This window comes from Haliotis rufescens, unplaced genomic scaffold, assembly GCF_023055435.1.
Source record: "Haliotis rufescens isolate VD_foot unplaced genomic scaffold, xgHalRufe1.0.p SCAF_143, whole genome shotgun sequence".
Taxonomy (NCBI): Eukaryota; Metazoa; Mollusca; class Gastropoda; order Lepetellida; family Haliotidae; genus Haliotis; species Haliotis rufescens.
The window spans coordinates 333,888-441,122 of NW_025963828.1; the positions used below are offsets into that span (position 1 = coordinate 333,888).

Sequence of the window (107,235 nt, forward strand, 5' to 3'; positions counted from 1 at the left end):
TGCGGAAACTAAAATATACCAAAAGTAATAGAAACAGCAAATATACGATATGCACGGACTGTTGCAAGTACCGCATATACTGATAATTTTTTTTAGAAAAAAAAACCCATAAAAAAATAGTGTTAAATTAACTCGAAGTCACAAAACTCGACATATCATTGAAGACTGATTCGTTCGAGAAAAAGATCAAAATAGAGTAAAACTTCATTTACTCGAATTCTAATAACGCGACATATCGTAAAAGCCTGATTCGATCGGTGTGAATTGAAAACCGAGTTGTGGGAAAATTGACATAATAGAAATGCGTTATATCGAAATATCGTTGATACCTGATTCGTTCCCGGGGGGGGGGGGGGGGGGGTTACATACAGTTTCATGTTCTCATATTGGCTTGTATACTGAAGGAAAGATGCGCAAAGAAATCATATAATTTGTGTTCTTTTAAAACTTAAATAATACCCCGGTGTTATTGGACGTTGAAACCCTATTGATGTACGTGTAGCACGAATGATATAATCTTTTGAAAATAGAAAAGAATGATACTATATGATTGTATTCATACATGTATAAAAAGTCAGCCACGTATTACATGGAAACGTACACATTAAGATATGTTTTAGTCATCGTGACCCTGACATGTTAAGTGTACATTGATGTAGCAATGTTTTTAAGGGGATTCGAAAAGTATTTGTAAAATGAAATAAGAAATTAAAATTTCCTGTGTTAATTAATTTTAGGGTCGCATCCAATATGGTAATGAGGGGAGCGTAATGACGAAGAGACGAAAGCACAGGTCTCACCCCTAACAGCGTGTGATTTCATAAATAAATTTCGCAACAAAAATAGATTGATAAATTGTTTAATCCAACAATTGCGAATTCAAATGTGCCTTATCCGACGTGTTTTATTAGGCTAAGGGCTTGTAAATGATCATTGAAATCAAAATTAATGTGCTCTCATTAAGTCCGTCTCAACTCTGCTATGCGGGTAGCTTAAATGGCAGCACGAATAAGGCGGCAAATAGTTAGAACTTGACTTCTGTGATCAGCTGTAGTTTCGTGTTATCACACAAATTATCATTGTCCAGTTTAAGTGGCTAATTTCAATAGGATGTGCCACACACTTCAGCCGCTGTCAATCAACGAGGTACAGGGTCGGGGAGCATGTCAAAGGTTGTTCGTTGCAATCATTACTCATTTGCAGATGGGAAATTTGTTGGGAGACATTTTGACCAGTTAAATGACTCCTATCTTTAAATACTCCAAGACGAGCCAAAGACACGGCTTCCCTGCCCGTCGCGCGACCTTGTGACGTCACGCCGCGATCTGCGCGTGCAACTGATGTGTTACAATTGTCACCTGGCCAGCATGGCGCATATTTCTCCCGTAATTACCATCAAGATTCTATTTTTGTCTTTATTTGCAGAATCTCAGTTGTTATGGCGTCGGTATTTATTTAAGCTAGCATGTCAAACAGTTAGAGAGCCTCGCTCTGATATTGAAGAACCCACTTCCGTCGTGACGAAATTGTAATTGAGCACTTTAGTACCAATTAAGATCTATTGTCATTCTTCATGCGACTGGCTTCAATTGCGCTAATAGACGTTTATTACAGCCAATGATTTCTCCCCTGCTATTAGAGTGATATATAAATGGTAAGGTGGACAGTTGATGGAACTTCCTAGTTGTTGTCTATTGCAGGGGGACTCCGGAGTTAGCAGTGCTGGTAGCAGCACAGAAGCTTGTTAATTTCAAAATGGACATGTCGCCACCTGACACGCAAACGTCCAACGACGACTCACACGCAAGTAAGTAATTTTTTAAAAGCTTGATTAAAGTTATTGAAATTTTAAATGTAGTGGGTGGTATTTCTTTATTTTATTTTGTCTCAATTTGAAAAGGATGTGAAAATAATTATCTTTAATACGTTTAATTAATTAAATTAGCAATTACTGAAATTATTATTTCTTACATTTCTCAACATATTTGATTTTAGCAATTAATAGAAATTTGAATTAATGATGACATGTATTATACATTTTTTTATCTCTAAATCATTGAATGATCTTTGTTCAATAAATATCCCTTTTGCATATTTTCCAAATGACACGAATGCCGAGTGTTTCATTTTTACATAATTATTAATAAATTAACCGTTGTAAAAATTGCTTTTCTTCGTGCTGAATATTCGGTAATTTGAATATAAGTGACAAATATTTATCTTCAGACTGTTCAGTATAGAAAGGTTAATTGTAAATTAGATGTTGTAAGTCCTTGTATTGTGCACTAAGACCATACATGTATGTTATTGGTACAGTTGACCCTCATTAATCCAGACTTGAGTGCGTTTGTCAATTACGTATATGTTTTTAGTAAACACAAGTTTGATTCAAAGTATGCAAGTCACTTACAGCTGTAGTTGCAAGAATTGTGTTTTCTATAACAACGACCCAGTTCAGAAAGTTATCAATATTTTTTGTATGTATCATTTGACAATAATGGAAAGACGTAATGACCTTCAGTTGTGTTGTCATCAACGAAAAAACGCTCAACATTCACTCGTCCCATGAAATGATAATGTGAGGGAAATGTTAATGGCATCCTATACTTGAACAACCATCGTGGCATATTAGTTACGTAATTAAATCTTAAACTGTCAATTATATAAACATGGTAATACGTTTCTGATGAATTACTGCAGGAAATAATCACTCTGTTTATGTGTCTGTCTGTGTCTAAGTCTGCCCCTTTGTCTGTCTGTGACTCTATCTCTCTGTCTGTCTCCCCTACTCCCTCTCCCTATCTCTCTCCCCCTCTCTCTACCCTCTCTCTCTTCCTGTCTCTCTCCCTCTTTCTCCCTTTCTCTCATCCTCTCTCTACCCCCTCTCTCTCTTCCTCTCTCTCCCCTCCAACTCCTCTCTCTCTCTCTCCCCCCCAACTCCTCTCTCTCTCTCTGCGTCTATCTCTCTCCCCCTCTCTCTACCCACTCTCTTCCTTTCTCTCTCCCTCTCTCTCTCTCATCCTCTCTCTACCATCTCTCTCTTCCTCTCTCTCCTCTCTCTCCCCTCCAACTCCCCTCTCTCTCTCTGCGTCTATCTCTCTCCCCCGCTCTCTACCCACTCTCTTCCTTTCTCTCTCCCTCTTTCTCCCTCTCATCCTCTCTCTACCATCTCTCTCTCTTCCTCTCTCTCCCCTCCAACTCCCCTCTCTCTCTCCCTGCGTCTGTCTCTCTTCCATCTCCCAATCACCCTGGTCCCCTGTTTCTGCACCCCTCCCTATATTTTGGACATTTCCCTTCTTTCATATCTCTCCTTCACACCGGGTTCTCCACACAAAGTGTCCACAGGAATATGGCTTCCAATATCAACTGTCGATTTTAATGTCGATCTTTTAAAAGAAAATACTACATGATATTGGCAACGAAACACTGTAAACGTTTTTGTCTAAATTTCAATGAACAACTTCAAAATTTAAATAACACATTTTAAAACCAATGCTAAACACCCTCGACATCGCAAGCACATTTACTGCTTTTGAAGTCGTCCTCAACACAAAGCGGTAAACACAGTGTTCAAGGGCCCGCCATCATCACAGATTAGCACAGATTTCCTCAAACCAATACGTAGTATGTTCACAACAGGATTTGTACTGATAAACGTGCATTTTGATTCTAAGAGGTTGAATATTATTACTACTGTTCTGTTTACCAACAGCTTCAGTGCCTTATTTCTTCAACAGATATTTACAAATGACGCGTGGTGTCATAGGACAATCTGTTCCATCGATCTTGATTTTCGATAAAGTTTGTTAACTTAAAATAATATATTTAAACAATGCCCTGTTTTTTCGTTATTGCTGTTATTCGCCCAACCAACAGCGTGACAATAATGAAACACACGTGCATGTACAGAAAATTGTTACCTATTGACATAATGTTATTAATATTCTGTGACTTTTTGTGAAATTGCGTGCTCAGTCTTTACTACAAATAAAATATCCCCCCAAAATTTATGATCCCTTACTTTTTTGTTCAGTATTTTAACATCGACAACACCCGTATATTCAGATTTCCTCATTATAATCAATCTACGCCGATCGTTACGTTGAATAAACAGACATTAATTAGAGAGTAAATATCATTTTCCATCCGGATGATTAATTATGACGTGATTACTGTTTGTATGCGGGAGCAAATATCAAATGAAGAAATTGTTGACTTTTTGTCGCACAAGTTTTACGTGTATTGTATTGCATTAAATATTAACAATTATCTAAACGCATTCCCGCAGATAAAGATGTCAACTATATTTGCTCAACCTCAGAATATAAATAATCAGAATTAATTGGCCCACAGTCTGGAAGTGACTACAACGAACGGCTTATTGCACGAATGCTCCAATTGATGTTATCGCGATTTTTGGATAAAACGGAAGTGTTCGTTTATAATGTACACCGTAAAACCAACATTAATACACTGATACGTATTGTGATATTTTTCACAAACACTTCTGGTGGTACAAGGCACCCATTATTATATATAAATTGTCTATATTTATTAAACGTATATCATGCCAAAGATGGAACAACTAATATAATGTTCGTTATTTAGGGAGAGTATATTATTTTCTCAAAAGGTACCAAACTGACCATTAGGCTACTTGTACTGAAATCAGCGCAAGCCATCGTTTGTTTGTTTGTTGTTTAATGCCGCACTCAGCAATATTCCAGCTATATGATGGCTGTCTGTAAATAATCGAGTCCGGACCAGATAATCCAGTGATTGATGTCATGAGCATCGATCCACGTAATTGGGATACGATGACATGTATCAACCTAGTCAGCGAGTCTGACCACCCGATCCCGTCAGTCGCCTCTTACGTCAAGCATAGTCGTCTTTTACGGAAAGCATGGGCTGCTGAAGACCTGTTCTACCCCGGATCTTCACGGGTAGCAAGCCACCGACCTTGCAGGACAGCACAGTTATTATGTGGTTATCATACCTGTTAATACCATGCGTGTTAGGGCGGATAATTGGCCGACGAATAATAATTTAGTCTTTCGTATATACTGAACAAAAAAGGTTAGGGATCATAAATATATTGGGGTATATGCTCATAAAATTGTGTGCTCAGTCTTAAGTAAAAAAATGTTCGAAAACATATTCATGATCCCTAACGTTTTTGTTCAGTATAGTTTACTTCCCACCTAGTTGTGTTATACTACTCAAAGGAAGTTAAAAATCACCCGATTCTTTCATATTACTAAAGTCAATCTGTCACGTTATCTGTCATACAATCCCTCAAACAAATATATCCAATACCGCCCACGCAAGTCTATAACCGTGGGCAATTCTAGATTACTGCAGTTTCTGAAAATGAAGAGTCTCAGGGCTTCTTTTTTAATATAAGTTATTACGATAATTTTAACAACCTTTCAATGCCTTATAAAGACTTCAAGTAACAACTTTTTTTTCTTAAATATATGTTAATTAATAAATGTTAATTCATTTCAGAGACCAGATCTGTGTGATTGTGTTGGTTACCATTGCCGCCACATTATGTTATAAACTAGTTGCAGCATAGGTTTACACTAAACTTCTAAAAATGCTGCATTATATTGGGTGAAGGCACTGTCTCATAACCGCCCCCTCGCCCTCCCAAGCTGCCAGCACAGTGAGAATAAACCATTATTATTTACATACCTGCATAGCGACTTAACTAAACACTTACTCGAGGATTCAAGCTGAGCATTGCCAATTACGATGTTTTATTGCTCTAATAAGTAGGAACGACAAAGCTGTCAAAAGGACAAAGATTGTGGCCACGTTTAGATGACATTTAGACCTTTAGCCACGCCCCTTTTAAGCCCTTGCCCCGCCCCTATCACCTGCCCTGCGGACAAAGCCGGACAGCTGCCCGTCCAACAGGCTAGGGTAAACACGCACGACAATCACGTGCGCCGCGTGAGTCAAGCGCTCTACTAATGAAGTTCACTTGACATGTGACACGGCTGTGCAATAGGCAAGGGTTCTTAATAACATGCGGGTACGTCGTGTTCTGCTCTCGTAATTGTATGTTGAAACAAGGGCACAATGGGACGGGGAAGGATATATAATCTTTAACGCATGATATTGTTTATTAAATAGTTTCATCTTTTGAAAATAAGCCTAATTTTGAGGCGTTGGTCACAAAAATGCAATTGACTCGCGTTGAGTTCACAGGTTGTGCCGTTCAAAATCTTTATTCCTCAAGTTTAGGGCGAAGGGTTTATCAGGTCTAAAAGCTTGCCATTCTACCAAATCAGGTTCGAGTAAAAGAAACAACACTTCTAATCATAATATTTTACACTGAAATGAACGGCTTTAAACATTGAAATTGAAAAGGTGCACGTGTATGTCACAAAACTTAAGAAATTAACTTGTTCTAATAACCTGTCTGTGTGTGAATGGTGTAATAGATTACATTATCTTGGCCAAAAAAGAAAATTCTTTAAACTTAACTTATTTCCGGAGCATGCAATGATTTTCTTCTCAAATGCAATTCCAACAAGATATGTACATTAAAAATATCTGATAGGAATAAAGAATAACGCAACGATCTCAATCAGATCCATGACTAGCAAATGTGATACATGTATAAAATAACAGTTTATAGAGTCCGCATATAGACTCCCTCTTGAAATTGATTATAGGAATAAACTACCTACCTGTATTGTACCGAGATAATTCTAACATACGCATCACGGTTACATACGGACTTAAAGTATATTATCTTAATTAAACTTAATCGCCGTGGACAATTATCATCTAAAGTGAGATTTTTGTTTCATTTTGATGCACCGTTAAACGGTCTTACGTTCAAGCGTAAGGTTCGCAGAGTATTTCACCCAAACGCAACGATCATTATTTGTCTAAATTCTAAAAGTTTTACCGCATTTTGGAAAGTTATCCTTGGTAAAAAGGGTCAAATGCAGTGAAGTGTCAAAAAGTGAAAATATACCGACTCCGTTAGAAAAAAGTCGTTCAGTTGCAGAAAGGAAAATACTTGTACAAAACCGGTGACCGCATATTACTCGGGGAAACGAATGTCGAATTCGCGAAGATGCCGGTAAGAATTGGTCTTCAGCAACCCACGGGATCGGGTAGTCATGCATGTCATCGTATCCAAATTGCATAGATCGATCGACGCTCATGATGTCAATCACAGGATTGTCTGGTCCAGACTCGTTTCTTTACATATAGCTGGAGTATTGCCAAATGCAGCGATTGCAGATTGATTAGTAACAAAAAATATTTTTGATTTTTTGAAAATGTCATATAAGGTATTGTCGATTTAAACTAACTGACAATTAGTATTTCACATGCCTATTTATTGCAAGCGTTGAAACTGTAACAAGCACAGATGTTACACGTTTTCAGTCTTCAACTCCATCAAATAGAAATGGTATAAAAAATACAACCGATTCTCCGAAAATGGCAAATATGGCTCATGCGATTGTATTACGAGTGGACTGCCACTAATCAACTTATTCTGTATTGCAGTATGCTAGATTTATAGGACCCGTGAAGATCCGGTGTAGAATAGATCTTCAGCAACCCTATTCTTGCCGTAAAAGGCGACTATGCTTGTCGTAAGAGGCGACTAACGGGATCGGGTGGTCAGGCTTGCTGACTTGGTTGATGTATGTCATCGTTTCCCAATTGCGTGGATCGATGCTCATGATGTCAATCACTGGAATGTCTGGTCGATTATTTACATAAAGTCATATAGCTGGGATATTGCTGAGTGCGGCGTTAATCAAACAAACAAACAAGCAAACAAAGCTAGATTTATAGATTTAGATGTGTTTTAGTTACATACAATAATTATACGCCTGGGGCCTTCATTCAGTGATACCGCCTCCGTGGTCTAGTGGGAGAGCGGCCGCGTCATACCAAAAGACGTTAAAAGATGGTACTTGTTGTTACCCAACATGGCGCTCGGCATTAAGGGGTTAAAGCAAGGACTGGTCGGCTCGGAGTCAGTACACTGTGTCTGAGTGGGGTATTCATGTTAAACTGGGCCATGGTATCTCAGTGGGCAAGCACTATAAAATCGGCATTAGTCCGGACTAGTACAAGCAGCCACACACACATACACGTACATGCACGTCTCAAAAAAGTGCAAAAAATCTTGATCGGGACGTTAAACCCCATTTCACCTCACCTCATTCACTGAGTAACACACACATAGACTGTTTTTGTTTAAACTACTTCACAAAAAATAACAGAAGAGAAGTAACAAAACTAATATACCGCAGAAATATACACGTAATTATCTTTTGAAATATGAACTCGTTTATTTCGTGAGCTGTGGTTTGACTCTATTTCACCCATGACCACGTGCACGAAATCCACCAAAATATGTTTTTATAAAATACTTTTAGTACATAACAATTTTACCCTCATTGTTTAAAAGTACACTTAAGAATGGCTCCGTACCGAACATATGTAGCTGATATCAGTTCCATATCTCGCTGTCTCTCATTTAAATTCATATACCGTCCAGTCACGAATGCCTTTCCGTAATTTGCAATTATCACCCTATTCATCATTCAATAATGACACTGTTTATGCACTATACTTTCGCTGACATTTCAATTTCAACTTAACCAAGATAATTTCAGCTCATCGCTCCGTCTGCGGAATGATATAATGAAAATGTTAATCACAGTCCCCGAAGCTCTTTGAATGTCAAGGGATAATCTTTTCAAACTTATGAAAAAAATGCAAACATTGAACAATTAACCCTGAAAATGGCAGTGATTTGCTGCTTTAAAAACGTGTGAATGACCCATGTGCTTGGTGCTTCGTTCTTGTCAATTTCAAACCCTTCAATCATGAAATGAAATTGACATTTATTATCTAATAGACAATAAGCATGCACGATGACTCATCGGCGAATACAATGAGATCTAAATACGAATCGTGAAATTATTTATGATTGGGGTATTTGAATAATAAATATATCTCTGTTTGTTGAAAATGAATTTTAATGATCCTAACTTGCGCAATTTTCTCTAAAATTAGCTGTGCCACATACCACGGGTTATGCGAATTGGCTGTAAGAGGTGGTACGAGTCCTATCATAAAGATAGACGTTTATGACTGCTAATGTTAATACCTAGAGGACATATAATTGTAGGGAGGCATTTAGGAATAGTTCGCGCAGCTAGTTATTTATTCATTATTTTTTTATTTACGTCCTGTAATAATGCGCCCCTCGAGGAGACAGATAATTATCATTATTCTCAGAATTCACAATTTCCACTACATTTACCTCGTCTTATATATTTGACTTTAACGGTTAATAATAATAATAATAATAATAATAATAATAATAATCGAAGTCACCTCCTGCTGCCCCTTGTCTTAAATATTTAACTTTAATGGTAAATAATAATAATAATCATCATCATCATCACCTTCTGGTGCCCCTGCGAATACATCTCATGCACTCTAACATGCTCCAAATTATAATTATTAAAATAATCGAAATTTGTATTCGCGGACACCGGGTGTCTTCACTGTTTGATAGTGAATCATAAACATGTTTATTGTTTAGTCGGAATCGTACAATGGAATCGTACAATGGACAATGCTTCGTTAGTCGCTGTTATTCATGGACTACTATACGTAACCGGGTCCTGTCAACACAATGTTTGGTGGCTTGAAAGTGTGAAAGATCCCTTGACGTTGGTCTGTTTTTAATGGCGAGATTTTCTTTGGATCTGGCTGTTCTGGTTTTGGCTTAAACTTAGGATGAATCGACTCTTCGCACAATTCTTTGAAGTGTTTTTTCAACAAATATGGAGAGTGTCCCGGAATAGTAGGTATAACATGTATAATAACCTGTGGCCCACCTGTCCTTCACGCGTGTGTTGATGTGTCCTGATGTGTGTTTGATGTTTCAGGGGGAAAGAGTTTTCTTGTCATGCGGACATGGGAGGATTCGGGTGATGACGTCAGACAAGACACAGAGGAAAACAGCAACGATAAAAATCATAATCAGACACCCAAAAAGCCTCGTCACAGGTACGGTTTTACATTCTTCTTCTTCTTCTTCTTCTTATTATTATTATTACCGCCAGCTCTCGAAGTGAAATGCTTTAATATTGATATATTTGCAATCATTATTCATTTCCAAGAAACCGCCGTCATATAGCTGGAATATTGCTGAGTGCGGCGTTAAACAACAAACCAACCAACAACCATTTCCAAGAAACGTATTCTGATCAAGTGGTTTTTGGCGCACAGCGAGTTGCGTCTCTTTGTTACACCAGGATGCACTTGTTGCGAGCTCGGATTCCAGCTTCGCCCCGATTATTATCTCAAGAGCGTCATACCATTTCCGTGTTGTGTGTTTTTTCACCCGATCGCGAACTGCGCCACGTTGATCTTTCCTTCCTCATTTAAGCTGACACGCCGTAATCAGAATTATTTTTCAAAGTGGCTTTAAACCCAACTCACTCACTCACTCACTCTGTGTTCTTCTCCAGGACAACTTTCACGCCGTATCAGCTGGAGGAGATGGAGAAGGCGTTCCGCAGAGCTCCTTACCCGGATGTTGTGACGCGGGAGGAGCTCGCGCAGAGACTGGGGCTTCACGAGACTCGCGTACAGGTAAATTTATCTGTCGATCTTTCCTGTCCCTACCGGAAGCAAGACCCCTTTAATTATCCAGGGTATTGCACCTGCCTTTTAATGTAAACAAAACAAGTATTGGCGTCACAATATTCATCACAACGTACGTCCGATTATTAAATTTTGAGTGACCTGAGGCAACCGAGGTGACCACATTTCTTGCAATCAGGGTTGACAAGATTCAACCAGGGTTAACCAGTGAGAGAGTGAGTGAGTATGGTTTTACGCCGCTTGTAGCAGTATTCCCGCAATATCACGGCGGGGGACACCAGTAATGGGCTTCACACATTGTAGCCATGTCGGGAATCGAACCCGGGTCTTCGGCGTGACGAGCGAACGCTTTAACCACTAGGCTACCCGACCGCCCCTAATATTCTTGAGAAACCGGTACCCGACCGCCCCTAGTTATCCAGTGTTAATTAAACATAAATAAAACGCATAAAATACAACGTTACCGGCAAAATACAACATAGATGGCTGGAGAAGAAGAAACGCAACAGCCATATGTTTTGCTACAACACACACCTATGAGAGGTTAACAAGTGTTTCACTACTCGACAAATGTTCCATTGCATCTTTTCTATTTAATGTTAGTAAAACGACAAAAAAGTTCAATAACGCGTGGGACAAAGAGAGATGCAATATCACCGCCAAAGTTGCATTGTTCATTCCAAAACATTTATATCAACAATCAGAAGTTAAATAGCCCTGACGCACATCAGAATAAATATATACTCTCAATACCAAGTGAATTATATTCATTATTATGGTTTTATTCATGATTGAATCAATAAATAAAACTAATTATCTTTAACAATAACGTCACATGGAGGCTTCTGACCAGAGTCCCACACCCCAAGGGTTCAGAAGGTATGGGCAACTTAGAGCAACCGAAGAAGGACGTAAATGAGTTCACGCGTGCTTACATTGGTCAATCAAGGTTAACGTGGGTCATAACTTGGGTCAACGCGGGTTCAACAGGATCATCCAGGGTTTTGAAATCGAACACAATCCCTTTCATAGTAAAATAGGTTTGATTGTTTTACTTGTTGTTTAACGCCGCACTCAGCAATATTCCAGCTATATGACGGCGGTCTGTAAATAATCGAGTCTGGACCAGAAAATCCAGTGATTGACATCATGAGGATCGATCTACACAATTGGGATACGATGACATGCATCAACCAAGTCAGCGAGCCTGACTACCCGATCCCGTTAGTCGCCTTTTACGACAAGCATAGTCACCTTTACGGCAAGCATGGGTTGCTGAAGACCTATTCTACCCCGGATCTTCACGGGTCCTATTAGTGAGAACGGTAACTCGCGACAGTACGCTACCGACGTTATAACGGCGGCTTTGGTTTCGAGTACATCATTATCACGATAATACACGTTCACATGTATTCTTTGTATCAATTTGGAGGAATGTGAATGATCGACTCGCAACACATATGTGTAGATAAATCCACTTTTCGCTGTCTTTGCCATAATACACTGCACACACTTACACACTACCTACAATAAGGCCAAACGTTATGTGTCGCTTTCAATATAAATTATTTCAAATACTGTAATAAGAACTTTTGGAAGATTTATCTTACAAAGTTCGAAACAACGAATTATGAAGAATATAAAAAAAGGTTTCGGACAACCGACTTTAATCTTTGTGGCCAAATAGCCGTAAACTTAAAACTGGCGCACTAAAAAAACATATCATTTGTTGTAGACTATATTTTAATGTAATTTAATTTTTAAACGTTCCAAGAAGGGAATACAAACAAGAAGACTATATTTGTGGTTATTTTGCAGGTGTGGTTCCAGAACAGACGGGCAAAATGGAGGAAAGGGGTGGCACCGAAAGTCAGCGTGTCCCCGTGTGAAGGTAAATCTTATATGAAGCGTAGCAAAATGAGGTATCATGTGCACATCCAGTGGTATGACGGCGGTCTGTAAATAATCGAGTCCGGACCAGACAATCCAGGGATGGACATCATGAGCGTCGATCTACGCAATGGAGATACGATGACATGCATCAACAAAGACAGCGAGCCTGACCACCCGATCCCGTTTAGTCGCTTCTTAAGACAAGCATGGGTTGCTGAAGACCAATTCTAAACCGGATCTTCACGAGTCTCAGTGTGAAGGAAGATGTTATATATGAGAGTGCCAGTGAGGTGACCATAATCCCCGTGGGGAATCAAGGGTGCAATATCACCCAGCATCCCATGCCTTTAGGATCCGGTGGTCACAATGTTTGACCTGGTTCATCCTGTGACCAACATCGTCGCTCATACTATCAACCACTGGTATACCAGTCATCGACTCGATTTTCAAGACGCTTAAATTATGCATAGTACATTGAACAGTCACACCTCCCCTCAGAGATGATGTTGAAGGTCATCTCCAAACTCTAGGTATTGTAGAATGTCATGCAACCCGGCTTGCTTGGGTTGAGTCAAATAGTTCCTCTTATTGTTGTTATTATTATTATTATTATTATTATTATTATTATTATTAAAACCGGTCAGTAGATCAGCGTGCACTCGATTGGGGAATATAAAACCCTAGCTGACTCTCGAAGGTTAACAGTCACATTACCATACTACCGGGTACCCACTTACTGCTGGGTTATCAGAGGCATATTTCGAATAAAATCACTTGACTGAGGTGCTGAACACGGTCACCCGTCCAAGGACTTTTTGCGACCAACGTTCCTTAACGTCACCTCATGACCATCTCCCACCATGTTTATCCATGCATCGAATCTTGACAAATGGAACCATTATATTTCAACCTTTGCCATTTCAGGCCCTGAAGAAAGAAAATCGATGCCAGTCCCAGTGTCCGACATCCCACCCCTGAGAGACCAGCCCCCGTCTGCCTCCCCCTGGAGTCCCTGGACGCTCCCCGGGGGGTACATCTGGTATGCAGGCTGGATGCCGGGGTCCCCGTCCTGCTCATGGTCACCGCCACCAGGGTGCGCTTTACCGGAATCACGTGGTCCCTGTCACATGACCGACCTTCGCGGTGGTCTCAAACTGCCCAGAACGAGGCCAGAAGGTCGGAATCCCCTCGCGTACGTCACGTAGACGTGCTTATCTTGTAAATGTACAATAAGTTATTTAGCAATGGGACAGTGGAATATTAATATAAAATGCCTTGGGTATGAACGTCGTCCTAGGACTTCGTACACTATTTGCATATTGTGTACATTTTGTAAATTTGTAAATATGTTTTTGATAGGAATGTTTAGTGTTCAATTGTTGTTCATTGACGCAACATTGTAACAGCTGTGCATCGCCGCCTGTGCCTTCAACGTGCCTTATTTGTATGAATTGTACATACGCTGTAAATACACTGATTGTATTGTTGCTACACAAACACACACCAGTACGAAGATTAATATATGACACCGCACTCCCTAGACGCTTTTCAAATGCAAATATCCAGTCAAGTCATATATATATACGTTCCCCGTGAAGATCCGTGTTAGAGTAGGTCTTCAGCAACTCATGCTTGTCGTAAGAGGCGACTAACGGGATCGGGTGGTCAGGCTGGTTGACTTGGTTGATGCATGTCATCGTATCCCAATTGCCTGTTTTACAGACCACCGTCATATAGCTAGGAGAGAGAGAAAGAGAGAGAGAGAGAGAAATTTTTTTCGGACTAACTTGTTCAGCTACATCTGCTAAACCAGACATTTCTTTTATTTAAACTATGAGCCTATATTTCTTTAAAAAAATGTATTTTTGTGGCTCACAATTTCCTTTTTTAACAGTCAGAAGCACCATTATGTTTTTTTACTTATCAGTGTATTTGTAGGTGGTTGTTTAACTTATCCTTTCTCAGTCGGTAAACATTTACGACATGCGTAAAACTTTCTCCAACATTTAATAAAAGAGATGCTGGCAAAGTCGCCGCAGTTTTCTGTGAACAGTTGGGCCCACTCCCTTGGGAGCGCCAGAACTCGTGGGTTCGAATCCAAGATTTGTGCTGAGTATATTTCCAGGTTTGTCAGGGCCATATCAGTGCTCAATGGTTCTCAGACCTGCAATATGTCAGTCTTTCCTACCACATTTAGCTTACGCACCGCAATGTAACTAAAATTATCACACTCACTCACTCACTCACTCTGTATCCTGTACTGAAACAGTACTCACACACGACCACTCAACCCCACTCCCGACACATGCACCACCCAACCCGACCCCCGACACATACCCCCACCCAGCCCCACCCACGGGGAATACACACTGTCTTGTCAGTGTCTTGTATGTTCAGTATTCCATGTATGTCTGTGTAATGAACTACCACTTGTACGTGTGTGTGCCTGTGATCAGTGGATTCAATCGTGCCAAATCTCCAGTATTGCCAAACCCTAAAGTGTCTTAGTGATTGTGTAATAAAGATTGTATATACAACCCACCCTGGGTGTTGAATGTTGTTTGCTAGTACAGATGTATGTAGCGGTAGTTTTAAGGGCGACAATGGAACACAAAAAGATTTTATCAATGCCCGTTGTTCATGTCGTAAAGTAATAAGGTGAGGTGAAATGGGGTTTAACGTCGCGTCCAAGATTATTGCACTTATATAGCGACGTGCATGCGCGTGTGTTTGTGGCTGCTCGTACTAGTCCGGACAGATGCCGATTTATAGTGCTAGCACACTGAGATACCATGCCGCAGTTTAACATGAATACCCCACTCAGACACAGTATACTGACACCGAGCCGACCAGTCCTTGTTTTAGCCCTTTAATGCCGAGCGCCAGACAGGGTAACAACAAGTACCATCTTTTAACGTCTTTTGGTATGACGCGGCCGGGGATCGAACCCCGGACCTTCCGCTCTCCGGGCTGACCCTCTACCACTAGACCGCGGAGGCGGTCCGTAAAGCAATTAAGTACACTGAACAAAGACATAAGGGATCATAGATATTTGGGGATATATTTATGAAATTGGAAGCTCAGTCTTCACTATATCCCCTAAAATATTCACGATCTCTTAGTTTTTCGTTCAGTATATCTAATGCCCCCCTTTCACTGTCCCGAATCACCCCGAATCGGCAAGTTTCGAAATTCGTGATGATTCGGCAAATAATGTAAACTTACGTGGAGAATCGGTAGGAGGTACGAAGCAGTTACGACAAACGTACGACGGAGTTACGAAAACTCGTGGCTAATCGGGTTGAACAATATGAAGAATGCCAGGAATGGGTTAAGAAACATGTACGAATTACAAGATTCATGTACGGGCCATGCACGAATTGTAAGAATCACCTACGACTAAGTTACGAATATGCCGCATGCATGTACGAATGCAGGACGATCGCAACGAATAAGAAACGACTAATACGACATATTTACGAATAGTTTGCGAAAATCGGTACTTCTCCTGACACTTCGGCATGTTCTTGGGTCCAGCAAGGCTAAAAAGCCCCCGGTCGCTGGCCAACCATTCATTTCCACCATTATTGTTGTTCTTACTTAATTCTTACATGATACGTAGTTGACTCGGGACATTCGTGGCTGTTTCGGGATGTTTTCGGGTTGAGGACAAGACATTTTGGGAGCCACGAATCGCTAAGAATGCAAAAGAATCGATTACGAAGCTGTTAGGGAACATAAGAATTCATTACAAATGGATTACGATACAGCCACGAAATTGCAATTCGGGGACCCTTCAACGAAAGTTTTTGACAAACAAACTTTTTCGACGATTCGACGAACTCATGCCAACTGTACGAATGTTTGGGAATCAAATAAGAGTCATTTAAGAACTTCAAGAAATGATTGAGATTTATTTACGAACATGAAAAATTTCCTGTTCGGGTGATTCGAGATATTCGTGGTCGTAGTGAAATGGGGGCATAATATCAATCGTTGAAATCACCCGATAGTTGCACTCAAAAATGTAATTAAGATCTCTATAGGAAACATTAATACATCTAGGATCCACTTGTGCCTACTGGAAAAAGTTTTGCAAATTTTGTTATCTTTGCGGGCATTGAAAAAAGTTCAAATACTAAAGTTCAGTACAGTTCAGTTTGAACGGTGGTACGTAATAGAGTATTCAAATGTAAAATGAGTGAGTGAGTGAGTGAGGATGGTTTTACGCCGCTTTAAGGAATATTCCAGCAATATCAGGGCGGGGGTCACCAGAAATGGGCTTCACACATTGTACCCAAGTCGGGAATCGAACCCGGGTCTTCGGCGTGACGAGCGAACGCTTTAACCACTAGGCTACCCGACCGCCCCCAAATGTAAAATGAGTGGACAGATGTTACTTAAAGCAGTTGTAAGGAATAAGATAATACTTCTTTTGAGAAAGTCGGTGGACATTGCCCTAAGCATATGGGTCTCCAGCTTGTTATATTCCGACTCACTTCCTGTTGATATGAAGGATCAAGGTTACTAGGGGTTACAGGTCATTTGAATCGGTGTACAAAATCACAAAAATAAAATAAATAGAGAACGTGTGTTCAGAAGATTTACCTGATACCTCCGTTTGGACAGCAAACACGCGGATCAGGGGAGTGTCGTCGCCACTCACCTTCTGGTTTTTTTCCGAGAGGACACGAGTAGTCACAGCCCACGAGGGGAAGTGTCATTGTGTGTGCGTGCGTGCGTGCGTACTTGCGTGTTCCAATTTCCTAGACATTAATGGTCATTCGGTGTGATTAGATTCATCATTATTCCTAATGTCGCTTTGTGACATTGTGATTATTATCGTTGGATTGACGAAATCAATTTCATATGGTAAAATTGTCGCTTCCGGCAGAGATCTTTGTCGCCTGACATTGGTAGCATAGATCAGTACAAGACGGGTCTCATTGCTCAGTGGTCCGTATTCAAGAAGTTTTATTGTGAAGACTAAAAATAGATGCCTTTGGTGACATAATTGACGATACAGTTATTGTATTCATATGCATATAATAAACAAATCACAATTTGTGAAAGACAACATCTTTACAAACAGATAGTTTATTTCATAATCAACCTTCTCCATTGGTGTCTACAGAGACACAAATACTACATCTAAGCACATCATTCTTATCAGTCTTGTGTAACACAGTTCACAGCTTCATCTATGTACAAGTAATTATAGATATATTGTATTGATATTGATCATTTATTGCCGTCCCTTGTTATGGGATTGTGTTAAAATGCACACAACACACTCTCGTCTCAATCCTACATGTCTTAAGAATTCTGTTTAAGAATTGACTTCAATATTTTTGGCTTTTATGGCATTAACGTTAAACACATATTGAAGTCAATTCTTATCAATAAATACTTCAACAATGACAACTTCATATGCAAAACAACAATTCGAATCCGTGACATCGTTCTGCGCAACAAAAGGATATGGGGTAGCCTGGTGGTAAAAGCGTTCGCTTGTCACGCCGAAGACCCGGGTTCGATTCCCGACATGGTACAACGTGTGAAGCCCATTTCTGGTGTCCCCCGCCGTGATAATGCTTGAATATTGCTAAAAGCGGCGTAAAACCATACTTATTCTCTCAGCGCAATAATGCAAAAGAAACCCCGCTTTGTCTTTTTTCAATTACAGTAAAGTACGGTTATAACGAACTCAAAGGGACTACTAATTTTAGATCGTTATAACCGTAGTTCGTTATAAGCATATATACAGCATAGCTACTGCAAATAGTCGGGACCAAAAACGTAAGTTCATTATAAGCGTGATCGTTATAACCGCAGTTTACTGTAGGAAACAGTATTCTGTTAGTGGGCGTGGCCTGTTGTGATATATGGACAAATAAACGGCCCAAATTTGCTTGGTTAACCAAATACTCCGGAGTCACTTACAGTGAAGATTACGAAGATTTCGTCCAAGGTTTCACTGCAATCAAGACTCGTTTCAATCGTCACTCTTCGACCCTTTCCGTAACCGCCACTCGTCTTTCGATCTAACCAAAGAGAAGGCGAGTGATCACGATCCTCGCGGCCTGTTCAGAAATCTGATTGTCTCGGAATGATACGAACTGACACGAATGGCACGATCTACACCAGGGGGAGAAGTTATTGTATATGATTTCATGGATAATCAAACATGCATTGAAAATTCCTGCGGTTACTGGTGTAACCTTAAGGCACACCATTCAGCACTGTGCATTTTGTATTTGCTATAGGTCATTTCTATCCAACTGTGAACCTAAAGGCAGCCATCAAACGCACATTTCAAGCGCTGCTTTAATTCTCAAACGAGGCTGACATTATTGTTTTATTCTGGGCGTCAATGGGTTTTCTAACCTTAATGTCATGGACGAGATGTTCATAAACAATATATGACACTGTGACACTGTGACGTATATAGGTCACATGCTACTTATGGTCATGCGGTCTTTGGGTTACGGTCGATGTCTTCCTTTAGCTATCCTTTACAGGAGTGAACGAGTGAGTGAACTGGGTTAAAGGACGCTGTAACCAGTTATGGGATGTTATGTGGGATGGAAACCCCTAAAAGATGCAGGGCGTGGACATTTATTGCTTTGGTGAAACAGGGGTATGTTTCTGACAGACCAAGACACAAAATCAAGCGAATTTAAGATTCGACCCACGATTGTCGAGACGACTGGCTTGGTTAGGGGACACAACTCTAAACTGAAAACTGTGGCGCTTATGACGACAGGACCTCCTGCCCGGCTACAACAAGAACACAAATTAGTTTTCAATTTAAAAAACACCCCACCCCAGACTATCACATGGTCGGTCCTTGTAATGTTATGTAATATTTATAAGTCACCGTATAGTGGAGGTTAACCATATGGCAGACAAGTATGATTGTCTTAACGAACGAAGTTGGTTGGTTGGTTGGTTTGTTGTTTAACGCCGCACTCAGCAATATTCCAGCCATACGACAGCGGTCTGTAAATAATCGAGTCTGGACCAGACAATCCAGCGATTAACATCATGAGCATCGATCCACGCAATTGGGATCGATGACATGCATCAACCAAGTCAGCGAGCCTGACCACCCGATCCCGTTAGTCGCCTTTTACGACAAGCATAGTCACCTTTTACGGCAAGCATGGGTTGCTGAAGACCTTTTCTACCCCGGAATCTTCACGGGGTCTAACGAACGAAGTATTCAGTTAAGGGTAACTGGACTAATTAAGTTGTTATTGCCAGTGTTATTTACATAGCAACATGCAGGTTCTGCCATCAGTTGAGACTGGAATGTTTTTGTTGTTTGTCCATTTCGCGTATCTGTTGTGACATAACGCATATTAACCAATAAGTTAATAAATTACATATTCACAAATATTACGAAATATTCATCATCATATTATATTGCTGAAGTAGCATCGACACTGCAAGTAGATGCACATGTTGATAATTACAGATTTATCGCATTATAGTGAGTGAGTGAGTATGGTTTTACGCCGCTTTAGCAATATTCCAGCAATATCACGGCGGGGGACACCACAAATGGGCTTCACACATTGCACCCATGTCGGGAATCCAAACCGGGTCTTCGGCGTGACGAGCGAACGCTTTAACCACTCGGCTACCCGACAGCCCCTTATCGCATTATATGTAATGTCTATAAATAATCATTCATTCAATGTTGCTGAAACACTTTTCACAAATAATTTACATCGATGGAATGTCTTATTTATCTACAATATTGTTCAAATGACTCTTCGCCCATGTAGATGAAATGAATTCTTGACATAAGGCATCCTTAAGAGAAGAACAAAGCTTAAGGCGAGACACCTTCGTATTGCTGTGGTCGATTTAAATCGACAAAATGGCCGGATGAAACGATGACGTTAAAACGAGGTTCAACTGCTTGTACGTGTGATAGAGTACAACATACATAACACGGATCGTGGTTGCCTTGGCAGCTTGCTTTTCCATCTCAGAGTCCTTCGGAAGACATCCGAAGATCATGGATTGGGAAGCGATTTTCAACGTTTCTTACAATTCTTTTGGCAACAAATTACAGACTTTCAGGAGCCGTGCTACATCACGGCCGTCAAAATATGACGTCACAATGTCATGTGCGGCATAATGATCAATATCATAATTGTGCCACGACGCCAACAGAAGGTTGATAGCCGACTCGTCGTATCTGTGACAGTTGGCGTACTTGTTAGACTTGGGGTAGAGGTTGAGGTTACACTTCTTCTGGGATCCTGGCGGAGCCATACAATACTCCTCCAAGGCACACTGCACCAGCCATCTTGTGAAGAAATGTTTGAGATGAGCCGAGTTGTGCATGATCATCATATTGATTTCCACGTGTTGCAATCGGAGCATCTTACGCACGTCGATCGCCAGGTAGTAATACATCTCGGGGTTGGTCACCACGGCGGTTGAGTAGCTCTTGAGGGGGCCGAACATGGCGGCACCTCCTTTACGCGACAGGGCGAAGTGACCCCGGAGGTCAACGCCTTTCTTCATGAACCTCATTGGCTCCACGAAGACAAAATGGCCGAATCTGTTGAGTGCGCTCTGAAATATATAAATGTAAATTATGTTAACAGCAAACTATATTTGTAATGCTTTGTTGAAGGAGATGATTGTAGGGTATAGTCAAATATGTGCAACATAAGGGCCCGGTTGCACAAAGCGACCGCAGCGGAACGACTATCAAACGCCAATGATGATGTAGACGACAGTCGAATCACTGCGATGGAGTGTGGAACACGGCACATAATTAGTAGTGAATTGGGTTTGTTTGTTTGTTTGTTGTTTAACGCCGCACTCGGCTATATTCCAGCTATATGACGGCTGTCTGGACCAGGCAATCCAGTGATTGACATCATGAGCATCTATCTACGCAATTGGGATACAATGACATGCATATCAACTATGTCAGCGAGCCTGACCACGAGTCAGTCGCCTCTTACAACAAGCATGTAGTTGAAGATCTATTACAATACATATCTGGGCGGGCATTTCCAATATTTAATAGCACTCAGATAGAAAAAAGTGAAACAAAACTCTAAATTAAGACTGCAATGAACAGAGAAAACAAAACTGAACGCAAGTTGAAACCGAAAGAAGAACATCACTCATTATCACTTTATGTGAAAAAATCGTTAGCTTTTGAAATACGGATGTATAGGATCAGTCTATATCCGACCGACTCGGGGTCACTCGGCTTATTCCGCTGCCAACGGGCAGCTTTGGCGTAGTGATATTGCATGAACTCAATGTGAACCGTGAAACGCCAGATCCCGCCGCATATAGTCCGTCACATACACGAAACGTTCTTAAACGGATTCTTGCTGGAGTCAGTCAGTGCTGGTCGAGGTCGGAGTGTATCCGACGTTAAGTATGTGTGTGGACACCATGGTAATCCGTATGTTCTGAGATTTGTAATCCGTGATATACTTTTCATATTTATTTTGACTGTTCTTTTATAACAAACTCAAAAACACTATGACTATGAGTATGGTAAACGGGCGATCTGTTATCCAGCTATACGGACAATAAAACATGACGAAAATACAGTGACCTAGGTTTTACTCTTTCAGGCCAGAGTGAGGCCAGCAACATTACGATCACTCGTTAGTCCGGACCTGTTTGCCCTGAAACTCATCTTCCGAACGATCTTGTTGGAAACCCGTTAGCCCTGAATCCAACCCTAAGGACGATCTTGCTAAAAACCCGTAAGCCTAGAAACCAATCTTCCCAACGATCTTGTTGGAAACCCGTTAGCCCTGAAACCAACCCTATGAACGATCTTGTTGGAAACCCGTTAGCCCTGAAACCAACCCTATGAACGATCTTGTTGGAAACCCGTTAGCCCTGAAACCAACCCTATGAACGATCTTGTTGGAAACCCGTTAGCCCTGAAACCAACCCTATGAACGATCTTATTGGAAACTCGTTTGCCCTGAGACCATCCATCTGAACGATCTTATTGGAAACCCGTTAGTCCTGAAACCAACTTTCCGAACAATCTTTCGGAAACCCTATGTTGACCCAAAACGAAACTAGTTCGTTACCATCATTCGTCAATCCAGATATATGATAATCTGGACGACTCTACGGATATCAGTAGCGTCCGGATTAACGAGGTTTCACTGTATATAACATCGAGCACAGCCTATCAACCAATTGGTTCATTTCTTTTGGATGAGTCTAAATGTCAACACAAATCTAGAGAATAACCACTCTCGATTATCTGCCGAAACATATTCCATAGTAACGGCCGAATAGTGATGACAATTATAAGAATTCACCAGATGTACGCGAAAATGTTAAGGATGTCCTCTTCTCCTCCTCTAAGTCAAGATTCTTCTCTGTAAACATCTGTCCATTGTAAGGTCCGTATACTATTAAAGTGCTTTCAATAAATGTGCAACTTACATCCAAGACAATTGGCCTCCAGAACTTTTCATCCTGCTTTTCAAGTATATGTTCTGGATACAGCGTCAATATGTTGGGCATCAATTCTACACTGCAGAGTTCTCTAATCTGGAGAACACAAAAAATACAAATAATATTTTCCATAAAAAAATTCATATTGTTTTCCATAATAGCTGAGTCACCTAAGTCCACACAATCATTGTTCTTGGGCTTAAAAATGTATCTAGGGAGTGAGCATTGCTATCATCGTTCAAGCTATTCGTGAGTGAATGGTGAGTGAGTAAGTGAGTTGGGTTTAACGGCGCTTTTAACAGTATTCCAGCCATATCACGTCTTGTCAGCTTAATTGGGAGGAAAGCCCGAAGGGATGCAGGTTTCTGACGTTTACCACTTTGGTGAAACCCACTAGCACGGGTATGGTGCTGACAAACCTAGAAACATAATCGGGGCGAACCGGGATTCGAACCCACAATCATAGGTTTCTGGCGCGCCCAAAGGACGCAACTCTGCACAGCGACCTGGGACCCCTGTCTATTACTAGTCAGACTTGAACAAGGGCGTGTACCTGTCTACTAGTCAGACGTTTCTTGGGGCGTGTACCCGTCTCCTAGTCCGACTTTAACAAGGGGCGTGTACCTGTCTACTAGTCAGACGTTAACAAGGGGCGTCTACCTGTCTACTAGTCAGACTGGAACAAGGGGCGTCTACCTGTCTACTAGTCAGACTTGAACAAGGGGCGTCTACCTGTCTACTAGTCATACTTTAACAAGGGGCGTGTACCTGTCTACTAGTCAGACGTTTCTTGGGGCGTGTACCCGTCTCCTAGTCAGACTTTAACAAGGGGCGTGTACCTGTCTACTAGTCAGACGTTAACAAGGGGCGTCTACCTGTCTACTAGTCAGACTGGAACAAGGGGCGTCTACCTGTCTACTAGTCAGACTTGAACAAGGGGCGTCTACCTGTCTACTAGTCAGACTTGAACAAGGGGCGTCTACCTGTCTACTAGTCATACTTTAACAAGGGGCGTCTACCTGTGTACTAGTCAGACTTGAACAAGGGGCGTCTACCTGTCTACTAGTCAGACTTGAACAAGGGGCGTCTACCTGTCTACTAGTCAGACGTAAACAAGGGGCGTCTACCTGTCTACTAGTCAGACGTTAACAAAGGGCGTCTACCTGTCTACTAGTCACACTTGAACAAAGGGCGTCTACCTGTCTACTAGTCAGACTTGAACAAGGGGCGTCTACCTGTCTACTAGTCAGACTTGAACAAGGGGCGTCTACCTGTCTACTAGTCAGACTGGAACAAGGGGCGTCTACCTGTCTACTAGTCAGACTTGAACAAGGGGCGTCTACCTGTGTACTAGTCAGACTTGAACAAGGGGCGTCTACCTGTCTACTAGTCAGACTTGAACAAGGGGCGTCTACCTGTCTACTAGTCAGACGTTAACAAGGGGCGTCTACCTGTCTACTAGTCAGACTTGAACAAGGGGCGTCTACCTGTCTATTAGTCAGACTTTAACAGGGGGCGAGTAACTGTCTACTAGTCAGACTTGAACAAGGGGCGTGTACCTGTCTACTAGTCACACTTGAACAAGGGGCGTGTACCTGTCTACTTGTCAGACTTTAACAAGGGGCGTCTACCTGTCTACTAGTCACACTTGAACAAGGGGCGTGTACCTGTCTACTAGTCACACTTGAACAAGGGGCGTCTGCCTTACTACTAGTCAGACGTTAACAAGGGGCGTCTACCTGTCTACTAGTCACACTTGAACAAGGGGCGTGTACCTGTCTACTAGTCACACTTGAACAAGGGGCGTCTACCTGTCTACTAGTCAGACTTGAACAAGGGGCGTCTACCTGTCTACTAGTCATACTTTAACAAGGGGCGTCTACCTGTCTACTAGTCAGACTTTAACAAGGGGCGTGTACATGTCTAATAGTCAGACTTGACCAAGGGGCGTGTACCTGTTTACTAGTCAGACTTGAACAAGGGGCGTCTACCTGTCTACTAGTCAGACTTGAACAAGGGGCGTGTAACTGTCTACTAGTCATACTTTAACAAGGGGCGTGTAACTGTCTACTAGTCAGACGTTAACAAGGGGCGTGTAACTGTCTACTAGTCAGACCTTAACAAGGGGCGTGTAACTGTTTACTAGTCAGACTTTAACAAGGGGCGTGTAACTGTCTACTAGTCATACTTTAACAAGGGGCGTGTAACTGTCTACTAGTCAGACGTTAACAAGGGGCGTGTAACTGTCTACTAGTCAGACTTTAACAAGGGACGTCTACCTGTCTACTAGTCATACTTTAACAAGGGGCGTCTACCTATGAACTAGTCATACTTTAACAAGGGGCGTCTACCTGTCTACTAGTCAGACGTTAACAAGGGGCGTCTACCTGTCTACTATTCAGACTTTAACAAGTCGTGTCTACCTATGAACTAGTCATCCTTTAACTAGGGACGTGAAACTGTCTACTAGTCAGACGTTAACAAGGGGCGTGTACCTGTCTACTAGTCAGACGTTAACAAGGGGCGTCTACCTGTCTACTAGTCATACTTTAACAAAGGGTGAGTACCTGTCTATTAGTCAGACGTTAACAGGGGGCGTCTACCTGTCTACTAGTCAGACATTAACAAGGGGCGTCTACCTGTCTACTAGTCAGACGTTAACAAGGGGCGTCTACCTGTCTACTAGTCAGACGTTAACAAGGGGCGTCTACCTGTCTACTAGTCACACTTGAACAAGGGGCGAGTACCTGTCTACTAGTTAGACGTTAACAAGGGGCGTCTACCTGTCTACTAGTCAGACGTTAACAAGGGGCGTCTACATGTTCATTCAGTTAATGTATTTACTACAATTTAGCGGATTTAAATTATAATTCCTCCTGAAATGAAGCGTCGTGGAAATGATCTTGGAGCACGTGCTCTGATACCGTGGTTCTATTTGTGTTCGGGATTTTGGGTACTCAGAATCTGACGAATAGCTGTTAAATCAATGATGTAGTGAAACAATAATTATACATTCGCTGATTCTGGAACTTAGATACAGTAAACTACGTTTATAACGAACAAGCTTATAACGAACTGACCGATATAACGAACTTAATTTTAGTCCCGGCCATTTGTGGCATATATGCTGTCTATATGCTTAAAACGAACTTCGATTATTACGAACTAAAATTAGTGGTCCCTTTTAGTTCGCTATAACCGTAGTTTACCGTATATGTATATTATGAAATGACGCAAGATGTTATAAGTACTACAAGAAAGGTATGTGCATGAGTCTCAAGCTACAATTAATGACATTAGGTCACAACAAACTGTTTATGCGTACATTGTAATATCATCATCCCTTTTTTTTAACAAAAACTACATGGTCACCCCAAATGAGTAGATTATAATATTTAGGCAGTGAAGTACACCGTTACCTAAACGTGGCTGGTGTATGGGCATAACTAATAAAATCTATTCAAGCTTCATGCATAGAAGGACCGCCTCCGTGGTCTAATGGTAGAGCGTCCGCCCGGAGAGCGGAAGGTCCGGGGTTCGATCCCCTGCCGCCTCATACCAAAAGACGTTAAAAGATGGTACTTGTTGTTACCCTGTCTGGTGCTCGGCATTAAGGGGCTAAAACAAGGACGGGTCGGCTCGGAGTCAGTATACTGTGTCTGAGTGGGGTATCCATGTTAAACTGCGGCACTATAAATCGGCATCAGTCCGGACTAGTACAAGCAGTCACACAAACACGTACATGCACGTCGCTATATAAGTGCATTAATCTTGGACGCGACGTTAAACCCAATTTCACCTCACCTCACCTCGTGCATAGAAGTGATAGAACTCTTAAAATATATCACCAGTTTTGACACTTTGATCATCTGCTGATCCACCAGTTAATGGTGTGTTATGATCGATGTGCCAATTATCGAAATTATTTTTGGAAGTTATATCATCGGTGATCTTTTAAGACAAATAACCAAGACTTTATAAAACTGTTACATAAAAATGCAACAACATAATAGCAGACAAATTGAGACAACTGGAGACTTAATGCAAGTCAGCATATTTATACTCACATAAGAGGCCTCTTGTTGCGAGAGACCGATGTCAAATATACCTATGTCTGCTTTAGGGAAGTTGAACTGAACGCTATAAATAAACCTGAGCGCTCCCCCGTAGGTGTCGCTGTTCGCCGCTGTGACGAACGCAAAATCGTCTTCTGTTTCGTGGATGTGTTTGTCCTCTTTGACTTCAACTCTTGATTGATATTTGCTGACTTTTTCAAAGAACTCCTTCCTCCGCCGTATCTTATCTGCCGCTGTGTTCAGGTCATCGTGGTCGTCTCCAAACCCCTTTTGCAATTTTGGAATTTTGACGTTTTTATGATCTCCGATTCTGTCGATCTGCTTGTGAACATCCGGGTCTCCCTTCAGCGCAGCATCGTTGAGGTCTTTTAACATGTCTTCTCCGTCTTCCTCCTTTCCTTTCCACTTCATTTTCTTTACTTCCTCTTTCTTTCCATCCCGGTTAGCCTGGCCTCCGTCGAAGCTATCGTCCATCACGATTTCCATGACTTTCTTCGGTTCCACCTTCGGTTCTACTTTTGGTTCTAAGTCCTTGACCAATTTTGGCTCAATATCCGGAATCAGGTCAGGGTCATTTCTTTCTTGTCTTCTATTGTCTTCCTTTCTTTTCTCTTGCTCTCTATATTCTGCGGGCTCTTTTTTGTCGTTCCTTGTATATTTTTCGTTTCGTTTCCGTTTGTCTTCGTATTCCTCCTTTTTGTCGACATTCCTTTCATGTTCGTCTTCTCGTTGCTGTCGTTGTGCGTGCTGTCTGGGCTGCTGCTTTTTAACATCTTTGACCCATTGTTCATCTTCTACGTTTTGGGATTCGTCCTTGACATGTCGTGCCCTATCAGCATACTTGTGACCTTCACCTTTCACCTCTGTGTCGCTGTCCTTGAACTTATCTTTGTTGCGAGGGTGACGATCATAGTCATCTTTGTCTTTATCCTAAAAAAGACATGGACGTCCATATTTAATTAATAAATTCGTATAAGGCAATACAGAGGTAATATGTCTTTTGAGCGTCGTGAAAGTTTTGAAAACATACGACCAAATTTGAAATACATGTATAAAAAACCAGCACCATTAAACTTACAAAGTGCCACAGCACCTGTTCTTTGATGTGAGGATAGAGGGAGATGCTACAGTATGTTATACTAAACAAATAAACAAGAATGCACTTGAAGATTGGATTTGACCAAACAATTACAAACTTTATCAAAACGTTATATATTTAAAAGGGGAACGGGTGGCCCCGTCGTTGTCGGTGCCATAATTCGCCTTGCAGAGTTGCGTCCCTTGGGCACGCCAGAAACCTCTCGTCGTAGTTTCGAATCCTGGTTCGTCCCGATTATGTTTGTGTGTTTGTTAACACCATACCCGTGCTCGTGGGTTTCACCAAAGGGGTAAACCTGCCTCATCTCCCACATCAAGCTGACACGCCGTGATATAACTGAAACACTATTCAAACCCAATGCACTCACTCACAAGGCTAAAAACAGCCGCCTGACACTGCACAGACTACAGCACAACTATTATACCCGTATTTAATACATCATCATCGAAAACCATTTCGTCTTCGTTTCATATTTAGTCACCATAAAACATTAGTGTATAATTTCACTTTCCCGCTACCCGTGAAGATCCGGGTTAGAATAAGTCTCCAGCAACCCATGCCTGCCGTAAAAGGCGACTATGCTTGTCGTAAAAGGCGACTAAAAGCCTGACTTGGTTGATGTATGTCATCGTATCCCAAGCGCGTGGATTGATGCTCATGATGTCAATCACTGGATTGTCTGGTCCAGACTCGATTACTTACAGACCGCCGTCATATAGCCGGAATATTGCTGAGTGCGACGTTAAACAAGAAACAAACTAGTGTCAAAAGTGGCGTTATAAAGAATTTAGTGCGAATTTATCTGGTAATTGTTACTACTGAATGAAGCGCCACATATATATACCAAGATAGGCCAGCCAGTCAGTGACTGATCGATTTCAGCAACACTCGGAAACTACAGACTTAATCGGTACATGGCGAGTTAGAGGGTGTGAGAGACGCCACGCCCCAGGTACACGTAACGAAACTTACAGGTGTAAACTATTTATGAATGTAATGGGGATAATTGATCTGACTGTACGACCGTTGATGAACTGTACTGTAGACATTCATAATAAATCTTCCATGGGGGGTAGTTTCGTTCAGTGATTTCAAACCAACCATCAAGAATTATACTCGTGATCTCATACAAAGAGACACCCAGGTCGGAATAATTAAACGTCATGGGCAATTGGTCATTTCTATTTGGGTTGTCAGTCAAGACATGATGAGGTAATTTTTTACGATGTCGAATTGGCCTACCCACGAATATCTGCTTAAAACAGATTAACACAAATCTCCTTAGTGTATCCCTGGTGATGAAAGGTTCACCATCTAGCATATTTTGCTTCACAGTGGCAATCGCAAGGGATTCACATTTTCAAACAGTAAATCTGAAAGATCTTTTTCCCGTGTCAGCGGGCATCTCATGCTAAGCTACTTGAAAGAAATTGGCCTGTATTATAAATTTTAAATATGTATGTGAATAATTAATTGCTTGTTTATTAATATAGTACGATGCTTTTATCATCTGACACTATCGAAGGTTCTGTCTAGGAGGTTAAAGTACCGTAAAATGATTGTCCCCCTGTGTGACACGTAATCCTATCATAATCATTGTCATTATCATCAACCAGTGTTTTAAGCCAACTCATTGCTGAGCATATGTTTTTAATATTGGCTAGTATTGTGCACAGCCGCCAGTGGCTAAAGTGGAGACGTCAATCCTGCTGGGGTATCATGTAGGAAACTGAGACTTCGTAAGTCCGCATGACCCCTAGCGAGGTGGCCTAGCTTTGTTTATTGATGGCTTCAGCCCGTGTTTTAAACGGTTATCAATAATATTGTTATGCCCAGATATGTTTGACAAATTTGTTTCGAAATATAACTTTGTATTCATGACTCAACTGAATATATATTTATCAACTTGTTCTCGTCGCTATGATTATGCGTCAGCGTACATTGATGACGTCGAACGTTGTTCATAATATTAATCACTGGTTCGATTATTTACAGGCGGTCGTCATATATTACATCTGGCGTCAAACAACAAACACACTCAATATATATATATATATATATATATATATATATATATATATATATATATATTATCTTCGCTATAATTGTGCATAATATTTCTATAGATTAGCGATATTTTAAACAAAGAAATGGATGTTATGTATTCTTTGGCATCCCTCTGCTCATGGCATCATAATCGTACGTACTTCCTCCGTGACGATGCAGGTTAAAATTGCTCTTCATCAACCCATGCATGTCGTAAGAGGCGACTAACGGGATCGGGTGGTCAGGCTCGCTGACCAGATTATACATGTCGTTTTATCCCAACTGTGTGGATCAATGCTCACTGGATTGTCTGGTCCAGACTCGATTATTTAACAATGAGTTCATAAAGCTGAATATTGCTGACTGCGGCGTTCAACAACAAACAAACAAACACAACAACGCACTGGATGAGATCATATTGTTTCAATATATATACTGAGTGCTTAACATTGCGATGTCAAATGGACTTGTGTATATAAACATTTTACTTTGACATAGGTTTGTCTTTTTCATATCCAGATGTACGCATTGTTCATAACATGGATATTTTTCCTTTGGGGATAAAAATACCATGCATGGATAGATTAAGCCAATATTACATTCAATCTAATCGTGTATTTGTTTGTAGCCAATATTACATTCAACCTTATACTATATTTAATTGTTTGTTGACTAACGCCACACTTTTCAGCAATATATGTCTGCGGGCTGTACATAATCGCGTCTGAACCAGACAACCCTGTGATTAGTATCATGAGCAAGGACCCTCGCTTTTCAAGTCACTGAACCCTCTCTGACCACCAGCTCCCTCAAGTCGACCGGCAGGGTTGCCTCAGACCAATTTTAACCCGGGCCTCTACGTGGGTTAATACTGTATATGTAGACTCTCCGAAATATATGACGCCAGGTCTCCAGACAAACGAGTTTCATTGCACATTAATATAATGATAATCGCTAACAAAGCAATAGATTACGTCACGAAAAATAACCAAGTCTAAATGAAAACACAAATACGTCATCGCATTAAAAATAGATTCATCATTTAATCGGATGCCTATAAAACTCCCTCTCTCTCTCTCTCTCTCTCTCTCTCTCTCTCTCTCTCTCTCTCTCTCTCTCTCTCTCTTTCTCTCTCTCTCTCTGTATGTGTGTGTATAATAAATAAATAAATTATTCAATTAATTAATAAAACAACGGATCTACTTACGTGAATGTTTTCAGTTTCTTATAGATATGTGTATACATCTATATATAGATATATAGATTTATAGATATATAGATATAATGTATATATAAATGAAGGAGATACAGAAAACATTCAAGTGAGAAGATATGTTGATTATTTATTTATAAAATTAATAATTTAATTATTCAAAGGACATGCGATGAACGACTCCTTGATATCCATTCGACGATATCGGTGAAATATATTTATTGTGAATATTACTTACCTGCACAAGCCAAGTGTAAACAATATAGGCGGCCATCAGCAGCAAGCCGTAGTGTAACACTTTCGTCAGTGTCAATTTCATTGTTGTATATATCACTTCCTCAGTGAAATGGACAACACTTGTCAGATTATAGAACCTACAAACAACACTTGGTTTAAGACACTGCGTATATGTCCATGAAGTCAACACACTCTTGTGACGTAGTATAGGAACTTGATGGCAGAGGCTAGCATGCGTGGACACAATTGATTTTTGGCAACACGTGGAGTTGAAATGAATGGTTCGTGTACATTTCGTTATTGACATGTACAAGACTGACATCAATGTCGATGTCGCAAAGCTGCCACGTTCACCGACACACTATCAAGGAAGGCACATCACCAAACTCACATAAATAGTTAATTAATACGTGGTCTGTAATGTCAGAATGACAGATAGTCATCATGCAGCTTAAAACGACATGCGATGGTTTTGGCAGATATGAATTTTTATTCATGTGTTCATTTGAACGTAAACATAGCATGCCACCAGGCCTGTATAGTGCGTTGTTATACTATCGTTGCTGCTGACATTCTTCACGGGGTTCTTTTACAGTAATGCTAACGGTATGTATGGCGTACACAAAGAGGCGCACGTAAAAGGGCAATATTATCGTTGGAAACCTGTATATATTACATTTTATATAAAACACCAGACTTTCGCTTAAATTTGCCGTCAATTTCATATTTTAAAATATGCTGATTAAAAAAAAAAGTGTTGTGAAGTTAATTGCATGTTTTTGTTATTATTTTTTGATGGTGTAAATAACGAGGTTCTTGTGCCACGTGAAATATTATCAATCTAACACAATATCCAGTGATGTAATCTTATATTGAAATGCAACACCTGATTCTATCTTCATATTTATGATGAAATGGTTACAAAATATATGCAAACTAAGCCAGGTGCGATATATATGAAATTAATATCGAAATTCCATTTTTTTCTTTATGGTCAGCAAGACCATTAGTTGTTTCCCTTGGCTACCCACAATCCCTTATATACGCCATATTGGATGCTTTTGGAAACAGTACACAAACTCGCCAAGCATGAAGTTGAAGCGGTTTCTTTTGCGCTATTATCCTCCAGGTACAAAAGTTATGAATTGGGTCGTGACGAGTAGTTTATATATGTTGACGATGCATCATAAAGTCAGTTAATTAAGCACGATCGTTTTAATAACGACTAATTTCATAGACCGGCGCGCACATGTCGGCTTGATTGATAAAACGAACGGTGTTTGTGTCATGATGTGTTTCATATTTTACTCATTGTGGCTAATGAGGAGAAAAAGGGAATTTCATTTCACAAGGCAGTATGAGAAATATGTGAATTATGTCTAATATCTTCTTTATTCAACCCGTACTTTTATTGTATCACCATGGCAAACAGAAAATGTTGTAAATCCGTTGCTATGGTAACGATAACCTTTTGTTGTGTCTTGGCAATTGTGTTTATAGCGTTGAATGTATATATAAAAATGTTTTAATCAGTATATCAAGTAAAAAACAATTACTATTTCTTAAGAAATGAAATTTTTGGAAGGTGGATCTGAACCATTTTAGCTGAGGATTAATTAGATTCTATCTCAAAAACATAGCCTATTATATACGTTTTATTAGTCAAACTTTTGTTCATTTGCATGAGAAGGAAGACACTTGTTTTTGAATTATGTGCAAAATTCACTGAAGTGTCATGTCAAGGAAATATAAGAATTTACCAGAAAAGCCTTGCCGAAATGGGTGCTGGCTAAATCTGGCAATAACGGCAATGCATCTGGCAAAAGGGCTACTATGTGTCGGGCGAACACAGCACCTCTATTTTTAATAACGATAAGAACAATTTTTTATTACTATATATATCCGCTCCAGATTTGATTATTTACAGGCTGTCGTCATACAGCTTGAATATTGTTGAGTGTGCTAAACTACAAACAAACAAGACCTGTCTAGATCCGGGGTAGAATAGGTCTTCAGCAACCCATGCTTGCCGTAAAAAGCGACTATGCTTGTCGTAAGAGGCAACTTACCAGGGTTAGAAACTAACAGTTTTTGTCCACTAGCCCTTATAATGATAACATATAGCAAAACCCTTAAAATGGGCCAATTTCTGCTAGTCCTCAGGATACCTTTTATATACTATTGGGCAGTTTGGTAAGGACTACAGGACTAGTGCAAGTTTCTAACGCTGCTTACAGGATCGGGTGGTCAGGTTCTCTGACTTGGTTTGATGAGTGTCATCCTATACCTTGATGCTCCTGATGTCAGTCACTGGATTATCTGGTCAAGACCCAATTATTTACAGACTGCCGTCATATAGCTGTAATATTGCTGAGTGCGGCGTTAAACAACAAACAAACACATTTACGTTCATCATGATTATTGCTCTTCAGGTATCATACTGGAGTATGAACAAGGCGGGAACCTGAAGACCAAGTCCATCGATCTCCTGGATCTAAAACAACAGTAAGTGCCACTCTGCTGACATTGGGAACGACCATAGGTGAAGTGTTGATGAAGGAGGTACTTCCGGTGCTTTATGTTTAATTTTCATGTGCATCATCTCCGTTGTCTAGTGCTTCTGCCCAGACAATGGATCGTGGGTGGTTCATACCAAAAGACTTTCAAAGTTGTACTAACTTCCTTTTTCAATCTGTCTGAAGCTAATTTTTATGTTTCTAACTTCTTCTTTGAAGCCATTAGGTTTAGGATCCTGATGATCTCAGCAATGGTGAAGAATTGTTCATTGAATTTTGATCCGATTTTTAAACATGGCTGTCCTGGCAGCCATATTGAATAACAGTTTTGCAGATATCATAATGACAGCCTGTAACCTTGATTCATATACAGGATTGTCTAGATTTACTGCTAAATGGTGTTTACCGATTTGTCATGATCTTTAAACCTAATGTTGCAAATAATCCAGATATAATCGGGTGAGCGTCAGAGAGTTTCCTGATGTGCTGTTTTCATTCATGAGCTGAGAACCCCTCTGGTAATCCTGGATTGGGAAAGGTCCCCAGCCACTTATGCTGGTCATAAAATGCACCCAAATGGAATGGATGGTCAGACTCGGTGATCTGGTTGGTTACGTGTTATCATAGTTATTGTACCAAGATCGTGTGGATTGTTGTTCATAATATGAAATCTGGATTGTCTGGTCCAGACTCGATGATTTACATGCTGCTATCATGTAGCTGGAATATTGCTGAGTTTGACATTAAACCACAAACAAACATGAGCTGAAAATATCTGTTTTTCTTGCTTACATTGTGTTTTATATTTGTAGGACGGACATTGATGCGGTTGTAGATGAGATATCTCGCAAAGAGCCTCTGATCACAGCCTCCAAAACAGAACAAGTCAGGAAGCTCATTATTCGTATCCTTCACAACAGACACAAGGACAGTTAGGGAGCAGTTCCAAAGTTCAATGTTGGATAAAAGTACTTAAATTCTTAAGGTTTGGGACTTGGGGCCACACGCACCTTAAAAATAAATTATGAAACTGTTGTCATGCTCACCAACAAACTGAATTGCGATTTTTATCCGAGGTCAAATTTTTAACGTTTCTCTGTTTTATAGTTACATTGTGTAACTTTAAACCTACTTACAAATTTTGAACACAAATGGTAAACCACTATTTTTGAGAACTCCAAGATGTGATATCATCAATCACTTTGAGCTGTGAGTTGCATCTTCGTCATATTTTAAAGCGAAAGAATAACAATTAATTTCCTGTTTCATTTCTTAACAATATAGAATTTGCTGTAACAGGTAATGACATAAGAAACCCATTTATTAGTCAAGATGTGTTGTATCTTCTGGTTAGTTCCATGTTTTGCAAAACCTGGAGTAATCTGTTGTTTGGAAGCCTTAACCAGGTACCAGGTTTGCAGGAGAAGTTGTCGCATCCAGACGATCACCATTATTACCTGTTCAAGGTGAGATACCAGCTGATAGTTCTGTTGGCTTATGCATTGTCCAGCATCCTTGTACATTCATCACTGTGTTCACTATTTAAGTTATTCCTACAGCTTGTGGACCCGTGAAGATTCCGGGGTAGAACAGGTCTTCAGCAACCCATGCTTGCCGTAAAAGGCGACTATGCTTGTCGTAAAGGGTGACTAACAGGATCGGTGGTCAGGCTCGCTGACTTGGTTGATGCATGTCATCGATCCCAATTGCGTGGATCGATGCTCATGATATCAATCACTGGATTGTCTGGTCCAGACTCGATTATTTACACACCGCCCTCATATAGCTGTAATATTGCTGAGTGCGGCGTTAAACAACAAACCAAACCAGAAAACCTACAGCTTGTGTCCTTGTATAATATTGATAAAACAATTACAAGAACATGTTTATTGAAATGGAATGAAATTACTGTCTGTTCACAATATATGGTTTGGAGTTGTTTCCCTTGTTGCATGTTTGGCTATAAGTATAAACCCAGAATGGTTTTCATGTATGGCATCAGTTTAAGGTTAGGCAAGGCCAAGACATTTCTTTCTCTTTGTGTTAACATATTAGTAAACTTAAAAACACCTCGTCTTGTTTCATGCAATTTACCAGTCTCCAAACATTTTACTGAGAGATCTAAGCATGTAGATCTATATGTCCCCAAAGTGAAAACATTACTGGTTCATCCAAGATTACCTAAAGCATGATTTTGTTTTTGACTCTGAATGATACACAGTACTTTTCCCTGAAATCTTTTCCCCATAAAATATGTGTGCTTTAAGCTCAAGTGTTGTAATCATCAAACCTAATGTGTTTTTGTATGCCCTTTATAAGGGATGTTTCCAGCTGTTTGGCACCAAGTCGGCAGCACATGTCGGTAAAAGTTCCCAGTTTCTCAGAATTTACAAAAATACGATTAGAAAAAAAATAATCAAATTTTGAACATCACTATATTTTCCTAATTTGCCTGCCCTTGGCACTTGGCTTAAAATTCTGGTAATTCCCTGTCTTCATATTAAACTTTGAATCCTGGATAACTCCCTCCCTTTGTATTCATGCCAATTCTTTGAAGATTTTCTTCACTCAGACACCAAATGTTGGATCAAACAAATAAATCCCAGTCTATGATCATCATTAGACTGCACCAAATAATTTGTTTTATTTATTCTATTTATTCTACTTATTTATTGTAATGGTCACCCTGGGACCCCGATGACCTGCTAAAATCAAGCACCTCCACCACGCTCACCACTCCCTCTCCCACCACCCCCACTCCCGCCACCCCCACTGATACCACCCCCACTCCAACAAGCCCCACTCCCACCACCCCTGCTCCAACAACCCCCACCCAAACAACCCCCACTCAAACAACCCCAACTCCCACCAGCTCCACTCCCACCACCCCCACTCCAACAACCCCCACTCCCCCCTCTCCCCTCACTCCAACAACCCAGTAAAACAAAAGAAAGAAGAAAATAAGTCCCAAGGGCTCGTAAATCGACAGACCCGGGTACATCCCTGGTATTATACACAAGATAATCCAATAGTAAAAGAGTCAAAATGCACTCTGTATAGACAAGATAGAGAACTGCGCTGATCAAACCTTTTCCTACTTTTCAGGTGCTACGAGCTCACATTCTTCCTCTCACAAATGTTGCCTTCAATAAGTCAGGATCAAGGTAAGATGTCTGTGCTGGACAGGGAAGTCCACACAGTTTTAGCAACGATTTACTGTTCCTTTATCTGGTGTTTAACGATACTCTGTTATGAGCATCTTCCCGAGTTAACTGACTATGACAGTCCAGTTTCCACCCTTGCCAAACTAGGCTGGAATTTCTGGGCTTGATCGTAGCGCCATCAGTGGCTAATATGAGTTATGTTCCTCCTATTGACCAATTAGATTCCAGCTCACATATCACTTGCATTTGCTTCAAACAAAATGGCGGCTCCAAGTCAAGAAGATTTGATCGATAATCAAAATCTATATTGTGATAAAACGGGTCTTACTTCACAAAGTGCATCAAGCACGTGAGCGCCTTTATTAAAAACATGCAAAGATGTGGCTGTACACATGCTTTGCAAATCCTGTAATCGACCGAAATCTGCCCTGCAGTTTACGAACCAGATATCAATTTTGTTACAGGTTTTTGATTGGAGTATGCATTCGGTAGTCTCAACAAAAATATCACTCCCAATCTCATTAAAATCAGACCTTAGTTCTCGCTACCGCTAAACAAAGATCTGAGGACATCCCATTAGGGGTCACGTCAGAACGACCTTTCATCCGACCAATCAGTGCGTCGCTTACCAGATTATGAAAGTGACAGTCGGAATGTGATTTCTAGTCATGCAATCTCGAAAACTTTAACATGGGGTATTGCGAACGATAGTTACGGGTTTAACGACTGAATCCATACAATCTAAACCATCTATTAGCCATTCCAGAATGTTTTTTTGTTCAGTTTTCAAATTTGTAATCAAGAATTTGTCAAAATATGTTTCGAAGCGTAGTCGCCAATTTGAAATTTGTGCTGTAAAGCATGAGAAAGCTGCCTTCTGATTGGTCATTCCATTGGTCGGTCAAAGTTTGCGTAAGGTCGGCCTGGCGTGACCCGTAATGGGATGTCCTCAGATCTACGTTTAGCGGAAGCAAGAACAAAGATCTGATTTTAATGAGATTGATGTCACTCCATAAATCCAGCCTAGTTCGGCAAGGCTGGAAACTGGACTGTTGTCGCCAGTTAACTTCCTTGCCTCAGGAGGATGTTTTATGAGTGAATCATGAAAAAATGAAATTTGATTTTCTATATTTCCAGTATTTGACATAAAGTATTCATTGTTTTGTCTCCAGCTTTATCACCGGTAGCTACGACCGCACATGTAAAGTGTGGGACACAGCATCAGGCGAGGAGCTGTTCACACTGGAGGGACATCGCAATGTCGTCTATGCCATTGCCTTCAATAACCCTTTTGGGTAAGTTGTTGAGAAGAGGTTTATGCCATTACATAATGCTGTTGTTGTGTGTTTGTTTGTTGTTTAACGTCGCACTCAGCAATATTCCAGCTGTAGGATGGCAGTCTGTAAATGATCGTCTGGACCAGCCAATACAGTGATTAACATTGGGCATCAATCTACGCAATTGGGATACGGTGACATGTATCAACAAGGTCAGCGAGTCTGACCACCTGATCCAACAAGCATGGGCTACCAAAGACTAGATCCGTGAAGATCTGCGGTAGAATAGGTCTTCAGCAACCCATGCTTGTTGTAAGAGGTGACTAACAGGATCGGGTGGTCAGGCTCGCTGATTTGGTTGATGCATGTCATCGATCCCAGTTGCATGGATCGATGCTCATGATGTCCATCACTGGATTGTCTGGTCCGGACTCAATTATTTACAGACTGCCGTCATATAGCTGGAATATTGCTGAGTGCGACATTAAACAACAAACCAAAGTCTAAATCTAACCATGCTAACCCAGGTCTTCAGCAATATGTGGAGTGATGTTTTTTTTCAAGTGGAATGAAGAGGTTGAAATGATAATGCAATTTATATAACAACCTAGTGAGGTGAGTGGTCTCCTCACGTGACATTAAAGAACAAATCACGTTTTAGTTGTGTTTTTCTTTCAGTGACAAAATTGCCACAGGATCATTTGACAAGACCTGCAAGTTGTGGAGTGCTGACTCCGGGAAATGTTACCACACGTTCAGAGGACATACGGCAGAAATTGTAAGTGGAGGACTTTTACAATTTTGATTTGTGTCTTGTACAGGTAGGATGTTTTGTAGGGAGTATTACGCATAAGGTCCCACGCATGACCTCGAGGTCAAAGTAGATCAAAGGAGAACCGTTGTCATGGTGAAGGAAAGAACACTTATTTATGAACGGGGATATCTACGACAAATATACATGAATAACACCAGTTTCTGTTGAGTCTCCTGTTGGGAACTGGTGAAAAGTTCAAGATTGTTTATTAAATGAAATTGTCTTTAGCAACTCAAACACTTCTACTAGCAAGCGATGCCATAGCAGTGGGCCATTGAAGTTTATCTGCATCTGTCATTTGAGACTTTATATGTTTGCTTGTTTGTTGTTTAACACCGCACTCTGCAATATTCCAGCTATATTAATATTATTATGGCGATCTGTAAATAATTGAGTCCGGACCAGACAATCCAGTGATTATTTCATTGTCAGTCTCTGAGGAATGGTTACCACTTGGGGCCTGAAACTTGATATTTGGATGCATCTTTACAAATCTTATGATCAAGATCAAGGTCATCTTCAAGGTTATTGTGACATGTGGTTGTATCATTTATTGCCGACCCGTAAAGATCCGGGGTAGAATGGGTCTCCAGCAACCCATGCTTGTCTTCACGTGAAGATCCGGGGTTGAATGGGTCTCCAGCAATTCATGCTTGTCTCCCCGCGAAGATCCGGGGAAGAAGACCCATGCTTGTCTCCCCGCGAAGATCTGGGGTAGAAGACTCGGGGTAGAAGACTCATGCTTGTCTCCCCATGAAGATCCGGGGTTGAATGGGTCTTCAGCAACCCATGTTTGTCTCCCCGCGAAGATCTGGGGTTGAATGGGTCTTCAGCAACACATGCTTGTCTCCCCGCGAAGATCTGGGGTTGAATGGGTCTTCAGCAACACATGCTTGTCTCCCCGCGAAGATCTGGGGTTGAATGGGTCTTCAGCAACACATGCTTGTCTCCCCGTGAAGATCCCAGGTAAAATAGGTCTTCAGCAACCCATGTTTGTCTCCCCGTGAAGATCCAGGGCACAATAGGTCTTCAGCAACCCATGCATGCCGTAAAACATGACTATGCTTGTCGTAAGAGGCGACTATGCTTGTCGTAAGAGGCGACTAACGGGATCGGGTGGTCAGGCTCGATGACATGGTTGTTGCATATCATCGTATCCCAACTACGTGGATCGATGCTCATGAGATCAATCACTGGATTGTCTGGTCCAGACTCGATTATTTACATACCGCCATCATATAGCTGGAATATTGCCGAGTGCGGAGTTAAACAACAAACAAACAAACATTTATTGCCAGTCACTGTCGCACTTTTACTTGTACAACTCTGGGACTACCAAGTCTAGGTAGTTGTTGGATAATGAGGTCTGGAGGTTATGTTTTCTGCCTGGAAGTACACTGTATGTTAAAAATTTGGGAGTTTTGGGAAAACATTTGAGGCACTACAAATTGCTGTACATAGTTGCGTCCCTTAGGCACACCAGAATCCTATGATCATGTGTTCAGATCCTAGAATCGCCCTGATTCTGTCTCTATGTTTTGTCAGCACCATACCCTCGGGGTGAGTTTCACCAAAGTGACTGTGTGTGGTAGGACCTGCCTATTGATGGTAGTATTCCTGTTTGAGCTGTATAATAACAGCAGTGTTTCTGTTTCATCTGTGTATTGATGATGTTGTTTTTTCCTCCAGGTCTGTCTAAGTTTCAACCCAGCCAGTTCAGTCCTAGCAACAGGGAGTATGGACACGACAGCCAAACTGTGGGATGTGGAAACAGGCACAGAGCTCAATACTCTCAACGTAAGTCAAGAACCTTATTTATCAAACAAGGGGCGGTCGGGTAGCCTAGCGGTTAAAGCGTTCGCTCGTCACGCCAAAGACCCGGGTTCGATTCCCGACATGGGTATAATGTGTGAAGCCAATTTCTGGTGTAAAGGCAGCGTAAAACCACTCACTCACTCACTATTTATGAAACGCATGTTCAGGGATTTATCTAGACCAGCTCAGAGGCTGATATTTGGCCCGAAACCTGCTGCAGATGTCATTGAAAATTCTCTACTAAAATTAAATGAATGAATGAATGAATAAATAAATAAATAAATGAATGAATGAATGAATGAATGAATGAATGAATGAATGAATGAATGAATGAATGAATGAATGAATGAATGAATGAATGAATGAATAAATAAATAAATAAATAAATAAATAAATGAATAAATGAATAAATAAATACTCTTCGTGTTACATGAAAATGATAAATTTCCTGCAGGCCATAAGGACCCATACAAATTTGAAACTATGGCCCAACACAAGATCTACCTACCACAGGCCTACGGACAGGCGCTTATTTCGAACACTGTCTACGTTCGATACCCACATGGGGTACAAAGTGAGGGTGTGTGATATTACTGGTTCACCAGGAAATCGCAATTCTTTCTTTCAAGGTGTATTATAATATTATTTTATATGTCGGTATATCAGGTGATTTCAAATATCAATTTTTTTTCCCAAATACAGAAACACATATATGGAGTACACATTATGCATACTAAATACAGTAGTTATATTGACATGTTCAAAATGTTCCCATAATTGCAAAATACAAAGTAACTTGTCTCTTGCAATGATCATCGTTAGTTGTGCACTCGCATAATTTCGTACATTTGCATCAACCTCAATCGTTGAACATCTGGGGCCGCATGTGGAAAGAAATTAAGAATGAAAATTCCCCCCTCAAGCAAACTATTGGTGAAATGGACCAAAAAGTGTGTCAGTATGTCGTGTGATGCACTGGTCGAAACACTGGGAAACATTCAGTGTATCGTGATACGTATCTCAGGTGGCCTTGTGTATCTCAGGTGGCCTTGTGTATCACAATATTTTGTGATACACTTTTGACTGCCAGTACCCATCCTTAGTATAGTGTGTGAAGCCTAATTCTGATGTGAAATTATGCTGAAAGCACTCTTGGCATGGCCTGTTGTCTGTCGTCTGTGAATTTTTGACTGCCCTTCTGAAATAGTGTTTGCTTGTCATGCTGAAGACCCAGGTTCGATTCCCACATTGGCACGAAATGTGAAGCTATTTCTGGTGCCCTCATCTGGAATATTGTTGGAATATTGCTAAAAGGAGCCCCAAAGCAAACTCCCTGACGGAAATGACTGAATGGAAGAGACTGAAACTGGAGTAGGATGTCAAGCATCATGATGGGACTCAATTTGTTAGCTAGCCCAGACCAGTTTTGTAAATGTTAAGGGTTGGTAGAATTTCAAACATTTTCAGGTGTATTGCTATATGTTACCAGTATTCGGGCTGGTAGATGTTCTTGGTTAATTTCAACCTCTGCTATTGGTGTTAAGATTCAAATTTGAATGTTTTAAAAAAAATTCAAAAATGGCATAAATGGCATATTTTCAGAATATGAAGGGGCGGTGGGATAGCCGGCGTTTGATTCCCCTTATGGGTACAATGTGTGAAGCCCATTTGGTGTCCCCTGCTGTGATATTACTGGAATATTGCTAAAAGTGGCGTAATACCATACTAGCTCACTCACTGGGAATATCAAATATTGATATAATCTGGAGCTACAAAAAATGTTTGAACAAAACCACCTGTTTGCTGATCATGCCGAAGATCCAGATTTAATTCCAAACATGGGTACAATGGCGGCAGCCCATGTCTGGTGTCCCCGCCATGATTTTGATGGAACCTTGCTAAGACCCCACTCACTATTTGTTGGTATACGAACTTCAAATCAACTATTTTCTTTTTATCCCCCCGATATGTAATTAGGGTGATATAGTAATCTGCTTGTCTGTCTGTCCATCCGTGTCTTTGTCCATCTGAAAGCAGTTTTTGCAATATATGGGTCATTATCAAAATTGTACCCCTTTGGTCCTGTTGATTAAACAAAAATAAAACTTGTTAATTCCAACTTTTAGTGATTTCATGAGAAACAACTGAACTTAATCAATTAGTTAGTAAATTATGCAAATACAAAGAATCATATTTTTGTCATATTTATAATATACCAGAGAAACAGTAGATATTTATTGTCCTTGGTGTAACCATTATTGTTACCGATATTTTGCAGAGAAAAAAATAAATGCAATATTACTTTCAGTGTTTTATTGTAAAACTAATATTTAATCTCTGCATAGAAAAGAAGAAAAGAAATCTCATATCATATGGCAGGTAGATTTCGTGTCAGGCCGTAGTTTCACAGTTGTGTGGGTCCTTCTGGTCTGCAGTAAATTTATGTGTGTTTTTCATTTGTCGCAATAACCTGCACTTTGCAGTGAGAGCTAAAGAGCTTAGTCCGAGCCTGCCGCTTCTAAAGTTTTAATGTTTTAAATTTCAAACACTGCCTGACACATGAATACAAAGTTTCGAATCCCAATTCCAGCATTAGAAATTGGCACTAGTTCTGTAGTTCTTGCCAAACTGCCCAATAGTTAAGGTATCATAAGGACTAGTAGAAAAATACCATTTTTAAGGCTTTTGTTATATGTTATCATAATAAGGACTAGTGGGATAAAAAAGTTTCTACCACTGAATTCCATGGTATTGTTTTGATGGCTGAATAGCTACATTTGTAGAGGGACAAACAGATTAGATAGGAATACTGTCATCAAGTTGGACAGATTAGATAGGAATACTGTCATCAAGTTGGACAGATCACTCTTGTAGTTGTAGAGGGACAAACAGATTAGATCTATAGGAATACTGTCATCAAGTTGGACAGATCACTCTTGTTGTTGTAGAGGGACAAACAGATTACATAGGAATACTGTCATCAAGTTGGACAGATTAGATAGGAATACTGTCATCAAGTTGGACAGATCACTCTTGTAGTTGTAGAGGGACAAACAGATTAAATCTATAGGAATACTGTCATCAAGTTGGACAGATCACTCTTGTAGTTGTAGAGGGACAAACATATTAGATAGGAATACTGTCATCAAGTTGGACAGATCACTCTTGTTGTTGTAGAGGGACAAACAGATTACATAGGAATACTGTCATCAATTTGGACAGATCACTCTTGTAGTTGTAGAGGGACAAACAGATTAGATAGGAATACTGTCATCAAGTTGGACAGATCACTCTTGTAGTTGTAGAGGGACAAACAGAGTAGATAAAAATACTGTCATCAAGTTGGACAGATTAGATAGGAATACTGTCATCAAGTTGGACAGATCACTCTTGTAGATGTACAGGGACAAACAGTTTAGATAAGAATACTGTTATCAAGTTGGACAGATTAGATCGGAATACTGTCATCAAGTTGGACAGATCCCTCTTGTAGTTGTAGAGGGACAAACAGATTAGATAGGAATACTGTCATCAAGTTGGACAGATCAGATAGGAATACTGTCATCAAGTTGGACAGATCACTCTTGTAGATGTAGAGGGACAAACAGATTAGATAGGAATACTGTCATCAAGTTGGACAGATTAGATAGGAGTACTGTCATCAAGTTGGACAGAGTAGATAGAAATACTGTCATCAAGTTGGACAGATTAGATAGGAATACTGTCATCAAGTTGGACAGATCAAATAGGAATACTGTCATCAAGTTGGACAGATTAGATAGGAATACTGTCATCAAGTTGGACAGAGTAGATAGGAATACTGTCATCAAGTTGGACAGAGTAGATAGGAATACTGTCATCAAACTGGACAGATTAGATAGGAATACTGTCATCAAGTTGGACAGATCACTCTTGGAGGACTTGGGGTAACAATCAAATGATTTGTTCTTTGGAATTTGTGGGGGCGGCGGGGATTTGTCATCTTCTGATGACTCTTGTCCTATTTTATTGTGTGCGTTTCCCTCTGCATCTTGGCATATTGACCGAAGTATTTGTAAAAAAAGACTTTAAAATGGTCCGGCCTGACATTAATTAATCCCAGATAAGATGGGAATGGCAATAAGAGTACCGGAGATAGCACCAGCAGTGCAGGCAGTCGGCCATAGATGTGTACTGTCCCTCCCCATGACCCCTATGCTCCGTCTTTCATCTCTGTACTTCCTCATTTGTGGTGCTGACAAATTATCAAATGATTTGGACTGAGTGTCATCGAATAAAACTGATGAAAAACTGACAAAGCCCTGCTATCAATGAATGGGGATTTCTAACTGCAATTTGTGTAATGAAAAAGTCAGTTTTGTTGGCCATTACGCCTGTGACAAGGAAAACCCTGTGTGATCTATTCCCCTGTTGACAAACAATCTATTCAGTGATGCATCACCGTTATTTCCTTTCATGAAGTAATGGAGGATTCGTTGAAGCGTGCTGAAGTGTCAAATATTAATTGGGAGTTTCATGGTTTGATCTTCGTGATTAGAATGTGTTGCAATCTTTCTGTCTGTCCTGACTTGATTGTATTTTGTTCCATGAACTTGAATTTGTTTAGATGTGAATGTTATTGGTCAATAAACTGTATCAAATGTACTTTGTGATTGCTAAAAACACCAGTCTTCTGGCCTTTAAAAACAAGATCCTCAAAGGGCTAGTTGAATGTCGACCTTGACATTCCTTTTGATATTGTTGATGTAAACTTTCATTGATTCTCAGGAATATGTTGATGAGAATAAATACCTTGGAAGTTACTTTCAAAGAAACTCCTTTTTCAATAGCCACCAACATTTATCCAATCAGGCATCTAAAGCAATGCACTTCATACACTAGTGTAATCTTATCTATTAAATGTCAAATGTAACTGTTTGATGATATGGTTAACCCAGTTCTTTCGTAGTGATGTACCAGTAAATTCTGGGTTCTGAAAATGTTAAATAAGCTGAACAAGTTTATGTACTGTTCCTTAGAATGGGAGTACCAGTTAAGAGGGGGGCCTTTATATTATATGGGAACTTGACAGCAGGATACTAGAACTGAAACAAGAATGGTTGTATGTTTGTATATAGATTTGTATCTGGAAAATGAACAGAGTTATTGTATTTTTTATATTCCATGTTTTAAGATGCAATAATTGTGGAAATTATGAACAGGTAAATCGATTAGGTTGTCAGGCTCTGTGACTTGGTAGATTGTGTGTGTATGCTTGAACCTATCGCTGCCCACTGTAGTGCTTGAACGTATCACTGCCTACTGCAATGCTTGGACCTATCACTGCCTACTGTAGTGCTTGAACCTATCACTGCCTATTGTAGTGCTTGAACCTATCACTGCCTATTGTAGTGCTTGAACCTATCACTGCCTACTGCAATGCTTGAACCTATCACTGCCTACTGTAGTGCTTGAACCTATCACTGCCTATTGTAGTGCTTGAACCTATCACTGCCTATTGTAGTGCTTGAACCTATCACTGCCTACTGCAATGCTTGAACCTATCACTGCCTACTGCAATGCTTGAACCTATCACTGCCTATTGTAGTGCTTGAACCTATCACTGCCTATTGTAGTGCTTGAACCTATCACTGCCTATTGTAGTGCTTGAACCTATCACTGCCTACTGCAATGCTTGAACCTATCACTGCCTACTGTAGTGCTTGAACCTATCACTGCCTATTGTAGTGCTTGAACCTATCACTGCCTATTGTAGTGCTTGAACCTATCACTGCCTACTGCAATGCTTGAACCTATCACTGCCTACTGCAGTGCTTGAACCTATCACTGCCTATTGTAGTTCTTGAACCTATCACTGCCTATTGTAGTGCTTGAACCTATCACTGCCTATTGTAGTGCTTGAACCTATCACTGCCTATTGCAGTGCTTGAACCTATCACTGCCTATTGTAGTGCTTGAACCTATCACTGCCTATTGCAGTGCTTGAACCTATCACTGCCTACTGCAATGCTTGGACCTATCACTGCCTATTGCAGTGCTTGAACCTATCACTGCCTACTGCAATGCTTGGACCTATCACTGCCTACTGTAGTGCTTGAACCTATCACTGCCTATTGCAGTGCTTGAACCTATCACTGCCTATTGTAGTGCTTGAACCTATCACTGCCTATTGTAGTGCTTGAACCTATCACTGCCTATTGCAGTGCTTGAACCTATCACTGCCTACTGCAATGCTTGGACCTATCACTGCCTATTGCAGTGCTTGAACCTATCACTGCCTACTGCAATGCTTGGACCTATCACTGCCTACTGTAGTGCTTGAACCTATCACTGCCTATTGTAGTGCTTGAACCTATCACTACCTACTGTAGTGCTTGAACCTATCACTGCCTACTGTAGTGCTTGGACCTATCACTGCCTATTGTAGTGCTTGAACCTATCACTACCTACTGTAGTGCTTGAACCTATCACTGCCTACTGTAGTGCTTGAACCTATCACTGCCTATTGCAGTGCTTGAATCAATCAATCAATCAATCAATCAATCAATCAATCAATCAATCAACATGTTTGTGTTACAGGGTCACTCAGCTGAGATCATCTCCCTGTCCTTCAACTCGACTGGCTCACAGCTGATCACGGGCTCGTTTGACCACACCGTGTCTGTATGGGACGTACGCTCAGGACAGTGAGTACATTCTTCTTATGTGTATCAGTACTTGTGCAAAGGAGAGATGTGTCACAGGAAAGATGTGGTATAGCAACACACTGGGCTTATTAACCCTGTCAACACAGCTTACATTAGGAAGGAACCATATCACTGGTGCTGTAATATAGTACTTGTCCAAAATTATCATTTTCAAGAGTAATTTCTTTGACAGTATCATTTAGGAAAAAATTGCATACGTATAAAAGGGCCCCGTTCAACAAAATGGGGGGGGGGGGGGGGGTCGGGTAGCCTAGTGGTTTAAGCATTCGCTCGTCATAGCCGAAGACCTGGGTTCGATTCCCGACATGGGTACAATGTGTGAAGCCCATTTCTGGTGTCCCCTGCCGTGATATTGCTGGAATATTGCTAATAGCGGCGTAAAACCATACTCACTCACTCACTCATTGTAGAACGGGGCCTTTGCCCCAGTTCCGACTCCCACACGTTGATATGGACTTATGGTCATCATAACATAAAGATGGCTTTTTAAAATCCAGCCCTGGGCCCAGTGATTGAAACCCCCATACTTTAACATAGACTAATGATCATTGTAGCACTGAGGCCTAACATTTGTTATTTTTCGTTTCACGGGCCAACCACCCCTACTGAAAAGCAGTCTAAGAAATAAGTTAAGCATAAAAATATTTATTTTTATTATGTATCCCATATTTACATCACTATCAGTGATTCAAGAGGCAGTTTTAACTCCACGTCAGAATGACTTTTATATAAATAAATAAATGATTGACATTTATTTTGTTTATTTTGACCGGCCTTGTGTGGAAAAAGATGAAATAAAACGATGAAACATAAAATTTAAAAAGTGTGACCTAAGATCGCCTCGTGGAACGCATCCCTGGGCCCAGTGATTGTAACGCCCACACTTTAACATAGACGTATGATCACAATTGCGCTAAGGTCGCTTTGTGGAACAGGGTCATAGGAAGAGAATATTTCATGTATACATCACTGACTGAGTGGGTGGTGCGACGCCCTCAAGATTCAGCACTTAAACCCGATCCTGGTTGTTTAGGGTACTGGGTGACTGTTCTGTCTGGGGAATAAATAGTCTGGGCGGCAGATCAGGGAGGAGTGTCCAGTCGTGGTTAACACATCAACTCAATAAGTGCAGCTCGTGATGCGGTCTTTGTTCTACAGCCAGGTCCATGACCAGGAAGCACTCAGTGGGTGTGACAAGCTTCTGTAGACAGCACAGTGTCATGGAAGGTGCATATTGCTTAATACATGCATGGTGCAGCTGATGTTTGGTACATGGGGCCGATGCACATTTCAGGTACCTTATCACAATATGGATGTTACCATGGTTACACTGGGTGAAAACCATTTCTTTGAGGCCAGTCATTATTCGACATGATGGGGGAGACTCGCTGCTGTTGTACTTGCATCTTCTTTTGTTACATGTAATTAATATATAAACTTTACTGCTGCAAGGTGCATCCTTGTAATCAAATGCTTCTACATAGAATAAAAATACCGTATTCGATGTAATAAGCGCCCCGCTCTAATTAGCGCCCACGGCGATATTTGTTAATATATTGGCTGGTGAACAATCCCAATTAGCTACCCTCCCGATTGAGCAATGTACACAAGACTTATTTATTCGTGTATGATTAGCACTCGTGTGTTATATGCACCCTTAATTATGGGCAATTAAATTTTGGAAACATATATCTGTCGTATATAAACATTTCAGGCTGTCAGCATAAACCACGAAATTTATCTTTCAACTGTTTTTTTCCACCAAAATACCATTCTAATAAGAGCCCTCTATTTCTAATTTTGCGAGTGCCCAGGGCGCTTATTACGTCGAATACGGTACTTGAAATAGGTTCACAATCTCAACTGAAGATTGCTGACCATAAATAGGTACAATATTAAGTCACATTCATACAGTTTTGAAATGTGAAACATGTTGACTGTTGTTGCAGGCGGATCCACACATTGATAGGCCATAAAGCCGAGATCAGCAGTGCTCAGTTCAACTGGGATTGTTCTCTCATCGCTACTGGCTCTATGGACAAGACCTGCAAGATCTGGGATACACAGACAGGTGGGAGTTACTAGTCACCCTCGGGGGAATGGGGAGGGAGCAGAAGGTCCGGGGCTTGATCCCCAGCTGCGTCATACCAAAAGACGTTAAAAGATAGTACTTGTTGTTACCCTGTCTGGTGCTTGGCATTAAGGGGCTAAAACAAGGACTAGTCGACTCGGAGTCAGTATACTGTGTCTAAGTGGGGTATTCTTGTTAAACTGCAGCATGGTATCGCAATGGGCTAGCACTATAAAATCTGCTATAATCTTGGACGCACTCCCATTTCACCTCACCTCTTGAGTTTGCAGTATTTGTTTTCCAAGTTCATCTTTTTGCTGTTGTTTACAAGGGAGTTGGAAGCTCAGTTATATTCTCAAAAAATCTTTAAAGTGGTTTTGCAGAAATTCTGCCACATTCAATAATGGTTTCACTAATTTATTTGAAGAGAAACAAAGTTTGGCTCCTAAGTATTGAACAAGGTTCCTTGCGACATAGAATGCATAGCAATCCATTTTCTTTCATTGGAGGGGGCACGGGTGGCCCAGTCGTCTAAGGCGCTGCGATTCACTGTGCAGAGTTGCGTCCCTTGGGCATGCCAGAAACCTGATTGTGGGTTTGAATCCCGGTTCGCCCCGATTATGTTTCTAGGTTTGTCAGCACCATACCCGTGCTCGTGGGTTTCACCGAAGTGGTAAACGTCTGAGACCTGCATCACTTCGGGCTTTCCTCCCACATTAAGCTGACACACCGCAATATAACTGGAATACTGTTAAAAGCGGCGTTAAACCCAACTCACTCGCTCTTTCATTGGACATTGTGACTAAAGCCTTTGAATCCCATACCTAGAAAATGTTAAATACTTTCAATAGAGAACTATTGACATTGCGTGGAACGATGCTCATGTTCTCAATCACTGGATTGTCTGGTCCAGACTTGATTATTCACAGACCGCTGTCATACAGCTAGAATATTGCTGAGTGTGGCGTTAAACAACAAACAAACAAACAAAAACATCCTCAAATCAGCAAAGGGTTTAGCTTTAGTCACATTTGCTAATGTATGACAAGTCAGAATATGTCTTACCTAGGATGACTGCCTCCGTGGTCTAATGGTAGAGTGTCTGCCCAGAGAGAGGAAGGTCAGCGGTACGATCCCTGGTTGTGTCATACCAAAAGATTTTAAGAGGTGGTATTTTTGTTGTGACCCTGCCTGGCGCTTTGCATTAAGGGGCTAAAACAAGGACTAGTCAGCTCAGAGTCAATACTATGTCTGGGTGGGGTATTCATTTTAAATTTCGGCATGGTATCTCAATGGGCTGGCACTATAAAATGGGCATTAGTCTGGACTATTACAAGCAGACACTTCGCTATAAAAGTGTGATAATCTTGAACACTTTGCTAAACCCCATTTCATATCACCCACCTCTTAACTAGGAGATGAAGTAAGCTTTGACACGTGGTGTTGCATATGTGGTGCTTGAAGAATCATAGCGTTTGTTGGCCACAAGAATACACATGCAAAGGGGAGGTAACTCTTACGATGCTGTTACACAGCACAGCTTGTTGAATGGACAGCAAGATACTAGGAGAAATGTCTCGGTATTGAGTGAAGGTGGAGTTGAGGGTATTTGTGCAGGGTTGATTTAGTTATACCCAACATGCACAAGTGCAACCTAAGTTTGAAAAATGCAACCTGATATTAATGTCTACACCAAGTGCATGTCAAACATTTGCAAATTTGTGTCTGACTAATCCTTACTTGTCGACACAACATTGATATCTCTTGCGTTAATTCACCATACTATGTAACTAAGCAAAGAAGTGAAGATTCCGGGGTAGAACAGGTCTTCAGCAACCCGTACTTGCCGTAAAAAGGCGACAATGCTTGTCGTAAGAGGCTACAAAAGGGATAGGTCGGTCAGGCTCGCTGACTTGGTTGATGCATGTCATTGTATCCCAATTGTGTGGATCAATGCTCATGATATCAATCACTAGATTGTCTGGTCCATCCTCGATTATTTACATACCGCCAGCATGCTGCTGGAATATTGCTGTGTGCGGTGTTAAACAACAGACAAAACAAATTTCACTAATCCCTGGGTTACCATGGATACATGTAATTTGTCATGCTTGTCACACGTGGCTCCGGTTCCCCAGAAGAGATGACAGGTCCTGCTACATTCTTAGCTCCGCGATAATCATTCTTTTGAACTTCCTGTTTCATCTATTTACGTTGCAGATGATACTTAAATATACACATGCGTTTCTAGATCTGTCAACAGAATGTTCCCATGCTTGTGGGTTTCACCAATCTTCTGAGACTTGAGTAATTTTGGGTTTTCCTCCCACACTAAGCTGACACGCTGTAATATAACTAGAATACTGTTCAAAGTGGCGTTTAACCCTGCACACTCTATACTTTTGCATAATGATCTATATTTGAATCAGCTTTACTTGGCAGTAATGATTGACTAGCGAATTCCTGGCTCAGAATCAACAGCAACAAGAATAACGTGACATCATCGGAATGGTTTGATAGGTACTGTTGTTGCTTCTGCTACTGGACTGCTGTGGTGTGGTGGTAGAGGGTCCGCCCGGAGAGTGGAAGGTCCGGGGTTCGATCCCTGGCCGTGTCATACCAAAAGACGTTAAAAGATGGTACTTGTTGTTACCCAGTCTGGCGCTCGGCATTAAGGGGCTAAAACAAGGACTGGTCTGCTCAGAGTCAGTATACTGTGCCTGAGTAGGGTATTCATGTTAAACTGCGGCATGGTATCTCAGTGGGCTAGCACTATAAAATCGTCATTAGTCCGGGCTAGTACAAGCAGCCACACACATGCACATCGCTGCGTAAGTGTAATAATCTTGAACGCGGCGTTAAACTCCTTTTCGTCTCACCTCACTTCTGCTACTGCAGCCCAGGACTGTTTGCTCATAGATGCAGGGACAAGTGTCAGAGACAGCGGTAGAAACTAACATGTTTAGTCCACGAGGCCTTAATAATGACAGCATCTAGCAACACCCTTAAGAACGATCTCAATTACGTGGATCAATGCTCATGATTTCAATCACTGGATTGTCTGGTCCAGACTCGATTATTTACAGACCACCGTGCAGCGTGCAGCGTTAACAAACAAAAACAAAACCCTTAAGAATGGCAAATTTCTACTTATCCTCATGATACCTTAACTATTGGTCAGTTTAGCAAGGACTACAGGACTAGTGCTAATTTCTAACTGATTGAGTGGGCAGGATTCACTGAAACCAGCCTTTGAAGTTTTTTAGTGTTTTAGTGCAGGAAGTGAAATAAGATGACATTCAAATGTTGACCTTTCTTGATCATTGGCAACCATTGATCAAACAAGTGGATGAATAATTCAATGATGCTGTTTGAAAAGAAATGTTTTTTTAGGTGTTTACAGTGATAATCTCTCAAGTTCTCTCAATGTGGCAGCGGGTAGCTTAGTGGTTCAACCGTGTTGCATTAGAGGTAATAAATATTGGACAGACGCTCAGAATGGCCAAACAAAAGGCTTATGGCCTTGGACTGTCGATATCAACTAAATTGCTTGTTAAATCAACATAGCGATACAAGGATTCATACCCTGAGACTGTCTGTGTCGTACTCCCTCAAAGAGGGGACCGTATTTGTTCATTGTAACTTGTGTTGTGAGGTCAACTTCACCTGCCCGCAACCTGATAAAAATGACAACTGACAAATATGTGAACCTACGGACAGATTCTTAGTGAACTCGGAGATGGACTACTGGTATGGAGAGCTAGGGATAAACTGATCTGATCTTATAGGGATATTTCCAACAGCTGCAAATACTCACTGATCATGCCCATTGAAGAGGCTATGCACTGACTTGAAGCATTGTCCAATGTCAAAGGTGTACCATAGGTTGTGAAAGGTGGTAGGATATGGGACCATCAATTCTAAAATTTCAAAGTTTCAAAAAACTGAAATATTTGTATCAGACATGTTCAGATGACTGAAGGGGCAGTCGGGTAGCCTAGTGGTTGAAGTGTTTGCCGATGACCCGGGTTCGATTCCTCACATGGGTACAATGTGTGAAGCCCATTTCTGCTGGACACCTGCTGTGATATTACTGGAATATTGCTAACACTTATAGTCTGGAAGGTAATTTAAGGTACCGACATTAACTACAATATCTGAAAAACTATTTGACCTACTCAAGTCAAAGTTGGTATGAGATTATTAAACAGTCATACATAAATGGATATTACATTTAAAAACAATCAGTGCATGAATAAAAAATCTGTCTATTTAGCTATCACTATATTTCATCAACAACCAGACCTGTTCGTCACGGTGGAACGAGCATTCATTGCAACAGCCACCTGCATAATGCTACCCCTGCGTCACAGGGCCATATGACAGTTGAACCAATCAACTCAACTCAAAAGGGTGCACGGGAATCACGCACGCACGAACAGTGTTAGCGTGGGGCGTCTCAATGTGCGTGATTCCCGTGATTCCCAGATTCCCAGATTTTTTATTCATGGACCGATTGTCTTTAAATGTAATATCCAGTTATGTATGACTGTTTAATAATCTCATACCAACTTTGACTGGAGCAGGTCCGATAGTTTTTCAGATATTGTAGTAAACGGCGGTACCTTAACTTATCTTCCAGACTATAGTAAAAGCAGTGTAACACCAAACTAGTGAGTGAGTATGGTTTTACGCCGCTTTTAGCACTATTCCAGCAATATCACGGCGGGGGACACCAGAAATGGGCTTCACACATTGTGCCCATGTCGGGAATCGAACCCGGGTCTTCGGCGTGACGAGCGAACGCTTTAACCACTAGGCTACCCGACCGCCCCTAACACCAAACTAGAGTAGTCCTGGTACTGGCCAACACATCAGAGCTACTGCAATTCACTATGCAGTCACTGATCCCTGAATTCAACCATTCAACCTGTTAAAACTTGTCTGCGATTACAGTAGTGATTTATTTTCTTCTCTTTGTTTGTCATGGTAGAATAGAAATAAAGCACCTGTGTTTTCAATTTTTCGAGACCTGATTTCAACATGTTCAAGCGTTTGATTTTGAGAGTGACAATCTTGCTAAAATCAGACTGTTTCCTCCTCCTGAGGTGTTGTCGGATCTTCAGACCTACATGCAAGGGTATTATGTCAGAGTAAAACATGGCATTTTAGTGATATTGCGAATGAAATTGGCAGGTATCAAATCTGTTTGAAACTTCTAAATTGAAAATGCAGGAGATTTGTCTATGACTTAACTGTACACGATGCAGGATGGCAAATGCACAAAATTGAGTTGGATTTTAGAAACACCCTTTTATAGCTAGTACATTGCTGACTGCACCGTTAACCAAAAGTTCCCCAACACAATTCAGGGTAGCAAATGCTCTAAACTGGGATTGATTTTCAGGCCGATGTATTGGGACTCTCCGTGGTCACGAGGATGAGGTTCTCGATGTAGCGTTTGACTTCACTGGACAGAGTTTGCTGACTGCATCAGCGGACGGCACGGCTCGCGTGTACAACTCGGTCACTCACAACCTCATGTGCAAGCTAGAGGGGCATGAAGGGGAGATCTCTAAGGTGAGCAACTCATGGGTGTAGGTCCACAACCCTCTATGCATGTTGTAGAGATGGGGATCCGGTGGTGACAATGGCCATGTGCAAGCTAGAGGGTCATGAAGGGGAGATCTGTAAGGTGAGCAACTCATGGGTGTAGGTCCACAACCCTCTATGCATGTTGTAGAGGGGGATCCGGTGGTGACAATGGCCATGTGCAAGCTAGAGGGTCATGAAGGGGAGATCTCTAAGGTGAGCAACTCATGGGTGTAGGTCCACAACCCTCTATGCATGTTGTAGAGATGGGGATCCGGTGGTCACAATGGCCATGTGCAAGCTAGAGGGTCATGAAGGGGAGATCTACAAGGTGAGGAACTCATGGGTGTAGGTCCACAACCCTCTATGCATGTTGTCGAGATGGGGATCCGGTGGTCACAATGGCCATGTGCAAGCTAGAGGGGCATGAAGGGGAGATCTACAAGGTGAGGAACTCATGGGTGTAGGTCCACAACCCTCTATGCATGTTGTCGAGATGGGGATCCGGTGGTCACAATGGCCATGTGCAAGCTAGAGGGTCATGAAGAGGAGATCTCCAAGGTGAGGAACTCATGGGTGTAGGTCCACAACCCTCTATGCATGTTGTAGAGATGGGGATCCGGTGGTCACAATGGCCATGTGCAAGCTAGAGGGGCATGAAGGGGAGATCTTTAAGGTGAGCAACTCATGGGTGTAGGTCCACAACCCTCTATGCATGTTGTAGAGATGGGGATCCGGTGGTCACAATGGCCATGTGCAAGCTAGAGGGGCATGAAGGGGAGATCTACAAGGTGAGGAACTCATGGGTGTAGGTCCACAACCCTCTATGCATGTTGTAGAGATGGGGATCCGGTGGTCACAATGGCCATGTGCAAGCTAGAGGGGCATGAAGGGGAGATCTTTAAGGTGAGCAACTCATGGGTGTAGGTCCACAACCCTCTATGCATGTTGTAGAGATGGGGATCCGGTGGTCACAATGGCCATGTGCAAGCTAGAGGGTCATGAAGGGGAGATCTTTAAGGTGAGGAACTCATGGGTGTAGGTCCACAACCCTCTATGCATGTTGTAGAGATGGGGATCCGGTGGTCACAATGGCCATGTGCAAGCTAGAGGGGCATGAAGGGGAGATCTTTAAGGTGAGCAACTCATGGGTGTAGGTCCACAACCCTCTATGCATGTTGTAGAGATGGGGATCCGGTGGTCACAATGGCCATGTGCAAGCTAGAGGGGCATGAAGGGGAGATCTACAAGGTGAGGAACTCATGGGTGTAGGTCCACAACCCTCTATGCATGTTGTAGAGATGGGGATCCGGTGGTCACAATGGCCATGTGCAAGCTAGAGGGGCATGAAGGGGAGATCTTTAAGGTGAGCAACTCATGGGTGTAGGTCCACAACCCTCTATGCATGTTGTAGAGATGGGGATCCGGTGGTCACAATGGCCATGTGCAAGCTAGAGGGTCATGAAGGGGAGATCTTTAAGGTGAGCAACTCATGGGTGTAGGTCCACAACCCTCTATGCATGTTGTAGAGATGGGGATCCGGTGGTCACAATGGCCATGTGCAAGCTAGAGGGTCATGAAGGGGAGATCTACAAGGTGAGGAACTCATGGGTGTAGGTCCACAACCCTCTATGCATGTTGTAGAGATGGGGATCCGGTGGTCACAATGGCCATGTGCAAGCTAGAGGGGCATGAAGGGGAGATCTTTAAGGTGAGCAACTCATGGGTGTAGGTCCACAACCCTCTATGCATGTTGTAGAGATGGGGATCCGGTGGTCACAATGGCCATGTGCAAGCTAGAGGGGCATGAAGGGGAGATCTCTAAGGTGAGCAACTCATGGGTGTAGGTCCACAACCCTCTATGCATGTTGTAGAGATGGGGATCCGGTGGTCACAATGGCCATGTGCAAGCTAGAGGGGCATGAAGGGGAGATCTTTAAGGTGAGCAACTCATGGGTGTAGGTCCACAACCCTCTATGCATGTTGTCGAGATGGGGATCCGGTGGTCACAATGGCCATGTGCAAGCTAGAGGGTCATGAAGGGGAGATCTTTAAGGTGAGCAACTCATGGGTGTAGGTCCACAACCCTCTATGCATGTTGTAGAGGGGGATCCGGTGGTCACAATGGCCATGTGCAAGCTAGAGGGGCATGAAGGGGAGATCTTTAAGGTGAGGAACTCATGGGTGTAGGTCCACAACCCTCTATGCATGTTGTCGAGATGGGGATCCGGTGGTCACAATGGCCATGTGCAAGCTAGAGGGTCATGAAGGGGAGATCTACAAGGTGAGGAACTCATGGGTGTAGGTCCACAACCCTCTATGCATGTTGTCGAGATGGGGATCCGGTGGTCACAATGGCCATGTGCAAGCTAGAGGGTCATGAAGGGGAGATCTACAAGGTGAGGAACTCATGGGTGTAGGTCCACAACCCTCTATGCATGTTGTAGAGGGGGATCCGGTGGTCACAATGGCCATGTGCAAGCTAGAGGGGCATGAAGGGGAGATCTACAAGGTGAGGAACTCATGGGTGTAGGTCCACAACCCTCTATGCATGTTGTCGAGATGGGGATCCGGTGGTCACAATGGCCATGTGCAAGCTAGAGGGTCATGAAGGGGAGATCTTTAAGGTGAGCAACTCATGGGTGTAGGTCCACAACCCTCTATGCATGTTGTCGAGATGGGGATCCGGTGGTCACAATGGCCATGTGCAAGCTAGAGGGTCATGAAGGGGAGATCTACAAGGTGAGGAACTCATGGGTGTAGGTCCACAACCCTCTATGCATGTTGTAGAGGGGGATCCGGTGGTCACAATGGCCATGTGCAAGCTAGAGGGGCATGAAGGGGAGATCTACAAGGTGAGGAACTCATGGGTGTAGGTCCACAACCCTCTATGCATGTTGTCGAGATGGGGATCCGGTGGTCACAATGGCCATGTGCAAGCTAGAGGGTCATGAAGGGGAGATCTACAAGGTGAGGAACTCATGGGTGTAGGTCCACAACCCTCTATGCATGTTGTAGAGGGGGATCCGGTGGTCACAATGGCCATGTGCAAGCTAGAGGGGCATGAAGGGGAGATCTACAAGGTGAGGAACTCATGGGTGTAGGTCCACAACCCTCTATGCATGTTGTCGAGATGGGGATCCGGTGGTCACAATGGCCATGTGCAAGCTAGAGGGTCATGAAGGGGAGATCTTTAAGGTGAGCAACTCATGGGTGTAGGTCCACAACCCTCTATGCATGTTGTAGAGGGGGATCCGGTGGTCACAATGGCCATGTGCAAGCTAGAGGGGCATGAAGGGGAGATCTTTAAGGTGAGCAACTCATGGGTGTAGGTCCACAACCCTCTATGCATGTTGTCGAGATGGGGATCCGGTGGTCACAATGGCCATGTGCAAGCTAGAGGGTCATGAAGGGGAGATCTACAAGGTGAGGAACTCATGGGTGTAGGTCCACAACCCTCTATGCATGTTGTCGAGATGGGGATCCGGTGGTCACAATGGCTTTTGGTATGGACAGTAACTGAAAGGGTGACCAGTTTGGTCAGCCAGCTCACAGCAGATACCGGATAAAACTAGTGGCTAACAGCATGCGAAAACGATCCACATCTTCCTGATAAGCTTATTTGTGATCAGCCCAGTCACAGATCTTGATCACCTGCAGGGATAATTCTAGGGTGGGGCCTTGTGCGGTTAGCCCCTAAATTTGAAAAGAAGGCCCACATTTTCAAATGCAATTGGACATTTTAACATTGTGCTGTATGGGCGTACCTTTGGAATATTTGAAAGTTTCACATAAAGGGCCCAAGTCAGAAAATTCCTGAGTGAACCCTGCCCCTGATCAACTCTTTTGGCAGGCAATAGGTACAGGGGACCTATTTATTTATGGATACAAACCCTGGGGATACCGGGTTAGAATTGATCCCAAACAACCCCTGCTGTTTGGGAGAGGCAACTAAATGGATCGGGTGTTCAGGCTCTGTGACTTCATGGCTAATCAACGATCAGTGCTCAGAATATCAGTCACTGGATTGTCTGGCCTAGAATTAATTATTTACATGCCGCCGTCATACAGCTGGAATATTGCTGAGTGCGGCGTTAGGCAACAAACGCATGCACTTACACAGATACCAAAAAGGTCTAGAAGGAAGACTGGCTTCAGTGGCTCATTATGGAATTTGTTTGCTGTTCTCCAGCATGTAACGACCGCCACCGTGGTCTAATGGTAGAGCGTCAGCCCGGAGAGCGGAAGATCCGGGGTTTGATCCCCAGCCGCGTCATACCAAAAGACGTTAAAAGATGGTACTTGTTGTTACCCTGTCTGGCACTCGGCATTAAGGGGCTAAAACAAAGACTGGTCGGCTCAGAGTCAGTATACTGTGTCTTAGTGGGGTATCCATGTTAAACTGCGGCATGGTATCTCAGTGGGCTAGCACTATAAATCGGCATCAGTCCGGACTAGTACAAGCAGCCACACACACGTACACGTGCTTGCACGTCGCTATATGAGTGCAATAATCTTGGACGCGAAGTTAAACCCTATTTCACCTCACCTCACCTCCAGCATGTAACACTGGAATTGTAAGCAGTGCTTCTGTTACTGTGGCAGGCTTCCTTCAACCCTCAAGGCACATCAGTACTGACAGCCAGTTCGGACAAGACAGCGCGGCTGTGGGACTCGGAGTCGGGCGTGTGTAAACAAGTTCTGGAGGGTCACACAGACGAGATCTTCAGCTGCGCATTTAACTACGAGGGAAATACAATTATAACAGGTAGCTAACCATTTCATAGATTCATTCCATAAAATTGTTTAATCAGGGCTGTTGTTTCAGCCTTCTGCCTATTTTAATTGGATTGTTTTCAAATATAAGTGAATGTGTATGTCAGAATTTCTTGAAAAATCCTATGGTGAAAATAATTTACATATTAACATACTGATGTTAAAACTACTTCAGTCGTAAACAGCAGCCATAAAGGTTGTTGTTTTAAGTTGTCTGACAAATGGGGAGTCTGACAAATGGGGTGTCTGACAAACGGGGTGTCTGTCAAATGGGGTGTCTGTCAAATGGGGTGTCTGTCTGACAAATGGGGTGTCTGTCTGACAAATGGGGTGTCTGTCTGACAAATGGGGTGTCTGACAAATGGGGTGTCTGACAAATGGTGAGTCTGACAAATGGGGTGTCTGACAAATGGGGTGTCTGACAAATGGGAGATGACTGTTTCAGGAGGTACATTCTAATATCTTAACATTAGCAAGCCTTTAACTAAAGTTGATTTCTGTGGAAACATATTCTTATAAAAGTATCTTTAGTCACCACCTTGCGTATAGTTAATTTTTCTCTTAAAAAATCTCCCTTTTTTCACTCATTTATGAAATCCAAAAATTGCAAGACTAAGAAAAAAGATAGATGTCAACCATTAGAATGTGTCTGATTGATTTCACACAAATTAATCGACCCTTGAAGATCCGGGGTAGAATAGGTCTTCAGCAACCCATGCTTGCCGTAAAAGGCGACTATGCTTGTCGTAAGAGGCATCTAACGGGATCAGGTTGTCAGACTCGCTGACTAGGTTGATGCATGTCATCATCCCAATTGCGTGGATCGATGCTCATGATGTCAGTCACTGGATTGTCTGGTCCAGACTCTTATTTACAGACCACCGTCATATAGCTGTAATATTGCTGAGTTCGGCGTTAAACAACAAACAAACAAATCATACCAATTATTCAAATATTTGCAAGTTCATGTTTAGTTCACTTGTTTCCCTTCTTCTGTTTACAGGTAGCAAAGACAATACTTGTCGTATATGGAGGTGAAGCCAGTGTCATCGTGCAATCTGTCATCAGTATTACGTGTGTCATGACCACACCCTCACTTCCAGACATTCCCGGTCCAGAGCGACCTTCTCCCAGATATACACATGAACCCTCACAAGATGGGCTTGTCAAAACCGTGAAATGGAGTGGGATCAGTTACTAAACACATGAACACATTTAACCTTCATTATCATTTTGTAATACAAATGAAGTTGATTGAAATGACTTGGGATTATCTTGACTGTAAATTCATTTCGATCTGTACATGGTACATATGATACATTATTCTGTGAAAGCTTTAGTTGTTTATTGTTGGCGAGGACAAAGGGTCAAATTGTCATATCATGACCAGAAGTATTATGAATTAAAAAATGAAAATTGTCAATATTGCTAAACTAGAAAAAAATAGTTTCATTACACTACCTGTCTGCTTTTTGGGGGTGTAAAGATAAGTTTTAGATACAAATGAGTCAGAAGGTGATATGAATCCAAAACGGAAGCTGAGGGTATTAACTGTTATATAACTTCACATCATCCACAATAATCTCCCTGCTAATGAAAGTTTTTTTACACAGTCCAGTTGTGTTAAAATATGATTTTTGTCTTCATCAGTTAAGCTTTTTCTTTTTTGTGACTGATAGTACAAAGTTGTATTAAATTATGAACTTGAATTGCAGCATTATTTTCAAATGAAGTTGTTGAGATTGTGTGTGTAATGGGTTCCAATATTGAGCCACGTTCAAATTCCCAAAGCATTGTTTGGATCAGCTCCTCAAGTTCAGTGTTTTCATACCAGCTAATCATGTTAATCGTTATTATTTATCTTAAGCAATACAAATTTGTATTCATGTTGTTATCCGACCATGTTTGATTTAATTGTCAAAATATGAGGTGTCCCAAACTGTGGTCCTAGTCTTCACTTAATAATGTCAGTTTCAAACTTTTGTCAGAATCATGTTATTTGGAAGCCACAAAGTGTGGCGTCTTTACCAAGATTTCAAATTTTAGCTTTTAAAGAATATTAATCCATGTCTGTGCAGGAAAAGGTTATGTCTATAATGATATTAGTGAACCTAGTGTCAGCCAGTAACTTAGATATGCTGAATCAAACCCACCAAATCTTTATTCCTTAGGAGCCAACCATTTGATATTCTGAGGTTAGGGGAAAAGGGGGGCTTGTTTTTAAAACAATTAGAATACCCTTGTTCCTCCCAATATCCTGAAATAATTTGTCCTCTAATGTTACCCCAACAATAAGTTCACTGGGCATGCGAGATGCTCTGTAAAGTAATGTGTTGTGAAGATAAACAAGTTGTTTGGCTCATCCTTCGTGAGAAAAAATGTTTGACTTGAAGAACGGACTAAAAAAATATATATCTCAAACACAAATCCCAGACTTCCCCTCCTCAGAATATTAGATAGTCAGTTCCTCAACGTAAAATGTTTTAATCTTCTTTTTACACGACCTGAAAAACCGTCCACTCTTTTTTATGTATTTTCTTGTTTTACCGGTATATATATTTCTAAGAAATGGCTATCGCTTTTGCCTTAGTGTACTATTACCGTCCAAAGCGTTATTCAGTGCCAACTGTATTTATTTCTGTTATAGACAAACACAAGATCTAGATGTTGGCCTTGCCTACACAACTAGGTACCGTCCCTTTGTTTTTTCTTATACTGAAAGATGCATTTTCATACTTTCATGAAAGAGAATGTGCTTGGTATCTTGTCTTGCTTTCCTGTTTTTATGAAAGAGTATGCCCCAAGTATGTTTCCTTACTTTCTTGAAAGAGTATTCCCTAATATGTTTCCTTGCTTTCATGAAAGAGTATTCCCAAATGTTTCCTTGCTTTCATGAAAGAGTATTCCCAAATATGTTTCCTTGCTTTCATGAAAGAGTATTCCCAAATATGTTTCCTTGCTTTCATGAAAGAGTATTCCCAAATGTTTCCTTGCTTTCATGAAAGAGTATTCCCAAATATGTTTCCTTGCTTTCATGAAAGAGTATTCCCAAATATGTTTCCTTGCTTTCATGAAAGAGTATTCCCAAATGTTTCCTTGCTTTCATGAAAGAGTATTCCCAAATATGTTTCCTTGCTTTCATGAAAGGGAATTCCACAAATAAGTTTCCTTGCTTTTGTTAAAAGTTATAGACTAGATTTGTATTTTAGTTTTCATGAAAAAGAATGCATCAATTGTGGTTTTATTACTTTCATGAAAGAAATTGTAGAAAATATTTGTTACATATCTTTCATGAACGGGAATGCACCTAATGGTTTTTTTTGGTTCCATATAAAGGGAAATCATGAGATTGGTTTTTCAAACATATATTTTCACTTGTTGTTAATTTTGACTTGTTTTTTCTCCTATGAAATTGTCGCTCTTTGGCCGGTTGTATTGGGTGTAAATTTGGATTGCTTTTTTTAACCATATTCACATTTGGTTCTTCTAGACTTTAACTTGACTTTACCAATGTTTCATTGTGAACCTTCAGATTGCTTCGAGCTTTTTATTAGATCCATTTAAAACCAGATATGGCTAAAAAATATTTCTAACCATTTTGTGTCTCATTGTCTTTCAAACTGTAGGCATGATGAAAAGCCTTGTGGCACACCCAGAGGATTCAGCCAATCAGACAGCAAATAGATTGTCATGTGACATGGTATAGAGGTGAAAATCCACTGATGTGTTCCACAATAATAAACATCATTTTGTTTCACTCACTCACTCAGCAAGTCAACTGATACTATGCTAGAGGTTGTTCTATGCATGTTAAGCTTTGTAAGTACCATCATGTTAAGCTTTGAATTTTTCTGGTGAATATAATTCATGATCAGAGAGTAGAAATATCATGAAATGAAATCAACAATCATTTGTGTTTCATGGTATTACAATGTTAGTTTATCACCTTCATATTAATACATACATTTAAAAAATAGTTTTGCTCATAAATCAAATTATTGCTTCCTTATTCTTATGTCAAGTACTGTGCCTTTTTGGTGGTTTTTTTCAGGATTTAAGTCTTGTTAAACCAAGACATTATTCATTATTACTTTTCGTTCAGACAAAAAAAAATGTAATTAATGTCAAAATAGCTATCTTGTTAATGTCAGATCTTTTGCTACGATATGACACACCTCTGTGTGAAGATCTGAGAACACCTACAAAGGTGCTAGTATCACGTGGCCTATGTAATCAGCCAGTCAGTGTCATGGTTTCTGTATTGTTGGCACGAGTGAGCGAAGCATTCAGACAAGCACTTCTGATTTCTGTATCTCGAAAATGAATATAATAATATAATCAGGGATTTCTGATCCCCCCCCAAAAAGCTGCACCTTATATCGTTGGGGATATTTTATACAACCTGTCGTTTCTGACACCCAAATATCTACACCCAAAATAGTTGACGAGGTGTTTAGAAAACTCACATGTGAATTCCTCCACAACCCTTCATTTAGATAGGGTTGTCAAAGTTCACCCAGCATCACCTGACGTTACCTTCTACGGAGGTGTTCTCATCAGAGTAAAAGACCAGATTTGAATGAGATCATGGAATTACACAAATCACATCAGCTGGAAATGTGGCTGCTGGTTTTATTCCTTCCATATTGAAAGCAGGTTCAGACCAAACTCAGTCACTCATTCCAAAATAAACATTCCATGTTATGATGATCTGAAGACGAGTGAAAAAGGATGCAAGCTTGATTGCAATCTGTGATTTATACTTATTTTTCAGTTTGATATTTCTATTTTTTTATTTGGGATGAGAATGCTTTTTTAAAGAAAATAACACTGAAAGTTAGCTGGGGGTCTGGGAGACTATGTGATTTATGCATATATTGTAATGGCAGGTATCACAAAAGTGACATTATCCACAGAACTCTGTGGATCCTCAACATCCTCATCCCTGTTTTTTTATTGTTGGGTTTCGCTGGTTATTCCTGATTCCAAAGGATGTGATGTTAAAACTGGTTCCAGTCATATGTACTGACTTGTGAGTGTATGTGCCCGTGAAGATTCCGGGGTAGAATAGGTCTTCAGCAACCCATACTTGACGTAAAAGGCGACTATGCTTGTCATAAAAGACGACTAACGGGATCGGTTGGTCAGGCTCGCTGACTTGGTTGATACATGTCATCGATCCCAATTGCGTGGATCGATGCTCATGATGTCAATCACTGGATTGTCTGGTCCAGACTCGATTATTTTACAGACCGCTGTCAAATAGTTGGAATATTGCTGAGTGCGGTGTTAAACAACAAACAAACAAACAAACAAACGTGAGAGTATGTTGCCATGTCAGGTTTAAGGACTGAACAGACATATACCAGTTTGTCCTACATAGTTTATGGATTAACGTATGCATACATTTTTCACCTTTAAATCTTTTTAATTTTTTTTGGTAATTTATTTTACGTAAACCTGATGAAGCATGTCTTAAACACTAGTTGTAATAATTGTGTTGTGTCTCCTGTGTTAAAGTTTGCTTTGTGATAGAATGAAATATATTTGTCATAGTCATTGTTAAATGGTATATTTTCATATGTACAATTTTTGTTCATGTTAAGATTTGGTGATCTTTACTATATTATTTTGATGATAGGACCACATCCAGTATTTACTTCTAAGGTACTGGGAGTCAAGGTAAAGATCAAGGCCAAATAGTTGCACCTGTTAGCGGTGGTAATATTGACTTTATGTTGCGCTAGAACGCAGTTACGTACACCACTATTCAGAACCTTGTTATTGTGGAAACTCCATCTTCTGGACAATTACGTTGGGAGTGTCAGTGTGCATAAAGGGACGTTACAATTTCGACATGTTAATCTGGAAATTCCTAAATCTGGATGATTTCATTGGGGATGTTTTTCATTAGGAGTGGCACTGTCTGGAGTAATGAGGTTTCAGTGTGTACAGGATCCTTTTGAAATGCCAGTATGAACTGAACTGTTATAAGGTCATAGCCAAGGAGATTGTTGTCAAGTATACAGTTTGTATATATGTGATTGTCCGGCACTGAGCTAACCAAGTTGGAAGACCTAACATATTTGATTCAATTCATTCTAATGTTACTTTTTTTGTTTACTTAAATCTTGTGATGTATACATCAATTTGACTATAAATGATGACCCGAATTACACCAATACATGTGGGCATGGGTGCCCCAGTTGTTCCTTGGACTTTCCAGAAAGCTAAAGCGCCACGGGTGGCCCAGTCGTCTAAGGCGCCGCGATTCGCTGTGCAGAGTTACGTCCCTTGGGCACACCAGAAACCTATGATTGTGGGTGCGAATCCCGATTATGTTTGTAAGTTTGTCAGCACCATACCCGTGCTCGTGGGTTTCACCAAAGTGGTAAACATCTGAGACCTGCATCACTTCGGGCTTTCGTCCCACATTAAGCTGACACGCCGTGATATAACTGGAATACTGTTACTCACTCCAGACAGCTAAGATTGTGGGTTCGAATCCCAGTTCACCCTGATTATGTTTTTAGGTTTATCAGCACCATACACATGCTCATGGGTAAACGTCTAAGACCTACATCACTTCAGGCTTTCCTCCCTCGTTTAGCTGACACACCGTGCTTAAACTGGAGTAGTTAAACCCAACTCACTCACTCACTACACCAAGACACTGAGTGTCAACTGTAGTGCATCATGCCTCATTAATTGTTGGGGGCACAGATGGCCTAGTTGTAACTGCAGTTGACAGCATCAGCTGCAAGCTGTTCAAATCCAAGATTCACCATTATTAGAATCTTGGGATTGTCTGCACCCACTCAAAGATGCATACTATTGTGATTTTGGCAGAATCATTATGACTTTGGTGCCTCATGTTAATACATGTCTATCAAAAAACCAAATCTCCTGTCCTTTAATAGTGAGTCTCACCAAAGGTGCAAGTTACATCTCTTCCTCTTTAAACTGAGAGGGGCAGTCGGGTAGTCTAGTGGTTAAAGTGTTCGCTCGTCACGCCGAAGACCCGGGTTCGATTCCCGACATGGGTACAATGTGTGAAGCCCATTTCTGGTGTCCCCCGCCGTGATATTGCTGGAATATTGCTAAATGCGGCGTAAAACCATACTCACTCACTCACTCATTAAACTGAGAGCTCAAGATAAACTTTGAAATGCTCATTTTTCCAGCATTGAATTGAAGACTTGTTATAGAGGTGGATAGTTTAACATTCAGAGACATAGTAGAGAAATACCAGGTAATTTAACTTTAATACTGCTCCCTCATGGGGATGTATTCTGGGGGACATCAAAGTTTCTAATCATCTTCATCAGCCAGACTAATATATTATATTGAGAGTAATATTAACTTCACCAAGATCCCAAGCTTTTCTCATACACTAATAAATGTCACCTCAGTGCTGGAGTGTTATCAGTGAGTGGGTAGATTTCTCAGCAGGATAAAGTCCACGGATATTTGCCAGCCCCAAACACACTCGCCTAATAACCTCTATGTATGTCCCTGGTGATGGTGTGCACCATTTGGGAAGCTTTGCAGATAAATTACAGGTTACATATGATGACGGTTTTATTCCAGATTTGAAACTTAACTGTTTTTGTGTGTAACCGATAAATGTCATGGAAAACCCAATCTTCTAAAATATTATTTTTTTATTTGATGGTTAGTCTTTGCCGTGGGATGGTCGTGCAGATAAATATCACCTTCCCCAACAGCGGAATGAAAAAACATGTTTGTTTGCTTGATGAATTTTCTAGGATTGAGCTGAAAAGGAAATTCAGGAAAATTCTTTCGACACGGCGTAAAAACACTTGTAGAGAAATTATGACTTGGCAGGTATTATGCGTCTCCATCAGAGATTGAATAGTGTTCTTGTAATGAGCACTTGGGGATGGACTTGGAGTTGGTCGGCCCACTCACACAGAGATAGTCTCAGGTTTTATTCCCAGTGTAGTGCAGACACTGAAACACCTCAGGATTAACATTTAGTTAAATGCTAGGAGAAATAAACCCTCATTTCAGTTTTTTGTTTGGACGAAAAAAAGGATTGGACAAAGCCAAGTTCTGACATTTTGATGAAGTCTCTCAGTTTTCAACTTCTTTTTAAGACGATCTCTTAAAATTTGTGTCGGGTGTAATAAGACGAGATAGGATTGGAAAAAGTGGTGTATTTTTATACATGACAAGTTGAAGAGTTAGATATCTTGTTAAATTATGCTGACAAACATGTGTTACCATTCTCCACATATATTATTCTTGCTCCACATGTGAAATTTGGGCTGGGCAGATTTACCAAGTGATAATATGTTTATTTGTGTTTATGTTTTATTGTTAAAACCAATTATGCCAGATTAGCCATGAAAATATCTTGTTCGGTCACTGACCATTTCTCTATTTGTAGGTGACACTTGTAAAGACATATAAATATAATTACAAAATTTGTAATTATATTTATATGTCTTTACAAGTGTCACCTTGGGACTGTGTACTTAGTATTTCACGTAGACACAACAATGCTGTCATCTGGGAGAGGGGGCACAGGTGGTCCAGTCATCTAAGGTGCTGCGATTCGCTGTGCAGAGTTGCGTCCCTTGGGCATGCCAGAAACCTATGATTGTGGGTTCGAATCCCGGTTCGCCCCGATTATGTTTCTAGGTTTGTCAGCATCATACCGTGCTGGTGGGTTTCACCGAAGTGGTAAACGTCTGAGACCTGCATCACTTCGGGCTTTCCTTCCACATAAAGCTGACACACCGTGATATAACTGGAATACTGTTAAAAGCAGCGTTAACCCAACTCACTCACTCACTCACTCTGGGAGATCAAAGCAATGCAGTGATGGCGTCTGAGGGTGATAAGGATATGACTTTGCTTGTAGTGAATCGATGATCAAGTAGCTATTGATGTTCAATCAAACATTTGCTATTATATTAATAACGTCAACTTTTGACTAAGCAGCATTTCATTTGATATTCAGACACATCAACTTTTCCCAAAGTTTTTGTGATGTGTTTAGTTGCCAGACGTGGCAATCATGATGGATAGATCAGATGGTATTTATTTAGTCAAAGATAAACATTGTCCCATTTCTATTTTAATCAGCGTCTGTCTGCAACATTTATGTATAACATTTTCCAAATTGACTTTCGTTGGATTAGTTCTCTATGTAACATTGAATATTCAAATGACATTTTCCACTCATTATTGGTCTGAACATCCTGACAGTTCTCATTCGGTTGTTGAAGTTGCGGGTAGACTAGGTCTTCAACAACCCATGCTTGCTGTAAGAGACGACTAACGGATCGGGTGGTCAGGCTCGCTGACTTGGTTGATGCATGTCATCGATCCCATTTACGTGGATCGATGCTCATGATGTCAATCACTGGATTGTCTGGTCCAGATTCGATTATTTACAGACTGCCATCATATAGCTGGAATATTGCTGAGTGCAGCGTTAAACAACAAAACAAACAAATCATTCGGTTGTTATTGTTGTCTGAAATAGTTTCTAGGGGTCCTTCACATGGGCCAATGCCACAACCTGCTGTATAGAAATGGGTCCCCTAGGCGTGCCAGAAACCTATATACCCGTGGGTTCGAATCCCAAAATGCCACATCTTATTTTTCCACTTTTTTCCGGCACCATGCCCATTTTCGTTCGCAAAATACAGGAATCTAATGTTCAGCTGGTCTGTTTTGGCAACACCACTGCGGCTGCAGTATGACCAGACAGCCCGAGGTCACGGTGACATGGCTAGTGGAAAAAGGTCGGAATCTGGCACAAGGAATGAAACATGAATCACAAAGGCGTATCACAAGTGATAAAAAGTATAAATATAATAGAGTCTGGCGAGTCGTGAGATACAAGAACTATAATTTGACAAGCCAAAGCCAAAGACTATCATTGAAGGAGAAATTAAAGTCTGCGGTCTCCCCATTAGCATAGCCCCTCATGATTCTCCTTGGAGATTGTGCTCAAACTATCAGACATTCTTGTCTAATATACATGAGTATGCGAACAGATATACAGGATAATGCACACGTGTCGTGGAAATGTAGTGTAGAAATAAATCTCATTCAAATTGATATCTTATTTCAACTTTTGCCCACCCCACCCCACCGCTCTTCTGCGAAGTATTTATTCTGACACACATATGTCAAGGTCGTTTGTCAGAAGATACACACATATCAATAATATTTTAATGAAATAAACGACAACACATTGCATAAGCCTCCTCTTGAATCGGTAGTGTTACGGTGATCCTGACTTAATCCTCTCCGCCCCAGATCCAATAGTTAATGACGGCGCCTGAGAAGAGTTTTAAAGAAGGCAACAATTTAAGATGTCCTAACATACTAGACTGTACTCGGTCTTGTTAAAAAACAATCTAGCTTATGCGTTTGTCGTTTACCACAGTTTGGATTGTTTTGACGTGACGGTTTCATCTCTTCATAAAACTTACCCCGTAGCCTAGATACTCTGACTTTAGGTTTGTATCTGAGTCATTGGAGTAACTTAGGTTCAGTTATTTGTCTTTTTAAGTTCCAGAGTGAAACTGTTAAAGGGAGACTATTCTTGTATGCCTATTTTTGCCGAGCTGGTGCAAACATTTGTTAGCCAATCAAACTCCGAACAAGCTCGTCAGTTACTCAGTGTATTTATTGTCAACACTATCTGAGAAGTCCTAAACAATTTAATAAGTTAGTGAATGGCAGGGTTCTGTCGTCTGCAGTGTAATTATCAAATCCGTTTTGATGTTTCTCAGTGAAAAGGGGAACGAGCTTTTAATTAGTTTATCGTAATGCCATCTACCATGTTGTAGCCATAGAAGAACTAGCTCATGTCAGTTTGTTATACATCATTGGCGTTGTCCGGTACCTGGTTAGTTGATAGTCCGCGCAGCAGCAGCAACAGGTACGCTAGTCCCCATCTTCCAGAGTATCCCCATTCTTGAATGCTAAATACCCTGAACTAAAAGTGACGTCACTTCCGGAACGTAAGTATGGTGGCCAGTAGGTCCAGGGTGTTTAATAGATTAGAATGCAGGTAGAATACATTGGATAATCTAGGATGGCTAGTCCACAGAGTCCGGTACCAGACCACACCGTCAGAGTCGCACACATGTACTTAACAGAGTTTGAATTCTTGGCTAGTCAGTCAACCATGTGGATTCGTTGTTCATGAGATGAGTGTGGAATATTTTGAATACAAACTTATTTTTCATTCCGCTTGATTGTCATGTGTTGATATTTCCTCTTTGAAATGCCAATAAAATCGAAGAAATAAATGGACTAGTTTGTTGTGTGTGTGAGAGAGATATAGTAGTTGAACCAGGATATTTGGTTTGAGGTCATTGTCTAAGGCTATCATCCCTTTTTAACCATGGGTAATATTCATAGAATATAAGCAACCAAAAAATACAGAAAATATAATAATATTTTTTTAAAAAGTATACATGACCTGTGAGGTCCCCTTGCGTGACGTTTGTCGAATGCTTGAGTTTGATTCCCCACATGGTAATAATGTAATAATGTAATAAAGCCCATAATTCGCTTGAATAGGGTGAGTGAGTATGGTTTTACGCCGCTTTTAGCAATATTCCAGCAATATCACGGTGGGGGACACCAGAAATGGGCTTCACACATTGTACCCATGTCGGGAATCGAACCCGGGTCTTCGGCGTGACGAGCCAACGCTTTAACCACTAGGCTACTCGACCGCCCTCGCTTGAATAGCTTACCTCTGTTACCTAAGAAGCAGTCCACATTCGCCGCCACAAGCCATCAATCAACAGAGATCTAGGCTATTTCATCCCACCCGCCTACTATGAACTCACCAAACAATAATCACTTATCCTGTTTATTGGCTTCATGTCCCTTCCATGGCTTCCACCTACATGTATGTGTTTTCTGTCCATCGTGTTGTGACAGCATTATCCCTTTGTTGTCAACACCTACCTATGTTATCCCACTCATGTATGCCACTGTTGTTACCTTTAATCCTCAACTGTTAATCCTCCACCTACTATATATATTCTGTACTATGTCCCTCATCCAGTCTTGCTTGACAACGGTATAAGGATCTATACCGAAACATAGCTTTTCCCAGTTGTTATCCATAAAAATTGTGTCTATCTTGTCATCCGTCAACTTCTAAGTAATGCCTATCAAACAATTTACCTCTGTTATATCATAGCCATAACGACCTGTTTGGGCTGTAACCACACATTAACATGTTTAGATTTTTCAACAATTGTTTGATTTGTAATCTCCCTATTGCTTTTATAAAAGCGGCTCAAAACCATATTCGCCCACTCACTCACTCACTCACTCACTTGCTTGATGCTCCCAAAATGTGTTTCTTGAGGATTTTATCACGTTAAGAAATCAATATATAGAATAACAGTGGCTAAATGAATGTATGTCCTGATTAATGAACAGTGAGTGAGTGAGTTGTGTTTAACGGCGCTTTTAACAGTATTCCAGTTATATCACGGCGTGTCAGCTTAATGTGGAAGGAAAGCCCGAAGTGATGCAGGTCTCAGACGTTTACCACTTCGGTGAAACCCACGAGCACGGGTATGGTGCTGACAAACCTAGAAACATAATCGGGGCGAACCGGGATTCGAACCCACAATCATAGGTTTCTGGCGTGACCAAGGGACACAACTCTGCACAGCGAATTGCGGCGCCTAAGACGACTGAGCCCCCGTGTCCGCGATTAATGAACACGGCAGAATACATTTGTTCTATTTCGGACTTCGTGGTATGCGACACGCGTTCTTCATCATAATGTAGTCAAATTAAATGATGAAAATAAATAATATAAATTAATTTTATAAATTAAATTATGAAAATCAGGAAAGACCACGGGCGTATGCAATGGAATCGTGCTTAAAGATTTAGTAGCACCCAAAATAAGGTTAGGTTTACAATATATGACAGAGGCTTCAAAACCCTTCATCGTTTCATCATGGCTATTCCCTTGGGCAGAAACTGTTTGTTGTGGGTTTGAATCCCGGTTCGCCCCGATTATGTTTCTAGGTTTGTCAGCACCATACCCGTGCTCGTGGGTTTCACCGAAGTGGTAAACGTCTGAGACCTGCATCACTTCGGGCTTTCCTCCCACATTAAGCTTACACGCCGCGATATAACTGTAATACTGTTAAAAGCGGCGTTAAACCCAACTCACTCACACTATTCCCTTGGGCAGAAACCTTTTGTTGTGGGTTTGAATCCCGGTTCACCCAAGTTATGGTTCTAGGTTTGTCAGCTCCATGCCCGTGCTCGTGGATTTCACCAAAGTTAAAAACATCTAAGACCTGCATTATTTCGAACTTCCCTCCTACATTCACCTGACACGCAGTGATATAAGTGGATGCTATTTAAAGCGGCGTTAAAGAAAACTCACTCACTTATTCATGAGACCTGTGACGATCTGGGGAGAATTGGTCTTCAGCAACCCATGCTTGCCGTAACAGCCGACTGTGCTTGTAAGAGGCGACTAACGGGATCGGGTTGTCACGCTCGCTGATTTGGTTGATGCATATCATCGTATCCCAAATACGAAGATCGATGCTCATGATGTCAACCACTGGATTTTCTGGTTCAGACGCGATTATTTACAGACCGCCGTCATATAGCTGAAATATGGTTGAGTGCGGCGCCAAACAACAAACAAACAAAAATAAATCATCCAGTCTCCTCTTACATAGCTGCCACTAACAACGCCATTTACCAATGTTCCACTTTGCCTGCACCCTGCGACGTTCATCACACAACACAGCCAAGGCTATTCTCAGCCCCAAGACCCTTATCTGCGCATGCGTGTTTTGTAACAGGTAATTTTGGTGACATTTTCCTCCGTGGCTCGTGTTCCCCAGACGAAGAGGCAGTTCCTGTTCCATTCTTAGCTTAGCGATAATCATTGTGATGGACTTCCTATTCCAACTATTTACGTTGCAGATGATACTTTCCTAAACACACACCTTCAGTCCAACGTACATCACCGATAACCATGGGGACATCCCGCTCGTGGATGAAAATATGTCCTTCTTCGAACTACAGAAACAGTCATTATGGTAATCACCATCTCGAATAATGGAATAATAGCAAAAACGTGGTCGTTAAGATTTCAAAGTTCAAACAACGGACGGTCTGAAACGTGTTAAGAGGCTATTCTGTTAAGTATGCATTGGTTCGACAAAAAATAGAAGAACTTAATTCCAGTTTGAAAACAGTATTTTGAAAACGCTTAATTTGTTAAACACTTGCCAAAGTTTTATCCGTGTGATTATATTACTTTCGCTTCTGAAACACGAAGTGGGCATAATCATCAAGACATCGGATGTCATTTGACCGTCTTCGACGGTACCTAGTTTCCTGCAAGCAATAAGACTCAGGTGTCAATAACGTTAGAGAAATTCTCAACAACTATACCAGCTATCAGAAGAAACGTAACGTGTTTTGAATGGAATGGCACGGAATCTTACATATTTCAGTTGGGAATTGCGTCCCCTAGCCGTGTAAGGATGCGATAATTGTGAGTTCGAATCCAGTTTCGTCCTGTTAAGGTATTTTTGTTTCTTTGCTACCAACACAACCGTGCTCGTGTATTTCACCATGTTGGTTATGTCTATGGCCTTCGTCACTTTATATATTACTCCCCTGTTGCTATGGTAGCGGATTCGGTATTTATCAAAATATAATGGATAAAATAAACTGGATAACGGAGGATTCTTGAATGTTTACTAGGGACCTGACGTTATCAGCTACAGCATCTGAAACTCGACTGGCAACTGTCTATGCGTCCAAAACATTTGAAAATAATTTTGAAATCCGAGGTCTGTTTCTTGTCATTGTTGTGTTCTAAATGCATTAAAAACCCATTGTAGCATTTGAAAAAAGTGTAGAATTAATTTTAAAAAATTATTCTTTCGAAACTGACATTGTTTGAGGTAATGTAGGACATTGTTCTATAATAATCATGATGCAGAAGAGACGACGCAAGTCTAGATCTGACACCGGTAGTGAAGACGCCCTGACAAGCATACCGTATATTGATTGTAATTTTGTGTGTATTAATATTTCATATAGTGCATGTTTCTGACGGCATGAAAATGCCAAATGACAATATTGTGGAACAAGTTTGCAAAACATTTGTTAAGGGCTTGTCAGACAATTGCACGCGTGGTTTATACAAGATTATTCTTTTCGTGTTCGGAATAAGTTATCGTGTGTTGGTTGAACTGAAGTAAATATGAGATCACGGAAGAGATAAAAGCGAACTACAAATGGACAGCTCACCTGATTTGTCATCTTTCCGAGGCAAGAGAGTTAACTGACTATTAAAGTCCCATTTCCACCCTTGACGAACAAGGCTGCAATTATGGAGTTACATTTTGGCTGGACTAACGAGTCTATGCATAGTCCAATCAAAATAGCGTAACTAACTAGACATCCGGTTCGTATACAACATGGATTTCAACGTGCAGATTTTGGTCGACTGCAGGATTTGCAAAGCATGTGTACCGCCAACTGGGCTTCGACAGATATTTTGCAAATTCTTTCATGCTTTTAACCGAGGTGCTCACGTGATTTGATGCATTTCGTGGGGTAAGACCCGTTTTATTACAATAAAGACCTTGATTATCGTTCAGATCGTCTTGACTGGGCGCTGTCATTTTGTTTGAAGCTAATGCAAGTGACATAAGAGATAGAATCTGATTGGTCAATAGAAGGTACACAGAGGGCCATAACAGAAATGTCATAGCAGACATGGTGATAACATAGGGCCTGTCAATATAAAGGCCACACCAATGTGAAGGTCACACCAATGTGAATGTCAAACCAATGTAAAGGTCACACCAATGTGAAGGTCAAAACCAATAAAAAGGTCACGCCAATGTAAAGGCCACACCAATGTGAAGGTCACACCAATAAAAAGTTCACGCCAATGTGAAGGTCACACAAATGTAAATGCCACACCAATGTAAAGGTCACACCAATATTTCACATAGTTTTACGACGCATGTTCCTGCAATCATCACGACGGGGGAGAACGCAAATGGGTTTCCTGTGGGACATCGAAACCAGACTTCCATGACGAGAGATCGCTTTACAATCAACCTCCAAGATATCGGTAGCTATGTGTACAGGTCTTCACATGCTGGTTCCTCACCTTATTCTGCAATACGAGGCGGTGGGGTGGCCTTGTGGCTAAAGCGTTCGCTCGTCACGCCGAAGGCCCAGTTTCTATTCCCAACATGGGTACATTGTATCAAGACCAGATTTGGTGTCCCTCCGTGAATATTGCTAAAGCGGCGTGAAACCATACTCACTCACTTTTTATCTGCATTACAGCGCTCTTTTCAGAAAGCAACCGCAGCGCAAGTACTGTCAGAGTTCGAACTTATAGACTCACGACATACCTGAAGCTTCGATCGCGTTGCAGAACGAGGTCCATTCGTTCAATTGGTATGTTGGGAACGTATAGAGAGTATGTAAAGAATATGATTGGTTGGTTTGTTTTTTAACGCCGCACTCAACAATATTACAGCTATATGACGGGTATCTGTAAATAATCGAGTCTGGACCAGACATTCCAGTGATTAATATCATGAGCATCGATCCACGAAATTGGGATAGATGACATGCAACAACCAAGTCATCGAGCCTGACCACCCGATCCCGTTAGTCGCCTTTTACGACAAGCATAGTCACCTTTTACGGCAAGCATGGGTTGCTGAAGACCTATTCTACCCCGGAATCTTCACGGGTCGTAAAGAATATGAACATGTAACAGAAATTCTGTGAGTGAGGATATTCCGGCCAAAATTCACGTTGACTGCTAATTTGTGCTTGCCAGTCTGCCTGTACTATTCCGGGCGTTGCACTATGATGGGCACCGTATCCTCAATCCCTTCATTTTTAATAGGGGCGGTCGGGTAGCCTAGTGGTTAAAGCGTTCGCTCGTCACGCCGAAGACCCAGGTTCGATCCCGACATGGGTACAATGTGTGGAGCCCATTTCTGGTGTCCCCCTCCGTGATATTGCTGGAATATTGCTGAAAGCGGCGTAAAACCATACTCACGCACCCATTTGTAATGGCAGTTTTGCTATATGTCACAACTGCGTGCGTGCGTGCGGATCGAAGGGCAATTCTACATCTTCTATTTGCTCCTAACAGTGACATATAGAAATTAGTGAGTGAGTGAGTATGGTTTTACGCCGCTGTTAGCAATATTCCAGCAATATCACGGCGGGGGACACCAGAAATGGCCTCCACACATTATTCCCATGTCGGGAATCGAACCCGGGTCTTCGGCGTGACGAGCGAACGCTTAAACCACTAGGCTACCCGACCGCCCCTATAAAAATAACGTTATGCTGATGACCCAACAGTTCGGCATTTGATCAGATATGCACGTTGTTGAAATGTTTTTTTAACCTTTTAGATATATACAAATTTCAACACTTGGTATTTCCATTACTTCATTCATACATTCATACACTATTACCGTTGATAGGTCGATGTCCCCGGTGGTCGCTCTGATCGACACCGTTGTATCTTCCGTCACCTTGACCTTTTCAATGACGTTTGTTTGTTGTTTAACGCCGCACTCTGCAGTATTCCAGCTATTTGACAGCGGTCTGTAAGTAACCGAGTCTGGACCAGACAATCCAGTCACTGACATCATGAGCATCGATCCAAGCAATTGGGGTACGATGACATGCATCAACCAAGTCAGCGAGCCTGACCACCCGATCCCGTAAGTCGCCTCTTACGACAAGCATGGTCGCCTTTTACGGCATGCATGGGTTGTTGAAGACCTGTTCTACCCCGGATCTTCACGGGTCGTCAGACAGGTGAATTCTAATCTGTGGTATCAGATAATGAGAATACTATACGATAACTCAATATATAGTGTTGGTAATAGTAGGCCTTGTTAACTACGGATACCTCTTTCTGTCAGTACAAAGAGAACATTTGTAAACACATCAGCAGCTATAGCGGCTTTGTCTAAGCATGAAAGGGACCGCCTCCGTGGTCTTGTGGTAGAGCGTCCGCCCGGAGAGCGGAAGGTCCGGGGTTCGATCCCCGGCCGCGTCATACAAAAAGACGTTAAAAGATTGTACTTGTTGTTACCCTGTCTGGCGCTCGGCATTAAGGGGCTAAAACAAGGACTGGTCGGCTCGGAGTCAGTATACTGTGTCTGAGTGGGGTATTCATGTTAAACTGCGGCATGGTATCTCAGTGAGCTAGCACTATAAATCGGCATCAGTCCGGACTAGTACAAGCAGCCACACACACACACACACGTGCATGCACGTCGCTATATAAGTGCAATAATCTTGGACGCGACGTTAAACCCAATTTCACCTCACCTCACCTAAGCATGAAAGAAAAGGCTTTCGTTAAAATCCGGACGAGTTCATGGGGAGAAGCACTGTAACAACATACATCGTATGGATGTGACCTGTTTTGACATCAAAAGGTTGCTATTCCAGAAGTATCGCTACCTTGCACAGCTGTATCGGCCACATATAGCGGCTTAGCGTGGAACTAAACAGAAAACTCTTCCATTAAAATCATTTAACAATCCGGACGAATTAACAGTGAGCGCAACTGTTACAAACGTTCGTTGTATTTGATATGACCTGCGTTGACATCACCACGTTACTATCTCAAAGCGATCACTATTGGGTACATTAATATCGGCCACAAATAGCGGCCTCGTTTAGGACCAAACAGAAATCTCTTCCATTTAAATCCTTTAACAATCCGGACGAATTAACAGTGAGCGCAACTGTTACAAACGTTCATTGCATTTGATATGACCTGCGTTGACATCAACAGGTTACGTTTTCAAGGCACATTTCTATCGGCCACATATCGACCTACAGAACTGGCTTTCCGTGTGGAAGTTGTTTAATAAATCTAAAATCTTTCAACTAGGCCTCAGATCGCAACAGAGTGGACCATGTTTCAATTAAGGCCTACGTGACCTTTGCTTGAGGGTCATGAGAGATCACTGTTGGTCAACACAGATCGCGATCAAAGCACTTAGATGTTTGAGGAACTGGACCATAATTTGTTGAAAAGCTTTTCTGGAAATCCCGCTCGTCTTCCAAACAGCAGGGTATTTGCATATAAAATCAATGGCACGCTTGTCTTCGTCCATACGTGCCATGTTTAAGCAATCTAGGTTTTCCTTTCTAAACTAAAGAATATGTCTTGTGATCAATGCCACTAAAGCCATATCCAATATATAATCGGGTCTTGACCAGGTCAACCAGTGGTTGATAGCATGAGTGTTAGAGGTACGATGACCTCCCACAATCCACTGAAGCCATTGCCAATCGATCCTCATCTTCTCTGGCTCTTGATGGAACGAGCGACCCGCTGATCTACTGTGCAGCAATACGCTGAGTTGCGTCCCTTACCCGTTCCATGATCCGCTGACCCAGTCTAAGGCCGTGCAGAGTTGCGTCCCTTTGTCGTGTCAGGAACCTATGATCATGGGTTCGTCCTGAGCCGCCTTGATTTCGTTTCTCGGCTTGTGAGCTCCTGATTCGAGCTCTTGGGTTTCACCGATTGGTAAACGTCTAATACCTCCCTAATATCACTCGCGGTTTTCATCATACGAAAAAGCAAACTCGTTCACTCATTTACACCAAACTACCACAGTACACTCCAAGATACTCTAACTGTGCGGTCGTTATGACATGCACCGGGACTGCCGCCACGCGGCTTATGGTGTTGAAATCGTGTCACTAGGTATTGAAGATGTCAACCAGTGAAGCGATTTCGTTTGCATGTCATTGTCCAAATCAACTATAATTATGAATTAATCATTGTGATCTTTAGACTTTGCGATAGTCTGAAATCACTGATAAAGTCATAATTATCGTGGTTATTAGACGATGACGCATAGAACAATATTGAAACTGATGTCATTGGCGAATTAATAACACAATTGTCTGATAGACAACATTACTGTCGGTTAAAGCTTTCACTTGTCACCACAAAGATCCGGGATCGGTTCCCCACAAGTGTAAAGTTTATTCGTGATTTTGGTGGAATAATTTCGATTTAATCGTAAAACCTTTCTCGCTCATTAATGGCTTTTAGAACGACAACTGGATATCGACATGATACAATATGTCAACGAATGTCTTACTTTGAATATACAGAAAGGAATTTACTGCTGTATCAGTGTAATATAAAATCATAGCAAGTATGACTGAGAGACCGGCCGTTTGATATTCTAGATCTGTGGTTTTATCGGAAAAAAAAACGTCCAAAAAAATCAATGAATAAAAATAATTAATATGCTGTTGACTGTTGAAAACAATAACATTGTCTACCACCTAAAATACATTGTCGCACTATGTTTCAAAAGAATATCAAATGGTCGGCTTCTAAATGTATGAGGGGGCACGGGTGGCCCAGTCGTCTAAGGCGCCACGATTCGCTGTGCAGAGTTGCGTCCCTTGGGCACGCCAGAAACCTATGATTGTGGGTTCGAATCCCGGTTCGCCCCGATTATGTTTGTAGGTTTGTCAGCACCATACCCGTGCTCGTGGGTTTCACCGAAGTGGTAAACGTCTGAGACCTGCATCACTTCGGGCTTTCCTCCCACATTAAGCTGACACGCCGCGATATAACTGGAATACTGTTAAAAGCGGCGTTAAACTCAACTCACTCACTCACTCTAAATGTATGAGTGTAACCATCCTCAAATCAAATATATCGTTCCAAATATGCCCAGACGCTTGAAATTTAACATGAAATCGTTTTTTTAACACCTCACCGCGTTTCAAGTAAGTACTTTTTTGGAGAGTTCAAAGGCCACATCCAACCAACCAAAATGAGATTTTAACAACATTTCATAATCTGACAAGCCATCGACTGACAAGATGAATCTGTGCGCTAAATTTAGACCCCACCTTGTTCGCCAATCACTGACCTTAATGCTTGGTTTCCCTCGGTGGGAGTTTGATTATTATCCTATCGCCTCTTTTGTATACCTTCCAAAATAACAATCAAAATCAGCGCGCTTCATTTCTTCTACAAATGAACTCTATGGATAATTAATACATGTTCAAACTTTGAAAAGACTTGTACGTGTCAGAGATTGATTCTGATGGAGGCCACATGTTCGTTAGTTATCTGCCGAGATGGAGATGAAGTGAGTTCATGGGCCGATGCAGGTTTGAGTGCAGCCATCACTGCAACATATTGAATAGCCAGAGTGAAGGAGGTGTGTTTTACGCTGTGCCTTTGGAGATGATTGCAAGCTTAATCCATAGACAGGGTCCGTCTGAAGTTGAATGTCACATTAAAGTACGGTATTATATGTCAACTTAATATTTGTTTCATCAAAACTTTGCTATCAAGTCCTGCAGTGTTGTAATCACGTGTATTGATGATGCTGGGCTCTAACGCAGTGTGTGAACGGTAGATATTGCTCATCAATCCCAGACGAATTCTGCGATTTCGCGATCGCGGACAATTTGCAGAAAATGTGATTTTTAACGCACAATTGTAGAAGAATCGCTGAATTTGTCTTTTTTAATCAATAAATACACTAATCTTTATCATTTTAAAACTTTTCTATCGAATTTTGCACTCGAATGATGCTCAAACATTTAACATCCGATTCAAAAATATAAAATATGAATCCTACAATAACACGAAATTTTAAATAAAACAATCTCACTTTTAAACGTTCTTGTGGTATGACTACATAAAGTTAACGTGTTAAACCAAATCTGAAATGATTAATATGCGAGCGATTAAAATTTGGAAATAAATAAATGACCTGGTATTAATTTTTCAGGGGTTATGTTTTTACCAAAAACCTTTGGTAAATTAAAATGGTGGTAATTTTACCTCAGACTTTTGGAACTTTACCGCAGAATTCGTCTGTGTCGGCTCAAACACATGGAATGTTTGGAAAGGTCTGTTGGGAGCATCACAAACTGAATATTACCCTTAGGAAAACTTCAGATAATTTGTTTTGTAACGAACATGAACGTGATACTATGTTGACTGTTATGGATGTTGATGAAACTTATGAGCCCTTCGCGTTCATTTTAACAATGCTAGGAATTCACCGGATTCACATCGATGTGGAAGCCTTGTCCATCCTCGATAACCTCGGGCTGACTAAGATGGTGATAGCATTGTTGCTCATACCGTCAACCACCGGTTGTCAGGCGCTGACTCATCAATGTTGTATGTCGCCTATAAATAGCTTGAGCTATTTTCTGACAGTGGCGGAAAACAGTTGTTACGTGTCGATTCCCAAATTGAAACAATACATTAACCCAGAAAACTGAAAGGAACTTAGTGTGAAACCAACAACCAACCAACAAGTGGTATACAATCAGCAAATGTATTACAAAATTCTCTAGGTTTACAAATCAATACAAATTACTGCACAGCAATTACAATGGCAGTACACAATAGAGTGGTGATAGGATATTCAGTGACAGTATATAATATGAATTCAACAATGTCCACTGCAAATAACCCTAAAAAACTATACACTCATTTCAAGCCAACACATTTATCTACACAATGAGACATAGATGAAGAAAATCGAAGCCGTACTTAGGGGCTAGCGTCTTCAGAAGCTCAAATTATCGTGATTTTCGATTCCGAGCCAAAATCTCTGCTCAGAATTTGTACTGCTAACTTACCGAATGTTTTCTTGATTTGATCGTGTACGCACATACCACGCGCCAAAACACGTTGAATCGTTTGTTTGTTTGTTGTTTAACGCCGCACTCAGCAATATTCCAGCTATATGTCGGCAGTATGTAAATATTCGTGTCTGGACCAGACAATCCAGTGATTGACATCATGATCCACACAACTGGGATACGATGGCATGTATGAACCAAGTCAGCGAGCCTGACCACCCGACCCCGTTAGTCGCCTCTTACGACAAGCATAGTCGCTTTTTACAGCAAGCACTTGTCAGCCTTCCATCGTCATTCTTTCCGCGACATATAAACCTGATGGTATAATGAATTTACATAAATTTATTCGTCTCAATAAGCCCTTTGCCGTGCCCCGTCTGCCATAGACGACCTTGGCCTTTACATACCCGCACTGAAAAAAAACAAGAGATCCGATTGGCTAAAAAGAAAATATTTTTTTCACCTACTTCTTGTGCTAAATGAATGATACTCCGCTATTAACATTGTTCAGATGCATTGTATCATGTCAGTTTAACGTAGGAGGAAAGTTCAGACTAATTCACGTCTGACACGTGCACCACATTACTGAAAGCCACGAGCAGGTGTTCACCAGGAGAGAGATAAAAATCCATGCACGGTAATGACAGACTAAGAATACCAATCGGAACTAATCTGATATTCGAACCCACGGCCAGCGGATCATGTAAACGGTAGGGGACGCAACTCCGTACAACAAACAGCAGTATTATAGTGCTGGGCCACCGATGTGCCCTGAAAGATTATAGCAACGCAATAAATAAACCATAAATTGACCCCCCACCCACCACATAACAAAGACATTAATTGTGGAGCGATGGCATTTAAGGTTGAAAAATTTGTAATGATCTTCACGGTTATTTACCACGTAAAAAATTCGCCTCGGCATTTCCCTTAATGAATCGAAAAATTCATAACGAGAATATTTAACCTTTTCTTAATGTCACAATGTGGGTGAGAGTGGTACTTAGTCTCCCCACACTACTGGCTGACAACTCCCACAAGGATGAATAGCCCCCGGCGTTAAACAAACAAACAAACAAACAAACAAACCAGGCGAACTGAAAACGTGTTCGGCAGTTTGACTCCTGAGAGACTCTTTGAGCTTGATCCTGCATTGGTTGCTGTAGATCTGAAGCACACTGAAGCACGTATTTCGTGTGGTGTCTCCTTCGGCAAGTAACGTTGATCTATGGGTACCCGGTAGTATGAGATGGTAATGTGTTGTATACTCCCCAGGTGGCTGCGAATCAAGATCGAGTGCACACCGATCCAAAGTCCAGGGTTGTTATGGCAACGCGCTTTGAGCTCACAGGAGGAGAGCGTTCAGCATTATATAGGAAATCTTATTGTTATTGTTAAACCTCTCCTTGGAACATTACTCTAAACCATGATTCGTTTATCCGGATTTTTTTATTAACGTTGTTATTGGATTATATGGGTGTAAGTGTCTGTAGTATTGTTATTAGTGTTTGTTGATTACAATTCGTAAATCCTTGTTTGTTTGTTATTTAACGCCGCACTATATGACGGCGGTCTGTAAATAATCGAGTCTGGACCAGACAATCCTGTAATTGATATCATGAGCATCGATCTACGCAATTGGGATACAATGATATGCATCAACAAAGTCAGCGAGCCTGACCACCCGATCCCGTTAGTCGCCCTTATTTGCTGAAGACCTATTCTTACCCGGATCTTCACGGGTTCGTAAAACCCTGAGCAGACACACACCTTGGATGTTCTTAGCTCACCTGGCATAACAATTCAAACTGGTATTTCGGATTCAGCTGCTCATTTGGCTTTGTTAACAACCTAACAAAACCTCCAAACCTAAGAAAAGCAGGCTCATTAAAACACCGGGAAAGGTGGTGATCGGTCGAAAGTAGATCGCTGCTCATGCTGTCAACCACTGGTTTACCTGGTCCAGATACAACGATATAGTTGGACTATTGCAGCGTCTGTCCTTGGCAGGGTCGGACAATTTTCTGTATGTGCAGCGGGTTGGTGAAACACAGTGTATATGTGCACAATAAATATCTATAAGTGGGTGAGTGAGTGAGGTTCTACGCCGTTTTTTGCAATATTCCAGCCATATCACGGCGGGGGACACCAGAAATGGGCTTCGCACATTGTACCCATCTGAGGAATCGAACCCGGGTCTTCGGCTTGGCGAACGAAAGCTTTAACTTCTAGGTTACTTCACCGCCCCTTACATAAATGTATCTGTAGAAAATCTCTCTGAGAAATTGTAAGAATATTAATTGTGTATGTATGAAACTGATAAACCACAATGAATGATAATGTGTCATCGTGATAACAGATTTATCAGAGAATCATTTTATAGTTCATAACTACAAACTATATTTAATAAATTAATTTAAACACAAGTATATTTTTTACAGCCAATATCGATTGATATGGACTGGCGAGTAAGTAAAACGGTTCAATTATTAGTGTGGAACAGCAGTGTGTGTTCTGGGCGATCATTTACAAAACGTTGAAATGACGGTCGGCTTGTTGCCGAACACGTACAAGCATTACGTCTACTTCATATTTTTCAGTGTCAAAGAGTTTTTATTAAGTTGTGACACGGAAATAGGTACTGACAATTACGTTAAAATAACAATTCACCTAAATGTCATGGGCTGTAGTATTTCGAATATCAGTTGGACCTTTTACTTTTGTGATAACGGGATTCCGCAATACATTCCATTATCGCGAGTGTTTGTTTCTCTTAAAGTTAAACCATATTGCCAAAGCAATCTCCTGGTCCGGTTATTTCGAACCTGTTTGGGGAAGTTTTGTAAAATCTAGAGATACAGTCTGTGTTAAACAAAGCACGTAATATGTTACATCTAATCCTGTTATGGCGAATCGGTTTTAGTAAATGTAGAGATACACTTTCCAAACCGAATCAATCTTGTACTGTCAAAGTTTTGCTTATCCGAAAGTGGAATCACTGTCCCAAATTCGACATATATGTTCATTATTGTCCTGTTATGTCGAAGTTCTTGTTGTTTCGAAGTTGTATTTATTCGTAAAACTGACGTAACCTCGAAGTACATATTCGTTTAAATCCTGTTATATCGAAACTTATACACATTATATCGGACTTTTATTTAGCTCGAAGTTGATACACGGACCCAGCCTCGGCCTTCAGGAACTGCAAATCATGAAATTAACGATAGCAAACCCTTGTTCACATCAATAAAGGGACGCATTATTATCTGGACATTTTGGAGTGAAACACCCGTTGTGTCGAAGTTGAAGGGGCCTACGTAAAAACGTCGAGTTATCCGATCTTCGACACAACAGAAATGATGAATAAAGAAGGAATACACAGAGACCATGCTTTTACTTCGAGACAACTGTAAGTTCGACACATCAAAGTTAGACACAACGGTGTTTTCCTGTATACTGCCATGTCAGGTTCACTTTAAATGGTGGGAAACAATGACATACATAGCAAAATGAGTGAGTGAGTCGGGTTTAACGCCGCTTTTAACAGTATTCCAGTTACATCACGGCGAATCAGCTTAATGTGGGAGGAAAGCCTGAAGAGATGCAGATCTGAGAACATAGCAAAGCTCACAATAAACAATGTCATACAGCTCTAGATTTAGACAGTGTTGTGATTAATTATAAATCCCGTCTCTTTGGTTCCTGATATTCCAGACACAGAGTCTAATCTACTGATATCAAGCATCAAAGTCTAACCCGTCTATATCACTGTGGACAGTAATATTAATAGTTAATTATTTGACCTCGTAGCATTTCAAAGTCTACACAGACTTTGTTGATAGAATTTTTAAAGAAATGTGTAAGATGATAAGTTCACGGCGGGCTCCCGGGGCTAAAATATGCAGTGGAGGACGAGTTTACCCTGTAGTTTTACTGTTGTGATCAGATGATGATGTAGTGATGAATATTGATCCTCTCATGTTAACTGAATATAACGTGAAGTTAATCCTACAGTATGGACCCCTAGGGTTGTAGCTCTAGGCTAGACAGAATGGTTGATAGGTAGACAGGTGGGAAGACGAATTGGATGACCGGCAAGATAGGTAGACTGACAGATAGGTAGACTTAGACGAAGATAGACTGCCATTTACGTAGACAGAAATAAAGGAAGACTGACATATACGTAGACAAAAAGATACGTAGACAGAAATATAGGTAGACTGACAGATAGGTAGACAGAAAGGTAGGTAGACTGACAGATAGGTAGACAGAAAGATAGGTAGACTGACATATATGTAGACAGAAAGGTAGGTAGACTGACAGATAGGTAGACTGACAGATAGGTAGACAGAAAGATAGGTAGACTTAGACGACGATAGACTGACATATACGTAGACAGAAAGATAGGTAGACTGACAAATACGTAGACAAAAAAATACGTAGACAGAAAGATAGGTAGACTGACAGATAGGTAGACAGAAAGAAAGGTAGACTGACAGAAAGATAGACTTAGACGAAGATAGACTGCCATATACGTAGACAGAAAGATAGGTAGACTGACAGATAGGTAGACAGAAAGGTAGGTAGACTGACAGATAGGTAGACAGAAAGGTAGGTAGACTGACAGATAGGTAGACAGAAAGATAGGTAGACTGAGACAACGATAGACTGACATATACGAAGACAGAAAGATAGGTAGACAGACATATAGGTAGACGGATAGATAGGTAGAATGAGACAACGATAGACTGACATATACGAAGACAGAAAGATAGGTAGACTGACAGATAGATAGATGGGTAGATAGGTAGACTGAGACAACGATAGACTGACATATACGAAGACAGAAAGGTAGGTAGACTGACAGATAGATAGATGGTCAGATAGGTAGACTGAGACAACGATAGACAGACATACGTAGACAGAAAGGTAGGTAGACCGACAGTTACATGTAGGTAGACTGAAACAACGATAGACTGACATATACGAAAGGTATGTAGACAGGCAGAGAGGTAGACGGATAAATATGTAGACTGACAGATAGGTAGACGGATAGATAGGTATACTGACAGATATGTAGACGGATAGATAGGCAAACTGACAGATAGATAGACTGACAGTTAGGTAGACGGATATATAGATAGACGGATATATATGTAGACTGACAGATAGGTGGGAAGACAGACAGGTAGGTAGACAGACAGGTTGACAGACAGGTTAGTAGACAGACATGTAGGTAGACAGACATGTAGGTAGACAGACAGGTGGGTAGACAGCCAGGTATGTAGACAGACAGGTAGGTAGACAGACAGGTGGGTAGACAGACAGGTGGGTAGACAGACAGGTTGGTAGACAGACAGGTGGGTAGACAGACAGGTATGTAGACAGACAGGTAGGTAGACAGACAGGTAGGTAGACAGACAGGTATGTAGACAGACAGGTAGGTAGACAGACAGGTGGGTAGACAGACAGGTATGTAGACAGACATGTAGGTAGACAGACATGTAGGTAGACAGACAGGTGGGTAGACAGACAGGTAGGTAGATAGACATGTAGGTAGACAGACAGGTGGGTAGACAGACAGGTAGGTAGACAGACAGGTGGGTAGACAGACAGGTGGGTAGACAGACTGGTATGTAGACAGACAGGTAGGTAGACAGACATGTAGGTAGACAGATAGGTAGGTAGACAGACAGAATATTCCGGCAATATCACGGCGGGTAGACAGAGAGTCAGTTTCACTGATAGGTAAGTTGATATATTGTGTATTGTTTTACGAATAGAAAGGTACGCACATTGATAAGTTTGTTTGTGCTCAGCAATATTACAGCTATATGGCGGCGGTCTGTAAATAATCGAGTCTGGGCCAGACAATTCAGTGATTTACATCATGAGAGTCGATCTACGTAATTGGGATACGATGACATGCATCAACCAAGTCAGCGAGCCTGACCGCCCGATCCCGTTAGTCGCCTCTTGCGACAAGCATAGTTGCCTTTAACGGCAAGCATGGGTTGCTGAAGACCTGTTCTACCCCGGATCTTCACGGGGAACATAGATAAGAAGACGGCTGAGCAAACGTTGAGTTTCTCTTTATTTACGCGTCATGGGCGTTGTTTCATAGTGAGGAGAACACGTTTGATGGTACTGGTACGTGATGTATGTTTATCAGCGCTTCGAACACTCTCAGTGACGTCACAGCGTGTCAGCGTAGGAAGAACGCGTGACATGACGTCATATAGGTGACTGAGTGAGTATGGTTTTACGCCGCCTTTAGCACAGGTCGGTAGACAGACAGTTAAGTAGACAGACGGGTAGACAAACAGGTAATTAGACAGGCATGTTGACAGACAGTGATGTGGTTAGACCGACAGGTAGGTAGACAGACAGATAGACAGACAGGTGAGTAGGCAGACAGGTAGACAGACAGAATATTCCGGCAATATCACGGCGAGTGGACCCAAAAAAATGGCTTCACAAATTGTACCTATAGTCTTCGGCGTGACGAGCGAATGCTTTAACCACATGGCTTCCCTACCATCCCAGTGATAAGGGTAGACACATTATTACATCATAGATATAGACACACATGCATATAACTGACATTCAAAGTACTTTTATGAAACAACTTATTAATGAACTTCCGTTCTGTTCCAACTGAGCTATCGTACAAACTGGCATCTGCGTCAAGAGCTTGGTAAACAATATTTCACATTTCATAGACGCCATGAACCCGTCACCACGAACAGAGTGGATCCCATTTGTTATTCTATCTTATGGGAACTGGTAATTGAGAGCAAAGTCAAGATACAGACTGCGTGGACGTATTTTTGACAATTACGTTGCACTACTGCGTCTGTCCACCCTATCGACCGCTCTATACTAAACAGAGCCATTGCATTATACAAGCATGCTTCCGCATGTATATGCTGTTGTTGCTCATGGAGAACGTGACGTGACATACAGCGCGGCGAAAGTAGGGAAATGATTAAGGTTGGCAAAGCGATCGCGGTAACAGAATATTTGATCAGACCAAAGGCCATTACAGCGCAGAAAGAACTTTGGAAACAAATGATTTATTTACATCAGTTTAGCAATCAAGCGGACAATACATATTTTCAACCTTCAAATATAAGAAACCATGTTTGGATTCGAACCCGGACTTTATTGATATCGGGCGAACGTGCTGTCAAGTAGGCTCTTCAGAGGCTGCTTGCAAACCTTTAGTAAAGGCGCCAATGGATCACAAGGTCTTGATTCATGATGCTATCAAAGTGTCACGTCCAATCGAGATCTAACCTGACGTCCAAAAGAAAGTACACCAAAAAGATGTTTTGTCTAATTACTTTAACATAGAAATGAAAATGTTGTGAATTATGTCGTACAAATATTATCAAATCTATTCGATGAAATATAGCGTGAGGAAGTGAAAACCATGATGAAAATGTGCATTTTGAGAGAGAGAGAGAGAGAGAGAGAGAGAGAGAGAGAGAGAGAGAGAGAGACCCGTTGGTGTGGCCTAGGAGAGAGTCACACATGCCAACGTTGCAAGAATATTCGGTTCCACGTGGTTGCATAATGAGGTTGATGCGACGTTTACGGCAGACAGGTCGGACAACAGACGGGCCTAGGAATGGGAGACCCCGCGTCACCACGCCCATTGAAGAAAGTTATATCCGTTACTTCTCAGTCCTGTTCTCTGATGGGAGCAGGTTTTGCCTGTTTCGAGCTAATAGTCGGCAGAACGTGTACAGGGGTTAAGGTGTCAAGGAAGTTCCTCCAACTGAAGGCGGCTGTGTCATGGTTTGGAGACGATCTTGGAGAGACTTGAAGTCGAGGCTGGTGAGGTGAGGAGAAATTGGGTTTAACGTCGCGTCCAAGATTATTGCACTTATATAGCGACACATGCACGTGTATGTGTGTGTGGCTGCTTGTACTAGTCCGGACTGATGCCGATTTATAGTGCTAGCTCACTGAGATACCATGCCGCAGTTTAACATGAATACCCACTCAGGCACAGTATACTGACTCCGAGCCGACCAGTCCTTGTTTTAGCACCTTAATGCCGAGTGCCAGACAGGGTAACAACAAGTACAATCTTTTAACGTCTTTTTGTATGACGCGGCCGGGCGGACGCTCTACCACTAGACCACGGAGGCGGTCTACTAGGCTGGTTATCATTCAAGGCAACATTACTGCACAGGTGTATTGTTTTCAAGTTTTTCTACCCGTTGTACTGCCATTTATCCAACAACAGCCACGCGGTATTGTCTACCAGCCTGATAACGCTTGGCCCCAAACTACAAGGATGACAGGGGGTTTCTTGAATAACATGAACCTCAATGCTACCACTACTGTCCGTCAACCGTCAAGATCTGGAGCATGTCACATCCACACTCCGGCGCAGTGGTGACTCAGCATAACACCACTGACACAGGCTAATTTGAATATCACGTGACCGGACTTTTCTCTTGTTTGTAAACAAACGCGCTCTTTCAGAAATCAGTATAGAACGGACTAATGCAAGTATTTGGGGGCGCTTTAAATATTGGTTTGCATAACTATATAGATATGCTACTACAACGCGACAGTGAGTTGCATGACAAAAAATATTTATACGTCAAAGTGACCGTATCGCTAGCTCTCCGTTGGGCTTCGATGACAGCACGTGGAGCCGTACAACCAATGTAAGCAAAGGATAACTCCGCAAAAACAAGTAGATTTTCACGTATTAGCATACTTTCTTAATGAACCGTAACCAATCTTTGACATTTTTTTATGAAAATGTGTAGACTTGTCAAACATGAAGCGGATGAAAAGCATATGCAATATCTTGAATGGACTGTGAAAGATGTGACGAATCGTCACATGGCGCTTGCCTGTGGCAGAGGTACTATGCTGGCTGGCTGCCGGCCGCATGGAACTATGGGTAGGAGAGTGTGTCTCATCGTGACATGACAACGGATTCCTGCTAACGTCATCAGGCGTTTGACGTCATCGACGCTGCGACGTGTTGTGGCCTGCATTGCCGTACGAGGTGGACATTCTTTATTTCAAACCATTTATTTATGACTTTGCAGTGACTTACAAATCTGTTTCACATTTATTTGACAATGACAGTATACATGATCTCATTTTGACCCCATATATTGTGTCTTGTTAATTTGTATAAAGTTTCTGTCTTTATGGAGTGGAATTTCACGTGATGCTGAAACGCCACTCTCATTAAATATATGTTTCAACTTCCGATATGCTTTCTCTTTGCTTCAATCGTTTCTCAAAGTCGTGGTGTTCTTCCTTTTGGTAGTCAGTTCATGTTAAGCTGTGGGAGTAACGTAAGCCGTAGAAGTGTTGTTGCCTTGTGAACGGGGCTCCCGCGTATTTCCATGTTACAAACAAATTCTATGAACAAGTGGCATATTTCCTGAGCTATTTCGAGTTATGGTCGATATGGTTTTAATGGGTTTTAACAGAAACATCTAGAACATTTCCATTCCTTGGCGAGTTCTGTCTTGGACAACATACGATCCCGGACACCCCGTTGCGATTTCATAATAGAACATCTGTCTAAAGGGCGCTATATCGCACAACAAGTAATCATGATTGCAACCGTAAAAAATATGTAATGTTAATATTGAAAAAAACCTAATTAAAGTAATGAGAATACAAATAGTCGGTTAAATGTCAAGTTCGTCTCAGATTAATGAACGTATCCCCTTATGGCCTACGTTGTGTGGAGATGATTTATTTTTCGAACAAAGCTACAATTGTTATTGGCAGTTTTCTATATTTTCAGGTTGCAGGATAAACTTTGATCTGTTTAATTTTTAACCATAATCCATGAAGCAATGATACGGAGAAGATAATTTGTATTATTTCCAAGATATGAGAGGTGAGGTGAGGTGAGGTGAGGTGAGGTGAGTTTTGGTTTAACGTCGCGTCCAAGATTATTGCACTCATATAGCGACGTGCATGCACGTATATATGTGTGGCTGCTTGTACTAGTCCGGACTGATGCCGATTTATAGTGCTAGCACACTGAGATACCATGCCGCAGTTTAACACGAATACCCCACTCAAACACAGTATACTGACTCCGAGCCGACCAGTCCTTGTTTTAGCCCCTTAATGCCGAGCGCCAGGCAGGGTAACAACAAGTACCATCTTTTAACGTCTTTTGGTTTTGGCGGACGCTCTACCACTAGACCACGGAGGCGGTCCAGATATAAGAGAGATGTACAACCGATACTGAACCTCATATAGCTGCATGTGTGTCACCCGTCTCGACATGACAACAATGTTCCTGGGTTAGCCTAGCGGTTAAAGCTTTCGCTCGCAACATCAAAGGTCCGTGTTCGATCCAAACATTGGTACAGTGTGTGATGCCTATTTAAGGTCTCCTCCGCCGTGATTGATGAAATATTACCGAAAGCGGCATAAAACAAAACTCACTCTCATTTCCTTTACCATGTAGATATAGCATCGTGTGGAAATTATTTATGATGACCATTTGGCGGCACAAAAAAAGATGAACCAGACAGCGACATGTTGGGATTGAGGTGAGGTGAGGTGAGGTGAAATTGGGTTTAACGTCGCGTCCAAGATTATTGCACTTATATAGCGACGTGCATGCACGTGTGTGTGTGTGTGTGTGTGTGTGTGTGTGTGTGTGGGTGGGTGGCTGCTTGTACTAGAACGGACTGATGCCGATTTATAGTGCTAGCCCACTGAGATACCATGCCGCAGTTGAACATTAATACCCCGCTCAGACACAGTATACTGACTCCGAGCCGACCAGTCCTTGCTTTAACCCCTTAATGCCGAGCGCCAGACAGGGTAACAACAAGTACCATCTTTTAACGTTTTTTTGTATGACGCGGCCGGGGACCGAACCCTGGACCTTCCGATCTCCGGGCGGACGCTCTACCACTAGACCACGGAGGCGGTCTGTTGGGATTAAGATATTTTGACGTGTATATAATGAAGAGCTCTACCAATATTTTCAATGATAAAAACTCAAATTTCAGGCAGTCATTTTATGAAATTTCGCAAAGTTCTTGTATGTGTAAGGGGTGGTCGGGTAGCCTAGTGGTTAAAGCGTTCGCTCGTCACGCCGAAATCCCGTTCTCGATTCCCGACATGGGTACAATGTGTAAAGCCCATTTCTGGTGTTCCCCGCTGCGATATTGCTGGAATATTGCTAAAAGCGGCGTAAAACCATACTCACTCACTCACTCTGTTATGTTTAACAAACGTGGTTTCTTGTAGGTTTAAGCTTGATACCTACATGAATGTTTTCTTGGTTTGTTCAGTTGTGACTGAGTGAGTCTTTTTGCCGCATTAATGAGCGAGTAAGTGTGTGAACAAGGACATCCATGGCTGGCAGAACTCGTCCACGGCATCGGGGTAGGACCACACACTAACTCAACCAGACACGCAAAACGGTGACTTCTATCCTGATCGCCAAGCCAGTAACTGGTTATACTCTCCGGCCATTGTGAACATCTGGTCTACGCTACTGAAAGTTGAACCATTGTGTCGAATTCGTAGAGACCTGAGAAAATGTTCAACTTATCCGAGTGTTCTCAACGATATTCAAAACACCAACAGGGCATGTCGTACGTGATCTACAGTAGACCACAGTATGGACCAGTTCTTGTTATACATTCAATGTGAGTGTCCGTCAGTTTTTATTAAGTTCGAAACAAACGCAAGTTCGACACATCCGATTCAACTTGTAAGAACCCAAATGAAGAATATAATTAATGAATAAAATCGCTTCAACAATCATTTCGACACAACCGCTAATTCGACACATCCGAGTTCGACACAGTGGTTTACTGCACATTGGAGACATCTTGGTCCTGGGAAATGTCGAAGTAGCACCATTTCACACCTGACAATGCCACGGGCTTTTTTCAGGAAACATCAATTCGAGACCCGTCATGTTAACATAATCATGATTGTTAGTGTCATAACAGTCAGGATAAAACGTGTTTGGGGCTTTGTTGCCCAAAAAAATACAACTCCTATAACTCCCCTTCACAGACTTATCATGGGATGAATTAGTGTCAGCACCATCAACATTCATTCCAAACAAAAGATGTATGTTCAAAGCAACTGACATATTATTACTGTCGGGCACACCTGATCACTAGACCCGTGAAGATTCCGGGGTAGAATAGGTCTTCAGCAACCCATGCTTGCCGTAAAAGGTGACTATGCTTGTTGTAAAAGGCGACTAACGGGATCGGGTGGTCAGGCTCGCTGACTTGGTTGATGCATGTCATCGATCCCAATTGCGTGGATCGATGCTCATGATATTAATCACTGGATTGTCTGGTCCAGACTCGATTATTTACAGACCGCCGTCATATAGCTGAAATATTGCTGAGTGCGGCGTTAAACAACAAACCAACCAACAACTTGATCACTAAACAGCAGTCCCAGCTCAGTAGGTATGCGTATGGGACATTTGGCTTCTGGCGGACGCTTTTAAATTTAGATTCCACACCTGTGAATAATATTATGTCTCGGAGAAGCGGAATAACTCTGCCTCACTCCATCCCACATGTATTAAAGTGAGAGTTCATCCAACAGTTACAGTCGCTTGTCACTCGGATTCTATTGGCTTTCTACGCTTTCTACATTTATACCACAGGCGTAGTGATACATGGTTACACTTGTAGCCCGTGTACTGCAATATACCGCCGCATTAAGTTCCTGCAAAGTGAGGATTAACTTCGAAAGAGGCTATTAAATGCAACTCATTTGCAGAAGAAAAAACCCAGAACCACTTTCAACATTTTCACCGGATCAAGCCTGATGTTGTATGGCGTCACATGACAGTCACGTGTGTAGAACTATATCCAATATGGATTCCTATCAGTACTGACCGAGAAGAACAAGATACGTTCGAGTCGAACCAACTGCTGGGTTAGTTGATTACACATTCTTTTGTACGAATCCCCGCTGAGAAACATTCTTAAAAACTTTAGCGAAATGATCTTAAAGTTAAATTGAACCATTCGTCACCACTCGCCCCTTTCCGTAACCTGCAAGAAGACTCGTCCCCCTATCGATGAATGTTATGTGCGAAAATACGACAAACCAATCAGAATGCGCGTATGATTTCACGTTCTTCGTCAAAGAATCACTCAGGAATAATTTTTGATTTTACATATATCTTGCATCTAAAAATATACCCAAGATACAGTTAAATGTGTTCAATCATACTGAGTGTATAATTCCGTATGTCCCGATGTGCTTTAAATTGCATCTGAAATATATATAATATATGGGGAAATATATGTGAAGCATTACTAACGAGTTGACAATTGTTTTAGGTATGCCCGTTTGCGCTAAGGCGGAACCCGGTCGCAAGAATGGCCACGAGAGGGGCACGAGTCGCTATTCGGCTTGTCCCGGAATAACACGAATTGGTCAAGAATGAAATTGAACGAGTTACAACAGAAAATGAAAAAAATAAGAACCCAGCTCCACGTCCCCATGACTGATATGTAATTATATCGCTGCCTCAGTTTTGTAAAAAAACCAATACCGATGACTTCCGATAAAGTTAGGTTCCGATTATTACACTCAGTGAACTGTGAGCAATCTTTAGTCGGTTACAACAGACACCACCAATCCATAACACATCTGACCTTGCTTTTTTATTATCCTTGTCGTATAATCATTGTACAATCAGAGAATCTTTATCCATTAGTACGGCCTACTGGAGCACACACACAGCGCTCGTACTTTGAAACAGTGGATTAGCCAGCCGGGTAATCGGGCGTTAATGTTTCACATACATCATTGAGTCCGTTTTATTAACCATTGATTTTGTGATATAACATCCGTCTGCTTCTTTATTAGGGACTAATTGTTAGCCCCTTCACAAGAAACCCATGAACGCCAGTGCACATGCGATTCTGTCTGTTAAACTAATGCCTTGCTGCTTAACGGTCTCAAGCTATAAACGCGATTATCTCCCTTGAAGACGTTCAAACGTCTTGTATTGAGGTCACGTAGGGGTCACGAACTCAAAAACTAAGCAAAAACCTCCATGGTGTCAATGATTCTTGGAATTAGTATTCAAACATAAAAACTCATCTTCATAATACAATGTTGACTTAATTTACTATTTCAAAACTATCACACAAATTTGTATCACAGTGCATTCAGGTATATTTCACAGCTGGTTTGTTTATTATGGTATGTTAAAATATGATATTATTATGCTCATGATTTTCACAAGTTTCGCATTAGTGTTGCCGTAACAAGTGTCATATTTTGTAAGAAGTATCTTCTGAAAATAGTAATATAACACTGATAGAATAAATAGTTTCCATGTTTTTAATCCAGAGAACACATTGCAAAATTCCACTCCTCAACTCTGTGCCTGTTTGCAGTTCAGAGCTTGTACCTCGGGTCACGTGGACCTATCCTAGGTAACGTCATAAAGCCTCGCTTTCGTCTCGCTTATAAAAGTTACTGACATTACTAAGTCCTCTCTTATAGAAACCACTCACGTCGTCACGTGATCGTTTGTCAGCCACATTTTCAAGTTCGTTGTCTTCTCTGACGTCCGTGTCCCGTTTGTAGAATCCGCTTAGATCTTCATTTGACCTCTTGTAGAAGCGGCTGAGGCCATTTGCCATCCTCTTGTAGAAGGAGCTAAGCTCTGCTGGACTCCGCTTGTAGAATCCGCTGACGTCATTAAGGCCACGTTTGTAGAAACCAGATAATTCGTCACGTGCTCTCTTGTAAAAGCTGCTGAGGTTGCTGTCGTCCCCGCTGCGCTTGTAGAAGCCCATTAAATCATTTCGTGCGCGTTTGTAAAAACTGCTGAGATTATCCCCATTTCTCTTGTAGAAACTGCTCAGGTTGTTGTCGTCGCCCCGTTTGTAGAAGCTGTTCACATCGCTTAGTCCGCGCTTGTAGAAACTGCTTACTCCGTCGTTAACGCTTCGCTTGTAGAAGCTGCTTAGGCCATTACTGAGTCCCCGTTTATAGAATCCACTCACGTCGTCGCGTGCTCTCTTGTAGAAATTGCTTAGTCCGTCTCCGCGAGAACGCTTGTAGAAAGAACTGCTGTCCTGAAAGCCACGCTTATAGAAGCTGCTGAGATCGTCTCCGGGGGCACGTTTATAGAAACTGCTTAGGTCATCTCCAGCAGACCGCTTATAGAAGCTGCTAAGGTCACCTCCTGCTGCGCGTTTGTAGAAGCTGCTGAGATCATTTTCAGGAGACCGCTTATAGAAGCCACTGACATCATCCCTACCACGCTTGTAAAAACTGCTCATTCCATTATCCCGTGCACGCTTATAGAAACTGCTGAGGTCACCTCCTTGAGCACGCTTATAGAAACTGCTTACGTCGGCACCAGGAGCACGCTTATAGAAACTGCTGACGTCGGCACCAGGAGCACGCTTATAGAAACTGCTGAGGTCATTTCCAGGAGCACGCTTATAGAAACTGCTGAGGTCACTTCCAGGAGCACGCTTATAGAAACTGCTGAGGTCATTTCCAGGAGCACGCTTATAGAAACTGCTGACGTCACCTCCTGGAGCACGCTTATAGAAACTGCTGACGTCACTTCCAGGAGCACGCTTATAGAAACTGCTGACGTCACCTCCTGGAGCACGCTTATAGAAACTGCTGACGTCACCTCCTGGAGCACGCTTATAGAAACTGCTGACGTCACCTCCAGGGGCACGCTTATAGAAACTGCTGAGGTCACCTCCTGGAGCACGCTTATAGAAACTGCTGACGTCACCTCCAGGAGCACGCTTATAGAAACTGCTGAGGTCACTCCCAGGGGCACGTTTGTAAAAGCTGCTCAGGTCACCATTGACACCTCTTTTGTAGAAACTACTCATTCCTTCATTTACTCCCCGCTTGTAGAAGCTGCTTTGCCCATCACCTTGTGCTCGCTTATAGAAACTGCTTACGTGGTCTAAATCCCTTTTGTAGAAATTGCTCACGTGTCGCATGGGGGCTCGTTTGTAAAAGCTGCTCAATCCGTTTTCTCTGGCTCGCTTGTAGAAACTGCTCATTCCACGGTCCCGCTTGTAGAAGCTACTCATGCCGTTGTTGATTCCACGCTTATAGAAGCTGCTCACGCCGTTGTCGATTCCGCGCTTATAGAAACTGCTCATGCCGCTGTGGATGGCTCGCTTATAGAAGCTGCTTAGTCCATGATCAAGTCCTCTCTTATAGTCTCTCATTTCAGCCACGTCATGCTCGCCTTCTGGCATCGGGACATCACCTGCCATACAGAGAAAGACACATATACTATTGGTACGATGTTCCGCTTAAGCTGAAAAAAGAACATATCTGAGTATCGCAAGAAGACATATTGTCCCTTTCGTGAGATTCCGAGATAGAGTGAGCGAGTTATTCAAAGCAGTCACCGCATTATCACATACTTACTAATCCTAAGTCGTAGTGACGACACTATCGCAGTACTATCACGACACCTATCGCAGTACTATCACACCATCGCAGTAGGCAGTACTATCACGACACTACCGCAGTACTATCACAACTATCGCAGTACTATCACGACAACTATCGCAGTACTCTCACACTATCGCAGTACTATAACGGCTTTATCGTTGCACTAACACCTCTCTACCGGTCCGGGGTAGAATAGGTGTTCAGCAAACCATGCGACTATGCTTGTCGTAAGAGGCGACTAACGGAATCGGGTGGTCAGGTTCGCTGACTTGGTTGATACATGTCATCGTATGCAAATTGCGTGGATCGATGCTCATGATGTCAATCACTGGATTGTCTGGTCCAGACTCGATCATTTATAGACCGCCGTCATATAGCTGGAATATTGCTGAGTGAGGCGTTAAACAACAAATAAACAAAAAATATAAACAGTATATGGGAACTTTCGTTTGAGAAAGACTGTACATATGTGTTTTTTATGGACTTCATCTAGTATTATCCCGTGTTACACGTTGATGAAGCTGGTTCTTGTGACACTGCATACTAATAACAACACACGTATCTCCCTCACAGATGACCTTTACCGTCGACATCTACAACTTCGCATACGGCCCCGTCGGGAGACAACGACTGTGTCAAGCCCCACGGTTATACAATTACGTCTCAAACACATCAGATGGCTCTATTGCATCTCATGTCCAGAAAACCCGGATATTTGTGACATTATTGGTATGCCTGGGTCACACAGTCGTGTGATTTGATGTCCATCAATGTGATGCAATGAGGCCACTAAAGTAGTGATTGTGTGAGTTGAGTTTAACGCCGCTTTAACCGTATTCCAGTTACATCACGACGTGTCAGTTTAAGGTGGGAGGAAAGCCCGAAGTGATGCAGGGGTCAAACGTTCATCACTTTGGTGAAACCGACGAACACGTATGGATGCTGACAAAACTAGAAACATAATCGGGGCGAACCAGGATTCGAACCCACTATCACAGGTTTCTGGCGTGCCCAAGGGACGCAACTCTGCACAGCGACATACGACGTATAAGACGACTACTCCCCGGTAGTTCCTTACAGACCTTCCTCATCCAAGATGGGTTTGGGGAAAGAGATATTTACACGAGTGAATGTATGTATCTCCTTTTCCTCCGTCACGAGATGAGAGAAACGTGATATTTCACGAGACACATATAATATCCTATTTATTACTTTTTTTGTTGTTGTCTACTGGAAAATTAAATTATTTCATTACAAATGTAAAACCTTGAAACGTAAATTCTCCCTACCTAATACACAGGGACGGGTCACCTTCCCTTGTATTTGCGACTAAAAACGTAATTTCGTGTTTGAAAAATCATAAAAGATATAAACAAAAGTAACAAAAAATATTTAGGGCCGCGAAAATTCTGCATCATACGTGTAGACATGATTATATTCAAAATCAACTTTAACAAAAAATATTTTTGAAAAACTTCGAGACCGCTGTTGGAAGCGAAAGAATACGCGCTGGTCAGGTAACAAAATATGGCGCTTTGCGAAACGAACGGTCTCGAATGACGAGTTAAATGAGAAATGTATAGTTTATAACGGAACATTTTCAAGAGAATAACAAACGCCATGAAGCGATAATAGCTCCGTAAATGACCATCTGTCATTATTTTGCCTTGTCAATGTGGAACTAACACAAAAAGGAAGTTAACAGTAAATTGTGAACGGGCCAGACACTTACGATAAAGGGAGACAATTTGAGGGGAGGTCACTCTTGCATGACAATTGTTCCGTCAAAGAGTTATGTTCACAGCAGTTAAATATCAAGTGTTATCTTCACTGTAATGAAAATATCCCTCTTCTGAACTTCGGAAAACTCAGTCTTTAACACTTAAGTATATAATAAAAGAATCTAGCTCTCTGACTGGCCAGGTGCTATCTTATATAGACACCCATACGGGTCGGATGGCAAGTGTGTACGGATGTCATAACGTCATAATTGTTCAATGTGACGTCACTTGCTTGTCACGTCATAGTTTACCCTATTCGCACCGCGAGTCACCACACTAATAATCTAATTGTCACGAATAATTTCACTGAAAAATGTCTAAACTAGGGTGCGTTGCAAAGCGCCAATCGCTTGTAAGAGATGTTCAGCGATTCGCCTTACAACAGTGCGCTAACTTTTAGCCGCTTGCAAGCGAAACAATCGCTGACTGAGGTCGCTTCGTTCTCAAACCAAAATGGCGGCTTACTTTGACAGCGGAACAAGGAATTCTTGCCTGGATCAACGAGAAAATGAGCTAAGGCAGCTAACACCCCATCATCCCCAGTCTGCTCCACATCTTCAAAGTAGTCATAAATTTCATCAGCTCGTCATCGAGCCTCATCTATTACGTTCTTCATTACGCGGATGGTCAGACTCGCTGACATGGTTGATGCATGTCATCGTATCCCAATTACGTGGATAGACGCTCATGATGTCAATCACTGGATTGTCTGGTCCATACTCGATTATTTACAAACCGCCGTCATATAGCTGGAAGATTGCTGAGTGCGGCGTTAAACAAACAAACAAACGTCAAGGCAACCAAGCGGTAGTTGTGCCGCCATTTTGGAAGAGTGCGCAAGCGCGTCGAACTGTTGCAGACCCCGGATTGAGCGATGAATTTGCTTTCTCAAAGCGATTCGTGGCTTGTAACGCGCCCCTAGTGAACTTGTAATGATAAAATCTGTAACATATGTGTCAGCGGGGTGTACGGGATTTTCCGAGGTGAACGTTTGGTTTCATGGTGTACAGGAATATTCTGCTTATAAAATCCCGCACACCTCGTTTTTGACACACGCAAATCGTTGCTTTGGGGCCATAAACATATGTGGGTTTGATCACTCACTATCGCACATCCGGGAATGCACGCCGACCTTGCCCTTGTCAACTCCGAAGTTTTCATAGTCGACCAACACGTAAGCCTCGCCTTGCAGAATACCAGAAATACATCGGCACTGGACCTGAAGACGAGAAGAACCATTAATAAAGGCGTCCGCAGGTGCTGGGTTGAAAAGAAAACCATTATTCAGGTAATGACATTCATAAGATTTTGGTTTATGGATTTTTAGGTGTTTTTTAACAATCTGTATTGATTTGCCGTAATTGAATTTGGTCAGAAGACACTAAATGGGATTCTCTAATTTTGTCACATTAATTTCTCATTACAAAACATTTTGAACGATGGTTTTATTAAGGTAAAACATACACAAAACGTCTCAAAACATTATGAAATATGAACGTGAAATTGAAGATAATCTATGTCTAAAGGTTTTTACAGGTTAAAAGAAACCGCCAGGTATTTAATGAAAACCTTCAACACTGTTGTAGACGACTACAGACAACAATCTCGGACAACGCTGGGTGTCGTGTATGTTAAGATTATCTCTGGCTAATTTTCCATCTTCCTGCGTATCTTTCCTTTCCCATCTTTCCGGTTACGATCAGCTGATCGCAAGTTAAAAGAAACCGCCAGGTATTTAATGAAAACCTTCAACACTGTTGTAGACGACTACAGACAACAATCTCGGACAACGCTGGGTGTCGTGTATGTTAAGATTATCTCTGGCTAATTTTCCATCTTCCTGCGTATCTTTCCTTTCCCATCTTCCCGAACTCGACCACTGAGTGAGGTCACTAGAAGATGCGACGTGAGTCAAGGTGAAGGAGTGAGTATGGTTTTACGCCGCTTTTAGCATTATTCCAGCAATATCACGGCGGGGGACACCAGAAATTAGCTTCACACATTGTACCCATGTCGGGAATCGAACCCGGGTCTTCGGCGTGACGAGCGAACGCTTAAACCACTGGGCTACCCGATCGTCCGAATCAAGGTGAAGGAGGGTACCCTATGATACCAAGATAAGTGGCAAAAGCCCAACTTACTCACTCACTCACTCACGCACGCACGCACGCACGCACGCACGCACGCATGCACGCACTCACTCACTCTGAAACCCGTAACCACCAGGCAAACATAATTAGCACGAGTGTTTGGAATACATCTGCACTTTCTCTCATTATCCTCGTCTTTGTCTACATCCTCAAGAGCAACGGTGTTCATTACGTGAGACCTAATAATACCTTTCTGTTGACATCACGCCTTAATGCTCCTTACACTTCTAAGATTGATAAATCACCAACGCAGTTACCGTCCCGCACGCGCTGACCTGGAGCACTGACAGTGAGAGTAATACCTGCGTAATGATATCCAAACCAGAGCACTACTGATAACATGTTCAAATCAGTGCGCCAGGACTATTTTCTAACACCTTTCAAATTGCCCTCTCCGTGATTATGTTCAAAATCAACATACTGTTTGAAGGAAATTTCTTCGGAAAATACAAAAAAACTATATTTAGATAAAAAAATAAACATTTCCATAAAATACAAGCGCCTGATTTTGGATCGGTGTCCTACACGTCAACATTGTATCCATTCGTGACCAACTCGTGTTATTCCGGGACAAGCCTTCTTGCAGGTTACGGAAAGGGGCGAGTGGTGACGAATGCATTGAATCTTAAGAAAGATGTCTGCCAAGTCCTTAGAGATATGGCAAGCCATTTGAAATGTCCAGACATATATATAGGTTTTTTTGGTTTTTGTCACACATTCTTTTTCCCCCCAGTAAATGAATAGCTTAACCAAGAGGTCTAACACGCCATTTGTGAAGGACAGGTGTAAGTAAACCGTTTATCCCAACCCAGCCTCCTAAATGTTTCATCACCGAAGGCATTAATTGATACCGCTGATGTTATACTGTCATTGGGGAGTTTTTCAAACGTCACCTGTCTTTAAGTGTTAGCGATGTGATGCGGATAAAACAGTTGGTAAGGATAAGATAAAGTCTCAATTTTCAATTGAGAAAAACAACAAATCATAATTTTGTTCAGGCATCGACGTGGACCCCTTATGTTCACTGTCCCGGGGTTATTTGTTGAAGCCGCGGACCCAAATCACTCACTCACTCACTCACTCACTCACTCACACACTCACTCACTCACTCACTCACACACACTCACTCACTCACTCACTCACTCACTCACTCACACACACTCACTCACTCACTCACTCACTCACTCACACACACACACACACTCACTCACTCACTCACTCACACACACACACACTCACTCACTCACTCACACTCACACTCACACTCACACTCACACTCACACTCACACTCACACACTCACTCACACACTCACTCACTCACTCACTCACTCACGGACTCACTCACTCACTCACTCACTCACTCACTCACACACTCACTCACTCACTCACTCACTCACAAACGGACTCACTCACTCACTCACTCACTCACACACGGACTCACTCACACACTCACTCACTCACTCACTCACTCACTCACTCACTCACTCACTCACACACTCACTCACTCACTCACTCACACACTCACGGACTCACTCACTCACTCACTCACTCACTCACTCACTCACTCACTCACTCACACACTCACTCACTCACTCACTCACACACTCACTCACTCACTCATAAACGGACTCACTCACACACTCACTCACTCACTCACAAACGGACTCACTCACTCACACACTCACTCACTCACTCACACGGGGGGGCCCTCATCTGAATCTCTCCGCTGAAACTTTTGGACCGTGGGTTCAAATCCCCGATGACGCCAGCTATAATCCATAGTCTGTCATCAGCACACCCTACACTCCTGGGTTTCACTGAAGTGGTACACGTCTATCACCTATGCCATATTGGCTTTTCTCTCCCATAAAGCTGACGTGCTGTGATATATGTCCAAACTACTATTTGAAGGAGTACTAAAGCCCAAATTACTCACTCAATCTGTCCTGACTCTTTTATCACTGAATGTGTCTTCTATAAATATGTTGCTTCTCTAAGGCCTCTCATCATGCACGCGTCTATCTCTTGATGTGTGTGTCGAGTAACTTCATCAACGCGACGGTAGCTACAGCCTCGAGAGGCTTGTTATCTGTCTAGTGAGATTTGTTGGTTTGTGGGTGGCAGGAAACCTGTAGTTTTTGTAAGGTCAACCGACAGGTTATATATGTCGCTTCGGGATGCAATAATCGATAATCCGATTGCAGTACTGCTTGTACCGTTGCCAAGAGAGGTGAAACTTACATTTGCTTTTCTGCTGTGAGTGAGTGAGTGAGTTGGGTTTAACACCGCTTTCATAGTATACCAGTTATATCATGGCGAGTCAGCTTAATGTTGGAGGAAAGCCCGAATTGATGCAGGTCTCAGACGTTTACCACTTCGGTGAAACCCACGAGCACGGGTATGGTGCTGACAAACCTAGAAACATAATCGGGGCGAACCGGGATTCGAACCCACTAAAACCTGCGTGCCACCAAAGTGACGAAAAACTAACAGTTTACTGATTGATATTTCCAACCCACATTCAACATCAAACTTCTATGGTTTGCCATGTGACCATACTTGACTGGCGATGCGAACTCATTTCACACTTGTTTAGACCAAAAAAGGTACACTTTTAAGTTTCTGGTTTTTGGGTTTGGTCCAAAATGAAGACACGAAGCAACTTTTTGACAATGTCTGTCGATATCAACAATCTCCGTATTCTGGGGGGGAAACGGATTTGTCTCAGGTATTAAAATATCCTTTTCGCAGCGATTTAAAAACCGTCAGTTTAGAGTGATGTCTAATTGTCATTGATAAGCCAAAATAGTCTTATAATCGCCCCCCCCCCCCCCCCCCCCCCCTCACACACACACACACACACACACACACACACACACACACACACACACACACACACACACACACACACACACACACACACACACACACCACACACAACGGCCACAATCTCCAAACACACCGAGAGGCGTATCGCGCAATTTGCACTTTCGTTTTGGAAAGGCAGGCTGGAGTTGCCCTCAGCTAAAATTATGAAAGCCCAACACTATAAAAGGTTTGACAAATCAAGATGGTGGTAGTTTGAGTTGAGTTCGGTCCCTTTTATTCCAGCTGATTTTGAAGTTACATTGAACGGGGTTTTATATTTACAAAGGAGTGTATTTACCTCAGTGTAGTTTTTCTTGTCAAAGTTCTCTGCCTCGATGACAGTACGTGACGCAACCTCGTCATCCTGACACGACGGGACATCTGACACCCGGCGACACAGTCCGTACCTGAAACATAATGACGTCACAGTGACACGCGGAGGTGTATGCATGAAGTATATTCTTGTTTAAATAGATTGAGTGATACAAATGAAGTGATTCATTGGCATTTGATTGAGAGAGAGAGAGAGAGACAGAGAGAGAGAGAGAGAGAGGCTGCTTGTACTTGTACGGACTAATGCCGATTTTATAGTTCTAGCCCATTGAGATACCATGCCAGCAGTTTAACATGAATACCCCACGTATGACGCGACCGGGGATCGAACCCTTGACCTTCCGCTCTCCGGGCGTACGCTCCACCAGTCACTGATTTCGCATAGTTATTTGTGTGTAAATATGTGTAAATAAGCAATCTGTTATTATTGTTGACGGATTTACGCAATATTTACGTCTATACCTCCATAAACGC

The 107,235-nt window shown here is 41.7% G+C and overlaps 4 protein-coding genes across 4 annotated transcripts; 2 read left to right on the plus strand and 2 right to left on the minus strand.

The window, feature by feature from the left end:
* Positions 1-1,657: 1,657 nt before the first annotated feature.
* Positions 1,658-15,105, plus strand: LOC124130897 (retina and anterior neural fold homeobox protein 2-like). Its single transcript, XM_046493954.2, has 5 exons — positions 1,658-1,807; positions 9,951-10,071; positions 10,536-10,659; positions 12,490-12,562; positions 13,489-15,105. The coding sequence occupies exons 1-5, from the start codon at positions 1,756-1,758 to the stop codon at positions 13,767-13,769; spliced, it is 651 nt and encodes a 216-aa protein (XP_046349910.2). The 5' UTR covers positions 1,658-1,755; the 3' UTR covers positions 13,770-15,105.
* A 4,804-nt stretch (positions 15,106-19,909) lies between these two features.
* Positions 19,910-31,941, minus strand: LOC124130899. Its single transcript, XM_046493955.2, has 4 exons — positions 31,710-31,941; positions 27,105-28,043; positions 23,026-23,133; positions 19,910-21,159 (listed from the first exon to the last, which is right to left on the minus strand). The coding sequence occupies exons 1-4, from the start codon at positions 31,788-31,790 to the stop codon at positions 20,623-20,625; spliced, it is 1,665 nt and encodes a 554-aa protein (XP_046349911.2). The 5' UTR covers positions 31,791-31,941; the 3' UTR covers positions 19,910-20,622.
* An 818-nt stretch (positions 31,942-32,759) lies between these two features.
* LOC124130900 (dynein assembly factor with WDR repeat domains 1-like) lies at positions 32,760-62,952 on the plus strand. Its single transcript, XM_046493956.2, has 13 exons — positions 32,760-32,837; positions 34,141-34,213; positions 35,037-35,128; positions 35,638-35,690; positions 37,330-37,388; positions 38,561-38,683; positions 39,344-39,443; positions 41,169-41,276; positions 47,874-47,980; positions 49,951-50,072; positions 55,480-55,652; positions 60,270-60,432; positions 61,444-62,952. The coding sequence occupies exons 1-13, from the start codon at positions 32,798-32,800 to the stop codon at positions 61,476-61,478; spliced, it is 1,248 nt and encodes a 415-aa protein (XP_046349912.1). The 5' UTR covers positions 32,760-32,797; the 3' UTR covers positions 61,479-62,952.
* Positions 62,953-97,288: 34,336 nt separating this feature from the next.
* LOC124130901 lies at positions 97,289-106,879 on the minus strand. Its single transcript, XM_048395782.1, has 3 exons — positions 106,727-106,879; positions 102,515-102,629; positions 97,289-99,438 (listed from the first exon to the last, which is right to left on the minus strand). The coding sequence occupies exons 1-3, from the start codon at positions 106,877-106,879 to the stop codon at positions 97,625-97,627; spliced, it is 2,082 nt and encodes a 693-aa protein (XP_048251739.1). The 3' UTR covers positions 97,289-97,624.
* Positions 106,880-107,235: the final 356 nt, after the last annotated feature.

Excerpts from the sequence above, each read along its gene's own strand:
- LOC124130897 (XM_046493954.2), top strand. The coding sequence starts at position 1,756 with ATGGACATGTCGCCACCTGACACGCAAACGTCCAACGACGACTCACAC. Across the intron at positions 1,808-9,950 it reads CAACGACGACTCACACGCAA|GGGGAAAGAGTTTTCTTGTC; the intron begins GTAAGTAATTTT and ends TTGATGTTTCAG. Across the intron at positions 12,563-13,488 it reads CAGCGTGTCCCCGTGTGAAG|GCCCTGAAGAAAGAAAATCG; the intron begins GTAAATCTTATA and ends TTGCCATTTCAG.
- LOC124130899 (XM_046493955.2), bottom strand. The coding sequence starts at position 31,790 with ATGAAATTGACACTGACGAAAGTGTTACACTACGGCTTGCTGCTGATG. Across the intron at positions 28,044-31,709 it reads TTTACACTTGGCTTGTGCAG|GATAAAGACAAAGATGACTA; the intron begins GTAAGTAATATT and ends TGTCTTTTTTAG. Across the intron at positions 21,160-23,025 it reads GGAGGCCAATTGTCTTGGAT|AGCGCACTCAACAGATTCGG; the intron begins GTAAGTTGCACA and ends TATATATTTCAG.
- LOC124130900 (XM_046493956.2), top strand. The coding sequence starts at position 32,798 with ATGAAGTTGAAGCGGTTTCTTTTGCGCTATTATCCTCCAG. Across the intron at positions 34,214-35,036 it reads CTCCTGGATCTAAAACAACA|GACGGACATTGATGCGGTTG; the intron begins GTAAGTGCCACT and ends TTATATTTGTAG. Across the intron at positions 50,073-55,479 it reads GATCTGGGATACACAGACAG|GCCGATGTATTGGGACTCTC; the intron begins GTGGGAGTTACT and ends ATTGATTTTCAG.
- LOC124130901 (XM_048395782.1), bottom strand. The coding sequence starts at position 106,879 with ATGCATACACCTCCGCGTGTCACTGTGACGTCATTATGTTTCAGGTAC. Across the intron at positions 102,630-106,726 it reads ACAAGAAAAACTACACTGAG|GTCCAGTGCCGATGTATTTC; the intron begins GTAAATACACTC and ends TCTCGTCTTCAG. Across the intron at positions 99,439-102,514 it reads GCATTCCCGGATGTGCGATA|GTGATGTCCCGATGCCAGAA; the intron begins GTGAGTGATCAA and ends TCTGTATGGCAG.